The 108,985-nt window shown below is 42.4% G+C and overlaps 4 protein-coding genes and 5 long non-coding RNA genes across 9 annotated transcripts; 1 reads left to right on the forward strand and 8 right to left on the reverse strand.

Moving 5' to 3' along the window:
- Positions 1–44,648: 44,648 nt before the first annotated feature.
- Positions 44,649–49,666, reverse strand: LOC124653962. The gene is made up of 4 exons (XR_006988115.1): positions 47,632–49,666; positions 45,991–47,441; positions 45,637–45,853; positions 44,649–45,464 (listed from the first exon to the last, which is right to left on the reverse strand). It is a non-coding gene; the product is annotated as an uncharacterized LOC124653962 (long non-coding RNA).
- A 1,861-nt stretch (positions 49,667–51,527) lies between these two features.
- LOC124653963 lies at positions 51,528–52,125 on the reverse strand. Its single transcript, XR_006988116.1, has 2 exons — positions 51,906–52,125; positions 51,528–51,818 (listed from the first exon to the last, which is right to left on the reverse strand). It is a non-coding gene; the product is annotated as an uncharacterized LOC124653963 (long non-coding RNA).
- Positions 52,126–52,559: 434 nt separating this feature from the next.
- On the reverse strand, positions 52,560–55,754 carry LOC124655003. The gene is made up of 5 exons (XR_006988542.1): positions 55,620–55,754; positions 54,394–54,528; positions 53,031–53,146; positions 52,903–52,967; positions 52,560–52,700 (listed from the first exon to the last, which is right to left on the reverse strand). It is a non-coding gene; the product is annotated as an uncharacterized LOC124655003 (long non-coding RNA).
- A 6,022-nt stretch (positions 55,755–61,776) lies between these two features.
- LOC124653577 lies at positions 61,777–62,351 on the reverse strand. The gene is made up of 3 exons (XR_006987972.1): positions 62,251–62,351; positions 61,980–62,171; positions 61,777–61,837 (listed from the first exon to the last, which is right to left on the reverse strand). It is a non-coding gene; the product is annotated as an uncharacterized LOC124653577 (long non-coding RNA).
- Positions 62,352–63,454: 1,103 nt separating this feature from the next.
- On the reverse strand, positions 63,455–64,857 carry LOC124652067. The gene is made up of 5 exons (XR_006987574.1): positions 64,754–64,857; positions 64,085–64,203; positions 63,964–64,014; positions 63,788–63,869; positions 63,455–63,493 (listed from the first exon to the last, which is right to left on the reverse strand). It is a non-coding gene; the product is annotated as an uncharacterized LOC124652067 (long non-coding RNA).
- A 4,964-nt stretch (positions 64,858–69,821) lies between these two features.
- LOC124652381 (heat shock protein 90-6, mitochondrial) lies at positions 69,822–76,275 on the reverse strand. Its single transcript, XM_047191399.1, has 20 exons — positions 76,135–76,275; positions 75,577–75,783; positions 75,408–75,481; positions 75,071–75,196; positions 74,892–74,985; positions 74,721–74,804; positions 74,463–74,606; positions 74,272–74,385; positions 74,122–74,196; positions 73,942–74,016; positions 73,723–73,827; positions 73,059–73,190; positions 72,878–72,970; positions 72,713–72,790; positions 72,377–72,631; positions 71,582–71,684; positions 71,129–71,303; positions 70,929–71,034; positions 70,571–70,660; positions 69,822–70,419 (listed from the first exon to the last, which is right to left on the reverse strand). Exons 1-20 carry the CDS (start codon positions 76,273–76,275, stop codon positions 70,231–70,233), a joined length of 2,460 nt encoding a protein of 819 aa, XP_047047355.1. The 3' UTR covers positions 69,822–70,230.
- A 3,586-nt stretch (positions 76,276–79,861) lies between these two features.
- On the reverse strand, positions 79,862–84,872 carry LOC124654991. The gene is made up of 4 exons (XM_047193962.1): positions 84,806–84,872; positions 84,595–84,674; positions 80,915–81,107; positions 79,862–80,300 (listed from the first exon to the last, which is right to left on the reverse strand). The coding sequence occupies exons 2-4, from the start codon at positions 84,646–84,648 to the stop codon at positions 80,170–80,172; spliced, it is 378 nt and encodes a 125-aa protein (XP_047049918.1). The 5' UTR covers positions 84,649–84,674; positions 84,806–84,872; the 3' UTR covers positions 79,862–80,169.
- Positions 84,873–87,702: 2,830 nt separating this feature from the next.
- Positions 87,703–92,143, forward strand: LOC124658304 (mitochondrial import inner membrane translocase subunit TIM22-3-like). The gene is made up of 5 exons (XM_047196668.1): positions 87,703–88,016; positions 90,354–90,418; positions 90,520–90,592; positions 90,674–90,727; positions 91,628–92,143. The coding sequence occupies exons 1-5, from the start codon at positions 87,764–87,766 to the stop codon at positions 91,858–91,860; spliced, it is 678 nt and encodes a 225-aa protein (XP_047052624.1). The 5' UTR covers positions 87,703–87,763; the 3' UTR covers positions 91,861–92,143.
- Positions 92,144–92,469: 326 nt separating this feature from the next.
- Positions 92,470–97,859, reverse strand: LOC124658303 (1-acyl-sn-glycerol-3-phosphate acyltransferase PLS1-like). The gene is made up of 12 exons (XM_047196667.1): positions 97,707–97,859; positions 97,208–97,330; positions 96,154–96,193; positions 95,964–96,037; positions 95,815–95,874; positions 95,114–95,191; positions 94,878–95,036; positions 94,245–94,370; positions 93,976–94,068; positions 93,780–93,863; positions 92,652–92,953; positions 92,470–92,577 (listed from the first exon to the last, which is right to left on the reverse strand). The coding sequence occupies exons 1-11, from the start codon at positions 97,785–97,787 to the stop codon at positions 92,747–92,749; spliced, it is 1,125 nt and encodes a 374-aa protein (XP_047052623.1). The 5' UTR covers positions 97,788–97,859; the 3' UTR covers positions 92,470–92,577; positions 92,652–92,746.
- Positions 97,860–108,985: the final 11,126 nt, after the last annotated feature.

Raw genomic sequence — 108,985 nt, forward strand, 5'->3', positions numbered from 1 at the left:
ATCAAGACACGGCTGCAGGGGAGTCTCCACTTCTCAATCTATTTACTTTGTTTTTGTCTTGCTTAGTTTTATTTACTACTTTGTTTGCTGCACTAAATCAAAATACAAAAAAATTAGTTGCTAGTTTTACTTTATTTGTTATCTTGTTTGCTATATCGAAAACACACAAAAAATTAGTTACTTGCATTTACTTTATCTAGTTTGCTTTATTTACTGTTGCTAAAATGGCCAACCCTGAAAATACTAAGTTGTGTGACTTCACAACCACAAATAATAATGATTTCTTATGCACACCTATTGCTCCACCTGCTACTACGAGCAGAATTCTTTGAAATTAAACCTGCTTTCTTGAATCTTGTTATGCGAGAGCAATTTTACAGTGTTAGTTCCGATGATGCTGCTTGCCCATCTTAATAATTTTGTTGAACTATGTGAAATGCAAAAATATAAAGATGTAGATGGTGACATTATAAAATTAAAATTGTTCCCTTTCTCATTAAGAGGAAGAGCTAAAGATTGGTTGCTATCTCTGCCTAAGAATAGTATTGATTCATGGACTAAATGCAAGGATGCTTTTATTGGTAGATATTATCCCCATGCTAAAATTATATCTTTGAGGAGTAGCATAATGAATTTTATACAATTAGATACTGAACATGTTGCTCAAGCTTGGGAAAGAATGAAATCCCTGGTTAAAAATTGCCCAACTCATGGACTGACTACTTGGATGATCATCCAAACCTTCTATGCAGGACTAAATTTTTCTTCGCGGAATTTATTGGATTCAGCTGCTGGAGGTACCTTTATGTCCATCACTCTTGGTGAAGCAACAAAGCTTCTTGATAATATGATGATCAACTACTGCTGAATGGCACACGGAAAGAGCTCCACAAGGTAAGAAGGTAAATTCAGTCGAAGAAACCTCTTCCTTGAGTGATAAGATTGATGCTATTATGTCTATGCTTGTGAATGATAGGACTAATATTGATCCTAATAATGTTCCATTAGCTTCATTGGTTGCACAAGAAGAACATGTTGATGTAAACTTCATTAAAAATAGTAATTTCAACAACAATGCTTACCGGAACAATTCTAGTAACAACTATAGGCCATATCCTTATAATAATGGCAACGGCTATGGTAATTCTTATGGGAATTCTTACAACAATAATAGGAATTCACCCCTGGACTTGAAGCCATGCTTAAAGAATTTATTAGTACACAAAGCTGCTTTTAACAAATCTGTTGAAGAAAAGCTTGGGAAAATTGATATACTTGCTTCTAAAGTCGATAGTCTTCTTGCTTGATGTTGATCTTTTGAAATCAAAAGTTTTGCCTAATGAAAATCATCATAATAAAATTGTTACTACAGCAAATGCCATCCAAGTTAGAATTAATGAGAATATAAGATTAATGGCTGAGCTGACGTGCTAGGTGGGATAGAGAAGAAAATGAAAAACTAGCTAAAGAAAAGAATGTAGCTAAAGTTTGGACTATTACCACCACTAGTAATGCTAATGCTACACATGTTGCTGCACCTCCTACTAATACTAATAAAAGAATTGGTGTTAGCAATGTTTCCACTTCTAATGCAAAGCGCGAGAAACTGCTGAAGCTGCTAAAGCTACTGAAACTGCTCTGTGATAAAACTGCTGAAATTTTTTCCAACATTGGGGATGATGATCCCATTGCTTTAGATTATAATGGTTTGAATTTTGATGATTGCCACATCTCTGAAGTTATAAAGTTCTTGCAAAAACTTGCTAAAAGTCCTAATGCTAGTGCTATAAATTTGGCTTTCACGCAACATATTACAAATGCTCTCATAAAAGCTAGAGAAGAGAAACTAGAGCGCGAAGCCTCTATTCCTAGAAAGCTAGAGGATGGTTGGGAGCCCATCATTAAGATGAAGGTTAAAGATTTTGATTGTAATGCTTTATGTGATCTTGGTGCAAGTATTTACGTTATGCCTAAGAAAATTTATAATATGCTTGACTTGCCACAGCTGAAAAATTGTTATTTGGATGTTAATCTTGCTTGATCATTCTACAAAGAAACCTTTGGGGAAAGTTGATAATGTTCGCATTACCGTTAACAATAACCTTGTCCCCGTTGATTTTGTTGTCTTGGATATTGAATGCAATGCATCTTGTCCCATTATATTGGGAAGACCTTTTCTTGAACTGTTGGTGCTATCATTGATATGAAGGAAGGTAATATAAAATATCAATTTCCTCTCAAGAAAGGTATGGAACACTTCCCTAGAAAGAGAATGAAGTTACCTTTTGATTCTATTATGAGAACAAATTATGATGTTGACACTTCGTCTCTTGATAATACTTGATACACACTTTACGCGCCTAGGTGAAAGGCGTTAAGAAAACGCTTATGGGAGACAACCCATGTTTTTACCTACAGTACTTTGTTTTTATTTTGTGTCTTGGAAGTTGTTTACTACTGTAGCAACCTCTCCTTATCTTAGTTTTGTGTTTTGTTGTGCCAAGTAAAGCCGTTGATAGAAAAGTTCATACTAGATTTGGATTACTGCGCAGAAACAGATTTCTTTGCTGTCACGAATCTGGGCTGTTTTCCCCTGTAGGTAACTCAGAAAATTATGCCAATTTACGTGAGTGATCCTCAGATATGTACGCAACTTTCATTCAATTTGAGCATTTTCATTTGAGCAAGTCTGGTGCCATTTTAAAATTCGTCAATACGAACTGTTCTGTTTTGACAGATTCTGCCTTTTATTTCGCATTGCCTCTTTTGCTATGTTGGATGAATTTCTTTGATCCATTAATGTCCAGTAGCTTTATGCAATGTCCAGAAGTGTTAAGAATGATTGTGTCACCTCTGAATATGTTAATTTTTATTGTGCACTAACCCTCTAATGAGTTGTTCTAAGTTTGGTGTGGAGGAAGTTTTCAAGGATCAAGAGAGGAGTATGATGCAACATGATCAAGGAGAGTGAAAGCTCTAAGCTTGGGGATGCCCCGGTGGTTCACCCCTGCATATATCAAGAAGACTCAAGCGTCTAAGCTTGGGGATGCCCAAGGCATCCCCTTCTTCATCGACAACATTATCGGGTTCCTCCCACGAAACTATATTTTTATTCCATCACATCTTATGTGCTTTTCTTGGAGCGTCGGTTTGTTTTTGTTTTTTGTTTTGTTTGAATAAAATGGATCCTAGCATTCACTTTATGGGAGAGAGACACGCTCCGCTGTAGCATATGGACAAGTATGTCCTTAGCTTCTACTCATAGTATTCATGGCGAAGTTTCTTCTTCGTTAAATTGTTATATGGTTGGAATTGGAAAATGATACATGTAGTAATTGCTATAAATGTCTTGGGTAATGTGATACTTGGCAATTGTTGTGCTCATGTTTAAGCTCTTGCATCATATGCTTTGCACCCATTAATGAAGAAATACATAGAGCATGCTAAAATTTGGTTTGCATATTTTGTTTCTCTAAGGTCTAGATAATTTCTAGTATTGAGTTTGAACAACAAGGAAGACGGTGTAGAGTCTTATAATGTTTTCAATATGTCTTTTATGTGAGTTTTGCTGCACCGGTTCATCCTTGTGTTTGTTTCAAATAAGCCTTGCTAGCCTAAACCTTGTATCGAGAGGGAATACTTCTCATGCATCCAAAATACTTGAGCCAACCACTATGCCATTTGTGTCCACCATACCTACCTACTACATGGTATTTTCCGCCATTCCAAAGTAAATTGCTTGAGTGCTACCTTTAAAATTCCATCATCACCTTTGCAATATATAGCTCATGGGACAAATAGCTTAAAAACTATTGTGGTATTGAATATGTAATTATGCACTTTATCTCTTATTAAGTTGCTTGTTGTGCGATAACCATGTTCATTGGGGACGCCATCAACTACTCTTTGTTGAATTTCATGTGAGTTGCTATGCATGTCCGTCTTGTACGAAGTAAGAGCGATCTACCACCTTATGGTTAAGCATGCATATTGTTAGAGAAGAACATTGGGCCGCTAACTAAAGCCATGATCCATGGTGGAAGTTTCGAGTTTTGGACATATATCCTCAATCTCAAATGAGAAAATTATTAATTGTTGTTACATGCTTATGCATAAAAGAGGAGTCCATTATACTGTTGTCTATGTTGTCCCGGTATGGATGTCTAAGTTGAAGAATAATCAATAGCGAGAAATCCAATGCGAGCTTTCTCCTTAGACCTTTGTACAGGCGGCATAGAGGTACCCCTTTGTGACACTTGGTTAAAACATGTGCATTGTGATGATCCGGTAGTCCAAGCTAATTAGGACAAGGTGCGGGCACTATTAGTACACTATGCATGAGGCTTGCAACTTGTAAGATATAATTTACATGATACATATGCTTTATTACTACCGTTGACAAAATTGTTTCATGTTTTCAAAATCAAAGCTCTAGCACAAATATAGCAATCGATGCTTTTCCTCTATGGAGGACAATTCTTTTACTTTCAATGTTGAGTCGGTTCACCTATTTCTCTCCACCTCAAGAAGCAAACACTTGTGTGAAGCTGTGCATTGATTCCTACATATTTGCTTATTGCACTTATTATATTACTCTATGTTGACAATATCCATGAGATATACATGTTACAAGTTGAAAGCAACCGCTGAAACTTAATCTTCTTTTGTGTTGCTTCAATACCTTTACTTTGAATTATTGCTTTATGAGTTAACTCTTATGCAAGACTTAATTGATGCTTGTCTTGAAGTGCTATTCATGAAAAGTCTTTGCTTTATGATTCACTTGTTTACTCATGTCATATACATTGTTTTGATCGCTGCATTCACTACATATGCTTTACAAATAGTATGATCAAGGTTATGATGGCATGTCACTCCAGAAATTATCCGTGTTATCGTTTTACCTGCTCGGGACGAGCGAGAACTAAGCTTAGGGATGCGTACGTCTCCGACGTATCGATAATTTCTTATGTTCCATGCCACATTATTGATGTTATCTACATGTTTTATGCACACTTTATGTCATATTCGTGCATTTTACGGAACTAACCTATTAACAAGATGCCGAAGTGCCGATTCTTTGTTTTCTGCTGTTTTTGGTTTCAGAAATCCTAGTAACGAAATATTCTCGGAATTGGACGAAATCAACGCCCAGGGTCCTATTTTGCCACGAAGCTTCCAGAAGACCGAAGAGAAGACGAAGTGGGGCCACGAGGTGGCGACACCCTAGGGCGGCGCGGCCTGGCCCTTGGCCGCGCGGCCCTATGGTGTGGGCCCCTCGTGCCGCCTCTTGACCTGCCCTTCCGCCTACTTAAAGCCTCCGTGACGAAACCCCCAGTACCGAGAGCCACGATACGGAAAACCTTCCAGAGACGCCGCCGCCGCCGATCCCATCTCGGGGGATCCAGGAGATCGCCTCCGGCACCCTGCCGGAGAGGGGAATCATCTCCCGGAGGACTCTACGCCGCCATGGTCGCCTCCGGTGTGATGTGTGAGTAGTCTACCCCTGGACTATGGGTCCATAGCAGTAGCTAGATGGTTGTCTTCTCCCCATTGTGCTATCATTGTCGGATCTTGTGAGCTGCCTAACATGATCAAGATCATCTATACGTAATTCTATATGTTGCGTTTGTTGGGATCCGATGAATAGAGAATACTTGTTATGTTGATTATCAAAGTTATATCTATGTGTTGTTTATGATCTTGCATGCTCTCCGTTACTAGTAGATGCTCGGCCAAGTAGATGCTTGTAACTCCAAGAGGGAGTATTTATGCTCGATAGTGGGTTCATGCCGCATTGACACCAGGACGAGTGACGAGAAAGTTCTAAGGTTGTGTTGTCTTGTTGCCACTAGGGATAAAACATTGATGCTATGTCTAAGGATGTAGTTGTTGATTACATTACGCACCATACTTAATGCAATTGTCCGTTGCTTTGCAACTTAATACTTGGAGGGGTTCGGATGATAACTTCGAAGGTGGACTTTTTAGGCATAGATGCGGTTGGATGGCGGTCTATGTACTTTGTCGTAATGCCCAATTAAATCTCACTATACTCATCATGATATGTATGTGCATGGTCATGCCCTCTTTATTTGTCAATTGCCCAACTGTAATTTGTTCACCCAACATGCTTGTTTATCTTATGGGAGAGACACCTCTAGTGAGCTGTGGACCCCGGTCCAATTCTCTTTCTTGAAATACAATCTCTTGCAATCTTGTTCTCTCGTTTTTACGCAAACAATCATCTTCCACACAATACGGTTAATCCTTTGTTACGGCAAGCCGGTGAGATTGACAACCTCAGCTGTTTCGTTGGGGCAAAGTACTTTGGTTGTGTTGTGCAGGTTCCACGTTGGTGCCGGAATCCCTGGTGTTGCGCCGCACTACATCCCGCCGCCATCAACCTTCAACGTGCTTCTTGGCTCCTACTGGTTCGATAACCTTGGTTTCATACTGAGGGAAACTTGCCGCTGTACGCATCACACCTTCCTCTTGGGGTTCCCAACGGACGCGTGTTGAACGCGTATCACATCGTGACGGAGCCGATCGCGTGGAGCGGCCTCCTCCGTGTCCTTGCTACGAGAGCAGCTGCCCTCGTCTCCATCCTTGTCAGAGTGGTGCCCAGGTCCTACCATGTTGATGCTGAACGAGAATCCTGGCTGGCAACCTTCAGGGTAAGTGCACTCCACCATGTTAACGGCGGGGAAGGGGTGGGTGTCGACCTTCATGGCGTACTGGTTGAAAATCAGACGTCCTTGTTCTATCGCCATTTGGATCTGCTGACGCCACACCCTGCAGTCGTTGGTGGCATGGGAGAACGAGTTATGCCATTTGCAGTATGGCTTTCCGTTCAGCTCCTGTACCATGGGGATTTTGAGGCCTTCGGGTAACTTCAAATGCTTCTCCTTAAGTAGGAGGTCGAAGATTTGCTCAGTTTTAGTCACGTCAAAATCGAACCCTCTGGGCGGACCTGGTGGCTTCACCCATTTGCAGGACACGGGGTTGCCCCCGAGTCCATTCAGCCCTTGCTACCTCTTGATCTCCCTGAGAACCTTCGTCTTCATCTGCCTCAACCAGGACTACCGCACGCTTGAATTTGTCCTGGTACAAGTCCGGGTGGCACCGTTCATATGCTGACAGTTTCTGAACCATGTGCGCCAGTGAAGGGTAGTCTGCTTGGGAGGCCATGTCCTTGATTGGTGATGCAAGGCCCACCATTGCCAACTCGACTGCTTCCTTTTCAGTTACACGAGCCGAATAACATCGGTTCCTTAGATTTCTGAAGCGCTGGACGTATTCTGCCACAGTTTCTCCACGCTTCTGACGTATTTGTGCCAGATCGGCAAGGCCAGACTCGGAAGCCTCGAGTGATACTGCATGTGGAGCTGTTCTTCCAAGCTGCTTCCAAGTCCGGATCGAGTCCGGTGGCAACGAAGTGTACCACCCGAAAGCCGATCCCGTGAGGGGCTGTGCGAAGAACCTCACGCGTAGTGGATCCGACCACGAGGCCGTTCCTAGCTGCGCCAAATATCGGCTCACATGCTCGATGGAGCTGGAACCATACGATCCATTGAATTTGGAGAAATCGGGGAGCCGATATTTGGGTGGTAGCGGGACCAACTCGTACTCGTTGGGGTACGGCTTAGAATAGCCGATTGTCCTCCTTTTCGGCACCATGCCGAACTGGTCTCTCAGGATCGTACTGATTTGATCCGCGGTGCTGGTTGTAGGAGTCGAACTCTGAAGATTCGTCGGGGTGGCGTACTTAGCCAGCCATGCTTGCTTTTCCAGCTCTGATCCAACTGCAGGAGCTGAGCTCTGGAGGTTCGTCGGAGTGGCATACTTAGCTAGCCACGTCTGCTTCTCAAGATCTGTTCCCGACGTTCCTCCTGTTGTTCCAGAAGTCCCTGCTGTTGCGGCCTGGTTTGTGAGCGCCCAGTTACCGCAGTCTGGCACGTATGTGCACGTGTACCCGTGAGGGATCACCTTAGGCGCCTCATGCAAGAACTGGCAGTCACTAGGGTCACCACCGATCTTGTAGACGACGAATGCCGGTGAATTCGGCACTTCTGGTGCTGCCAACGCGAATGGCAGCGGTGGACGGGACTGGAGTGGCATCTCTCCTTGGTATGTCCCGAGAGCTGGTCCTGACGGAGAGTACTGGTGCCTCATGATCTCCTGGATCACCCGAAGAGCGACACGCTCCAAAGTGTTCACCAGGTTCTCAGAGTGGCGGTGTAGCGAATGAGCTACCATGAAGTTTATCTCCTGACGCAGGGACCTGGTGCGTTCTTCTGACGGGGCGGACAGGTCTATTCCATCGAGCGCACCTTCAGGAGAGAACCCTTTCCACCTGATGCCATGTGAACGGGTTCTGTGAAAAGAGTCGATGAGGTCGGCTTCGAGGATCGCTTTGACCTCGTCATACTTCTTCTTGAGCTCCTCGGTCAGATCCTCGTACGTGACTGGAGTGCCGTCCGCCATCTCAGATGTAGATGGCGATGTGGTTGATGTCGAAGATTGTCCCACCGGGCGTGCCAGAATGTGTTGCGGTCAGAAACCCACCGGCGAGCAACGACGGGCAACACAGGAGAGCCGGGAGCAACTTAGGGCTGCGGCTGGCCATGGTCCCTCCGAGCGACGGCCCGCAAAGACTCCGGCACGCACGTCCGATGCTGGTGCAAGGGCGTGCCACCTGACCTATACCTGGTCAGGAAGGTGATGGAGATGCCTCGCTTAGTTTCCTGCATGGCATACACGTAAACATTAAATACGAGCCTCGATCGGCTCTCAGGTTGTCCTATGAATCGGCTCAAGGAGCCGATCCACCCATGATTCGCACGAGGTGTACGAATATATGGTGGTCCTGCTTGATCAAGATAAAGCTAAAACGATCTACGACGATTTAGGGTTTTCACCGCATAATCGGAACGTCCTACTCGTGATTGGGCCTCGCGGCCACGCACGGTGATCGTAAGCCGATCCTAGACAGGGCCTAAAAACCAACACGAAGTTGATCCCCGGAACGTCCTGTCTAGGGCTAGCAAACTACACCCTATGCGTCGCTGGATCCTCCAACCCTTTGTAAGGCCTAACTATGCAGATATTAAACTAATCCTTGAAGAACAAGGAGCAACCATAACGGATCGGATCTACTAAATAATGATCAAGTGGGGTGCCGCCCCTACGCCTAAGATAGGCGTAAGGGCGGCTAGATGTCTAAGGGTTGCACGACGATAGCATATGATACGAAGAACAATGCTAACCCTAACACATCTAAGATAACTACGTTGCTCGCCATCAAAAAGGCTTCGATACGAGCAACGCATGAACGACGAATAAACTTGTACTTGCCTAGATCGCAAGATGCGATCTAGGCAGCATGATGCTTACCCGGAAGAAACCCTCGAGACAAGGGAGTTGGCGATGCGCCTAGATTGATTTGTGGTGAACGTGATTGTTGTTTATTTCATAAACCCTAGATACATATTTATAGTCCGTAGACTTTCTAACGTGGGAATAATCCCTACCGTGCACGAGACAAACTCTAACTAACCGACACGTATCCTACTATATTACAGATACACGGGCCAACTAGCCCAAACTGTGCATAACAGGCCGATTCACGTATTTCTTCCATGTATATTCTTCAAGTCCATCTTGATCGCGGCCCACCTCTGACTCGGTCAAATTCTGGTGATAACAATATGGTACAACCCAAAGGTTTTGTCGATCCTAAAAATGCTGACAAAGTATGCAAACTTCAGCGTTCAATCTATGGACTGAAGCAAGCATCGAGAAGTTGGAACCGACGCTTTGATAAGGTGATCAAAGACTTCGGGTTTATACAGTGTCATGGAGAGGCCTGTATTTACAAGAAAGTGAGTGGGAGCTCCGTAGCATTCCCGATATTATATGTAGATGACATATTATTGATCGGGAATGATATAGAACTATTAAGCAGTATTAAAGGTTATTTGAATAATAGTTTTTCAATGAAAGACCTTGGTGAAGCATCATATATATTAGGCATCAAGATCTATAGAGATAGATCAAGACGCCTAATAGGGATATCACAGAGTACATATCTGGACAAGATTCTAAAGAAGTTCAGAATGGACGAAAGTAAGAAAGGGTTCTTACCTATGTTACCAGGCAAAGTCTTGAGTAAGACTCAAGGACCGGCTACGACGAGAAGAAAGAGAAAGGATGAGTAAAATCCCCTATGCCTCGGCGGTAGGATCTATCATGTATGCCATGCTATGTACTAGACCGGATATAGCACATGCTGTTAGTTTGACTAGCGAGATATCAAAGTGATCCGGGAATGGAACACTAGACAGCGGTCAAGAATATCCTGAAGTACTTGAAAAGAACTAAGGATATGTTTCTTTGTTATGGAGGTGACCAAGAGCTCGTTGTAAGTGGTTACACCGATGCAAGTTGGAACAACTGATCCGATGACTCTAAGTCACAATGCTGGGTACGTGTTTATATTGAATGGTACTTGCGATGAGCTGGGCAAGCTCGAAGCGGTGCACGGTGGCGAAGTCTTCAACGGAATCGAGTACATAGCGGCTTCAGAGGCTTCATCAGAAGCGGTATGGATGAAGAGGTTCATTGTAGAGCTCGGTGTGGTTCCTAGTGCATTGGACCCATTAATCATTTACTTGTGATAACATGGGTGCCATCGCCAATGCACAAGAGCCAAGGTCACACAAGAGGCTGAAGCATATCAAGCTGTGTTACCACTCGATTCGCGAGTACATCGAAGATGGAGAAGTAAAGATTTGCAAAGTACACATCGATCCGAATGTAGCAGATCCATTGACTAAAGCTCTCCCTAGGGCAAAGCATGACCAACACCAGAATGCCATGGGTGTTAGGTATATTACAATGTAATCTAGATTATTGACTCTAGTGCAAGTGTGATACTTGAAGGAGATATGCCCTAGAGGCAATAATAAAGTGGTTATTATTTATATCTTTATGTTTATGATAAATGTTTATATATCATGCTATAATTGTATTAACCGAAACATTAGTACATGTGTGATATGTAGACAACAAGAAGTCCCTAGTATGCCTCTTAAACTAGCTTGTTGATTAATGGATGATTAGTTTCATAATCATGAACATTGGATGTTATTAATAACAAGGTTATGTCATTGTATGAATGATGTAATGGACACACCCAATTAAGCGTAGCATAAGATCTCATCATTAAGTTATTTGCTATAAGCTTTCGATACATAGTTACCTAGTCCTTATGACCATGAGATCATGTAAATCACTTATACCGGAAAGGTACTTTGATTACACCAAACACCACTGCGTAAATGGGTGGCTATAAAGGTGGGATTAAGTATCCGGAAAGTATGAGTTGAGATATATGGATCAACAGTGGGATTTGTCCATCCCGATGACGGATAGATATACTCTGGGCCCTCTCGGTGGAATGTCGTCTAATGTCTTGCAACCATATGAATAAGTTCATAAGAGACCACATACCACGGTACAAGTAAAGAGTACTTGTCAGGAGACGAGGTTGAACAAGGTATAGAGTGATACCGAAGATCAAACCTCGGACAAGTAAAATATCGCGAGACAAAGGGAATTGGTATTGTATGTCAATGGTTCATTCGATCACTAAAGTCATCGTTGAATATGTGGGAGCCATTATGGATCTCCAGATCCCGCTATTGGTTATTGGTCGGAGTGAGTACTCAACCATGTCCGCATAGTTCACGAACCGTAGGGTGACACACTTAAAGTTGGATGTTGAAATGGTAGTACTTGAATATGGAATGGAGTTCGAATATTTGTTCGGAGTCCCGGATGAGATCCCGGACATCACGAGGAGTTTCGGAATGGTCCGGAGAATAAGATTCATATATAGGTTGTCATTTTATGTGAATTAAAATGTCGCGGAAGGTTCTATGGAAGGTTCTAGAAGGTTCTAGAAAAGTCCGGAAGAAACCACCAAGGAAGGTGGAGTCCACATGGGACTCCACCTCCATGGCCGGCCAACCCTAGTGGGGGAGGAGTCCCAAGTGGACTCCCCCTTAGGGGGCCGGCCACCCCCATATGGGAGGTGGAACTCCCACCTCTAGTGGGAGTCCTAGCTTGGCTAGGTTTCCCCTCCATATGGAAGGTTTTTGGTTCGGGTCTTATTCGAAGACTTGGAGACCAACTCTTGGGGATCCACCTATATAATGAGGGGCCAAGGGAGGGGCCGGCCACCCCAAGACCACAAGCTGGCCGCCCCCTTGAAGTGGCCGGCCACCCCCTCCCAAACCCTAGCCGCCCCCTCTCCTCCATATCTTCCGCGTAGCTTTAGCGAAGCTCCACCGGAGTTCTCCACCGCCACCGACACCATGCCGTCGTGCTGTCGGATTCAAGAGGAGCTACTACTTCCGCTGCCCGCTGGAACGGGAGGTGGACGTCGTCTTCATCAACAACCGAACGTGTGACCGAGTACGGAGGTGCTGCCCGTTCGTGGCGCCGGAACCGATCGTGATCAAGATCTTCTACGCGTTTTTGCAAGCGGCAAGTGAACGTCTACCGCAGCAACAAGAGCCTCCTCTTGTAGGCTTTGGAATCTCTTCAAGGGTGAGACTCGATAAACCCCTCGTTGCTACCGTCTTCTAGATTGCATCTTGGCTTGGATTGCGTGTTCGCGGTAGGAAAATTTTTGTTTTCTATGCAACATTATCCTACAGACGAGCGCATCTTCTTATTTGGGGTCCAGGCCAGCTCTGACAGACATTTGCTTGGAACTGTCGCCTACCTTGAGGTCGACCTTGTTGGTGTCTATCGCGACCTTGAACGAGATCTTCTGTTCGGAGATCTGCTTCTTGGTGGTGTGCATCTCATTCGGATCTACCACGGCCCTGTAGCCTTGCAGCTCCTCTCCAGATAGTACGGATTCTACAAAGGCGGCTTCACCCTCCTCGCAGTCTCGAGCTTTCTTGTAGTCTCCGGATACGATAATCATGCCGTTAAGACCCGGAATCTTGAGGTTATTATAGATGTAACACACCCTTGCGTCAAACTTGTGGTAGGTGGGCCTGCCGAAAATGACATGGTATGAGCTCTTGAAGGGCACAACCTCAAACGTGATCATCTCTTCGGAGAAATTGTTAACATTGTCGAAGGCCACATGAAGTTTGATGCTGCCAAGAGATTTTGCCGTTTTACCCGGAACCACACCATGGAACTCCATGGTGCTGTGTTTAAGCTGCTCCTTGGTAAGGTTCATCTCCTCTAGAGTCTCCAGGTACATGATATCCAGGCTGGCTCCGCCGTCCATGAGGCACTTGGAGAAGTCATACCCATCAATACGGGGACTCACAACCAAAGCATAGCACTCTTTGGGGATGACAGTTGGATGATCTGCCCGGTCGAAGGTGCACGAGTTTTCCGACCACTTGACGTATTGTGGCACGGCCGGAAGCGTGGTGTTCAAGATCCGGAGGGCTGATTTTTTTGCCCCGGAACGTCGGGGTTCCGAGGAAGGTGTGGTATGCACCCGCACTCTTTTTGACGAAAGGATTGGATTTGTTAGCTGCGGAACCCTCTTTGGTATCCAGCGAAGCTTCACCCTCTTCCTTAACCTCGGAACTATCCTCGTCCTTCTCCTTGTTCTTGCCTTTGCCTCCTTTGCCTCGTGGTCGGTGCTTCCGAGTGCGCTTGTATCCTGCTTCCGGGTCGGTCTTGAGATCGTTGACCCACTTGCAGTTGCGATTGGAGTGAGAGGATTTGCCAGTAGCTGGATCAATATGGGCCATGCACGGCATGTCTTTGTATTCTTCGTAGGTTTGGGGAGCGCGTAACCCAGCGACGGTGACCTCGTCAGCATACTGCTGGCCCCTGCCGGCTCCGCCACCACGGCCGCGGCCTTTTCCACATGCCTGTAGGTCGCTGGTTGTGGCGGGTCTTTTGTAGGTGCCCCTGAAGTGATTCTCGAAGACGATCTTCAGGTCAAACCAGCAAAAGATGGAGTTTTTCTCAAGGTCGCTAAGCCAAGTACGGGCTGGACCAACAAGGTACAACTGGAGCATGTGTTAGGCCACATTGGGGGTCCCTCCGGCAAAGCTGGCTGCGTTGAAGTAGTCATCAATCGAGGTATCGGGCCTTTCACTGCCATCAGAATGCTTCTGATTTCCGGGTAACTTGAGGTTCAAGCCTTTTGGCTTTGGCTCCTCTCGGATCATCCTGCCAGAGCACTTTGGACCGATGTATTCATCTCTGTCCTCATTGACACGTTCCCGTGCGTCGTGGAACCATTGCGGGCGGGAGATTTTGAGCGGGAACGGGATCTCCAGCCTCCGCCTCCACCTCCTCCACTAGATGGTGGGGAGGAAGATCTGCGAGGGGGTCCATGAGACCTTTTGCTTCCGCCTTCTTGGTTTCCGCGTCCTTTTTGTTGTTGGCTCCGGCTTCGGTAGCTGCCTTCTTGATGATGGCGGTTGCCTCCCTCGTTCCGGCTTCTGCGGGGCTCAGGCTCGCGTTCTTCATTCCGGCTCCTACGGGGCTCGGGCATGCGCTCCCTGTTCTGATTCCTCTGAGGGACCATGTTGTCACGGATGTTAATTCCACCAGGCCCATGGGGTCTGGTGTTTCTGGTAGGACTCCATTGGCAAGGTGGCAGAGGAGGACGCGGGTTCCGAGGCGGAGGGGACGGGTTCCGGTACTTGTCCTTACAAGCATACATCAAATCATTTCCCTTGTTTTATCCGTCGGAGGCGTTGCCGACGGTACGGGGATCGGATTTGGATGTTCCCTGGTTCTTCTTCTATGCTCCGTGGATCCGCTGTGCGATTCTTCGTCACGACGCTCCTTCCGGAGGCGTTCTTCTGCGTGGTGAATGCACACATAGCTCCGGATTGGATTCCATCCTGCGCGAAGTATCTGCCTTACTCTATTGCTTCATTGCTGAAGCGATGAGTGTGCAAAGATGGTTGATGTCGATTTCCTCATCATTCTTGGCCAATTGCTCCGCAGCCTTCATCATGTTATCCTTTGGAGTTGCGAGCGATTTATGATTGGCGGGGGTGTCAAAGTTGATCTTGCGGGGGCGAATGGCTTCCTGTCGGATCCTTTCTGCTTCCCTGCTGGCATCAAATATGATCATCTCCCACCGCTCTCTGAGTGCTTTGGCCATTTGTAAGTATTCTACGGTAGTGCGCTCTTTCTCCTCGACTCGTTCCAGCAGCTCCTCCGCATCTTGCCTTTCCTCCAACATTACTACTGTGGTATTGGCAAACCTTTCAGTGGTAGCCAGCAGTTCCTTCCTTTTGGCTTCTAGAGCTTCCGGGTCTACGGCTTCTTCTAGAGTTATTGGCTTGGTCAGGATTTCTGAGTTTGCAATAGCACCTTGGCCTGCTGCCCTAGCAAGCTCTTCTATGGACATGTCTTCCCCATGTTCGAGGACACGTCCTTCTCCGGGATTCGGCACGATGCGATAGCGCACTCGTTTCAGGGTCTCCGGATTTTACGGGCCTGGAATTCCGACGTCGGGCGGAGTCGCTTCCGCGTCAGTTCCTTGCTCCAGCCCAGTTAGGGTCACGAGGACCTCCTTTGGCGGGGCGTATTCTGCCTCAGCTTTCTCCTCATCCTACAACTCCTTCATAACACGGTCTCTGGCCTCCTCTTGTTGATCCAGGGCATTGTTGTCTCTGGCAACCTCTTGCTGATCCGGAGTATCGTTGTTTCCGGCAGCCTCAACCTACATGGGTCCAGCTCCATCCTAAGGAGGGGCGGTTATTGCGGTGTGTGCGAAGAAGTGCACGAAGTGGCACCTTTGCTTCTCTAACACCTGGGGAGACCTAGGAGGATCTGCATTGGTCTTCCACCGTTATTTCCTACTCAGGGGCGGATTGGGTGGGCTTTGAAATTTCTAGATCTAAGGCAGAATCTTCCTTAGGAAGTTCCTACGACTCAGATCGGATCTTCGCGACTGCGTCCTGCTCAGCGGCGTTCACATCAGCGTTACTTACCAGGGCGTTTCCGTCGAAATCTATGGTCTCACCGATGAAGATGTGAATGCCGCTGATTGGGATGACGAGAGCTTGACGGGTTCAGTTTTAGCCGGAATCCAGCACTCGTCCCGGGAGATGATCGGAAAGTTCCCGGTGTAAAGGACACGCCCACATCGATGGAGTCATTGAAACTTCCCATGACGGAACCCTCCCGGTTTCGGCCTCCAGACGTCGTTGGCCCCACGGTGGGCGCCAACTGTCATTGCCTATTCGACGGTACCTCAGAGGAGGGATCCTCTCGAGGGGGAGAAGAAGTAGGGGACATCGGGCGGAGAGTCCTCGGGACGGTGGTACGCGATTTACGTAGCTTCAGAACAGCTGCACGATGACAGGGCCTACTTCTACTTCTCTGGAATTATCTAGGCGCTTTCGCGTTGTTACAATGAGTTGTGGTTTGCCTCTAGGGCTGCCGGGGTCCGGCTTATAAAGGCGCCAGGATCTAGGATTTACACAGAGACTCCTAGCTGGAATACAAGTTGCCTAACTATGGAATATTACATTGTCGTGCACGTCAAGGATCCGTCTTTCCTTATACGCCGTACTGGATCTGGCCTGACCCATAGCTGGATCCGGCTTCCAGAGTTGGTCGGTGGATCCAGCTCCTCGTTCCTGAGCTGGACTTCATCCATCTTGATCTACAGCAACTGAGCCGCCCGATGGACCATATGCCACCATCACCATCTATGGACCACCCGAGCGTGCCGGATCTAACCACCGTCGATGGTACACCCATGAAGTATACGCACAACAAACTGCAACATGTCTGATGATATGTCTTTACAGCCTATATTTAAGAATGGATCATTAGATACTTACAAAGTATATTAGAAAATATCAACGCAATTGGAAGTTTTAAATTTTGAAGTGCTTACCTCTGCTAAGAAGTTGACCTACTTTCAAAGATGCAGCTATTAGTCGGTAAAAAATAAATTAGGTGCTCTAAAATTGCAGCTCAGATAAAAGGTCAGTAGGACAACGCGGCGGTGCCTGGCTTGGCATTAGTCTTATCTAAATTTATATGGAAGTGTTTCTTATATTCAAATATTTTGTGTCATTATTTTGCAGGGTGTAATCCATAGATCAAGTTAATTTTTTTCCAATCAATAAACGGTTACTGGATTTAATTGACTCCATGTTATCTTATCCTCCTTTTTTCGTTTCTCTTTTTGAACCATGTCTACACATTCTATCAACGGTCATTTTGCCATGCATGGAAAGGCAAGCAATTTTGCTATCGGAATTATTGTATTGTATCATATTTTTATTTTTATTTGTAAAGGTGGTTCAATTGAGAAGCTTTACCCACGTGTTCTCCAATTTGCTGTAGATATTTTGTACCCCAACCTGATAAGTGTTGTTCTATTATGTATTATTCAAACTCAGAAACCAAATTAATTGTTATGATTTTACCATTATTTGTTCTTTAATAAATGGAGATTATCCTTTTCGAAAAGGAGAAGTTGGAAGCAATCGACCCCAATCTCATAACTCCTAGGTCACCATTCATGTGTGTACTCGTTTTGGAGCTTCAGTATCGCGTACAATCTGACATTGAAGGACTCGGTGGCTGTCAAGGGGTTGACTCTACTATATATTTGGTTAATCATTCAGTTGGTTTTGAGATATTTTTACTATTAATATGAATTGCATTGGTTTCCTTTTGTAAGTTAGTATTTTCTGAGTCGAATGTTCCTAGTGAGGGGGAACAAGATCATGTCATAAATATATAAAACAGTATAGATTGGTTTGTACCGTACCTCTAAGGGTCGGCATCATAACACACACACACACATACATACACACACATATATATATATACACCATGGACACCACACTTAGGTATATCTCGAACCCTTTCTGAACTTCCTAACTTATCGCATGCGAACTTCCCGTGAGTCTTCATATTTTCGCGTCCCACGTCCCGCTCGCGTCCCGCTCCCGCGCGCGTGTGAACTTCCTACGAGACAGCGAACCGTTACGTGTCCCACCTCCCGCTCGCTACCCACCTCCTCCGTGCTCGCTCCCCACCCCTCCCTCGCTCGCTCCCGAGCTCTTCCATGGCGATTTCCTCCCTGCTCGCTCCCGAGGTCTTCCCTGGCGTTTTCCTCCCTGCTCGCTCCCGAGCTCCTCCCTGGCGATTTCCTCCCTTGCTCGCTCCCGAGCTCCTCCCTTTTACTCGATGCGTTTCTTAGAACTTCGGCGACGGTGGCGGCTCATCTCCGTGCTCGTGTCCGACGCTCCATCGACGAATTTGTTCTCCACTGGTGCATCGCAGATCGTCGATGTCTGCGGCACAATTTCTTCTATGCTATCCGGACATTGCTCTTATCTTTTTTATCTTGATCTGCAGATTTGTTTTTTCAGATGGCCGTCGCACAGCTTCGGCGTTCTTCTATGTGAAATCCTCGAGGTTGATGGCTCCGCCGTTATATTCTCGCGCTTTGTTTGTCTTCGGTAATGGTATTGGGTCTCTCTCCCCTGTAGGATTTTTGTTTTGATAGGTTTGCTTTGATCCTTATCCACGAATTTTGTTTTCACAGATCTATGTTCTTTTGCTTAGTTCGGTATTTGCCTATGCTTGTGTAGTTATGTTTTTCCTCAGATGATGCAGTGATGACGCGGTGGTGTCCATGCTTACACTTTGATGTAGTAACAGAATCCAGATAATGCTTGTTATCTGTGGGTTTTTTCGTAGCTTACAAGTCTCAACTCTGTTTTTCATTACCAGCAGTGCATGTTTGTTGGTATTATAACAAATGAACTTCTTTAATTTTATGATGTGAACTACCGGAATGCATGAACTTTGTCAATTGCATGTTTGATTTTCATCTTTCAGATAAGTTGTGGCCTCTATTTCACATGTAAATCCACATCGAGCATGTATGTATATCTCTGTTTGTAAGTTGTGAACTTCCCTTTAATGTACTATCCAATTTTTTGTATTATTGTTTTTCCATTCATACGCATGTTTTTATCTTTTTTTATCTGAAAATGAACTGCTGTTACTTTATTACGTGAACTGCTGTCAGTTTACTTCTGGTATTCTTTTTCTTTAACTCCATGTATAAATTAACCAGTGTTAATTTTTTTTATTCTTGTACCATTAAAGGGGGGGGTTGGGGGGGGACCCCCCCCATACTAGGAAATGAATAGAAGGTTTTTTAATAAATGTTTAAAATATAGTGTAATACATTTTTTAAGATTGGTGAACTCCTTGCGTTTACAGAAGTGCACTCCGTAATTGTGGTGGGGAACTACTACCCGCTATATTAGGAAATCAATTAATGTTTTTAAAATATACCCAAATACCCTTTTTCAAGATGAGTGAACCCCTGACGTATTTTTCAAGTGAACTTCGTAATGGTTGTGGGGACAGTGCGGGTGTGACCCTCCCATCCTATATTTTTTCTTTTTTTTTAGACAAAGTGAATCGCAGTCGCAGTTAAATGTGAACTTCCTGTTTGTTTATATCTTACTGACAAAGGTAACGTTTCAGTGTTTTTTTTATTGTTGCCTCCTTTTTTTTAATATAAATTTGGTGCAGTTATTTCTCAACTCCTCTTTTTACTCCTCTTGTCTGCGCCTTCTCCTTCGCACTCCCCACTTCCCCCACTCGCAGGCGGACATCCCGAAACTGCTACATCCTCTCTGCAATGGCGGCGGCGCTCTAGGTAACTGCTGCCCCCCGATTCGTTTGCTATCCCCCGTCCCCTGTTGATATTCCTTCGTTCTACTTGAAATCCACCATTTCCCCTTTGGTCTAAACCCTAGGTTCGCTGCAGTTTGCTCTTCCTCGCCGTCTTCGGTGTTTGCTTGGCGATATTTCCCGTTCGGCCGGCGGTTGGAACTCCGGCGCTACTCTGATTCTTCTTCGCGGTGGTTCTAGTTCGTCCCAGACGGGCTGGTCGGCTTCAATTTTTGGTTTGGGAGTCCGTTCCTCTTTTTATTTCTCTGTGAGTGATGGATAAGGATGCTTCGAATGGTGGTGGAGGTTTGTTTTTCGGATTTGTATTTTTACTACCCATAAATTCATGCTTTATTCTTGCGTTGTCAAAAATGAAATATCCATGTTTTTGTTCTGTCCTATGACTGGCCCATTTTTTTTGTTCTAGGGTTTGCTTTTCTGTAGGCTTTTTTTCTGTGTTATAATTCCCCATGGTCACCATTTTAGGGTTCTATCTATTTATCTGTGTTTCTGTATAGCACATGTTATGAACTACTTGTCATTTAATTGAACTCACTGTATTAATTATGTTCATTCTTCCTATGTATAATGTTTATTTTTCATGTACAGGCTGTTTTTTTTAAAAAGTGAATCATGAAATTAACATTTTGCTGCACATAGGAAGTATAAGTCTGAACATGAATTTTTTTCCTATGTTTCTGACATTGAATTTTTTTGTTTTTTGTATTTTTTAGGGAAGGTATTTGATCATGTTGATGATTCTGGTGATGCTGTGTTTTCTGGTTTGGGTAATCTATCTTCTAATATGACAGATGATGCTGATGAGTCAGGTTAGGAACATACATATGTGAACCTCACTAACATTTTCTAGTGAACTTCCTTTTCTCCGCAATCCATACAAGCTTTCTTGATTACATTTTTACTGTTTTTACGTGTTATTTGTTTGTGTTATGCAGTGACAAGACTATAAGAGAATCTCCGGATTTGCTGAACCAGGATTTTGCTTGCATATTCTGCGACGAGTTTACCGCGTTTCTTAGATCCCCCGAGTTTTTGACGGGACTCCTATCTGTTGAGAAGGGTAACATGGGCAGCCCTGTTTTTGATTATACTCCTCTGCGGCAAGTTCTTGAGTCCGAAACAGATTGAAGCTACACTGTGATGGAAGAAACTCAATCTCGGTCCGTGGCTGGTACTCAAATAGTTACTCAGGATTATATGGTTGAAGAACAGCTTGCGAAGGAAAAGGAGAGACAAGCTGCTAAATTAGCTCAGCACCAGGAGAAATTGACTACATATTACCGGAAATACCCTGCGAAAGCAAAGTCTGTTAAGGGTAATGCTGTTGTCAATGATGTTCCTCCTAAAGTGAGGAAAGAAAGGGTTGTTTGCAGGAAGATAAAAGAGAATTCACCTCTGGGGAAAGCTGCTGCTGCTGCCCAGCCCAGAGATCCTTTGCAGCAGACATACGCCCCAGGTGCCACTCAAGAAGATGTTGCTGCTGACAAGGTTATTTCTTTTATGTTCTTATTTTGTTTATTCTGTTAAATTCCTTTTTTGTTCACTTTTACATATGTGTACCATTGTGAACTTCTCTATTTTTTTTAAATAAATCTGCTGCTTCTGTCCAGGCTACAAATCCTGTGCGGCGCAGCCCTCGTGTTGCTGCTACTGTCCAGCCCACTGTTGCTTCGGAACGAGTTTCATCTCCTGGGAAATCACGTCTGGGTCGCCGTAAACGTAAGATTGATGTCGATGAGACATATGTCCCAGATTCCACTGAAGATGGTGTTGCTGCTGGCAAGGTTATTTTTGTTTGTTCATTTTTACATAATTCTTCCACTGTGAACTTCTTTGTTTATTGAATCTGAACTCTTCCCTTTTTATGCATCTCATTTTATGTAGTGCAATGCTAAGAAGAGTCGTACAGAATTGGTTAGCGATGAATCAGACTTTGAAGCTCCTGCCAAGGTTAGTGTAGTGTGAACTTCTGTGTTCATGTTGGTGTGAACTTCCTCTTCTCATTAATTTTTTTGTGGTTTTTAAATGTTTGTTTTTTTATGTTTTTTTCTATACCAGGGGAAGAAAGTTGGTAGGAAGCCAGGTCCTTCTAAACCAGTTGTTTTGGAAGGTGATTCGAAGAAAGTTCTGAAAAGGCCGACAAAGAAAACCATGGCTAGGAAGAGGAAGGCAGATGAAGATCTTGATGGTGAGAAGACACGTTTTCATCAAACTATTCGCTGTTCTCTCGGTGAAGTTCGTTCGGCTGCAGCAATGTTAAAACAGCAACACAGATTGAAGGTTGAGCAAGCTGGTTTTGGCTGTGTTTTTCAGTGGGTCCTGGAGGGTAACATATCACGTGTTCTCATGTGTTATTTGATGAAGACTATTGACACTTCTACCATGAAGTTGGCTTGTGGATCTGGCAGAGTTCTAGAGGTTAATAGAGACACTGTTCATCAGGTGTTTGGTTTTCCTATAGGAGGCGATACTCCTATACTGCCTGCAGAATCTGGACATGACGAGTCATTGGCTCTTTTGAAACAAGAGTTGGGGTTCGAAAGCAATGCTAGTATTGAGCCTAAAGATCTGCGTCAATTGTTATCTGATCTTGTTGAAGACCCCGAGAAGGAAGATTTGGCTGTTAAGGTCTTCTTTGCCATTCTTTTTAGCAAGCTCATATGTCCTGGTTCAGCTACCCGTGTCGGTAGGGAAGGCTGCAATGCTTGTGAACATGGATTATGATAAGATGGCAAAGATGGATTATTGCCGACTTGTTGTTGATGAGTTGAAACGAGCTTCTACTAAATATCAAGACCCCGATATCCCTCGGTCGGGTTAGAAGGGTGTCTTTGTTATCCCCAACGTTATGTATCTTGACGACATCTTTCTACCACCACATTCTGTCATGCATACTCGAACTCCTCGCGCAAACTTTCTGCATGAGAAACCTCTGAAGGGTATTTACAAAATGGACATTCAAAAGAATGGTGGACCAGAGTTGATGAAGTACAAGTTTGGCAGAATTGTGGTTAGTTTTTTCAAACTGTAACCCTTTTTTTATGTGGCATCTGATCTTCATACTACGTCGCATGTGAACTTCCTTATGTCTTTTTTTTAATGTTTTATGTGGCATATGAGGTTTACTTTTTATATCCAAGTGAACTTACATAGTTTTGTATATATTTTTTACTTTTTATGTATCATCTGAACTTCATATTATCTGCTAAGTGAACTCCTGTATTACAATGCAGTGGAAATGCCGCAACCAAATTGCTTATTCATATCGGTATCGTGTTGAAGATTTAATTGTTAATCTTAATGAGGGCACCCATTGTAGTGAGCCTGATGCTGGTAATGCCAATCAACATCCTGCTGGAGGTCATTGCGAGATTCCAATTTCGCAAATTGCTAATGTCAACACGAAAGACAATCACCAGTCTGCTTCAACTAGTGCTGGGATGCCTTCTGCTGGTGTTATTGATCAGATTGGATCACTGTTGCAGAAAGTTGAGTATCTCTCTCGTACGATTCCGACTACAGCTGATCGTCTGAAACAATTTCAAGGTCGGCTTGCTGATGGTAATTTCCCCAGTGTTGAAGCACTGGATGAGCAGTCAAAGCGTGAAACATCGCTCCTTGATAGCTTGAGGGGGCTTTGTCTCTAATGCGCACAGGTTTTCTTGATTTTGGTATGAATCAGGACTCTTTGTGCAAGCAGTTTGAGAGCTGTGCAAATGTATCAGGCAATAATAGTGTTGAAAGTAATGTTCAGAAGAATATTTCTTCTTCTGTTGAAGATGTTGATGCAGGACTTGGTCAGTCAGCTGCTGAAGCTGAGGTATAATTAGTCATTCTTGAACTTATGTCCATCCCTTTTTATGTGAACTTCCTTTTTTATCTCTTGTTTTGTGTTATTACACATATGTGAACTTCTTTGTTTTTTCATGTGAACTTCCTTACCTTTTCTTTTTTGTTATCCTCTTATTTTTTGCAGGAAGATGCTAGGATTGCTGAGGAAAATGCACCTCGGAATTCAGGAGATGGTGATCATGCACCTGTGAATGATGGGTTTGTTCGTCCGCCAACCCCTCGATGTCCTCCAACTTTTGCTGGTGATCATGTTGAAGATGCAGTTTTTGATAAATCACCTCCTTTAGCTGAGGTATTTTTTTTTGTGTTTTGCAATTTATTTTTTTATTTTTTTTATAGTTGGGCTTTTGTTTTGTTTTTTGTTTGTGTATATGGACTACTCCATCTTCTACATCTGAACTTCTGTTTTTTTATTTGTTTGGTAGGTGAATGAAAAGTGTGTTGAGAAGGATGGTCTTCCAGATGACAGTGATGACAATTCATCTGTTGATCGTTATTATGTCAAGCATAATTTTGTCCATCCGGCAACCCCTGTAACTCCTCCTTTAGATGACGGTGATGGTAATTACTGGTGGTGCCTGTGACAAAGTTGCTGATCATTATTCCGAGTTAGACTCGTTGGAAAGGGGAATTTATTTCCCGAGATAGTTGCACATTCTGATGGAGACAAAGATGCTGAACACCATGTTGAAGATTGTGCAGTTACTGGAAAAGGTTTTTCAATTCCTGAAGATCTTGTAACATGTCAGGATGGAAATGATGCGAAGGATGCTGCCCAACTACCTGGCATTGGTGCAGTTGTTTCCGAAACATGTGCCGAGGCTGGCGATGATGTTGGTGTATTACCAGCTGCTATGGATTGTAAGTCTGTTGTTGCGCATGGTCGTGAGGAAGTAGGTGTTGCTGCTGCACGGGGAGAACTGCCGGGTACTGAAGCCAATATAGAGCGCAGCACTGGTGCTGATGATGATGACAATAATGAGTTTCAGGCTGGAGATAACCATGGACGCGATGCATCTGATTCGATTGAGCAGTCGAGCTCATTCTTTGAAGAATCAACAGATGACTTGAGCGCTTCTATTGAAGAATCCCCGCAAGACTTAGGCAAGGATATCTGAATGGGGAACATACAGTTCTCCTACCCCACACACCCTCCCCTAATGCTAGCCCGCCTTTTTATTCTTTATGTTTACTCCTCATATATCTCTATCTAAAACCTTTTTCCCTTTTTTTTTGGTTTTTTATGGGGGGGGGTGTGGTGGGGTGCTTTTGTATATGTATTTTGTTTTTCGCTGTTTGGCATCATGTTCCATGTAAGACACTTTCTAATGCTATGTAATGCGGCATGAGTTCATGTCGTAGTTTTCATTTTCTGCATGTATATGACTGACCGGGGGGGGAGTGATATCGTGTGTGTGTATTTTTTTGATGGTAGCCTTCATTGATGAACTGTGGGTCTTCTGGACATTCCAGTTTCTGCACCACGTTCTTGAATATGTGAACTTCTGGAATATCATCATCTGAACTTCCTTTTTTGTTCTTACATTTTTGTCTCGTATTTCCTTATTTTTTGCTGACTCGAGTTTATGTTCGACGCCTCCACTGTCTCTTCAACCTATGATGATTAAAATCAAAGAAGTATATGAAAGCGTTTGCAAGTTGAGGAAAGATCCCATAAGAAGGTTCTATCTGTTTTTTAGGCTTTTTTCTTTTCTTTTTTTTTGTTTTGTTTTTTATTTTTTATTAAATTTTTGTTTTGTCCTCTAATTTTTGTGTTTTTTTCTGCAGTAAGAAGACCCTTTTCATGAATGATCAATGTGATTGCACGATCGGACAAATTGCTGAAGCTTTTAAACCCAACGGGTTTCTTTGTTCTCTAACTGTTTCTGTTGGAACATACTTGCTTGGTCAGAAGTACAAGAATTCTGATAAAATGGTGGTGCCATACAATTGTTCTGTAAGTTATTTCTCCGTTCTTTTTATCATTTTTTAGTTTTTTTTTGTTAATGTAGGTGCTTAGTTTTTTTCCTCCTTTATGTTTTAACCTTCTTTGTGTTTCATTGTCATGTTTGCAGAGGCAGATATTTGAAAGAAATCTGAGTTCTCGGCTTGTTCGTAATATTTTCAGCGTCGATGCTCCGGAACGTTTGGACCACAAGAAAGTGGTACTGGCTGTTGTCTTTTTTCTTCTTTTCTATACATCTGAACTTCACTAATTATGGCATGTGGACTTCCTACCTTTTTTTCCCTCCCCTGTTGTACATGTTACTAAAATAACTCAGTAGTAAAGTTAAATGTGATTTCTTATTTGAGGAAATAGTCTACCTTTCATACTTCTAACCTGTCCTTTTTATTTTTATCATTTTAATGGCAGATTCTTTTTGGTACCTTTGATCCTCCTGATCCATGTGCACCACACGTTCCTGGTCACTTCTGTGTTGTTGCTTTGAACCTTGAGAAAGAGCGTTTTGAATTGCTTGATTCGTTACGCGATATAAATGATCCAGATGGTAAGAAGCTGTTACATACAATGGCATCTGGTATCAAGAAGTTATGGTCGTTAGCAGGGAATTCAAAGGGTGATCATTTTCATCCAAAATCCATCGACCACTTCAAGCTTCACTATGTTAATTCTCCAAGACAGGCAACTGCGTAAGCGTTTTTTTCCCCTTTCTCTTGTTTTGCTCTTTATTCTGTATACATTGACTACAGGGTTTTTTTTTAACTAATACAATTGTTTTCTTTTTATTCTTATTCTTTGTTGTGTGTTTTTTTTTTCAGCCATGATTGCGGGTTCTTCATGCTACAGATCCTCCAGTCTTATGATGGGGAAAGCATGTGCTTGTTCAGTCAAAAAGATATTCTAAACATCAGGATGACCATGTTATATAGCTGGCTGACGGTGGAGATTTCAATATCGACTCGAAAGATGTTTTAGGTGTTGATCCTGGTATGATTTTTACTTTTTTCGCAAAATATATCGTTGGCTATGCTCTATAACACATGTTTTTTGGACTGCACTGTTTTTGTTTCTTTTTGTTTTTTGATTCAGAAGTGAACTTCCTGGTTTTGTATACTTTTCATGCAGGTCCATCTCTTGGTATCGAGGAAGATAATTTCTCACTTTTCGAGACTCAGTCATTCACAGCAGAAGTTCAGATTATCCCTGAAGAGAATTTTGATAGTCTTGTAAGCAAGTCAAAGAAGATTATCCAGAGGCTGCATTCCAATACCAGAAAATCTTCTAGGAATAAGGTTCCTGACACTGCAGAGAAGGGGAAGGCTGATGTAGTTTTGCTCGACGACGATGATGATTCTGATGACTTTGTCACTCAGCTTGGTAAGAAGCTTACTGCGAAGCCCATTACAAAGGATGTTCGGCGCTGTTCTCCGACTAGCAGTGATGATTTTGAAACTCAGAAGCCCAGGCAGTCTAGTGCTAAAAATCTGGTTCTTTCGAATAAAAGGCCTACTAAATTGTCCAATAAGTTCAGGGAAGAAGTCCCAAACTTTGTACCATATGTGTTTCCTCATTTATCCAAGGCCAAGCAGATGATGGAGTTAATTCTAAGCAAGGAGTACATCAAATCTCATGGAAGGTATGTTTTTCGTTTACTACTTAGTTAGTTTTTTTTGTGGCATATGAACTTCATATACTGTGCTGAGTGAATTTCCCTAGGTCTTTTTATTTTTTTTTTGTGTTTAGGAGAGTTTCATTTTTTTATATGCTAAGTGAACTTCCCTAGTCTTATATATATATATATATATATTCTCTTTTTTAATGTGTGTGCAGTGTCCCCCTGTTGAAGTTCTGCAATGATTTTGATGATCCTGTTTTAGTTGATGCCAAGTACATGTATAAACTGTTTGGCCGCTGTGAAATGTTGGAATCCGACATGATGGATCGTATCATCAATTACTGGAAGGATGATCCAGGGATGAAATATATTTTTGAATCTGGCTCTCGTGTTTTGATGTCACCTCATACTATCCCTGTAGGTTTTTTCAAACATTGAAAATTAATTTTTTCAGATATACCTTTGTATGCATATACTTACTTTGTATAGTTTTCCTTTTTTTGGTTGTGTTTTTCCTTTTGTGTGTTTTGTGCAGTACTTGCTTGATTTTGCGCCATTCAAGCTAAGGGACAGCAATGGTAATCCATTACCGAGACAACCTTTTGATGTGATGTCTGCTGCTAAAATGTTCAAGCGTTATGTTCGGCCTAATGAAAATTTGCTGAAAGCAAAGTTGGTATGCTTTTTAATCTGAACATCTTCATATTGCTGTAGTGAACTTCCTTTGTTTTTTTTTTGTTTTCACGTGCATACTTCCTTTTTGTTAATTTCGGTTGTTGCTGAACAGATCATCATCCCTCATTTCATGCATGATCATCACTCTGTTTATGTTATGAACAAGTACACTGGTACGTTGGACATCCTTGACACTAGGAGGTATACTGGTCTGGCACATACTTCAAGGAGTCGGCACCATGAGGATCGTGTTGAGATTGTACGTGATTTTCTTTTCATCATTTATTTTATTTACTTTTTCACTGCTATCATTTTTACTTTTTTTATGTGAACTCATTTGTTAATATAATGTGAACTTCCCAGCTTTTTTCTTTTTATGTGTACTACTGCAACCATTCAAACTTTTTTGTCTGTACTGATATGTTTTTACAATATGAACTTCCTAGCTATTTTTTATATTTATTTAAACTGCTGAAACCATCTGACTGTGTGTGTTAATTTGATATGTTAGTACACTGTGAACTTCCCAGCTTTTTATATGTTTTTTAAACTGCTAAAACTATATGTAGTGTGTGTGAACTGATATATCAGTACTATGTGAACTTCCCAGCTTTTTCTTCCTTTTTTGTTTTTAAACTGCTGAAACCATTCACTTTTTGTTTTTTTTGTTTTTGCAGATTAATAGGATGGTGGCCTTGTTAAAACAGGTGTATGGTGTTGCGAGAATTTAACAAATATAATGGTAATATACGAGTGGGATGTTGTTGCTGACGGTGTTCATATCCAAAGACTCCGGCACAAGGGGCTAATGAGTGTGGGTTCTATGCTCTAAGAATTTGTGCTACATACGGTGGTGATAAGATTGCTGATAATATAAAAAACCAGGATGTAAGTGTAGTGCTGTGTTTTTTTTTGCTGTATAGCTCTTTTGTCTTATTTTTTACTGTTTTTCATATGTTTTTTTTTTGCATTCCTGATTGTCTACCAGCGGCGTGTTGAGGATTGGAAAGCTGAGTACATGTATCAGCTCCTATTTCATCCCAAGAATGAAATTCTGGCGGAGCAGTGGCCTAGTATGTTGAAAGATCTCATGCTCCTTATTGGTCTAGGTTCGCAGACAACCCAGCGATCATTGGGATCTGCATGATGATGATCTGATTCAATTTTTCGCAATTAGTAGTTGATAGGATATTCAACATTTTTATTTTTGTTGTTTTATTGAACTGAACTTCTCATTATGTGATTGAATTCAGGATACAGATGTAATTAGTGAGGATATGTTCTTTCTTTTTTCAAAACAGCAAGCTGTACAAAATCTGTGCTGTATTTTTTGTTATTAGTGAACTTCTCTGTCATCACAGTGTAAAAGTATTCCCATATCCATTCGTTTTTCTCAATGCAAACTGTACTATTTTTATTCCTGTATATTCAGAAATGATTTTTCATGTAGGAACTTCTGTGAACATAAACTTGCTAATCTTTTTTCATTTATAAGCGAACTTCGTACTCACTCTATGTGAACTTCTTCATAAGCATTCTTATTACATCAACAATACTGAAACACAACCATAATTGTTCTCGGGGTGCTGATACAAAACATAAGGTTCAATAAAGTAAACTGGTACATAATTTTATTTTCATAGTAAGTTTTTCAGACTCAGTTGCTAAGACGTGTCACGAAGCAGCCGAGTTCTCTTGTTCCGTCGTAGAAGCAGAACATGCAGATATCTCCATCTTTTATTTCTGCACCCATGACTACATCCGGCCAATTTGTTGTCATCACTGCATTTCCAGTTGCAACTTTGTTTATCCTTACCCGTGTACCAACCCAGGCATTTGTGTTGGAGGTTATTGGAATTGTTGTTGGCTCCGTTAGATAATTCTTTAGGTGTTCTTCAGTGTATTCCTTATCGAAAGTCTGCATGAAAACACATGAAAGTGAATATCATAGCCATGTTCGGTGTATTCTGTAAGTGAACTTCACAGTTTCTTTTATCTGGACTTCAGTAAACATTTAAATATCGGAAGACTGTAATAAAGTTAGTAATACATGTTGGTTCAGCCAAAACATCATATGTAATACAGTTAGTGTACGAAAATAAAGTTTTGTAAGTTGGCGTCTTTGGTATTACCATTTTGCCTCTCGTGATGTTGTTCGTTGTCTTCCCCATCTTGCATACATAATATGGGATTGTTGGCTTGTAGTCAAGTACTTGCCTTTTGAGATGATCCAGATTTTCCTTGGTCATTTCAACTTCATTTCGAAGTGACGGTGCTTGTCAAAGATTTCAAATCCATGAATAGTTGGACCTGCATAAAAAATAAGCACATTTTTAGTTCCATAAAGTATTTTTGAAAGCATTTCTATCTTTTTTTACCTCTTTTACGGGTCTCTTCATCGCTTTCACTGTCGGCTGAGGATGACGTACGATGGACCAAGCAGCCATTCCTGTCACAAGATTCCAGCATAAAACATTTTTTGTACTAACAGGACCTCTGCACTTTTTTGAACTGAACTTCCACTTCTAGTCTGCATTTTCTGTTGTCTACATTTTAAACTCCAACTTCTTTTATTATATATTTTTTAAGTTTCCCAATCACAGTATACTAATGCCGGCTGGATACATGTTTGTAGATTTTAAAACCCTCCAACTTATTTTATTTTTTGTATATTGTTTTCCATTTATTTTCACAAGTGAGCTTCTCGGGAGTTCTTATCTGAACTCCTCTTCTTGTTCATTAGTGTCTATTCCCCCCCCCCCACCCTCTGCCTAACATGTTTTTATTTGATTTTTTTGATAGATCTATCGTATGCAAACCATTTTTTAAGTAATCTGTAAGGTATTTATTTTGTTAAGTTGTTAGATCTTGTTTTTTATACTAGTCTAGATTCAAAACCACGGCCATGAAGGATGAAAGAGAGGAAGATCCACGGCGATTCAATGAGTAGATGGGATGGGGATGGGTTAGACGCACCTTCTTTTGTTAGGTAATCCCTTCGCTTTTCGATCGTTGGATTACTTTTCTCGTAGATCTTGCTAGACTTCTCTTCTTCTTCTTTTCTCTCGTTCTTTGTTCTCCCTTTGCTCTTCCTTCGACTCCTTCTCCGTGGGATGTTTCTTCCGGCGGAACACCGAGCGATGGTTGACTTTTGTTTTGCGCCGAGTGGTGGTTTTTAGTGGGTTGGGCGTGGTTTGGTGGGTGGGGGGTGGTTGGTTGGTGTGGAACAGCTTTTTATTTTTTCAGTGTTTTTACTCTGTGCGAACGTCTGCACTGTTATCACGTGAACTTCTTTGTAGTCTTTTTATGCTTTTTTGTTTTGTGCTTGCACGTGAGCTCACAACTGGCCCCGGATAAGATCCTTTTTTGTTTGTTATCCCGCAGGATTTTTTGTTTTTTTGTGGTTATCTCTCGGCTGTTTCTGTTTTGTTTTATTGGATATGTATTGGTTTGTTCCCTGAATTTGTGGATCACGACGTCTCCTGTTACATTTCTGGAACTATAAATACATGTCTTTTTTCCTCTGTGTTTCGGTGCATATCAATCACCGATTCTTCTCCCTTTCCTTTTTCTTTTTCTGTGCGTTTTCTCTGTTTCATCGATTGCATGGCAAACCCTCCTTTTTCCCACGAGTACACATTCCCCTGCCATGGGACAACCACTATGAAGGTTCTGTACACAAATGCAGCAGCTAGTGTTGAGGAGTGGATCACCAATGCTGAAGCTTCCCTAGATTCTTCTGCTAGGAAGATTGTTGGTCTTGATGTTGAGTATGATAAACTCAGTGGAACCTATTTCAATCCGAAGAAAGCTGCCGTGATCCAGCTATGTGTTGGCACCGATGTTCTTGTGTACCACATATGCCATGCTCGATGAGAGGAGTGAAAAGTTGTATGATTTCTTTTATGGCTATAGGTACACTTTTGCTTGGGTTTTGCGTCGCAGAAGACCGCACCATTCTGTCACGTTCAAAGTACTATGTTCATAATGTGAAGGATATCCAGGCAATATGGAGAGATCCGTACAACAGGAAGAGAACTCAAGGTTTGAAGGATGTTGCTGGAGCTATTATAGATCCAATCTATTTTGAGATGAAGGATGGTTTTGGAAGGGCAGAGCACAGGATGTGGGCTGATCCGCCGCCTCTACCGCCTAAGCATTTGGAATATGCTGCACGGGATGCATATGCCACGTATGAGGTTTTTCGGAGGCTGGATGTGTTTGAGAGGGGCTTCTTCTCCTTATTCAAACATCCCGAGAAGAAGCGTGGCAGGGATTGGTGAAGATTTTAGTTTTGTAGGGACATTTTTATTTTATTTTTTCTATGATCAGATTGTAATCGTTTACTTTACCTACATTTTTCTTTAGGTTTTATGTTTAAGAGAACTCCTTAGTTGGTTAGATCTGAACTTCGCAGTCATAATTTTCTCTTTTACTTTGTGTTTCCCTTCCCTTTTATTCATTTTATAATACAATGAAGATGTCCCTATTTACTGTTTTTGCAATCCTATATGTTGTCTGTTCATTTTTTTAACAATTCAGTACCATTCACGTATGAATAGTATGTGAGAACTTCGCAGCTGTTGATATCTGAACTCCTTTTTTCTTGCATGTGTGTTCCTGTTTAATTTTTATACGAACTTTTTTTTCACACCGTCATACATAGTGAACTTCGCGGATAATCGGCTGTGAACTTCCTGCTGTTTTTTTTTAATCAACATTTTACGTGAACAACTGCCTAGCAGTTGAATTACCCGGATAAGGTCCTATTTGTTTCTGTTATCCCGCAGAATTTTTGTTTTCTTGTTATCTCCATCGGCTGTTCTATTTATTTGTTTTGGATATATACTGTTTGTTTCCTGAATTCGTGGATCACGACGTGTTTGTTACATCTCAATCTATAAATACAGGTCTTTTCTTTTTCTGGCTCGGTGCACGTGAATTACCAATTGCTTCTTCTTTCTTTTCTTCTGTCCACCGATTTTGCATGGCAAACGCTCCTTTTTCCCACGAGTACACATTCCCCTGCCATGGCACAACCACTATGAAGGTTCTGTACACGAATTCAGCAGCTAGTGTTGAGGAGTGGATCACCAATGCTGAAGGTTCCCTCGATTCTTCTGCTAGGAAGATTGTTGGTCTTGATGTTGAGTATGACAAACTCAGTGGTACCTATTTCAATCCGAAGAAAGCTGCTGTGATCCAGCTATGTGTTGGCACCGATGTTCTTGTGTACCACATATGCCATGCTGATGAGAGGAGTGAAAGTTTGGTTGAGTTTCTTCATGGCTTTAGGTACATTTTTGCTGGTTTTTGCACCACAGAAGACTGCAAAGTTCTCTCACGTTCAAATCTCTATGTTCATAATCTGAAGGATATCCAGGAAATATGGAGAGATCCGGACAAAAAGAAGAAACTTCAAGGCCTGAAGGATGTTGCTGAAACTATTATAGATCCAATCTATTTTGAGATGAAGGATGGTTTTGGAAGGGCAGAGCACAGGATGTGGGCTAATCCGCCGCCTCTACCGCCTAAGCATTTGGAATATGCTGCACGGGATGCATATGCAACGTACGAGGTTTATCGAAGGCTGGATTTGTTTGAGAGGGGCTTCTTCTCCTTATTCAAACATCCCGAGAAGAAGCGTGGCAGGGATTGGTGAAGATTTTAGTTTTGTAGGGACATTTTTATTTTTATTTTTTCTATGATCAGATTGTAATCGTTTATTTTCCCCTACATTTTTTCTTTTTTAGGTTTTATGTTTAAGAGAACTCCTTAGTTGGCTAGATCTGAACTTCGCAGTCATAATTTTCTCTTTTACTTTGTGTTTCCCTTCCCTTTTATTCATTTTTATAATACAATGAAGATGTCCCTATTTACTTTTTTTGCAATCCTATATGTTGTCTGTTCATTTTATTTAACAATTCAGTACCTTTCACGTCTGAATAGTATGTGAGAACTTTGCAGCTGTTGATATCTGAACTCCCTTTTTTCTTGCATGTGTGTTCCTGTTTAATTTTTATACGAACTTTTTTTTCACACCGTCATACATAGTGAACTTCGCGGATAATCGGCTGTGAACTTCCTACTGTTTTTTTTAATCAACATTTTACGTGAACAACTGTCTAGCAGTTGAATTACGATATATTTATTCTCACAACATCCTGTGTAGAGGTTTAAAATAAATGATATTTATGAAAATTCCTGTTCTTTACAATTTGGATCAGTAGTAGCATGAACAAATAGTGAACTTCAGCAGTATATTTATTCTACACAATGTAACCAACTACATATTTGTTTTCGGTATGAACTATTCTATTTTTTTCCTTTTTTGTGTCTACCTCTTCCTGGCACTCCTTCTTATAGCTGTTGGTGTAGTTTGTGTTTTCTCCTTGTTCTTCTCCTTGCTTCTATCTTCCATTGTGTTGCTATCATTTTCTGTTGACTGCGAGTGTAATAGCTGTTCCTCAAGTCTGCCTTCTTGCGCAAGTTCTAGAGTTGTGTCCCCTTATCTTATTGCATGTACCACAAGCTTTCACCCCTTTTGGTTTCATTGTTGCACCATCACTTCTTTGTCGTTCAACAATCTGTTGTTGTAGTATCTTTTCCCTGTTGGGGCATGTTGACGCGTAGTGTCCTAGCCTTAGGTTGCACACGCTGCATTTCCTTTGTCCTCCCGTTTTATTTAAGTTTTGCAGTTTGCTCTCCACATCTGGTGTTTTCTGTGTATCTTCTTGCTCAGTGATATCTTCATCCTCATCTTCTTGCTCATATTCTTCATCATCCGTCTCATCTTCGAAGCATTCACCCTCATCTGTGTCCAGTTTTTCCTCTTCATCATTCTCTGGAATGTCTTTGGCGAGCAAGCAAGTTTCTTATGCGGACCTTGATATTTGCTCGAAGATGCTGTAGGCCCATACACCTTCTTATGTGTTTCCAAGAGTGTTTTAGCCAGCTGCCTTGCCTTGCAGGTTCTGGAATTGTGGCCATTAATTTTATTGCATGTTCCGCATAATCTTGTACCTTTCGGTCTCCCGTATTCATCTAGTTCTGGTTCCGGACGGGCAGGTGCAGGGGGTTTGCATTTTCCATTCCTCCTTGCAGCATCTGTAGTCTTGCTTCCTTTTGTTATTGCAAGTAGTGGAGGCTGTATATCTGCATATGGATCATTGTCCTCAGTCTGAGGAATGTCGTTGTGCTCGCCAGTTTCTCGTGTTGTGTTTTCTTGGTTCGATGACTGCTCATTGTTCTCCATCTCTGCATCCTCATTATTCTCCGGCTCTGCATCCTCATTGTCCAGGTTTGTATTGGCATCTCTGAAGGCAGATAATACTATTTGGAATTTTGCTTCCGAAGTGCATCCTTTGTTTATAATTTTAACTGCTTCACTGTAAAGGATTGTTCGTCTGTATTCAATTGAAGTCCCATCGTCTGTTGTTGTCATGTAGTCTCTGCGGTTGTAATCAGTGTTTGTCACTGCATCTTTGGTGTATCTCTGGAGTATATACTTGCTTGGTATCTCATCCAGGCGTAGGTGCTCAAAGACAGCTATGACATGGTGGCGTAACAACCACTGTGTGTGCATAAAGTTAACATTAGCTCGGTTAATTTTTTTATTTTTTCGTGTCAACGATTACTTTTTTATATGCATCTGTAGTGTAATACAACCAAAAGCAATTGCTGAAAGAGGCTTTTTTTTTACCTGTATGTTCCCACAGTTTACATTCGCATTCATAGCGGCCTTCAACTTCATCTGCTAGCACTCTGAACTCATGTCTTGACCAAGCGAATTCTTTACTCTGATTGTAGTGATGCACAAGGTAAATGTTGGGATTATCCTGGGAAGTCTTAATGCGGAAAGCTGTGTTGTGATATTGCCGCTCCCGGAAAACTGAGTACACTGCCCGTGTGTACTTATCCATCACCTGTGCCTCGAAGCCATACCTGGTGACTGTTTTCCTTGTGCCCTGCAATTTTGATTTTTGTCGGTGGAAAAGTCATTTGCTTTTTGAACATGAAACATAAGATAACTTTTATATAGATATATGAACCCCAGAACTAAACAGATGTGAACTTCCATAACATGTGCATACTTTTTTTTCTCGAAAACAGATGACACTTTTTTGTGTACAGAAGAACCCCTGACCAAACAGTTGTGAACTTCCATAACATCTGCATAGTCTTTTTCCTTTTTTTTATGTTCTCATCCTATGTGTTTCCAAATTATTGAAGCATTTTTTTTCATTAATATAAAAAAGGAAATCGAGCACTCACCGTTGATGCATTTGCCTCTGCATTCTCTGCTTCATGCCTTGCCTGTATGCGGTTGTTAACTTGCTTAGCAAAAATGTGTAGGTTGTCTCGTTCGGTGACAAAACCCCTTTTCAGCACAAAGTTCATGCTCTCGCTTCTCGTGTTGAAGTCATGCGTGCACGAGAAAACTTCCTTCCGATAAGTCGATATCCACAATTTCCTTTCAGCCCATAAGTTAATCATGACATTTATATCATGCAGATTGTACTCTTCAATCAAAGCCTTCCACGCATCTTCAAACTTAGATGGCATTAGGGGATGGTTCAAAATTGCGATCGACTTATCCTTCAAGTCAGGGAATAGTTTATAAAGCTTCTTCAGCGGGTCCTTATGCTTGTTCATTATGTGCCATCTACAGAACTTATGTAGAGTCCGTTTGAAAATTTTAGGTATTGCTTTTGACATTGCTGGGCATTGATCTGAACAATTATTAGGAAAAAACACATCAGGTATAATGCAAGCAAACTTCACAAAAACCAAACAAAGGTGAACTTCGACAAATTAAATATCTTTTATTTTTTCGTGTTGCGGGGGTGTAAACATGTGAACTTCTGTGTGTTTTTGTTATGAACTACAACTGAAGGTACAAACAGGAGTATAGATTCTGATTTTTCTGCAAACCTGTAAGTATGCAGATTGGTTGTTTACCGCCCATGCATTCAAGGAATCTGCTGAATACCCATTTGAAGGACTCCTCTGACTCGTTTCCCATCAACGCAACACCAAAGATTGTTGACTGCAAGTGGTTGTTTACGCCGACAAATACGGCAAGGGGCAAGTGGTGCTTGTTCGACTTGTAAGTAGTATCGAAAGTTATGCAATCTCCAAAATCTGCATATGCTGCCCTCGAGCTAGCATTAGACCGAGAAAACATTTTCCGATCTGTTTTCGTCATCAACCTTGTAGTCATAGAAGAAATTTTCATTCTCCTTCTTCATGTCTTCAAAGAATTTGAACATATTCTGCACCTCATTCATGGACTCCTTCCTCGTGTTTTCTGCTTTCCTGCAAAAAGAAATTTGTTGTTATTTTTCTTTTTTTTGTTTTGCTTTTTTCTTTCCCCTGTTGTTCATGTAAGTTTTTATTTTATATATAAAGGAGGGGGTGGGAGGGGGGGGGGGAGTACTTACATGTTTAGTATGTCTCTGTTGTGGCAGCCAATCTTATCACGGCCACCATGCAGCCTTGTAAGCAGGCCCATTATGTTTACATGTTTTATATTGCTTGAATCGAAGGTCTTTTACCAACCCCTTCAATGTTGGATCCACCTTTTTGTGAGAACGCATGAAAACTAGCATTGATGGGCTTAACGACGAGGGTATGGTTGTGCTGAAGTGTAATGTCCTTGACAATGCGGGTACCATCACTCCTCTCTTTCAATCTCATAAAGGCCTTGCACCCAGTTCTTTTGGTCATCTTGTCACGGCTGTCGGTCTTCCTCGTTGACACTTTGGCGGTGTGTACCTTCTCGTACACATCTCAAGTAACGCCTGCTCTTGTTGTGCTGTCCTTTCCTTATCCCAAACCCTGTGTGCTTTGCATATGTATTGTAAAATACATATGCGTCTTTGAATGTGCTAAATTCTTGACCAATGGATGGTATCAGGTCCGGATCAAGATCTGCAGCCTGCAAATTGCCACGGTTTTGTTATTGCATTATTTTTTATTTTTTTTACATATTTTATTTGTATGTTAACTTCAGGAAATAGGTCAAGTGAACTTCCTAAAATTTAATAAAAAATAAGAACATGGACTTCTTAAAGTCATCTGAACTTTTTTTCACAGAAAAACTGTTGGACATGAATATCGAGAACATATCAACTACACATTTCATATAATAAACCGAGCATGTGAACTTCCTAAAAATCAGCTGAACTTTTATCATGGATATAGGGTTCACGAACTTTCCAAATCATATCAAGCTGTTTTTTCTAAAGATATAGCATGTGAACTTCCATGCAAATTTGTCTAAATAAATGTGTGTGTAAGAGTGAAATTTTTATCGAGCAATATATAAATTGAACTTACGTGTGTGTATGTTCGCAGCTCCGCGAGGTGGCTCTATCATCCGGTACTATGGGGCATGGCGGTGTGACTTTTGGTACATGGCAGAGTGGATCTCGAGGCGGCATATGACTTGATTGAGTGCCTCGACGATCTTGGTGTATGTTGTCACTTTGACCATCCCCATAACTGCGTTGCTGTTCAGAAGCATCACTGCTAGAAGACGACTTTTGGCCACTGTCCCTGTTCACATCGTTGCTTCCAGATGTGGTTGTTGTAGATGTACTTGTAGATTGCCGTTTTCGTGGCTGATGGAACGTTGCATTACTAGCAAATATCTCCTCAGTGCACTTTATTGGTGAACGGGGTTTTTTGGTGGACCTGACCAACACATAATATCCTCATCATCATCTGTTGATGTTGTGGTATCCCGCTTCCTTTTCGTTGTTATCCATGTCATCTTGTTCTTGGATTTTCCGATTGAAATTCCTTTCAACGGCAGCGGCATTTGTCTTTCTCTTGGGATTGCGGAACATCGGCTGGATAAATGAAACCGGCTCATCACGAGCATATGGGAGTCATTGGAGGCTTTTTAGGGCCTCGACCAGCTGATTATCTCGTCGTCACTGCCTGTTCCTGATTCTTTGCCCTGCAGTAGCAGAACAAGGTAAGTTTTTTAACATGTGAACTTCTTGAACATTGGGACTAGAACTTTTATACATAAAACTTTGTCTGATGTCTTCAAAAAACTAAAACAAGTAAAGTTAACCGCTAAACTAGGGACGGCAATGGGTACCCATGACCCGCGTACCCGCCGGGTAAAAACCCAATAGGAGTACGGGTATGGGAAAAAATAATACCCATGGGTTCGTAAATGGGAAAATATCATACCCACCGGGCAGAGTGGGTACGGGTATGGGATCGTAGAACCCATACCCGCATACCCCTTTACCCATCTAAATTTGATAAGTGGGCCACCCTAATATTATATACTACTCAATTTTCCCCTAACCGCAACTTTTATGTTGCTAGGCTGAACCTCTCACTTTTCAATCTCACAATTGCTGGTAGGTTAGTGAGGATTAGACCTATATTTAGGACTACTTCACCTCATGTCATATTTTTTAGATCAATTTGATGTGTTATAAACACGGGTATTTTTTATCCGTGGGTACCCATTTACCCTGCTGGGTGACGGGTATGGGAAAAACTTGTACCCGTTAACAGGTATGGGTACGGGTGACGGGTAAGATTGGTGGCGACGGGTACGGGTATGGGATGCCTCTACCCGTACCCATACCCTCCGGGTGCCATCCCTACGCTAAACAATGTAATATGAACTTCCAGCATACATGCACCTGCATACTTATTTTTTTATTTTGCTGTTTTTATTTTTTATAACTGAAGTGAACTCCAGGAAACTGTTTTTAAGAACTTCCCAGTAAAAGACATAAGTTTTCTTTTTTCATACAATAGACTCTGCATGTGAACTTCCAGTCTCAATTCACACGATCTTGCTCTTATGTTCTACTCTAAACAAAATCCAGTGGAGGTGAACTTCCAATATTTTTTTCATTTAGAACCTGCCAATGTCTCTTTTTTGTTTTACATTGTTGGACGGAAAAGCATTAAAATAGTCATGTGAACTTCCAACACTATCTGCCATGAACTTTTTTCACGATGATCTGAAGTGCTCCTTTTTTGTGCAGTGATGGGCGCAAAAAAGCAGTAAGTGAATTATGTGAACTTCCTGGGTTTTTTTTTGTTACCTCATGCTCTGCTGGCCTCTTTCTGGAGCTTGGCTGGTTTGAATTTGGAGGATGCTCTCCGATCCGCGTCGAATTGGAGCCATTACTGCTTGTAAGGAGGCTGGATCTCGCCGTTCTCCGCCGCTGGGTCCTTTGCGTCAGCTACCGCCGCCGTTCGCGTCCGTCGCGGGCTCCCTCGTGTCGGCTCCCGCCGCCGCTCGCTCGCGCCGACCAGGTAGGAGGCTTCGATCGTCTTCGCGTCCGTCGCGGGCTCCCTCGCGTCGGCTACCGCCGCCGCTCGCTCGCCCGCGCCGACGAGGTAGGAGGCTTTGATCGTCTTCGTGTCCGTCGCGAGCTCCCTCGCGTCGGCTACCGCCGCCGCTCGCTCGCTCGCGCCGACCAGGTAGGAGGCTTCGATCGTGGAGCTGGTTGATCTCCGCTCGAGGCGGGGCGCGATTGTTTTTACGAGGGGACGTGGGGAGTTCGCTTCCTACACGAACCGGTATCGGTCGGGTGGAGGTGGGGAGTTCGGTTAGGACGGGGGAAGAAACCGAGTTGGATTAGGGGGGGGTTCTAGAATAGCTATTCTCGAACCCTTTCTGAACTTCCCGTTTCTTTACATGTGAACTTCTCGACGGAACACTGGAATTGCCTGATTTGACGGATAGTGTTTTGAGGATGATTTTCGAACCGTATATCGGATTGATGCATATGATATAGCGTTGGAAAAGTATGGAAATTGCGCAACTTTTTCATTCAGATAGTTTTTCGAAATTCGTGACAGTTTAAACTCGATTTCAAATATACTTAGATCAGTTTTCGAGAACTTCTCCATTTTCGTACTGTGTTTGAGGTGCCATTTTCAAACCGCTCGCCGGATTGTTGCATGCAATATACCATTTGAAAGGTATAAAAATTGCGAAACTTTTCCTTTCAGATTATTTTCCCAAATAATCTATGGTTTAAGAGCAGAATTGAATATACTCAAATCTGTGTTCGCGGATTTCTCATTTTTTTACCGTTTTTTGGGCGCTATAATCAAACCGCTTGTCGGATTAACACATATGATATACCGTTGGAAAGCTGTGAAAAATGCGCAACTTTTTTGTGCTGAACATTTTTTCAACCACTTAACTGTTTGAAAGTAATTTAAAATATACTATAAACGGAGATAGTCGCCGACACACCGACGGTTCGAAATTGATGCGGCTTTAGTGCTCGGGTAGGGAGGGGCGGTATCTTAGAGTGAAATTAGGCTTATATTTGTGTCAATTACTTAATGTGGGGTCGTTTTGGGGCAATGGAACCTTGTAGGGATGACTTTGATACATATGATTTCCGCTCGTGGAAAAAGCAGTACTCAAACACCTTCTAACATGCAAGTGAACTTCCTTTTACGGTGCTTGTGAACTTCGATCATGATATATATTATTTTTGTTAAGTATCCACCCATCAAAATACATAATAGCCAAACTTCCCCAACATGCGTGTGAACTTCCAGTTACGTATTAGTGAACTTCTGATCGCGATACATATGCTCTCCGCTACGTCCCGTATTTTCGTCATAGCTTTAGAAGTGTTTGTATAAATTATGCAAATGATATACAGTTGGAAAGTTGTGAAAATTATGCATATTTTAGGTATATATAATGTTTGAAATTCTTAAAAATTTAAGGGTAGATTTAGAGACATAAAAGTGTGTTTTTTTAAAACTTCTCCCTGTTTTTGGCTCTATTTTTCATAGTGAACTTCAATATTATATATAGTGAACTAGTAATGTTCGTGGATTGAACTTTTGTGTATTTCGTGGTTTAATGTTAACGAAATGAACTCCGCAACAAGAAAAGACTGAACTTCCCAAAACGTAACTTCAAGGCATGTTCGGAGTGAACTCTGTGACAAAAATGCAATTGTTATATGCTCGAGGCGAACTTGTGTGGCATTTGCATTAAACTAAATAGTTTTTTTTTAATATGTAAAATTCTGATTTCTTTACTCTAAAGTTTTTCACGCTATTCTACAGAGTGGACCTCGTTGGTTTCACAAAGTGAGCTTCTAAAGATAAAAAAAAATTTGGACACCCAGTTTGATGTTCCATAGTTGCATACATCGAAGCTAATCTAGTTTTGTATTGTGAACCGCTATCATTTCTAAGTAGTCATCTTCCAAATCACAATAAGTGAACTTTCATAACCAGAGAACCGAATTTCCACTTGAAAGTGTATATTGCCTGGAATACATAAGTTTACCGCCGAGGCTGAATTAGTTTTTGTAATAGCAAAACTTGTGTTTAAATTTGGACGGTAATCTTCCTGAGTGATGAACTGAACTTCCTTTTGACAAAAAATGAATTTCATTCCGACCTTACCAAATGAAGAAGGAATGAACTTACCACTTCCCACTGTAAGAAAATGTATTTTTGAATCACCAATGAAGTAAACTTCACGGCTAAAATAACTGTACCTATGCACAGATAAAAGTGAACATCTGACACGAAATGAACTCTCCAAAAATAAATGGTGAACATATGCTTTAAGCGAAGTAAACTTTTTTCTCATATCAACCGCATCAACTCTACACCATATAAATGAACTTCTGTTTTTTGATACATGGAGAAACTTTTATGTACTTGCTAGTGTAACACACTGCGTCCTGTAATGAACTGAAGTCTAGATATTCTCTACATAAAAATGAAGTTCATATATATGAGAGAGAGGGTCGATGCAGAGATGTCGTCGCATGCGGAAGAGCCCATCCCGGTTCACATCAGCACTGCCGTGCACACCGCCAAGCTTCATTTATTGAGGCGAGCTGACAAGGTAGGTGTGGCATTGGGAGGCTATCTTGCGTCGACAGCATCAAGGAAGCCCTTTTAGATACAGTTTAAGGCAGTAGATGACCTGGAGCGTACTTGGATTCTCTGCACTTGTTCCAAACCTCAAGCAGACAAATCAGTACTTACAGATGTAATCTTACCATCTCTGTCCATTTTTTATACATCACATGTAGCATCACAAACAACCTGCACAAACATTGGATAAGTGAGCTTCACGTATTGGATAAATGAACACCCACACACATAGTTAGCCGAAAAAAAGGCCCATAGTGGCAGCTGGCCGAAATGGATTTTGAATTGCAGCACGGCCAATACACGAGCATCTTGAGAAAATTTCAATGTATAGTTCAACACATACATCCAGGACAGAACCATTATTTTCATAAAAGTAACTACTGCAACTTTTAAGAGTGAACTACTGGAGCTGGCCATGTATGCATTATCCATACATATGCATTTTCTCTACTAGTACATCCATATCGACATGCAAAAAAGGGCATGGAAACTAATAGTCATGCCACAGGTCCGCGATCAACCAACAGCTATAATGCTTACCAGTTCGAATCAGCAACATTTCAGCAAGAGAACTTGTCGGATGTACTGCTTCGCACCCCATCAAATGACTCTGCATTACCAATATCGAATAAGTGTACTGCGTATAATAGAGAATGTAAATTTCCTAATTTTGTACTCATACATATCTTGAGGAGAAGTTATTATCTTCATGTAAAAATTGGGTGGCGCTAAGAGCTGTGGGGGAATTTTGCATGGTAAACGGACCGAGGTAGCTTGATAAGTGGACTCCTTTTTATTTTATATACTGAACAGACGTGTTGCATTTTATATAGCAAACTCCCAATTATTCTCACAAGTCAATCTCGCAACAAAATCAACATACCAAATGTTTTAAATTGAATTGATAAATTAAATCTCTAAACTTTTATTTTTAAAAAACAAGGTGAACTGATTGTGCGGACGAAGTAAACTTTGCCGGCTTGACCCACAAAAACAACACGAGTATGGCTATTATCAAAACGACCTTCCGAACTGGTCGAACAACATATCTGAACTTCGGCAGCCTCGCTACAGTCCGGCTCGACATGCCTATGAACCTGCATCCTTTTGTTTATACAGGTAAAACCTTTTGCATATTACACAGACAATGAGCTCATAAATCCACTACATTTAGTTCGGGAGCAAAAGTGCGGACGTATCACCTTTTTTATGCTAACTTTGTGGTGTTAAAGATGGATTTGCTGCATCCATAGGCAAGGTGCTGCAGCTTTGGTCCCCATTTTGTACAGTGCCATGGAACAATCCTGTTGATGTTTCGGGCTCACCGAAACCAGAACATCAAGAAGCAAGTCGGGCCTTGAATTAACACACATTTTAATCCATGAAGAAAACCAAACAGTATTACTCTATCGGAAACCAAACAATATTACTAGTGAAAGAAATGCTTACTTCCAAGACAAATTAAAGTAAACTTCATTACCAACTGAACTTTCCAGACATTACAAGTGGACTTCGGGTTAGGCATTTCTGGTGGCCTTTTAAGATAGCGAATTTGTGTTTTTCATTTTTCTAATGTTGTGAACTGTTTTTCGACTGAAGAGTGAACTTCTGTTGGCGATGAACAAGATTTCCGAGACCAAATAATATCACCATGTAGTTGAAATAGAAGAGCATTCCTTGTGGATATTCCACCAAACATGTGTGGTGCAACTTGATGTAAGTACAAATGTCTCTAGCCTATCCAATAATAATCTAACTGAATATACAAAAGCATGAAAGAGATCATGAGAAAACAAGAACATCATACCACTCAAAATGTACCTAGCTTGCAGGAGCAGCGAGGAAAACATGAACAACTAAATTATTAGCATAGCTTGCAGGTAAAATATAGCTTGAATACAAACTGAACTTCTGTTAGAGTTTTTCTGGAAAAAAGAAGTGAACGTCTATGTCAAGCACTACTCCATTGCTGAAGACTAGTCAAAAGCTACCAGAGCCGTCGATCAAGCATCCTATGGCTCCCATCTAAAGTACCTTTACTGTTTTATCGTCTTCTGCCTGTACCGGCCATAAGGCCTAGGATCTGGGGCTGCGCTCCCCATCTTTTTGCATTCGGGTTAATTCCCCTCGCCGCCGTGTTCCGGCTGGCTCGTGCCTCTTGTAACTCCAACTCTTTCCATTCAAGAAGGCGTAGCTGTGGGTGTGTAATTCCCAGGGCAAATACTGAAATCCATGTGTGTGTTCATTCCTGAGTGATCTAGTAGTAGCATAGTCTATCAAGTGGTATCAGATTCAAACGGTTCTTGGCGGCAGATGGATCTTGGCGGCGGTCGAAGGAGTTTGGCAGCGCTGTGGAGGCGGTAGACCTGCTTCTGGTGGGGGATCGGCGGCGGTGGACCACGATCTGGAAGCGGCTTGGCGGCGGCGTCACCAATTCGGACACAGGCTTGAGGTAATCCCCGGTTTCCACAGATCCTTTCTGTGGTGTCAAATCCCGTTCTCGATTCCTTTGCTCGTGTGTCTTCCGGCGGCGGGCGGCGTGGCGTCGGATTTGGCAGCGGTAGAATTGTTCTTGACGGGGTCGTTGCACTCTGCAACGGTGTCAATCCTTCTTGAACCATGGGGAAGCCATCTGACTCAGAAAGTACTGAGGGTCTTGAATTCAAGGCTATGCAGTGCGACATCCTTCAGCTGCAAAGGGACAGAGAACAAGATAGAAAGGAGTTCCGTGAATTTGCCCAGTCTTGTGCAGTAAATTTCCAATCTTTGCAAACAAACTTTGAGTCTATGAACAACAACTTTGCCAAGTTCTTTGCAACACAAACAGAAGTGGAAGTAGAAGTGACGCCGGGCAAAGATCTACCTTCTGGTCATGGTAGCAGTGTTCAGTTACCACTGAAAGGAGTGGCAGAAGATGATGCAAATGTAGCACCGACCAAACAAGCAAGACCACAGACTGCTCCTGCTGGCTCTAGCCGACTCTGTGATCACAAAGGAAGAGAATTGAACCTTGACAGCACTCCCAGGGCCACATATAGGCACACAAATGCTTTGTACAAGCCTGAAGATCAAGTTGCTAACTGGCATCAAAACAAAGAACAACATAGGCATGAGGAGGAACATTTTGAGGTGCAGAGAATTAACAAAGAAAAAACAGTGGGTGTTCCAGACATGAGGAGAACAACACCAATGGTCAAAGCTGCAAAATTCCATTTACCTGAGTTCAATGGAACTGATGCTGACTCATGGATCCAACAGGTTGAGCAGTACTTTAATGCTGCAAGAACTCCTACTGAACAAAGAACAGAGTTTGCTGTATCTTATTTGACAGGCAAAGTTGTGCAGTGGTGGCGTGGAACGGGCCATACAGCAAGCAATTTACCATGGTATAAATTCTGCACCTATATCACAGATCGTTTTGCTGAAAATTCTGCATGTGACAATGTCAAGGCATTCCATGCATTGACACAGAAAGGCTCAGTTAATGAGTACATTGAAGAATTTGAACGGCTACTGAATCTAGTCCGCAGAGACAATCCTAGTTTACCAAATGATTACTATGTGAATTGTTTTATATCTGGACTCATTGATTACATTCAGAGTCACCTGCAATGTCACAAGCCAAGCAATATGCAAGATGCCATGTGGATGGCTAGAAGAATTGAAAATTCAATGCCTCCGAGAAAACCAGTGTACCAGCCACAACAATACCAGAGTCGTAGACCAGTGTACTTGGAACAACCTGTAAAACCAATGGTGCCGGCTACAACACCAGCAACTATCATACAGGAAGCTAAATTGAAAAAGCTTTGCTACAAGTGTCGTGAGCCATGGTTCCCTGGTCACAAACAAGTGTGCAGAATGAACATCAAAGCACAAGTGCAAGCCATACAAGCAGAAGCTGATGAAGCCGCTGAGATAATTTATGTCACAGAATATGATCCAGAGGAAGAAGAGGAATTACTACCAATTCCTCCAAAACCTGAAGCGAAAATATCTATGCATGCTGTGCAAGGTACTGACAAGGAACACTATACCTTTACAGTAACAGCAAAACTGGGATCAATAGTGGCGACTGCACTGGTCGATTCAGGTAGCACAGCTACATTCATGACTCCAGAGTTAGCAACTAAAGCCAAATGTTCACTCACACCACACAAAAAGGTCAAAGTCCTTGTAGCTAATGGTGGGACACTGTACTCTGAGTTCAAAGCTCCGCAGTGTGCATTCACTATTCAGGAACAGCCACTCAAATTTGACTTCAAAATACTGCAGTTACAAGGCTACGACATGATATTGGGCACAGATTGGATTAAACACCACAGCCCAGTCACCCTAGATTACAAGAAAATGTTCATGAACATTACAACAGTGGGTGATAAAGTGGTCACTTTTTGGGATGAATCTCTTCCCTGCTCGAACACAATCAAGGAGACTGAGAATTTGAACATATTGCAAGAGGAAAATATTTGTGGCGCAATGGTGTTCATCAACAAAATTCTAGTTGAACAACAAGTGCAAATGACAACTCCAACATTTCTGTTACCAGTCCTACAGGCTTACAGTGATGTATTTGCAGAATCCCAGGAGCTGCCACCAGCTCGTGACTGTGATCATGCCATCAACCTAGTACCTGATGCGAAGGTTGTCAATCAACGTTCTTATCGTCTGCCACACCACCAAAAGAATGCAATGGAGTTAATAATTGCTAAGATGTTACACAACCAAGTGATCCAGAATAGTATCAGTCCATACTCATCACCAGCTCTGATGGTAAAGAAAAAAGATACTACTTGGAGACTTGTCAACGATTTCCGTAAACTCAATGCACAAACAGTGAAGAATAAATTTCCCATACCTGTCATAGAAGACATCCTTGATGAGTTACACGGAGCAAAAATCTTTTCAAAGATTGATTTGAAGAGTGGGTACCACCAAATACGAATGAAGCCTGAGGATATCCCAAAAACAGCTTTTAGTACACATTTGGGACACTATGAGTACTTAGTTATGCCTTTTGGCTTGACTAATGCTCCTGCAACTTTCCAAGCACTGATGAACAAGCTATTAGCTCCAGTCTTAAGAAAATTTGCATTAGTCTTCTTTGATGATATTCTCATCTACAGCAAAAATAAAGAGGATCATATCAACCACTTATCTACCATCTTGCAAATCCTAAGGGACAACAAGCTCACAGCAAAGAAGGAGAAATGTAGCTTTGGCCAGTTGCAAGTTGAGTACTTGGGGCATATTATAAGTGGCAAGGGAGTTGCTACGGATCCACTCAAGGTAGAAGCTGTGGTTAAATGGCCTACCCCCAAAAATGTGACTGAACTAAGAAGCTTCTTAGGGCTTGCTGGGTACTACAGACGATTCATCGCAGGATATGGAATCATCTGTCGACCTATGTTTGATGCTCTCAAAAAGGATGCATTCTTGTGAACGGACAGTCAAGAGCAAGCCTTCCAAACAATCAAAAATAAAATGACGGCAGCACCAGTACTGGCTATGCCAAACTTTTCAGCACCTTTTGTATTGGAGGCTGATGCTAGTGGACAAGGCATAGGGGCAGTTCTCATGCAAAATGGACAGCCTATATCATTCATGAGCAAAGCTATTGGACCTAAAGCAGCAGCTTATTCCACCTATGACAAAGAGGCATTAGCAATAATCGAAGCACTAAAAAAATGGAGACATTACTTTGCTGCTTCTTCCGTGATCATCAGAACGGATCAACAAAGCTTGAAATATATTCAAGAACAAAAGCTTACAGAAGGAGTACAACATAAACTACTCATCAAACTGCTTGGCTACAACTATACAGTAGAATATAAAAAGGGAAGAGAAAACAGAGTGGCTGACGCATTGTCAAGAGTAAAATATAACCTGATGGCTATGTTTACTACTACTGCTGTGCCAGCTTGGATCACTGATGTGATATCAACTTATGCAACTGATGAGGATTGCAAAAAGAAGATAGCAGCCATCACAGTAAACCCTGCTTCACACCCCGAGTATACACTGATCAAAGGCATATTGAGATTCCAAAACAAGATTGTCATTGGTAACTCAGCGCAAATGCGACAACAACTGATATCAGCATTTCACACGTCTGAACTAGGCGGCCATTCTGGTGAACGAGCAACATACCACCGTCTTCATTTGATCTTTTTCTGGCAGGGCATGCGAAAAGAAGTCATGGAGTTCATCAAAAAATGTCCTGTGTGCCAAATAAACAAAGCAGAGCATGTGAAATACCCCGGTAAACTACAACCCCTACCTGTTCCTGTTTTTGCTTGGACACATATCAGTATGGATTTTGTAGAGGGCTTGCCTACATCTGACCACAAAAACATGATTCTAGTAGTAGTGGATAGATTCACCAAGTTTGCTCATTTCATTGCAATGAAACATCCAATCAATGTCAGGACAGTAGCTAAATCTTTCATTGACAACATATTTAAGTTGCATGGACTACCTACTGTCATAGTGACTGACCGTGACAAGATATTTACTAGTCACCTCTGGCAAGATTTGTTTAAGGCATTGGGAGTTAAACTACACATGAGCACCTCTTACCATCCACAAACGGACGGACAGACAGAGAGGGTGAATCAATGCCTTGAAAATTATCTGAGATGCATGGCCTTTGCACAACCTAAGAAATGGCACTCTTGGCTGTCAATGGCAGAATGGTGGTATAATACAAGCTTCCACACATCCCTCAAAATGACACCCTTTCAAGCACTATATGGGTTTAAACCTCCACAAGTGGCTGAAATGTTCCTTGTTGAAGATGAAGTAGAAGATCCAGTGGTGATGATTCAGCGAAGGCAACTAGCAAATCAAGTAATCCGTGATAATCTGCTTCAAGCTCAGGAACGCATGAAGCTCTATGCCGACAGAAATAGATCTGAGAGAGAGCTAGCAATTGGTGATATGGCCTATCTCAGAGTTCAACCCTATAGACATACCACGATGAGTATACATCAGTGTATTAAGCTTCACTCCAAATTCTATGGACCATTTAGAGTGCTGGAACGCGTGGGCGAAACGGCTTACAAATTGCTGTTTCCCGAGAAGTGCAAGTTACATCCAATCTTCCATATTAGTCAGCTCAAAAAGCACCATGGTCCTATGGCTGTACCAAATCCTACATCGCCACCGATTGATGACCAAGGCAACATCCAAACCTGGGCCGGAGAAAATACTCGGACCGCAAGCTGGTTCCTCGCAAGGAAGGTGACATATTTGTCCCGAGTGGTGCAATGGCTAGTGCGGTGGATCAACTTGCCGGAAGAGTCGGCTACCCGGGTGGACGCAACATTCATCCGAAGGTGTTCCCTGGTTTCACGCCTTGAGGACAAGTCGATTCTCAGTCCGGGGGAATTGTCAAGCACTACTCCATTGCTCGAAGACTAGTCGAAGCTACCGGAGCCGTCGATCAAGCATCCTATGGCTCCCATCTAAAGTACCTTTACTTGTTTTATCGTCTTACTGCTCGTACCGGCCATAAGGCCTAGGATCCGGGGCTGCGCTCCCCATCTTTTTGCATTCGGGTTAATTCCCCTCGCCGCCGTGTTCCGGCTGGCTCGTGCCTCTTGTAACTCCAACTCTTTCCATTCAAGAAGGCGTAGCTGTGGGTGTGTAATTCCCAGGGCAAATACTGAAATCCATGTGTGTGTTCATTCCTGAGTGATCTAGTAGTAGCATAGTCTATCAGTCTACTGGACAGAGTTCAAACTTCCATACAAAAAAAAGATTAGACTTCCCACGGAACTAGGCATCAAACTAGTGAACTTTCCTGGCCAAAATATTTTATGTTCATAAATAAGTGAACTTCAGCAGAAACACTAAGCTGAACTTCACCTACTCTTAAATCACAAACAGGTTGCATCCGAAAGGACAAGACTTTGAATCTAAATTAATAAATATTCAAAAGAGTGTTATGGTCATGACCTTGAACTGAATTTCAGAACAAACATTGGACAGAACTTCAGAAGAATACAAAACTAAACCTCTGGAAAGCACATGGTCATGACCTTGAATTGGATTTCAGAAGAAAGAACTTCGTCAGAATACAAAACTGAACCTCTGGAAAGCAGTACTCTTGTTTCTACATAGCAAACTCAGCAACTTATGAAGTAAAGGTTTTACTAGCTATAAGCAGACTAAAGTTCTAGCTTTTAATACAGAGAACCACGAAAGTATGAAGAGTGAACTACCATTTTCCTTGTTTTCACATGATCCAGAACTGCCATTTTGTCGAACCTAATATGAACTTCAAAAGAGTCAAGAACTGAACCTTAGAAAGGCACTAATATGAACTTCAAAAGATGTGTGACATACAGGGCCATGGCATGGTAGGTTGACAAAGGCATCAGCACCCGGAGACGCCTTTCCGTTGCTTCCTCTTTGTCACTCAAACCATTGCCTCAAGGAAATGCTCCAGCTCAGGCTCCTCTAGACACGCCGGCTTTTAAAAATTCCGAACTTTTAAAATATCTCCATGCTTATTAATAAATGATGTGAACTTGCAGGCAAAAATAATTGACAGAGTGAATTGCGTGACAAAGAGAAGGTGAACCTTTTGGTGAACTCGAGATGAACTTCGTGTATTTTTAAAGCTGAATGGTTTCTTCAATCACCCCTGCCTATGTATAAAAAAGACAAATAGCGCCGAAGAATGGTTGCAACTGCTTGCCTATTACATATTTCTTATCTAATGTCAGATCAGAAACATACATACACAAGTGAATCAAATCTCCCAAAAAATATATAAAGTGAACTTGCCATGTAAACAATCCGAACTTCTTTTGTCTGCCCGAACGAATGAACTACCTAGAATAAAAAGTGTGCTCCCAGTAATCTGCCTAAATAAACTATGCATACTACAGTTCACATGCGAGGCATCAGCGTTGCAGTTCACATTAGAATGGCAATTCACATTTGTTGCAGTAGTAGCGCAATTCACATGATGGGGAGAGCTCACCGAAGGAAGAGTACCAGGCGGTGTTCGTGTCGAGGGAACCAGGTGTTCTTCGACTGAAACGCGACAATTAGAGTACAGAGTTGTAGCTCGATCAAAACATGGGACTGCAGGTGACCAAGAGGGAGGGAGCGAGCGCCTACCGGAGGTGGGTGGCAGGCCAGGGCAGTGCGGTGGTGGGCGGCAGGCTAGGGCGGCATGGTGGTGAACTCCCGCGTGGTCTGTGAACTGTAGAATAATAAACTGTGTACTGAAGTTGTCCGAGTATGTGATCTCTACAATTTGTATATATACAAATCGTAATATTTCAAGTGCACACGAACTGAACTTCACGACAAAAGAAAACTGAACTGCATGTGTGGCCTGATTGAACTGTTTTTTTCGATCCAAACTGAATTTCCTTTAAGGAATGAACTCCCCCGTGAATACCAAAGAAACTCCCAAAATGATGAACTTTTTCGACAGAAAAAGGTAAACTTACAAAATGAAGTGAACTTTTATTTAGTTTATATATAAAGAACTGCCTATTTTCTCCTATGTGCACTTCTAGACAAACATTTTCTATTAGTTTCTCTATTAAATAGCAGACAATCAACATCAATGATCTCTCAACAAAGCATCAACCACAAATTAGTAGGAGCACCGAGACATTTGCGGTGTTAATAATAATAACGACAAGAAGCTACAACAGTGGCTCTCTTACCGCCACTGGACAGGGTGTGTCCGGTACCCACTCGCAACAAGTGCTTGCTCGCTGGACCCGAGAGAAGGTCCACGAGTCGAGCGACGGCCCCGCCTAGCCAACGACGGGACTAGCGGTGCCGGCGTGCACATGACAAACACAGACAGCATCATCGAAAGCACCACACAGCCCATCTGCGAACTCCGTATGCACGTATCTCCGAACTTCTGCCGCCGGCAGCGTCATTGGCAAACTCCTGCATGTTTATATGTGAACTTTCAACATGTTTAAAAATCATATATTCACCAAACGAAATGAACTCCCGAAAATATGAACTACGTTATGAATGGAAAAAATCAAAAGATAAGCTGAGACACTGTTTGATAGGAAGTTAACCATGCATCTACACTGCGTATCTCAAATCAAGAGCACATTGGATTCAAACGAAAGAGACGGACCTCTGGACCACCAACAACATTCAGTTTGACCAACCTTGCTTCCACATGCAGTGACGCGTTCTACCCTGTAAATAGACAGGTTATAAATTGCACATCTCTCAATAACTAACTTCAAGGGCAGAACTTACTCATCTCTGTTGGAGTCAAAGCGAAGATCAGGCTGACAAATGGTACAGTGAACCGTCAGCGGACTCTAGTATGCAGCGTGAATCACCAACTGATGCCACAGTTACAACCTACTCGTCTATGATCACAAATGTCACAGTTGTACAAAGCAATCGTCTAAAATTTGCTCAAATACAAAGCTGAACAATCTTTGAATAAAATCACACAAGGCAACAGTTAAGAAATATACATCACTAGCAGCAGTTTTTATATCTGAACTTCCCGCACTAACTCTCTGAACGAACTGCACATGCTTTCTAAACTACAGATAATGTGTGGCTAGGAAGCTACACACGCCACCGTCAAATTTATATATAGTACTTATTCAGAGGCCGCTCGACTTCATGCGCGCAATAGGTTGCTTGGCTGGATGGGAAAAGATAAACTTGCCCAGACTAAGATGGTGCCGTTTCTGGTCAACACGGGGCTAAGGCTGCCAGCATCTAGTGTTTCCATGACGCGCGGTGGAGCAATCAACAAGGCAGGGGAATGCAGAAGTAGGGATTGTGAACCAAGTGAGCTTCCGAAAGAAGTTGAGGTGAACTTCCAAACTATTTTTCCCATAAAAATGGAGCTCACATATGTACAAATAGATCTTCCCTGAAATCAAAGTTTAAGAATTCTCCGAAATACACAAGTGTACTGCCCAAATCCTTCTAATAAAGTGAACTCACCCGTAAAAGGAAATGAAACCTCAGTTACAAACAAAGTTTAGTAAAGTGCCCATGATCATGGCACTGCTTGGGAAATTTAAATTTCAGCTCTAGTAAATTAAAAAGAAACTTCATGTGTTTGTGGCATTGAACTTCCCATCAAACATTGAACAAAAGTTGTACCGCGGTATTCCTAAAAAAAAGGTAACTTCACATACAGAGTGAGCTTCCAGAAAAAGTTTCGATGAACTTCACGATAAAATTTGATTTCACATACTTACAAACGAGCTCCCCAACAATAAACAACGAACTTGCCGTTTTAAAAAAGCTAACTTATTTGTTGCATTTTTATCATTTGAACTAAAAAAGTATGTCTGAACTTTATTGCTCAACGAGCATTACAACAACACAGTGTGTTACCAAAATGCAAGTGGAGAAACAGACTGAACATAGTTATATTTATTTTCCAAATTTCACAATGGACATGTAAGAGCTCATAAACAGGAAATGACAAGTAATTCTACGACTACCTTCTGTAATGGGAAAAACTTATACAAAAGAAACTAAAAGAATGGCAAAAGTTGGTCAAAAACTTATGTAACATGCAAGTTTTCAATGATAGCAAGCTACTGTATTTTCCTACCGAACTCCTTTCCCTTATAGTGAACTTTACCTGAAAATATATGTGAACTTGGCCTGCTCGATGGAGGTCTGAAAATATATGGTCTCCATTCCGACAGGAATTTTCTTACAATCTAATGTCTGCATTCTAAAAGGGATGCCATCCTCCAATATGATTTGGCAAAGTCTAACAAAAACATTAATATATTCACATAAGGATGGCAGATTATCAATCCATGGCAGGTTTACTTCCTACGAAAATACGGTAAACTAACCAATCCTTAGTTCAGAAACATACATACAAAGTTGAATCAAATGAACTCCCGGAAAATATATAAAGTGAACTTGCCATGTAAACAATCCAAACTTCTTTTTTTTTTGCATGAGCGAGTGAACTACCTAGAATAAAAAAGTGTGCTCCCAGTGCCAAACGAGTAATCTGCCTAAATTAAACTATGGTTACTGCAGTTCAAAGCGAGCTTTATCTTTCCTAACAAATCAAAGCGAGCTTTGTTTATTCGATGCACTGAACAGCTATGTTTTGTAAAATGAACTTCCATTTTGTTTTTCATACAGCAGTTCAGCATAATCGATATGATAAAAAAATAGCAGTTAAATATTAAAATCTCTGCACTACCTAACAAGAAAAATTAGATTCAATTGTTTTATACTTTTTAGTAAGCAACTAGACAATCCTACAAATCTGGCATAGTAAACTATTTAGTAATCAAACTTCAATTGTTTTATACTTCAGATTCAAAAGATCTCTAAGGAGTGGACTAGTTTTTTAGTAAAAGAACAACCGTAGCTTAACAAGTGAACTTTTTATTTCATTTTTTTTACAATCAGAATCTTTTTTTGCAAATCAAATTGTTACGACAAAAAACCATTTACACAAAAATAGTGAACATCCTTTCTTATACAGAATTAAAATTTCACAAACACAAAGGTGCATTTCCACATGAGAATGATGTGAAACTCCGAGTTGGACTAATTGAACTTCTCCACATTTATAAAAGTGAACTTGCAAATTTTTAATGTGTGATTTTTAGCTGAAACCGCCAATTGGACAAAACAAATTCCCGGGAAATAAAAAATGAACTTGCCCATAAGAATAATATGTACCACTTTTTCCTACCATTCCAAAGCACCAGTATCTATTTTTCTTTGTATTACTGGACACATATACAAGAAGAACCGACACCTCTTTATCCATGCAATGCAAGGGAAAAATCATACACTAGATCCCTCCAAGATCATGATGACTTGGTCATATACCTGAGAGCTTTGAGGAGAGAAAGAGTTGATGTGCTGGGGCGATGCGCCATCGTCTGGGATGGAGGTCGAGCTGCAGAGCGCCGCCGACCGTCTATGACGCATGTGGAGGTGTTGGGCGCCGCCGGGGTGGGAGGAGGTGGGTCGCCGCCGGAGTTGGAAGAGGTGGGTCGCCGCCGGGGTTGGAGGAGGTGGGGCGCCGCCTTAGATGAAGGAGGTGGGGCGCCGCCTGGGTGGGAGGAGGTGGGCGCCGCCGGGATTGGAGGGGGTGGGCGCCGCCGGATTGGAGGAGGTGGGGCGCCGCCGGATTGGAGGAGGTGGGGCGCCTTCAGGGAGGGAGAAGGTGGGCGCCGTCGGGTGGGAGGAGGTGGGCGCCGCCTGGGCAGGAGGAGGTGGGCGACGCCTGGGCGGGAGGATGTGGGGCGCCGCCGGGATTGGAGGAGGTGGGGAGCCGACGGGGAGGGAGGAGGTGGGGAGCCGACGGGGAGGGAGGAGGTGGGGCGGTTGGTCGTTTTCCTCAGGGGATTTCGCCGGACTCCGTCACCGGCTCCCTCGCGACGGCTACCGCCGCCGCCGCGCCGCCGGCGCCGACGAGGTAGGAGGCGGGATCGGATTAGGGAATGGGCACGACGAGTGGGGGTGGGGGGGCGTTTTTTTCCTTCCAGATTGGGGGAGGTTAGTACGGGCGGTTCAGTTGCGTGGCGGTGGGTTTCGGTTCTGGACTAGTAGTTTTGTTGAATCGGGAGTAGAGGGGGTTCGAGAATAGCTATTCTAGAACCACTCTTAAGGGGGTTCGAGAATAGTTGAGCTCTATATATATACAATAGTCTGTTGGTTTCAAAAAAAAATATATACAATAGTCTGTTGATGTGATAGTGGTATCAACAATTAAAAAATATTATGAACATTTTGATTTTTTTTCTGCTATGGAGCTGAAACTATTTTGCCAATTTATCAAATTTAAATGGAAGATAATACAAAGTAAATAATAAAATTGTACCCAGGAAAGGTAACTTTTTATTAAGATAAGAACCGGCTTAGCAGACTAGTAAATTAGTCCACCAAACTAGCTTAGCGAATCGTGAATTCTTAGGCTGCTAGCTGCTCACTGACCCCGATCGCCAAATCTCTAAACACGCATCTAATTTGCGATCGATCAGCAGCTCCGCCGCCTCGACGGTTCTAGACTTCCGTGCGGACTCTTCTGCATCTTCGACCATCGCGGTTCAGAGCGGCAGCCGGCACGTCCGGCAACTTGGCAGGCATGGACGTGGCTCCTTCCGACGGGCGACGGCAGCATGCAACATATTTTCCCACCTGTTCGCTTCAATCTTGTCATGATAATTGATCTTTTGTTCTAGGATAATTTATGGCTTAGATATTATGGATCTTGATAATTGTTTGCACGTCAGGTTCATAATTCATAGAAAAGTGGAACTGTGGATTCCGAGCGGATTGATCAAAGGAGATTGGTCTCGCGGTTCTCTAAAGGTATTATTTATTTGGAGATGCCTCTAACGTACCTGATTGTCTGACCATTGCTCGAATGATAGTTAATTATAAATTTAAATAACCAAATTTTAACTGTAATCATTTGTGTATTTCAGGTATGAGGAGGTTTTTGGTCCCAAGAGAAAGTATTCGGAATGCTAATGTTGTGGAGCCAGAACATGACCCCCTACTTGATGCTGCAAACAATAAAGAGTTTGATCCAGCTAAAATTTTGTGTGATCCCGCTCTTAGGAAACAAGTTGCTGAATATGCTCCAGAGGTTCAAGATCAAGTTAGAAGGACATACATATTGAAGGGTCCAACCCAACCAATATTGAAATTTCTGGTACGGGTTCAAGAGCATGTTCTCAATCATGGTACTTAAGATATAATTGGATAGAATATAGTGAGTCAATGGATGCATCTTTTTGTTTCTATTCTTTCCTATTTAAGCAACCTGGAAGGGCTGAACAATTTGATTTTGAAGTCTTCACTAAGACAGGTTTTAGGGGATTGGAAACATGCATATAGAGCTTCACCTGAGCATGTTGGTGGTTTGGATAGTGGCCACAATAATTGTGTTAGCATTGTGATGATTTCAAAAATCAAAGATAAAGTGTGTCAAATAAGTTAGCTCGTGCAACTGATGAGTCAAAAGAATTATACAAGATCCGTTTGACTTCTTCTCTGGAGTGTTCAAGATATCTTATAGCACAAGGTTTGTCATTTCATGGTCATGATGATGATAGATTGGTACAAGGATAGCAATGCAGAAGTGAGAAGTTCTTTACATCGTGGTGGGAAAAATTGTCAGATGACTTCCGGTGATGTACAAAAGGAGCTTTCAAAGTTAACAAAGTGATTATGGGAGAACTTGGGGATAAAAATTTATCCGTGCTTATCGACGAGTCACAAGATATATCTGTTAAACAACAAATTGGTTCAAGATGTAAAATTCCGGTTGGCCACAATGAGAGATAATGGTTGGGAAAGTATTTTTGTAGAGGTCCAGCAATTCTGCATTTCCAAAGGTATTTTGGTGCCAAATATGGATGATGAAATACCTGTTCGAGGTCGCAGTAGGCTAGAGGGAAGGACCATCACCAATCTTCATTATTACTGGGCTGAAATTTTCTATGTTGTTATTGCCAAAATACGTGTTGAGATGAATCATCGCTTCGGTGACTCATATCAGGAGGTACTTTCTTGTTTCTCATGTCTTGATCCTAAGAATTCTTTCTCCAAGTTCAATGTAGAGAAGCTTTCTCGTCTTGATGAAATTTATAGTGCAGATTTGTCTAATGGTGATCGTTCAATATTGAGGGATCAACTTGAGACTTATGTTCTTCATTTGAGAAATCATGTTGCATTTTCTGCTTGCAAAGGTGTTGAAAGCTTGGCTGCAAAAATGGTTGAAACAGAGAAGCACTTGGTATTTTCATTGGTTTACAAGCTCATCGAGTTAGCTTTGTTATTGCCCATGTCAATGGCATTTGTTGAGAGAGCTTTTTCAGCAATGAAAATTATCAAGTCTAAATTGTGCAAGAAGATAAATGATTATTGTTTCAATCACTTGATGGTATGTTATACCGAGCGGGAGATATTCAAATCACTTGATGATGTTGTTATTACTCGAAGGTTTCATGCCTTCAAGAGTCGTAAAGGGGTTTTGCCTCCATGGTGTCATTAGTATTTTAATGGTATGTGACATGATTTCTAATGTGTTTAAGTATTTGTAACTAAGAATTAGTAATTCTTACTCTCCTTTTTATTTTGTTTGTCTTGATTTATGTGGATCCTATTGTCAAGTGAGCAATTTTTCATATTTCCTTATGTATTAAGTTATTCCAAACTATCATGAATTTATGATTTCTCATTTCGGTAATTTTATTTGCAATATTTATTATAATTGTATCAGGTTGCAATCTTCCTTTTTTAGTTTTGCTTACAACACGCCTAGGCTCCTATTTTTTCCTGGCTCTGCTAGTGCCACGAGCCACGTGGCAGCGCCACCACCATTCCCTGCCTTTCACCACCATCGTTATGAACGAGGACATGCAGCGGAGCCGCGGGGTACTTCTGCTACAAATACGAGAACTATACCAAGCGAGGAAAGAGAAGAAGAAGAGATAAGTGTGCAAGGAAGAAGAGGATGAGCAGGGCGGGGGAGAAAAAGAGGAGATATCCCCGCCGCCCGCTCGCGGCCCTATCTATTCCCGCGCGGGAGTGGAAAACGTGGTCGGCAACTTGGGATTAGCTATGTCCACCACGTCCCCCACTGTTTCCATTTCCCGTGGGGAAACTGCCCCACGACGTCACATGGCGTGTATTAACCGCCACGGGCCACAAAATATCCCGTGAGAGTCACCCACGTCCCCCACTGTTTCCGTTCCCGTGGGAAAACTTCCATATGACGTCACATGGCGTGTATTAACCGCCACGGACCACAAAATACCCTGCGGGAGTTTGAGGTGACAGATTTGACCGCTTGTCAGGCCCACTTGGTGCATGCGTAATAATGGACGGCAAGCAGTCCTGTCAAATCGGCAACAAGCTAGCATGTAGCGTAGGACTGCCACCTCGAAGACCGAGCCGGTCTCTCTGTGGGCCATGTGACCGCTGGCTCGCGCTCGCGAGCCGTCCAAGATGAGGAATTTTGGCTAGCCGTCCCAGGTTGGCTGCGCGCAGTCGACATCCTGCCCTACAGCATTCATCAATAAGTAATTCATGTTGGACGAGAACTATCAGTTTGGGAGGGAGGGGAGCTAAGGATCTCTAGCCAAGAGCCATAGAACCTCAACAGCTTCAAAGGATAATGTCGCAAGGATGAACCCGGCGGTCTCAAGTCAACAAGCCATTAAAAGATAAACATGGAGATAACATGAGAGGAGGGATGCTTGTTGGTTACCCTTATGCTCCAGGGAAAGGTGTTCCCTGGACGGTTACAACCTTAGTCGGCTGCCGCTCACGCTAGTTGCCAAAAGTCCACACCTGCGTCCCATCAAACAAGGACGGGTGCACTGTGGAGTCTGCCACCCATGTCGACAAGGACCGAAAGCGATGGGACGGCCATGCCGCTAACCATGGACGATACGCCGCTAGAGGGGTTGCGGCATGGCACTGCGGCGCATAGTGCTACCTACGCCATGGCGACATGATGGAGCAGTCGGCGCGCCCCGCATGGGCCCCTGTCAGCCCGAACAGAGCGGGTTTAGTTTCTCTCTCTCTTCCTTCTTGTGTACCCTCGGCACCGCCCATATAAGGTGATCCAGGGAGCCCTTTACAAGGGATTGACTATTCTGGCAATATAGAGCTCTCCACTATACATAGTAGCTTCTTCCTCACTGGGATACGCAGCTCAAGGAGCAACCTTGTACCTATGTGATTATACAAATCTGGCAGGAGTAGCGGTTTTACCTTCACCAGAGGGCCCCTATGCTTCGTGCCTAATCTTGTATCCGGATTCCGCCGTTAGCTCATTAGGCTCCACTCATCTCTCTTAGTCATCTCATGGCTACTGCCTTCATGATACGTTAGCACCCGGCGATCATGAGCTCACTAAATACATAGGTGTTGATGCCTACTTCTTTCGGTCTCTTTTAATTTACTCGAATTTAGTACAAAATTATACTAAATTCGAGTTAATTAAAAAAGATCGGAGGAAGCACTTTGTACACACTAATGCAGGAATAGATTCCATATGCCTTCTGAATTGCAGATTTCTTCAGGATGGTCCAGACTAGACCATGGCAAGGATTATTTTTCTCCAAACTCAGTGTTGTTAACCTACCATAATTTGAGAGGGTTAGTGATGCATAGTCTCCTTCATTGTATATTCTCATTATATAAGAGGCTTTCTACATATTTCCACACCTGTAATGGTAGTTGCTAATGTCCAACAATTAATAATTCAAAGATTTGAATTTCGCTTCGGAAAATGGATCTAAGAAAATTAAAACATTTAAACTTGTCAATTTTCCATTGGACGCTAGTACTCCCTCCGTTCCACAAAGGTTGTCTAACATTTTTCAAAATATACATCCAAATTATAACAAATCTCAGGCAAGCTTGACGGAACAGAGGGAGCGTGAATCTTGCTTCAGAATTCTTTTTCGTGCGTTCACAGCTGGGAGGGACCAAATCTGAACAAAGAACTGTCAGTTTGAGATCGCCCGATTCTTGATCGGTCAAACTTGGTCAAGGAAAAATGGGAAAAAAAAATTTGTTAGACGGGACAAAAGGAAACCACATGCTTTTGTTTTGTCCAAAAAAGCAAACCAGGTGTTTATGAGGAAGAAGACGAGAGATGGTACAGAGGAAGAAGACGAGAGATGGTACAGAGGAAGAAGATGCTTTCAACACATGCGCGTGCGATAACTGAGAGACCCAGACACAGTAATTTTGCAGAAACAATGACATTTGTGCGCAGTAACTGAGGAGGTTTGATGAAGTATTTACACAAAAATCAACAAAATGGTCCCAGAGGCCTGGTCCTCACATATACGGTATATGTTGCATTAAGCACAAATTCAGATCATCGATAGTCAGGACTCAGGATCATGTCACGTGTCAAACATATTTACTCTCGGTGTAGGTTGGCACAATGCAACTTAGACACTCCTATATCATGTTTGTTCACAATTGCAGTGTACCATTCAGTTGGAAAGACTAGTTCAAGATGACATTTGGGTTCCTGCAGCTCCAATTTACTGGCGCTTGGCCATGTAATCCTGAAATGTTCAAAAAAATAGGACAAATTTATCAACTTTAAAATGCGAGAGGGAGACTTTTTTTGTTAATCTATAGCTAGACATCAAGAATTATCAAGAAGTACTTTGAAATGCTAAGGCTTAGTGTAATTCTACTAGTTACCAAGATTTCTGTTGCTGATGGACGATCAGAAGGAGATGATGCGGTGAGCCTCTTAAGAAGCACCGTGTCCCCTTCCCATTTAGTTGGGTAATTTCCGTTACTCAGTCCTCTCAAAACATGGCCTTTCTCTTGCCCAGTAGAAAAGGAGTGGAACATCTCCACAAGTATTACCCCTAGGCTATATATATCAGCCTGATAACAAAGATAACTGTATGTCAGCTGTGAAAAGGGAATTCTTATATTTACAAAAAAAAAATACTAGATAGAGTACCTTATCAGTATGATCCGATGCAGTATCATCAAGCTCAGGAGCAGCATAAAGGTGAGTTCCACGTAGTGGTGTACCTTTCTTACCATCAACATAGTGTTTTGACCAGCAAGAGTGGCCAAAATCTCCAATCATTACTTGGTAAGTATCATGTGAGAGAAAAAAAATGTTTCCAGGTTTCAAATCACGGTGTATAACTCCATTTTGGTGAATATATTTAAGCGCCTTGGTTATTTCTGTGAAAATAATCCAAGCCGCCTCTACATTTATGGCACGCCCCTCTCCAACAGGTAGCAGTTGCTCAAGAGTCCTACACGATTAAAATAAAGAAATTTCTTATATTAGATAGATTCTACTAGAGCAAACAAATATACTAATACATATGGTACATATCAACGCCGTTAGACTGAAGTTTCTTTTATTGACATTGGTACTGCTATTACTACCTTGTGGGTGGTAATTAACCCATATCTCATCATTCCCCATATCCTTTCTCCCACCCGCCAGAGCCCCCTACTTTCTAGTTGTGGGTTGCAAACAGCATGCACTTGTTTAAGCAACACCCCATGATACACTGGGTATTCTTACAAAATATTCCCATATAAAAGTGATGGTTTAAACAATTTTTTGATCCACAATCCTTATTTCACGTGTGTCTAAGGTTAATATACTATCCACTAGATGGATGGATTTAAGTGTTGTCTTGTTCAAAAGTAGCTAAAGGGTGGTTTAGAGTTTCCTTAAGATTATGACTATGTATATACCTGGAGCAAATGTTCATCTGGATAATGACGTATCTTGGATCAGGCCCATCTTCGCACACATCATATTCTTCGGTATCACTTCTTTCCAGATAAGTCTTGTACAATCCATCACAGGCCCATGCCTGTTGCAAACTAAAATTAGATCATTCTTGGATATCACAGTATAAATATTCTTACAGCCAGAAGACATGAATTACAGAAATATACATACCTGGATAAAAGTAACAATTCTTGAATCTTTGAGTGCTGAAAAGATAGTAACCTCCCTGTAACACAAAAATTAAAATATTAAAATATATTTCATAATTGTGTTAACGAAGGGTCGTATCTTGAGAATAAATCAGACCTTGGCTCTTGGTAATCAATTGCACCCTCATCATCAAATTCATCTGTTATTTGCATTTTTTTCAGTGCAAATTGAACATCACCAAGAGAAGTATCCATATAAGAACAGCAGTAAACTTTGCAGTCTGAAGTAACACCTGTTACAAATTCCATTAATTTATGAAGATGGCCAGATCAGCAAGTTATGAAATATTACATCGCAAGTAATTAAACCTGTTACATCCATCCTATGCCCTTCCATCCCCACATGACAAAACCAGTGATAAAAAAAGGGGAAACTGTCTTTTCCATGGATAAGAGAAACTTCCTTCATAGATACATTTCAGTTTTTGCTCTTAAAGCGATAAAAAAAGGTACCCATTAAAAGAGAAAACTGCCCTCTGTCCAAAACATCAACAATGAACAAGATTAACATGGGTTTTATAACTTACCTAGCACTTTAATGAATCTAAAATCATCCACATGGGGAGTAAGTTTTGAATTGACAAATCTGTATGCAGCATCTGAACTTTCCTACACAAAGTTAAACATACATAAAGATAACATCGTCAAGTAAGAGATGTTAGCATGTAATTTAAGGGTAAACTGATAAATTAAAAAAAGTTACCAGGAATCCTTTAAAAGCACTTGTAGGCTCTTTTAGCAAAGTGGAAAAGGCCTGCAATTTACTTTAACTGTTAGAAGTCACAAGAGAAAAGATAAGTACAGAATGATGTCCTACTTCTTACCTTAGTACAAGCTTTGTGAGTTTCATCCTTATCAATTAGGGATACAGCTGTTTTGTCCCTTTCTGTGAGTTCTAACCAGTGCACATGATGTTGCCGAGTTAGTTTCCAATGGCTGACATCTAGAAAAAGTTAAGTGAGCCATTAGGTTAGGTATGGTTAACAGTTGGCTATTAAGCTTCACCACCATTTGGTTACTAAAGAAAAGCGGGTCATTATGTTATACTTTTAACATTTAACAATAGCTGACTCGAACTATAGGTACTACTATTTAACACCAGATGCAAAAAACCAAGCATTCACTACAGATGAACAGTCAATAATTCCACAATCAGAATATCATATGAACTAGAAACTAAGAAAAGTTTTAAGCTTCAGAAATAATCCAGGCAACTTCAAGGCAAAACTTGATCAGTAAAGTTGCCATTGGTTTTACCAAATATGAGCAGCATTCAAATGTAAAGTATTAAGCTTCAGTATAGCATAAAGAAAAGATTGTGTTTCTACAAGTAAGTCAGATCATGTCCTCTCTCCAATTGGCCTCAACCAAACGTTGTAGAAGAATTAATGATACTCCCTCCATCCAATAAAGGATGTCTTAGATTTGTCTAAATTTGGATGTATACTGTCTAGAATCAGAACAGCAAAGCAATAAAAGATTAAGAGGCTTACAATGTAGAACCAGAACAGCATGTGAAGCCCATAGACGAAGCTCAATGAAGTATCTCGGCAACGAGTGCACCTCCTCATCTGAATTAAGCTCCACTGAAGTATCATCATCTAAATTCAGAAGGCTGATCAAAGATTCCTCCTCATCATCATCATCATCATCATCATCATCACCATCATCCCTGTACTCAGCATCCTCCTCTTTATCCTTATGTCTTACATCAACTTGTGATGAATCCTTCATATTCTGCACATACGAAATTGCACACAAGATGCATCATTTCAAGTAGACGGAAATAAACCTCACCACCAATCTTTCAGCAACATGGAAAATAACTCCAATGTGATGCATAAAATGTACCTGCAGCTTGTGATATGCATCTTTCATGACATGGCTGAACCATTCAACCTGTGGAACAAGTACTTAAACATCTAAGAAATTGATATAAGAAAGAAATGTTACCGAGCATTGCAGTCCTACCAGGTAAGCAGACTATCAAGCAGTCAACAACAGACAGTCGATGATTTCATCAGCATGAAAAAATAAAGCACCCATAATTTCGTTTCCGTTTCCATTTCAGATGTTTACCACTCTCCTTCAGGATAAGCAAAGACAGAAATCACTAGAATCCTACTTCCACACAATGTATCATCTCCATCAGTGACTGATCTACAAACATGTATTAAGTTTACATTTCAGAGAAGTTCAATTTGACCAGAACGAGCAGAATCAAAGGAAAAAAAAATCAATCAACCATATAGGCCGGGAGCCGCACGCAGAGACACACGCCTGCACATAAGATGATCGGTGACAGTTTCTTATCAAGTAGATTGAACCTAGCCCAGCGATTTGTATCATCTCTGTTCCATTGATCATTGCTCAGGGGCAATATATGATCTATAATTGAGGAGGGACCTACTGTCAAAACAATTTTACAGTGCAGCAGCCCCTATTGGGTATTTTAGCAATGGGCAATCAATTTTGGATGCAACTTTGTGGGCATTCTTAACTTACCAATGCATACTAAACCCTGGACCTGGAGAATTAATGCAGCAAAACTTCCATTCCGAAGTCAGGAAAACATCGAGTGAAATTACCTGATCAGCGTGTTCTTCGTCATCATCATCATCAACGGCCTCCTTGGTCACCTCGTTGAGTTTCACATGTGACAGCGTCGCGATCTTGTCGATCTGGTCATCCTGGATGATGACCAGGACGAAGTCGCCCGACTGCACATCGGCCGTGGACGTGGCCGCGGCCGCTGGTTCGTCGAAGTTGAGCGGCACCCCGTCGCGGGCACACCGCGTCAGCTCCGCGATGAGCTCCACCCCGAGGTCGAGCACCGCGTAGAGAAGAGCCCCGGACCCCGCCGGGTCGGACCGGCACTGGGGAGGCGAAGGCATCCTCGAATCAACCCGCGACGGAGGCGAGGAGATCCGGGATGAGATCCGTCGCCGTCGCCGGTGCCGGTCCAAACCCTAGCGGAAGGGAATTGAGATGGGGCGGTGGGGAATTTTGGGCGTTGCGTCTGTCACGGAGGGAGGGAGGGATCGGATTTGGGCAAATTTTAGAAGGCTGTGGAAGTTTCCACAGTGCCGCACACCCCAGCGCATGCCCAAAGTCGCCAGATGGGCCGCGGCCCAACAACATCAGATAATACAGTTTTCTTTTCTGCTGTTTCTTTTCAGTTTTTAAATTATTACAGATTTTTTTAAATCTTAGTATTATAAAAAATAAGAATTTTTCATATTTTTATGAACAAATTTCAAAATCTAAATAGTTTTTAATTTGATCAATTTTTTAAACTGAACAAATTTCTTAAAAGAACATTTCTTTAAAATTTATAATTTTTCATGACTGGATTTTTTTATTTTGAACATTTTTTGACTCTGAACATTTTTTAATTTGAACACTTTCCAAATTTAAACATTTTAAATTTTGAAAAACCCCAAATTTGAACATTTTGTTAAAATCTACACAGTTTTTTAAAATTTAATATTTTTGGATCTTACAAGAAAAAGAAACAGAAAAGAATCAGGAAAAAAATAGAAAATAAAGAAATGCAAAAGCCTAGCCCCTAACCGGGATGGTCCGCACTGCCGACCTGATCGGCGGATAGGATTTGCCGAGTTTGGGGAGCTCCTATTACCCGCTCGATGCGAGTTGAATGGATCGTGTATCTCCACGCACCCTTGCTTGTGTTTTGGGCCAGCCATTTGCTTCTTTTCATGTGCTTTTCCTCGCGTATACTGAGTGTGGCCCAAAAGATTTGCCACACTTTTTCTCAAGTGTCTATTATTTGCCACATAATAACTACCTATCATTGAACAAGTGCAACGAAAAGTGTTGTAAGTTGTAAAATCTCTCGGTTGTGCCATGGTTCATTTCATTCAGTGACGTGGCAACAAGTTAAACGCGTTGATTATGTTGGCCGCCCTCCATTTGGCTAGAACGAAACAGTTGACTTTTTGACAAGGTAGCAACTATGCCTTGGGAGGTGTGTAGGCTTAGGCTCATTCTCGTCGAGTTTAAGAAATGGAAGAGCGAAACTTTGTGGAGTGGTAGAGGTAGTCTACCTAGGTATTTCTTGGGCCAGGCTAGGCCGAGCTTCGGGCCTGGCCAAAAAAGCTTATCGCCTGAAAATAGGCTCATCTGTGGTTGACCTACCTCCAAGAGTAAAAAGCCCATGGTCTCTGAAAAGCTCGACATTATGCAATGATGTAAATCAAGAACACCATAAGTGTTTAAATCTTTCACACTCGAATCTCACCAAAGCAACAAGTGCGGCGGAGAAATTAGAGAGGAAGAACAAAGGTGAAAACCAATAAATGACTCCAAGATCTTGGTCTAATGGGTTCCCCTCACTTAGAGAAGAAATTGATTGGTGGAGATTGTAGATCTAGATCTCCTCTTCCAAAGAAGTCAAAGAGACGCAAAAATTACATGATGGAAGGAAGAGGAAACAAGCTTTAGGAGGTTCAATAATGGAGGTGAGAGAGACAGATATAGGTGAACGGTTGACCTAACCTCCTCAAAGAGGAAGAAGGGTTTTTATAGCATGCGGAGAAAACTTGCAGTTTGGAGGATTTCTGCACGCTCCCACCCAATGTTAGGTTGGCGGAAACGACTTCGACATCAAGAGATCCGGCTAGGAGTGATCGGGCCAGCCGGTGCACCAGACCAAAACCGAGTGTGGCGACAAATGTTCTTGTTGCGACTGTCCTAGCACCGGGCCTCAACGAGTGGCACACAATACTCACTCCGATGGAGGCCAGTGGATAGACCAGTGGCGACCAAGCCATCTGATCGTCGAGCCGATGAGACCGGGCATGGCGCTGGTTGTGCAGAAACACCTCAAAAGACTTCTTTGTTCTCAAGCTATACTCTCTCCTCACAAAGTTTCCAAACTCCGATTAAGAAGAAACCAATTTTATTGGAAAGATAACGATAGGTAAAACCCAATAAAAAGTGAAAAAATACTAGGAAGCAACAAAAGATATTTTACCATGAATTTAGAGGTGAAATCCCTCTACACAAAGAACCTAGCATATGAAGCAATCGAGTTTGTTCCTCGCTGAATGAAATAAAGAAATAGAAAAGGACTAAGTTTTGTATTTATTAATCTTCATGCAGCAGTCAAACATCCTAACGACAATTGAACTTAAGTTAAAAAAAATGTTTCTCCTCTTCATCGTCATGCAATGAAAATGTCCACATTTTTTATCGAGTCTCCCATGGCCCACCTCTTCCTTTATACTAACATGTTCTAAAAAATATCGTCATTTATATGGAAAATGTGGACACTGGTCCCCCCGCGCGGGGCTTAGGAATGCAATGAACACTTCAAATGTGTCACTTCTGAAATTCAAAATAAGCAAAACATAATATAAAAAATAGCAAACTAAAGTTCAATTCTTATTCATGAACAAAGTGCACACATCTTGTGTTGTTTTCGAAAAAATAAAGTATCACCAGATCATGTGTTACTACTTCCATTTTAACATCTACAAGACTACAAAAGTATCATGCCTCCGCTAGACCCTTGAGGAGTTGAGGTTATTGGAGCTAGAAGCAACACTTCAAACTCATCAAAGCCATGGCGACGGCGGAGTGAAACTGTAGTAGCACGACACGACAGAGATAGGGACACGGTTTTACCCAGGTTCAAGGAACAGCCTACAAATATTGATGGTGTTGAGTTCTTGGTTTGCTACAACTACAAGGATTCTTCAACCCTATACCAAAAGACAGCATTATGCGGCATAGGTGTTACATCCTGTATACAACTTCGCACACCGCTTTTAGCAATGGCTCGTAATGCGGCATCTCTTCCACTACCAGCACCCTTTACCATAACTTCTGCTTGTTGCAAACCTACTGTACGAATAGCATCTACTGCTGTTCTTTGACCAGCATAAGGTGATGTTTTTCTTGAGCTTTTGAATCCACAAGTACCCGCAGAGGACCAGAAAACCACCCGACCTTGTGGGTCTGTAACAGTTATAATGGTATTGTTGAAACTAGCTTGAACATGAATAACCCCTTTTGTTATTCTACGCGCACTCTTCCGTAAACTAAAACGTGCACCACAAATTGAAGGGTTCCTAGGTGCCCACAGGCGGCTGCTCGGTTGTCTGGGACAAACTACACAAAAATATGATAAATTCTAACAAATTTTATAGTAAGTAGTGCACATTTCAAAAATAAAATTCGTCAGGTTTTGTCAACATAATATACCATAGAATACAAATTAGTTTGCATTAATATTTTACACCATTGTAACATAAATCATTGGCTATCTCTAGAATTCATTTTGGATTTTCTAGAACTTTAAAATATGAATTTTAAGTCTTTAAACATAAGGAGCTACATATAAAGAGCTACATGTAGCTCAGTCTCTAAAATGCTACTCACTGAAACATAGACTATGTTACATAGTAGCAACGACGAGATACATCAGCGTTCCAACAAAACAAGGAGTGGCTCAAGAGAAAACGAAGGCTAATTTCCTTGCAGTGTAAGAAGAAGAAACAAGTCAAATGGATGTACTCTCTCCGAAGCCACTAGAAATCATTGAAGCTTCAACACTAATGTTCAAGATCACCGAAGGACATAGAATCAAGGACACACGATCACACATCTCTGGTATGACAATGTTGAACTTGCTTGAGTTACTATCTAGCAGATGTCATAAAAAGGAACGGATAATGTAGTTGGCAACTTGGTATGCGCTGGCCAAAATGTTCTCTTATTATCAGTTCATCGCCAGAATACTATCTAGGATAAGCTTACACTAGCACTCGCACGGCTCATACTATAGGCCGTGGAAACAGAAATCCCTGTTCCGAAATAATAAAAAAGGAACAAGCACAGCAGCTTTGCATTCAGTCCACATTGACCCCCGCTGAGCTAAAACTACAAGGATTCTTCAGCGTATATTGAACAAGACCAGGCTGGGAGAGCAAACGAACAGGGTTCCTTATTTCTGCTGGTCAACCCCGACGGATTCCACCACCTCAGCTTCAAGCAGCTCAGACTCGGGGCTACTAGGCGCAGCAGGCTGCTGCTGGCTTGTCTGGGCATGTTGGGGTTGCGTTGCCCATTTGCCTGCCATAGCCGCACTCATCATGTCGTAGATCTTTGAGCTCAGATCGGTCGGGTTATCAGGCTGCAACATAGTACCGAGTGTGAGATACATCAGCATGCTCTCCTTTGCAACACTGCTGTTGTGCAGCAAAAGGAAGGTCTGGGTAGAAAACACGGGCCTTTTTTCATTGAAAGCGATATGAGATAGGAAATAAGTCGAAAGGCGTACTCACCGTAAAGCCACTAGATATCATTGAAGTTTCAAAGAGGATGTCTATCGCCTTTAGAGCTTCTGAGTCATCAGGGTTGCTTCTGCAGGCATCCTGTGTTGCCCATGAAAAAATCATTAGGAAAGGAAGTCCAACAGAGTGTATAAAGGCCTTAAATCAGATGTACCATTGGAGATCAGCTTCCAAGATAAGACTATAATCATACTAGCAATTAAGAGAGAATTAGTGCCCTCCATTCCCTCAACATCCCACAGATTGAATTGGCAGTATAGTACATTGTTTTACTAGGCCTAGATGCCTAAGTACCGATCAATGGAGATGATGTTAAAGCAAATCCTAAATAGAAAAGGTGAGCACTTACATTCAATCTCTTGATTATCTCATGATCTGGGTTTATTTCAAATACTTTCCTCGAACGCATGAAGTCCAGAGAAGACGTATCACCTATAGACTGTGCCCTCATCAACCTGGCAAACAATATCAAAGCTTTTAATTGACAAGTTTTTAAGTCAGTGTATTTTCAAACTAATATTAAGGAAATAAGTGAAATAGAGCCCCAACCTTTCCATATTGGCTGACCAGCCAAACTTAGCTGCAACTAGGACACATGGTGATGAGCTGAGACGGTTGGATATATCAACACGAGCAACCTTCTCACCCAAACGCTTCTTGATCCAATCGCATGTCTGACTGTATTCCTGCTTTATTTCCTTCTCTTTTTCCTCATTCTTATCACCTGGATTATATTTGCAGGCCACGATCAGGAACTAGGAGTACATAATTACGGCAAATGAATGTTATGCTTCCAATTTTGTAAAGAAAATAAAAGCCTACATTTAAGGAAGTGCCTGATACAAGTAAGCATTATAGCTGATTGTACAAAACCAACCTCTACTTGGTGACATCTAACTCACTTCACACTTCGGTGATTAATGAGGAAAGGTAAAATAGTAAACTAAGGTGATTAGTGAGTAAAACAATGAAGGTTACGAAACTATATTCTTATATTCATACCTAAGTCTAAGTCTTCCTTGCTAATATCCACAAAACTCTTATCCTTGTAGGAGCTCAGATTTTGGAGAGACACTTCATCCATAGGGTCAATCAGAAGTAAAACCTACAAAATATAGCACATAATACCAAGGTTAGAACAGGCATAGAATAGTGAACTAGTTTCTGGTAAGAATCATAACTCTTTTGTACCCATTAACAGCCTAGAAGATTCATTTGTTCTGAATAATGTCATAATGTATCATGGCTTGATGCAAAAACAAAACCGTCACACCAGGCTTTAAGCTTGTATGTCTGAACAGAGAGCAAGGGGCTGTTCGGAATCGAGCAAAGTCATACTCCGTCCATTCTAAGTGTCTCAACTTTTCTAAATATGTATCTACAACTAAAGTAAGTCTAGATACATCCGCACTAGACAAAACTAAGACCCTTATTTTAGTATGGAGGGAGTATGAAATCTGGAAGAATGAAGTTCCAAATGGTTTCATTTAGGGTGTTTGGAATGGAGGAATCATGAACAGTAAATCTTAGGTCGGTTTCTGTTCATGCAGACTTTCCACAGATTTTACAGGAAAATAAAAATCTGCCCTGGAATCTTTTTTCCAGGTCAGTTCACGCCACGCTGAAAGCCCCCATGTTGCTGACAACTGGGTTCTTGCTCTTGGGGAAGGGGGGAGGGGGGTGGATCTTTGAGATTCCTCCATAATGGTAATTGCTCCAATATGAGCAGGTGCTCGTACGCAAGTTGTGTACTGCTACTTGCAACGAAAAGATAGATTGAGCTAGCTCAGTACATACCTCGTAACCTTTTTCATTGAGCTTCTCCAAGAAAGGAGCATTTTTGGCACTGCTCAAACTGTCCCCAGCAATGTAGTAAATGGCCTTCTGCTCAGGTTTCATACTTTCCACATATTCATCCAAGCTAATTAATTCCTCATTGCTTTGAGAAGAAAAGAAGCGGAGCAAAGGAGCAATCCTCTTGTGATTTTCCTTGTCTTCCATGCAACCGAGCTTTAAAAATTTGCCGTAGTTCTCCCAGAATGCTTCATACTCCTGCAGTAAGCTTTCAGATGAGGAAGCAAAGAGAAAGACCAAAAACCATATACTCCAAAGAAAGGAAAAGAAAAGGCTTACATCTCTGTTTTCGCTACAAGAAATACCAAGTATCATATCAAAGGCTTTCCGCACCAACCTCTTTCTCATTATACGCACCTATGAGGAAAAAAAAAGTTAAATCAAACTTGAGAGCTTAACATTGCAATGCAGAAAAACAGTAGAAATGCCTCGCAAAGAACTTACAATTCGACTCTCTTGAAGGATCTCACGAGAAACGTTCAGTGGAAGGTCATTTGAGTCGACGACACCCTTCACAAAGCTCAGGTATCTTGGGAACTGATGAATCACAACTCTCAGTTATCAGATTGGGATGGTAACTATTGACAAAGAACCATGTTGAATACAAGCTAAGTATCAAGCATACCAGTTCACCATCAAAGTCATCTGAAATGAACACCCGCTTGACATACAGCCTGATATTCTTAGTCTTCCTATCAGTTATGTCCTCTTTCTTCGTAGCAGGCACATAAAGAATTGACCTGAATTCTACTTCACCCTGCATAAAATTAAATGAATCACTGTTACTTGAATGTGAGTCGTGAAGATGTTCCTATTTATCACCGGCAGTCAGAGTGGGTCAATCAGATGTGTACATTCATGGGTCATCAGATTCTGACAGAATTCAAGCCACAAATAAGAACCAATCTAGCATTCACAACATTATCAAACGCATTACCATTTAACGCACAATTAGAGCTTATTATTGCCTATCACAACACAATGTTACAGAAAAAGCTGACCAAAGAATACTACAGCTGCACAACTACAATTTGAACAGCATATATGTAGGTAGCAAAATTTTCCCAAGCTCAATGCTACATAATTAGGCACTGTTCTACTCTAGACTTTGCTTTTGACTAATCTCTTTCAGAAAAGACATGATTTATAGATGAATACTTGTGGTTAGCGATTGGAGGATGTAAGGTGTCAAAACAAATAAGTTGCATTTGTTGATCAACTGTGCAGTATGCGGACAGCCCATATTATATAGGTAAAAGCAATTGCACATATTATGCGAAGAGACGTACCTCCGTAGTGAAGTGTGAGGAGGCCAAGGGATCCATATACTCATTGAATGTCTTCTTGTAAAATTCATTGTACTCCTCGGTTGATACCTCTCTAGGATTCCGAAGCTAGCAACAACAGAATAACAGGAATTATTTTAGGCTCTCTCAGAAAAAAAATGGAAGTGCATAAAAATATCATTTCTTAGCAAAACGAGTGCACTAAACAGTCAAAATTCTCACCCAGATAGGTTGTGTTTCATTTGTAAGCTCCCAGTCCCAATACTTCTCCACAACGGTTTTTGTCTTCTTCTTAGTCTGTTGGCATCACAATAAAGTAAGATTAAGCAAAATCTGCGCAACAGAATTTGGCTCACAGGAAAGCGGTGTAAAAGGACGAGTTTTTGCCATTTGCAAACTTGCCTCTTTTTTTATTTCACCATCGCCTTCTGTTTCTCCTTCTGTTTTAGCTTCTGCAGGGTCCTCATCAACCTCAACCTAGAAGAAAAACGAATGTCCTGCATAAGTAATGTTCTACTCAAATAACCACAAATACCAAAACAGATTGCTCACCTCTTTGGTGAAGCCTTTTTCTTGCCAGGTGTAAATAGGGAAGGAAACAAACTGGGAGTAATTCTTCACGAGTTTTTGGATCCTCTCAGGGTGAGCAAAACCCTTGTCATCACGCTGAAGCAAAGCATAATGCATAGCTTTAGATAGGTTGTGAAGTGAAAATTTAAACCGTAAAATATAAGCTAACAGACCTTCAGGTAAAGAGTAAGGCGAGTTCCCCTAGGAATGAGCTTCTCTGGGTCTGTCTCTTCTCTAATTGTGTAGGAATTAGATTCTGCTTCAGATTCCCAAACATATTGCTTATCTGACTTGGGGCTCTTTGTTGACACAGAAACCTATTAACAGAACAAAAAAAAAGTACAGCAAGGGACATTCAGCGGTTAATAAAACCGAAGAAACTCTACCTGGCATCCACAAAATGTCAAATGCAGACCATGATAACACAGTACCTTATCTGAAACAAGAAATGCAGAATAGAAACCAACGCCAAATTGGCCAATCAAGTTGCTATCAACACTAGCTTCTTGGCTCTCCTGTTGAACAACAAACATAAAAACAATAAACATAGAGGATCTGAAAGATAGACAAGGGGGGAATAAAAGTCTGCAAGTAGATCACACCTTCAGTGTCTTGAGGAACTTAGCGGTTCCACTGCTTGCAATGGTTCCAAGAGAGTCAACAAGCTCTTGCCTCGTCATACCAATCCCAGAATCGCTGAAAAGCAAATGTAGGTCAGGGTGCAGATCATTTCCCAAGAAGAACCTATACAATTGACCACATGGAGGTAAATCGAGCTTACGTGATCGTTATAATTCCATTGTCCTTGTCTGTTTGGATGCGGATGTAAAGCTCAGAGCCATCCTTGAGAAGGTCAGCCTCAGTGACACTCAGATAGCGCAACTTGTCGAGTGCGTCGCTTGCATTGCTGCAAGTACAAGGAAGATCAGAAAGAACGGATTTGGTCAGAGCGATCGGACTAAAGTTCCAGGACAATCATCAAGTCCTGACTCAACAAATAATTACAAAACTGGACGAGGAACAGGTGCCAGTGAGCACAACAAATATAGATTGAAATCAGAGGTAGCTACTGGTTTTTGTTAAATTGAGCAGTTTATATGTTATCAATTGTCGCCCACCTGACCAACTCCCGAAGAAACACCTCCTTGTTGCTGTACAAGCTGTGCACGATCAAATCCATGAGCCTATTGACCTGCCAAGCAAAACCGTTGCCCATCATGACATCTTTCACAACACACCATCGGTGAAAATTAGCACGAATCCCCCCAAAAAAATCCTTTTTTTTACCTCAGCCTGGTACTCGAACTTCTCGGCAGGTGGCGCATCAGATGAGTCAACCGCTGCAGCGCTCGATTCGAACCGCCTCCCGACAAGGGAGCCCTCCCCCAGCTTGAGGGAGGGCATGTTGTTTGCTACATTAAGCTTGGGCGCCGCGAGCACGGAGAAGAGCCTCTTCCCTCCGTGGGGAGAAACACTGGGTTCCCGGTTTGTCACCTGAAAGTTAGACGCAGTAGAGGATGTCAGAAAGCAGGTCGTGTGGTGGGCTCAGATCGAGCCGCTGGATTGGATGAAGATCGGAGGAAGTCTAGCGATTGCACATCTGTGGCCGAATTAGCGCCAATCTTGGAGACCATATGAGATACTGGGCACTAAATCAGAAGAACACCAGACCTCAAACCGACGCACGGACTCAAATTAACGCATATACCACCCAAATTAGTCCACGTATAGTTCCCAATTTGGGGAGAACCAGATTGACTAAAGCCGCACTAAGTCATTCCTATCAATCGCGAGACACTAGACTAGCAGCAAAGTGACACTGTATCTGGAGTCACGTGTGCGTACCGAGCGGGGCGGGTTCGCGGGCGAGGCGGCGGCGGCGGTGGCGGTGGCGGTGGCGGCGGCGTCGGCGGAGACGGCGAAGGCGGCGGCGTGGCGGCGAGCGGCGGCGCCGGCGCAGAGGGATCGCCTGGAGGCCCCGAGCATCTCCGGTGCTGTACTGCTGTTCCTCCTCCCGGGCGAGGGCGAGTCGGCGAGAGGTGTGGACCGCAGGCGCAGGGGAGAAAAGGCGAGGGTTTTGGGAGAGGGGTAGGGTTTTGTGGTGTGGCGACGGGCGAGATGGGACTGGAGGAGGAGGAGGCGTATTAATGGACTGCGCCTTGCGGATCAAGAAGAAGGAACGGGTGTTTCGCTGACGCTGTGGGCCTTGACGTCAGTGAGAGAGTGGGGATGGGGCTGCGTGTTGTGGAGAAGGTTCTGGAGCGGGGGAGGAGATAAATGCTGTGGGCCCGCAGTCCGTATGATGCAGAGAGGTTGGCATGTGGGGCCAAAGGGTATCTACTTGAGGACTGTTTTTTTTTAAGTAGTAACCACACATTTTATTAATAGAAAATCAAGTTACATGAATAAACAAATGTAAAAATAACAAGACATACCAGGAGAAAACAGTTGTCCTGGAAACTTTGCAAAAAAAATCCTAAAGGATCGAAGTATACAAATCTATTCCTAGGGTTTCCTGCACTCGCTGGAGCCAGTAGTCGCCGCCAAACCCCAACGCCGCCTAGACGCACGTTGGAAGAGACACTGAGCCTCCACCATTGCCAGATCCAAAAGAGCACCATCGCCAACGAAGTTTTGTGAGTCGATGAACAAGCCCGCTGCAAGCAGCAAGGCACATGTCGTTGTGGCACATCGACCAGGGGACGTCCCCGTGCTAACTTGGACCAAGATCCGCCGAATCCCATAGACGAAATCGAGGAATAACGATAAATCAACCACCTCCGAACCAGCATCCTTGCTCCAGAGCATCCACCTCGCCCCGGTCCCAGCGCCGTCATGGACAACGACAAACGCCAGCGACACGTCGTGAAACATATCTCGCCAGATATGAAGAGAGGCGAGAAGACCAAGCAGCCGATCTGAAAGACAACTCCAAGACGCCGCCGTGATGGTCGGGGCCGGTGTGGGACTGGAGTTGAGACGGATTTATTTGCCCGGGCGTCGCTCCCACCACCCCAACAAGGTACCACATCAGATAAGCCCTAACTACAGAATGAAGGAACGAGGTCCCCTCCCCCTCCTGTCGTCAAAGCGGCAAGCGGAGGGAGAGGGGCCCAAAGCTTCCGTCGGTGGAGATGGGATCTGGCAGCCTGCCGCCTGAGAGAGAGAAGCAGGAGCAAAAACGGTTGCGACTTTGGACTGCGCACAAGTGAAGTTCTGCAAATTGTTGTACGTTTATCAACATCTAAGCTCACTAAGCTTTAAAAGGATGATGATGAGATTTGTAAAGCCTTTGCATTTCATCAACTCAACAAAAAACTATGAGAGAACATGTATGAGAGCATTTTCGGTCGCGTCCCACAAACCACGTCCGGCAATAGCCCTGGATTGAGATTTTTGGGAACGCCACTAAGTGGTATCGCTTTTGGGGCGTGTCTCTACCCAGCCGCGTCCACCAAACTTTATTTTATTTCAAAAAAATCATTCATGATTTTGAAGCATCCTCGCCGCTTTTACATAGAAAAAACATTGAACCGGTCGACGAATAACATCCATAAACCTTGGCAATACACCTTCTTGGTTCAGCTGGCCCTCGCCTTCTATGGTTGCCGTAGTCGCTGTTGTCGCCTGAGTCATCGTTGTGCTAGTGTATACGGCAAGACTCGTCGTTCGGCGCTCATCTCATCGTCGCCTTCGTATAGAAAGTTTACCAACCAGTGGACATCTAGGTTGTGGGCGCGGGCAAACTTCTCACAGCCGGTGTGGAGGTAGATCTTCCCTTATCTATCAAACAAGACCTCCACGGGCCACCGACAGAAGTCGCAGCTTGTTTCCCGCAAGTTCACCTCGGCCGGCTCCCGACCGTCAACAAATTCCGCGAACTTGTCCGGAAGCTTCTTCTTGGTGAAAGGGTCGTTGTTAATGTGGACAACGAACTTGAAGTACATGTCGCGGAGGCACTCCGTCTCCTCTTCCTCGATCGACGGCTGATTGCAACAACTCTGTGTGTACCAACCCGTTGGGACTCCAAGTGCAAAGTGTTGTAGTAAGCTTATTTTTTCCACAAGGGTGACTCGAGGTTTTATATCAAACTCTTGGGGAATTGGTAAGGGGTTGATACTTCTTCTCCTCTTCTAGCAACCTACAAAGCAAAAAAATTGTCTTGTGTCTCCAACTCTATCGTGTGGTTGTCATGCGCAAGATTTCGTATTAGTAATATGAAATATAAACACAAATAGATAAACTAGGCAATCAAGATAAAAGCAATGAAAGGATGGTTGTTTTGGGGTTTCGTGTGTGTGTTTGCAAGTGAAGAAAGTATTTTTATATTTTTGAAATAATAAATGGCAGAAAATTAAAGTGTGATATTTGTGTTGGGAAGGTGTTTCTTATGGTTTAAAATGGACCGGGTTTATGGGTTCACTTGTCTACTCTATTTTTGGGTTCAAGTGGACATAAACAATTCATCAAAGACATAATATTGATTAAAATTCAACATGTGTTTGATAAGTATTTATATGGGCATCACGAGTCCTATCAGAGAGATGATGCAACACATCTCTCTTATACTCCTCAAGAAAGGGAAAACTCCAAACAATTTTGAATTAGGAATCAACAGAGTATAGCCTCAGGTAATTTGACATAATGTTTGAATCACAAATATGCTACCTTAACCAAACAAGATTATCAAGCCGTCACAAGATAATTATAGCACATGAATTCACTTTATGTTAGGTGGCACCATGGCAGCGCTAGGGTTGTGGATGTGCGGCGCTAGGATTGTGTGTGAAGGACGATGAGTGAGCACCCTATTTTATACGCCGGAGGCAGGCGAGGGGGCGGTGGTGCGCATTAAAACATCGACACACATGACAAGGCGCAACAAGATGTCTCCCTGCGTGTATGGGGAAACTGCAACATTGTTGCGCCGAAATTTATTTTCCTTGGCCAAAGAGGCGATGGGTGCAACAACCCTGTGGATGACACGGCTAGCCCACCAATCGTTGCATCACTTTTAGTTACATCTGGCACCCCGCAACATCCCCTGTGTAGTGGGATGAACTCGGGCCGCCGGACACCATAGCTTTAGGGAGCGCGGTTGGGCCAATCAAACGTCCGACACGTCCCAAATCCCTTTAGAGAGGACGGGACAGAAAATGCTTGAACTGACTAAATTTCCGTCTCCTCCTTGCCATGAAATATAAGATTAAGATATTGAAATTATACATGGCAGGCATGGCTCCATTTCGCCCCTGCACGGCAACACCATCAATATTTGAACGAACATGAAAAATTAGAATGGTCCTACACAAGAATGAATAACGGGCACAAAAACTGGGAGCTTGGTTTAGCTAAAGCTCCAAATAAGCAAGGAACTGCTCAGCAAGATTTTGCAGCAGCCACCTCTGGGGATTATTATCCTGTGGACTCGTCTCGCACAGGAAACCCATGGCCTACGTGTAGACCTAATATGGTTTGTTGTACTCGCATAAATAAACACATACATAATGTAACATGTTTTGTGCCACAAACATATCATATTGATGTTCTGGCCAGCATAGGAAAAAAGAGATATCAGCGATTTCAGCACACTGAAGATCTACTGCCCTAGGCCATTCTTGAGCTAAGAACAACTCAAGCTGATTCGAAAGATCCCCAGCACAATATATGCATCCATTTTGGCTAACATCAGGTCACTTGTACTATTACAAACTATATAATAGGATGAAAAACGAATACAAAACAAGGATAGAGAGATGAGTTGTGGAGTATGCTCCTACAGCTTTCAGATCATTGAGGATCAGGCACGGGTGCAGTGCCGTATGGTGTTGGAACTCGGGGGGATAGCACGACTCGGTGATCCGATGCAACCGGCGAGCATCAAGGTTCCAGCTTCAGGGACACGACTCGGGACTGCCGGCTCCGCTTTGCCGCCCTCACAAACACCACCGAGAGGCACGATGGTGCCCACCATGGCCTCCGGACTTCTTGCTCCCCTTTTAGGCAGGCGACTGGATTGAATTAGCAATAGTCAGACAGTAGTTCATTGTTTCGACAGACAGCCAACTGAGCACAATGTTCATCTTTGAATAAGGAAGAATACAACATATCTAGGTATCCGAATCATGTTTAATTCAATTGTGTTGCTGATTTACACCCAAAAAAAGATGCTGAAACAGAACACATTTATATGTTAGCATCATAAACTTGCCTCAAAAAAATATTTGATGATAAAGCTAAATAGCTAATAGAACAGCAAGCAAATCGTTGGCCACAAGTTGGCAACTGCACTGTGCGACACAACAGTTTTAGACAAGACACTTCTAGGATTTCAAATAGCATGGAGAGGCCATCCACCTATCGAGCTTTGAGCTCAAAAAGAAAAGACCAATGAACTTCAACACTTTGAGTGACTTGTATTTTTGCACTTATAGTATTTTGCTAAAAAAATAGCTAGCATCCGTGAAAGGAAAAGAGGACTTCATAACGGTTGACTGCATGGCGCATCTCACAATCAAATGAAAACTAAATATCAAAATATGAAGGAACAAAATACTGAACCAGTTATTACGGTAGCAGAGATGATTTCTAGATGCTTTCGAAGAAGAAACGGGAATATCCAAACCTTTAATACGCCTCAACTCTTTGCATAATGTGATAAAATCTCCCCATTTCATATGGCACCGCCTAATAAACCGCAAAATCTGCTCGGTAGTAAACATCGACAAGCTCTCAAGGTACTCTCCATTGACACCATTTTCTTCAAACACTTGTCTGTAGCCACCAAGATTTATCTCTTCAAGCCACAATCCAACATCCTGAAAGAGAACAATAACCTTATTAGGTGAATAGCACTATAGCCTTTAGCTTTTGCATCTAACACTAGCTGTCACTGGTTCCAAATAGTCAGAAGATAAATTAGTAGTGGTCCTTTAAAAAGAGAAAAAATAAAGCATACATAGAAATTGTGAATTCACCGATAATTTATAAGCATAACTGGAGCACTCCCTTTAGTCCCAACACCTCAGTGCTGGATTCAGGGAAGAGAGAGAGGCAGTCAAGAAGCGATTTGGCAGGGAGCTCGGTGATTTTTCTCTTGTTTTGGCGCTGCTAGTGGGTTTGTTCAGAAGTCGTCGCCTAATCGTCGCCTAAACGGCGTCTAGTCGTCCGGTCGCACTGGAGAGGACGACTGGGAGCGACGCCCAGAAAATTTGAGTTAGGCACGCGCCTAGGGAAAAAAGGCGACGCCCCGCTCGCTTGGGCGTCGTCACGGGCTGTTCGGTCGCTCGCCCAGGGCAGTTGGCGGGACCAATTGGGAGGGAATCGGGAAAATTGGCGCGTAACAGAGAGGGGGAAAGGTAAATTGAGCGGGAGAGAGAGGGAATCAAGTCAATCGACCAGAGACTTGAAGAGAATCGAGCGGGAGACAGAGAAAGCCGGAGGCACATCGGGTGGGAAATAGGGAAGCGGAGCTGTGCCGCCGCCACCACCAAGCCAAGGCGCTAAGCATCTTCGTCCGCTCCACCTCCGGTAAGCCTCATTCCTCTGCTTTTCTCCTCCGCCTCCCTCTCGTGTGCCGCTCTGCTCCTCTCCTCTACAGCTCTGCTTCTCTCCTCTGCGGTTCTTCCTGTGCTCTTTTGCCAGACCTCCTCCACCAATATTCTCTATTTTTCTTTACTCTCATATTGCAGTAGGTGGTCACCTCCTCCGATGGATCCTGCAGCTGTCGGGGCATATGACAACCCAGCTTTGCAGTATGCTTTCTGGCCAGATTCAGGGAGGAAGGATAACCTCTGCTGTATGTTGTGCGGTCAGAAAGTCAAAGCTGGAGTTGGAAGATTAGTGCGGCACCTTGCTGGAGGTTCCAGTGATGTGAAGGAGTGTCCCGAGTCAACCACAGAGATTAAGAAGGAGATGAGAAGCTACTTAGATGGAAGGAAGTTCAAAGCCATAGAGCGAGTTATTGATGCGGAAGATGCAGCTGAAGTTCAAAGACATCGTTCTATCATCTACACAATATGACTTCAGGCTTAGGGATGTGTGTTAGAGTTATGTCAACAACTACTAATTGTATTAGTTTGTGGTATATATGTTGTTAAATCTTCCAATTTGCTGCCATATGAGGAATATTTTCATATTTCCAGTCATATTATATATTATTTATTATTATTACGCCCAACGCCCAGTTGTCGCCTAATCGGCGACATGTCGACATGTCGACTCAACTCTTCGAGCTCGACTCGACTCAACTCAACGACTTCCGAACAAAGGCTAGTGGCGCTTCACGGTTTGGTTGGGCAAACTGGTTTCCTCTATCCTCGTCACTGTTTTCGTTGGGTCAGACAAGAAGTGATTTTTTTCATGAGTTAAGGGCATGGCCAACGCATAGCTCCAACTAACTGCCTCACATGTCATGTAGGCTTGGATCGTCAAAAGTGTAGCCTTGCAGTGTGTCAGTACTTCTTCTGCAGGAGGCGGCCGCTCCATATAAAAGAGTGGTCCTGCTATCGCGGCTGAGAGAGAGATGGATGAGCTAGCTCTGACCGGCGTTCATCTTTTTCTGTCAGATTATGCATGGTGGGTTGCTGCTCCCGTTGGGATAAAAAGTTCAGTGTTAATGCTTGACCTTGTTTTTTTCCATGGGGCGGTAGGAAGTGGTAGCTTCCGTTGCTCGTGCCCTAAGGGAAATAAGTTCTAGGATGACAACTAAACTTGAGTTCAGGAACGAAAAGTGAACTTTCTTCTTGTGACATCACATATCTTAGTTTCAGAAAACTTCCCAGCACAGCTACTTCGCCAACTAAAGCTAGCTTTCCTTGCCATGCTAAACCATCTCCTAGTAAAATAATTGCAATAGTGCTTGTAGTTGGCAAAATGATAGTGTATATAGTGTATGAATAGCCAAATATTGCTAGGAATTTCCACGCTGAACTTGACTAAAGAGCCAATTTTTCACTTGATATTGCCGGCTGTCCAGAAAATAGAAGCCCCTTATAGGTGCCAAAATAAATGAGCACTGAATGAGGGCAATCTTTTTCCAAAATCCAAACAATCGTTGTGATTTAACAAAGAACATCGCAATAGAGCCAAAAAGTAGAATAAGCCCACTAAATTCTTCCAAAGCACCTATGGTCCACTTCACCCAAGTAAATACCAGACCAATCCAAGTGTCGAGTACAACCGAAGCCTGGTGAAGAACCAGCACGGGATAAACACAGGACAGACTAAAATAAGGCCTAATTATAACCCAATCTCGTGCTTGCTCAAGCCCAGCCTCGAGTCTTGGGTAATGTTTCAGGAGGGATGTTATACTTATGGTTGGGTGAGTATCACTTTGTCAACTGCTACTGAAGCAGGCCAAGTTCAAAACCTTAGATGCGAAGATATAATGGGGAACCAAATATCACTCTCGCCACATGACTGACCATACCCCCTCACTATGGTACTTTATCTTTTTTTTTGCAGGGTATGGTACTTTTATCTGAGAATATGTCATGCCATATGAAAAGGTGTAGCTAGGTACTCGCGAATATTTATTTATTTGCATAAAGTTGAGTGCACACCATGATCAACCATCACACTAAATCATCAAATAAACCATAGAGTTCAATTGACTGGGCAGTACTTTTTTAACCATTGAGTGGAGTAGCAAACAATACTTGAGTTGTAATATGCTTGGACTTGGTTGTTGGTAGACCAAAGCTTGAGCCTAGATCATTTATTTTCCTTGACAGGGATAACTGCGGGCTTGGATCGCAGGTTGGTCTCTAAGGAGCTCAAGACAGAATGGTAGCACTACAGTATCTACAATTGAATTAATATTCTTTTGTTTATCTGGACATACTAGTTCAACATAAAAGATATTTTAGTGGTTTCTTATGCACACATGTTAATTTCGCAATTCACTAATCCTTACAAATGAAAGTACAGAGCAATAGAAGAACTGAAGTCTGCATAATCAGCTTGCAGTCCATAGAATGAAAGGAACAGCAGCATATTCACGCGCGCGCACAAACAAAATCCGCGAAGTATTGTACAAGGGGCTAATACGATTGAATCGTTAGCAAGAGCACCGCTGCAGAGTGCTAAAACAAAAATACACTTGACTTTCACCCCCCAAAAAATCAACATTCAAGTAAGAGCAGAAACAGAATAGGAAAACCACCGAACACTAGAGATTAGCAAGAACACTGCTGCAGAGTGCACAAACAAAAATACACTGACTTTCACCCAAAAAAAAATCAGCACTCAAGTAGTAAAAGTAGAAACAGAATAGGAAAGCCACCGAACACTAGAGATAAGCACCTCGACAGTCCAGATGAAGAAATCCAGCGGCTCCGGGGACCGCCCACGGCTCATCTCCCTCCTCCCGGCAGCCACCGCCCCTGCAAGAAGACCCAACCAAGGGCTCAGGGCCAGATCTAGACGGCGTGCCGCCGGGTGCGCACCGGCACACCCAAATTGCGCGGAAGCTAGTTTGGGACTATGTCCTCACTGAGTGACCAGAATCACATACCGGGAAAAAGAAATCAATGCCCGGGACTGCCGACGGGGTGGGGACGGCAGCGACGCGACGGGAGTGGTCGATGGCGGCGAGACGGGCGTGGGAGGCGGAGGGTGAGGCGTCGGTGGTGAAAGCGAAGCTGCGGCGCGACGGGGGGCGGCGGTGGACTGGAGTGGAGGTTGCAGGGTCGGATTGGAGCTTGGTAGGGTAGAGTGTGGGAGAGGAAGGGATCGGGAGGAAGGGGAAAGCTACGGGAGTGTGGAGTGGAGAGGAAAAGTCAGCTGCTGCCGCGGAGGAGATGGACGCTGACGGTTGAGATCGTTTGGCTGGCATGATTGGTGGTAGATGGACGGTACTGATTTATTGGTTGCATCAAAAGGGGGAAAATAAATCTAGAGAGGATTGTCGATCTGTTCTGAAGTCGATTGATGTCGGCCTAGTCTCCATCTGAAAAGGAAAAAAAAAAGGCTTGATAAGTCTCTCTTTTAAGAGTGGGCTGAAGCCAATCGTCCAGCTGTCCATTAATCTGAAGTGGTCCCCTTTTAGAGATTTTTCTTTGACAATTTGGCATTAGAGAATTATTGGCATTATTGAAATGTAAAAGGAAACTCAAGAAAAGTTGTTGTTGATTTGATTGAAGTTGAGTGATGCTTGTAAATTTGCCTGGGTTGACGAGTTTGTTTTTAGGTTCGGTTTGTGGTTGATTTTATACATGGCGGTAAAAAAAATGTTAACTGAGTAAACATTACGTAGATAAAATCTTGTCAAGTAAGTTGGATTATCTGGACTGGACTGGGTGTTTCTGCACCGGGTGCATATGCACCCTTTATTTGAAATGCATTTTAAATATATTCACAAATGTTAAAAAATACAAATAAAAATGTCTCGTGTATATCTTGATATGTTACATGCTTATGAAGTTGTTTCAGCAAAAACCAATATGTTTTCTGCCATGTGTAAAAAACACAAAAAATTGTGATAAAATAATCTATTTCTCGAGACATTATTTGTCTTTTTTTACAAAGGGTACAAAAATTGTCGATTTTATGTGAAACTTTACATGCACACATAAAACATGTCCCTGTACATGCGAATTTTTTTCCCTATTTATTTTATAGTTTTTAAAATATGTTCACCTGGGATCAGTTTTGGTTTTCCGCATCTGGATTATCATACTTATATACACATCCCTCCTTTTGTGAAGTATGCATGTGTTCCATTTGCTTTAAAGAATATTATACACACGATACCTCTAAAGTTCACTAATGCAGTTTGGGTAAATTTCACCAAGAAGGATGAAACTCCACAGAAACACTGAACCCACCGCCTTCTCCTTTGCATAATCCCACTCAAGTGTGATATCTGGATCACCCTGCCATTTCTCCATCCCATCCCACCACACGCAACATGTTCTTATATGTTTGCAACATCACCCAACACTTCTTTTACCGCGGTGTGCAAATAGCAAATGTAAACATCTCATCATTTCAGAAACGCCATTGTGGAAATTTGTGTGGATGCATCAAATTCCTATTTGGTCGCACCAAAACTCCGAGAAGAGCCATTGCACATATGCAACATGGAAGAAAACATTTGGAACACCACGAAAGAACAATTGCAACATGGACAAGAATTTATACCTAACACCCAGAGTCATCGCAACATATCGTCTTTGTGTTCATATGAAAACACATACAAGGTTCCAACGTGTCAAAAGAATATATGCAACCTTCAAAACATATATCACAAAGCTCCGCTTTGAAGTAATAACATCACCGTCTCGACCTCATAATCCAGCGCGCCAGAGCCATATGCGGTGAACTTGAACCCATTCCCCTTGATTTTGGAGGATAGTGCAGTGACCTTGATGGGTGATCATAGAAATTGGGTCAACCGATCGAATAACACATGTGCAACATGGAGGAAGGAGACGACTAGATGAAGGAGTCAATCGAGGGGAGGCTACATTATTTCATCTAGCGGCAGCTGTAGAAGCTTGAAGCAGAGGAGTTGCCTCTAACATCCTAGTGCAGCCCTAACTATGGTTGTTAGGGCATGTACAATGGTAGAGAAGGCATACCTTCCCCATACCGCCACATCATCCAGAGATGACAATAGATATAAGTCATACAATGTTTTAATGGTAATCAATTAAAATTGGTAGGAAATTATGTTGGTAAGGGAAGACATGTCGTACAATGGAGAAAATGCCTTCCCTTATTTTCCAAGAGATGATCTCTTAGCTAAGGGTAGACAACATTATCTCCCTTCATTCTCCCTCCTCCAACTAAGCAAAAAACTGACGTGGCACCTCTAAAAGAAACTAACGTCACCCCATTGTACATGCCCTTAGCTACTCATATTATGAGAACTAATCTACTCCATGTTCGTTTTTGTGGTGGAACTTGCATATCCGGTTCCAATCTTGAACTTGACATGGGTGATTGCCTTTTCTTGGAGTCTAGTTTAAGAGTAGATGTTTCTATTATTTAAAATTAGTTTTTAACATATTTCAAAATGTTTAAAAATCTGATAAAAAATGTCGCACATATACCTTAACGTTCTATGTGCTTGCAAAGTCATTTCACAAAAAAACGATATTGTTTCTGTTGTGTGTAAACAATACAAAATCCAACTTTTTTTAATACATAGGACACAAAAAGTATCTGTTTTTCACAAAAAATAGCGTGTACACCTAAGATATCGACATGTTTGCGTGAAGATTTTATTTGGTTTAAAATAATATTTTAAAGTGTTTTTGGAGTGGCAGGAGGCATTTTCATGTGGAAGTAAAAGTGTATGTAGAGTATTTCTGAAAAGGAAAAGCCGCACGGGAAGAGAGGAAACCGGCCACGCGACGCAAGCACGGTAAGACTGAAATTTACGAATGCACAGTCCCACTGCACCCGTGACGAGGCGCTGCTGCTAAGAACAGACGCGAACGGCAGTGAGCACGAGAGGCGGCCAGCCATGGCGAGCGGCAAACCGAGGCCGGACGACAATTACTCCTCCGACGGCGGCGACACCACCGACGCCGACTCCTCCGACGAGTCCCCGCAGCCGCCGCGGAAGGGCCTTCGCGCCAACCCCATCCTGACGCGCCTCTCCGTGTCGCGGAACCCGAGCCCGCTCTCCGCCGCCACCGCGGCGCCCGGGGTCTGCCTCCTGCGCTTCGCCTGGGAGTCGGCCGCCGGATCCCTCGTCGGCGCCGTCGTCGGATACGGTAACGCCCCCGTCCCTCCCCCTCCACCTCCTCGTTCCGGTCGATGCGCGCGTTAGGGTTAGGGCTCTGCGATGTAGGCTTCTCGTAATTCGATAAGGATTCTGACGGGCCGGTGATCAGATTAGATTCCATTTGTGCGTCCGTCTCCGTACAATTGAAGTCTTAGGCTTTTAGCGATTGTTCTCACGGTCTTTATTTAGTGTTATTTCTAAAGCAGTGGACTATGGCTTCTCTTTGTTAGATTTGTGCTGTACTCTGCCAGTATTGTGAGGACATTTAGGAGATTGGGTTCAAGGGAGACCCGCATATTGCACTTTCGGTTTGATGCATTTTATTACAACAATTCTCCGGATAGCTGGATAGGTAAACATCTAGCAATTAAATTTATGTGACAGTGGCACCATGCTATGGAGAAAATGATAGATGGATTTTATTTTATACTAATTGCGAGTATTTATTCCTCATGAAAGATCACACGCTTATCGAATTCATTGGGCTCAGGGACGGACCTGCCATAGTTGACCCCAGTGACTGTTGGAAGCTCTTCACTAATTAGTACTAAGTGCTAATATTTTGTATAATGTGGCACCATTGAAGAGCTGACCCCAGCAAGATTTTTTCCTAGCTTCGTCCCTGATTAGGCTAATGGCAGGAAATGGAAAAAAATGAGTGTAGCTGGAAGCTGTAGTGTGTCTCAGAACATCATGCACTTGTCGCATTCTTTGAGCTAATTCCGCCGAATGAAAATTTGTTCCAGAAAGAAACATGTACAAGCTTTCTCAGAAATTGCGGCAGAAGCTTTTTGGCTCATACTAACACACCCAGCTTGAAAATTTACTGTTTGTTCCATGTTGCGTTCATAGAACATGTTAAAGACTAAGAACTAGAGGTGAAGCAACTCACAAAGAATTAATGGAGTCACTCACCTAGTTCCCTACTTGGTTGCTAACCTGTTACCACGGTTTTAGCACAGACAACTCTGTTACTTAGACATATGAGATTAATTGGTAGACTAGGTGCTCGCTGTCTCATGCGGGGCCTTTCTTAGTGAAGGAGGCCTGCAGGGAGTCTGCGGGCGTCTGTTATCATGCTAAGAGCATGTCTAACAGACCCCTTAAAAGGCCCAACCCCGTAAAATAACGTCGATATACGGGGTAGAGCTCTACCCGGCCGTCTAGCAGACCCCGTAAATCAGGCCCCGTCTCGAATTTTTACAGTTTTGGCTACGGGTGGCTTTTCGCCCCTTACTTGTGCGGGGTGGGAGGGGGAATACAGGGCCAACCCCTCACCCGTGGCGGGCTGAAATTTCAGCAGATAGCAACTACTCCTGCGCATGACCTCGCCGGAATCCGGCCAAATTCCAGCGAGCTGCGGTCGAGGGTGGCGGCACGGGGGCTAGAAACGGCGGCGCCCGAGACTGGGGCGGCGGCAGCGCGGCAGGGCAGCGCGTGGGCCGGAGCGGGCTACCAGGTGTGGCCATGGCGGGCGTTCGGAGCGGGCGCGGCCGGCGTGGGGGCGGCCGGAGTGGGAGAGGGCGCAGCCGGAGCGGGCGCGGCCGGCCGTGGCTCGCGCATGGGGGGCGGGGGCGGACGGCCTTGGCGAGCGGGCGGGTGCGGGCAGGCGCGGCGGCGGGGGGCGGCCGGGGCAGGGGCTGGGCAGGGGCTGGAGCTAGAGGAGGAAGAAGGGGGGGGGGGGGAATCTAATTTGGCATATTTTGGGAATATTCTTTTTTACAGTTTAGGTATACGGGGTCTGCTAGCTCGTCCGAGTTTTCGGCCGACGAAAAGTGAATACAGGGCCCTCTACTGGCGTTTTAAGGGGCGAAAATATACGGGGCCTGTTAGACATGCTCTAAGTTGCTTGACTTGTTGCATGGGTGTGGCTTGACTACCCATATAATTTTTGTATGAATAAACCCCTTGCTGGCTTGGTGCACCCCACCACTCAGACAACCAGGCTGAGGCCCAATTGTCCAATGAAATTCCACCTTAATTTTTGGATAACAAAATAGCCTAGGCAGAACCCTGATAAAATTCTCATTTCCTTGATCTACATTGTTGTCGTTACTGCTTTTGAATGTAACAGTGTAGATCTGCTTATGGAATACGTTAGTTGTTCATGGATTTTAAGGTTAATGTTTCTCCTGAAGGTTATGCAAATCATTTCAATCATTTGATGCCATCTGCAAATTACAATTACTTTAGCTTTGTATGTTTACTGTCCACAATAGTTTTGTTTGGCATGTGTTCTGTCGGCTGCCCTGCTGCGTGTCATATTTTTGGTCAAAACACAAATATAGTCTCTTTGTTATGTTGAAGATATCTGGTAATTTTTCAGGAAAAGGTTTGGTTACTGCAAAGGGGTTTAAAGGCTCGTTTGCTGATGCCGCGTCTTCTGCTAAGGTAATAATGCCCATTTCTTTGTTGGATACCCATGTTAATTTCATTTGCAATGGATATTTCTTTGGTGGCCATCATGTTGAGAGTTTCGTCTCTTGCTCTAGATATTTGCTGTTCTTGCTGGCGTCCAAAGTTTGGTTTCTTGCTCTTTGAGACAGCTACGTGGAAAAGATGATGGTCTGTCCCCCACCACCCCTAAGAATTTATAGTTCGCTTTTACCTTATTTGTAATCCTTACGGCGTATCTTCTGTCTTCAGTTATTAATGCAGGAGTTGCAGGTTGTTGCACTGGTCTTGCTTTGAGTTTTCCAGGTAACGCCTAAGCAAACAATGCAAATAATAGCTGCTAGCTATTTTAATTTACACCTTGTTCTTGGATACACTGCCATATGATAATATTATGCAACCAAAAGTGTTGCTCATCTATGGACTAGGATACACTTTCTCGTCCCAGTTTAGGCACCGTTCAATGTATTTTAAAAATAGAAATCAGATAAATCTGTCTGTACTTAAGGTCAATGCGTATAAAAACCTTACTTTCTGTGAACCTCAGTGGTTGGCTACAAACTTGTGCTACTGCCATGGTGGTTGCTGAAGATGGGAGTGGTTTTGTCAACACATGTGACCTAGTTTGTGGTTAGGTGTTGGGCATTAGTGGCAGGTTTTACGATTATCAGGCTTCAAAATTGTTCATTTTGAATTTTCCTTCAGTTACTCATGTAACCTCTCTGTGGTTTATCTCGCTTTATTGTTGATGATTTCTTAATTAGTTTGGTGTTGATGGCATACATGAAATATTTGCTTACCTTTACCATTTTACTATGATGTCTTTATTTGTTTTCTTGGTTTGGTCTCTGAAGATGGAGTTGTTTTATCAACACATGTGGTCTAGTTTGTGGTTAGATGTCTGGCATTAGTCGCAGGTTTTACGATTTATAGGATTCAAAATTGTTCATTTTGATTTTTCTTTCAGTTACTCCTGTAACCTCTTGTGGTTTATCTCTTGCTTTGTTGTTGATTGTTTCTTAATTAGTTTGGTTTTGATGGCATATGTGAAATATTCGCTTAGCTTTACCATTTTACTGTGATGTCTTTATTTGTATTCTTGGTTTAACTTTTTTAGGAAGTGGGGCAGGAGTTAGTGTCTTCGTTCCCCCTCCCCTCCTGTAAAATGAATAAGACTCTCCCTTACTTTCTGCTAATTGTTTGCAGGTGCACCACAAACTCTAATTCAGAGCTGCCTGGCCTTTGGAACTTTCTCATACATCATAGAAAAGCTCAATAAACAGCAACCCGCGCTTGCACTCCCGTCAGCCACTGGCTCAAATGATCTGAAGGCTGGACAGACTGTTCTTCCTCCCTTCACGCTTCATATTCCGCATGATGCGATGGACGGATTCTCGTCGTTTCAAAACATTCTGTCGAAGTTCCGAGAAAACAAGTGAACGACCTGGAGACTGTAGCTTCAATGTTGCACTGTGGGTTGTGGCCATGTAAATGCATCAAGCTGAGCGTTTTGTTTCCTGTTTAGTGTATCACTAAAGATGATTATTCTACCCTTTTGTTGAACAGTTTTGCAAATTGCCCTCCAGAAAAGAAAGCAGCTTAGCTTGTGTTCTACCGGATGAATAACCTTTTCGAACCTGCATAGCAGATTGCCTGAACTTTGTGATAGTCTTTGCTAGTGAATCCTCTTGTATATATATAAGACCCAGTACAGTTTCATCAGGTTTCAGCATCGATACAGCATATAGTGTGACTAAGGACTATCTGAACAGTCTCATAAAAAGCTTCAATAAATTCAAGCATCAATTCTTTCTATTTCCTCCGGATCGGTTTAACAGGCGCGTACACAATTTAAGATAAATTTTGACCGTTGAATTGGTCAATGAAATATAAATTATATATCTACAAAATTTATACCATTAGATTCATATTCAAACAAGGTTTTCAATGATATAATTTTTTGTAACATATATTTTATATTTTATTAACTAAAATAATGGTCAAAGTAATTTCTTGAACTACGTGCGCACCTGTTAAACCGGACCGGATGGAGTATGACAAGACAAATCTTTGCTCGTTCAGTTACAAAGTACATAAACAAGAAAGTAAGTTCACGGTTCTTGCCACACAAAATTCATGTACCTCTTAACGAGTACTCCCTCCGTTCCTTTTTAATTTAGTACAAACTTGTGCTAAATCTGAGTCAATTAAAAAAGAACGGAGGGAGTACAACAATAACAGACCAATATGATGCCTGTGTGTACACATATTCTGAACATAACAAATTGGCAGTTCACCTATAGCCCAAATTTCACACGAGAGCTCTCAATCTCTCTTCGCTCGATCCCTTGCTGCTTTAGCGGAGCTTGAGCGTTCTGCCTGCGAGAACGTGATGAATACATGCATAACAGCTGTCACCATTGCCAGTCCAGTAGAGAAGATGATGACTCCTTTCCATGTCGACAAGAGTTGGGTCCACTGTAGGAATCTATGAGCACCAAATAGGAGTAGGCATGACCAAGACAGAACCACCTGATCCAATAGCACAAACTAAAGTGAGCTGCAAGAATAAGCTATTTGTAGATGGTAACATGAGTTCTTTTTTCGAAAGAGCATGAGCATATATAGCAAAATAGTACTAAAAGAGTCACACTGATACAGATGCGCCCAATTACCACATGTTTTTATCGAGAGAGAAATAGTCTGTCATGTTGTACTGATGTTGGAAAAACTAATATGTAGCTCAAAACCCAAGAAGTGGCACATGATCGTATTGAGCATATTCCCACTTCTTTTTCTATTCAAAGGCACCAGTCTGCTTCTGTACATGTCAATAGTTTGATACTAACAAGGAAGCTGCTTCTGTACATGTCAATAATTTGATAAAAAGGGAGCATCACATGATATAATGAAAAATATTGCTGCCTTCTCTAGTCGGAGAAGGTTTAGTCTGATACCTCCAAGGTGCTAATGGACCTACAACCTTAAGGGCATATGTAACTGCATTTACTATTTCCGTTTCTTAACATCTGGTCCATTCCACTCTAACTGTCCCTGTCCTCAGAATCTCCGTTCCACAATAATTGTCCATTGAGAGAATCAGCATCTGAATGCAATGTTTATTATCTACACCTAATTTATGCTTTGGAAGAGGCTAAGTGGTTGTAGCATGAAATTTAGCACGTATATGTATGATCATTTCTAGTTAGCTCTTCTTCAGATTTAATTTTTCCTTGGTCTGCAAGCATGGTAGGCTTACAGTTTCACGGTGAAACAGAGAGACTAATAGTTCACCTAATTTTTTTTACAACAAAAGTAAATAATGTTGCACAATGCGGTGTCTCAGTCAGAGTTTTACCACCAAAGATTTCACTGGACGACCAATTGGTATAATTTCCTCATCGAAAGTACCAGTTGCTAAATGCCTGTCCAATAACGCGTCCTGTCATTGGGAAAGAAAAATAGCAATTAGCACATAAGCCAATTCATGGTTTGTTTCAACTGAAATACATTGTATGATCATAATTTCATATAACCGTATTATAGTACTATACCTTCTCTACGAAGATGTCTTTGCACCATTTCGAAACGTCGTCATCCGATTTAGGCATATCGCTCATTGCATGGCGCTTTATGCGGACATGAACCTATAATAAACATGGTTGGAATGCCGAAGGCACCAAATTAAAATCTTCAGGCTAATCTGGCGGGCTCTCCAAAGCAATTCATGTAGCAATTTTTTCAATTATAAATATTTTCAAAAAAAGAGTGGCTAGAGTTTGGCTAGTAAATATCTGCAGATTGCAAAAAATAGAATACTTACAACTGATGATTGTCCCTGAAGAATACGCAACATTGTTGGTTTTGGCGAATCTTCTGGAATAATCACTGTTGTATCGTAGATAGCTGGGACAAAGTCACGCATAATACTTACAGCTGATACAAATCCCTAGATTTTAGAAATGAAAAAGAGTTGTTAGAACAACAACGCTTTCATGATAAACAAAGTAATAACGTGGAGATAACATTTGGACAAAGTGTACATGTAGGCTGCTGAATTCTGACCAAATATTTGTTCTGAGTACAAATGCATCACAGCGTCAGAGTACCAAATATTTGTTCTGACAAAGTGTACATGTAGGCTGCTGAATTCTGACCACAGGAATGGAATTCAGGATTTGTCTTACCATACTAAAAGGAGTCCATGTAGGTTGCGGTAACACATAACCACAGGTTTTGATTTTTTTCAGAAAAATCACAGGTTTCTGTTTAATATAATACTCCCTCCGTCTGAAAATAAGTGACTCGACTTTTTCTAGATATGGATGTATCTACACTATCTAGAAAAAGCCGAGTCACTACTTATTTTAGGACAGGAGTTACAACTCAGCCTAACTAACTCATTGAGTATTCTACAGACTACTACATTTCAGATCGGAAGAAACAAATCAAATACCTTTGTTCGCGGAATCAACACATTTCTAGGTGCTGTCAAACCCTGAGAGACTGCATATTCTTGAGCTGCTAAAAGTTTTGCTGGAGTAAATCTTGTACCCTCGACAAAAAGGGCAAGCCAAAATGATCTGGGGAAGTCTTTCAACCTTTGAAGACCCGACTGCATTTAAAAGTATACTGATCATTAATTTACTATGAACCACAAGACACCCTAGTATTAGGTAAGGTAGAAAATACTTTAAGTGTTTTTTCATCCTTTGCCCAGCTTCTCTCCAAAAAAAGGTATTCTGCAAACCACATGGACCAACCAATAACCTGCCATAGTTGATAGTTGATCAGGATAAGACACAATAAACGAATAATTTCTACAAGCAAACACGAGTGCAGTCCATTCTAGATAATGGCTCTTCAATTTTCCATAAAAAAACATGGATGCTACACAGACCATAGAGGTCTTGCCAGTCTGATACAGAGAGATGTTATTACGTCTGTACCAGCTGTCAGCCAACTTTGTTTACCGCTCAATCGACCTGTGCCTGTTTGCTGGCGCTCTAAAGTTTTACAAGGAAATAACATACTGTATATCCTGCAATTTTGGTCGCTCTTCTTCAATAGTACTTCTGGCTACGACTTCAGCAGTAGAGATGCTCTCTTCTTTTAAGGTCTTACATTCCACTTTGTTGGTCGGGACTTCACAGTAGGTCTTTTTAAGTTTTAACTATTTGCACGACATCATTCTTCTTCCCCACAAGGCCATCAAAACTGATAGCCGAGAGGAAATACTAGATACAGTATTAGTGCCAAGATAACTTTAGCCACAATTCTACATTTGAGTAATCTTTTTTGATTAAGTTCCCTGCCTTGGTCTTTTCAAGATAACTTTCTGTCAAATACATTGGCTTGAATGAAACTAAAATGAGATGAAAGTATGGGCTTACTGGAAGGAACTTTGAAGATTTCTTCATGATAGCTATTGCGCTTCCAAGACACCCTGATCGCTGACCACAAAATCATGGGAAACCCACCATAATGTATTTAGCATTAAGATTACTAATTAAAACTATAATACTTAGAAAGTGATAACAACCTGTGCTAAAATCCATCCAACCAGCCAATCAATGTCACTCCGATGATTGGATATGAGAAGGGCATGCTCTTTGCCTAAGGAATTCTTCAGGTAAGGTCGTATTCAAAACACATCCTTTTCTAAACATGGTCTAAGCGGCTAATGAAATGATATCAGTTCCCATATGGTAATGCTGGAATCAACTCCTTACCCATTAGTTTAAAAGTTTCCGGATCTCCATACAATTTTACCTGCAAAAAAATTTGAATGGATTGATATCAGAGAACTGCTACTTGTGGGATCAACTATTATTTTAAAAGGTCCAAACAACTTAACTACTTAAGATTTGCAAACAAGCACTTAAAAAGTTTGTTCACTCAACTTTTTACAGAAAATTACGTACACGAAAAAATTGCATTGCATTTGCATTATAAAGCACGCAAGCACTTAAAAAAACTGTGGGATTAATAACTGTGTGTTCTAATTGGTGATTGTTGAAGTTAAGATCATACAGATAACTTGCTTTTCATTCTAATGTAACAGTGAGGACAACGTCATAATTCTAATAATTATCTATAAGGCCAAATGAGAAGCCAGGAACAACAGTTCCATTACATGCCACCATTGGGTCATATTCAACACATTCTTGCAATTCAAGTTCTTGTCAAAACAAAAGATTGCATGCACCATGAACATTCCTAACCTGCTTGTACACTGCACTCATATCACATTCTTCTGAATATATCAGCGCTCTTAAAAGTTGGTTAAAACTGACCATCTATTCAGGTTGATTCTATGAATACGAAATTAGCAATGGAAACATATGACCCAGGGCATTCTTAGATGACATCACAAATTTCAATCGACTCAACAAGATGGCTACTTCTGTTTAGACTTGAGCTGCTTTTGAAAAGCATGTTGACTTTAATCATCTGGTATATGCTAACCGAGCTTGGTCTTGATGGGTGATCAACCCAACCAACACAGAACATTCCTTTTTAATAATGGTCATTGCAAAGTGCTACTGTGCTAGGGCCTAGGTGTGCGTTGTCATGCTAGATTGCACTGCGGATCATCCAAAGACACACTTCTAACTTTAGGCAAGTTATTAAAAGCATATTCATCCTAAGGTAATGCGTTGTAGCACAAACGAAGAAGCATATGAATATTACACTTGAATCTAACTTCAGATTTGCTATGCGCAGTGCATTAATTGTGTACAAAGAAGAAAAGGCAGTTGACTTTTTTTGGGTCTAATATTATACCTTAACACCTGCCCACCAGTCGACAAGCCAGATCAGCTGAAGCCACAGCAGCTCAGCCAAGAAGACGTTGATCTGCCGGTACAGTCTCTTCGAGATTGGCCTTATCGTCAAGAACAGTACGGCCTGCAATGTGTTGTAAATATAGCAAGAGACTAAGATGAAAATTGCAGTAAGAATTAACCAATCAAAGAGCAAAATTTTCTGATAACGAGGCCGCGGATCGAACAATCTACCAAAATAAGCAGCTAAACTCAAAATGATAGCATCAGATCGGACTGCAGGAAACCAACGAAACATATTGGTTCTAGGCAAGCGAAGAAGGCAGGGAAGCGCGCGTGATGAAATCGACAATGCGAACATGATACAAGGAAAACATTTACAAACGACAATCGAATCTTTGGTTGCCAACTTGTCCGGATCACCACGCAATCCCTAGAAAGGGTAACAGGGAATTGCAGGGAGAGATTGCTAGAGACGAGGCGCCCGAGAAATTAATTACCTGGACGGTGTTGACGACGAGGCCGGAGAGGAGGAAGAGGAGGCCGAGCGGGAGCAGGACGAGCACGAGGGGAATCGCCATGGCCGCCGCCGCGTCTCCTCTCTCGCCGCGGTGTCACGGGATTACTGGAAAAGCGCGGGGGTTAAGTAGGAAAAGGTGGGTTTATTTCCGTTGCTCGCGGTCGGGCGATGGACACAAAACGCAATATTTCTATTTTCTGTAGGGTGCTAGGCGAAACGCAACAGATTTCAAGCAATCGCTACACTTTCCTTTTGTTCTTATATATTTTTGAAATGTACATTTTCCTTCATTGAGCTTGCACTGCGAGGTGGTCCCAGAGCACTCACGGGTTCATCTTCCCGACACCTCACAGGCTCCCATCTCCTGTTGTTTTCTTCCACGAGCCTATTTGAATTGCATTACTTCTTTCGATTTCGATCCATATTAACTGTCATAAATGTAAATATAGAGCTAGATATATCTATATTAGAGACAATTAAAATAAATCAGAAGGGAGTATTATATTTTAATTTTTTAATGAATCTATTTTTAATATATTTAAAAGGAATTTAGTCTACTAAATGACATTTCAATGGCATGCCTTTCATATTCGTGTTTTCTTAATTCAGAATGCAAAAGGTTTCCTTTTTGGGGGGTAAAAAAGGTTCCAATCAATGGTTGTTGCCACAAACGATTCAGAACAAAAAATTGTTTTTTTTGTGCGTAAAAAAATGTTTTTTTTTCTTTTCATCCCTGGAACTTCTCATGTCTGACACACCCTCCAGTTTGTCTCAAGCCACACTCAGTTTTATTGTTAGTTTCAAGTAAAGATATTTCGGAAAAAATAAAGATGGAAACACCGTTTACCCAAAAGGGGAATGGAGCAAGGTTCAGAGGAAAAGAATGGAAACAACTTTTTCCTATGCAAGTATGAAAAGTTTCTACCTTTTTGTTTTACCCCAAGTGATTTATATGTCTTCTATATTGGTATTTCTTGAGTCCCAGCCCATTACCGAAACACCACCCTACATTGCTCTCACGACTCAACGAATAGGGCTAAGGAGTGCACCACTCTATCGACACAAGTGCTAGGCTGCTAGCACTCGTCCTTTACATGTCTTAGAGCATGTATAATAAGTCCTACTCCCTCCGTCCACAAATAAGTGGACGTGCGGGATTTTCAAGGTAAATTAGTAAAAGGAGAAAAAATTGCATTGGGAAGATGCAACCAACATCACTCTCCTCTTTAATTATTTCATCTCCAATAGGAAGTGCATGTACAAAATTAAGATAACATGTGTTGAATGTTATTGGGTTTGATTTTCGTGCGATGAGAGAGAAACAACTTTTGCTAATTTAAAGTGCATTTGAAACATAGAAGTACACTCTTTCATGGACAAAGATTGAGGCTAGATGTCCACTTATTTGTGGACGGCGGGAGTAGTCAGCTGGCTATAAGGACTAAAATAACATATTTGTGTGTAGTTGGAGAAGAGAGAAGATGAGAAATAATGTAAGTGAGCTCTTATGTAAGAGCTAGTTCTAGCACGTGCTCCTAGGCAAGTTGTGTGAATAAAAGGTGTGTCATCCATTGAGAAAGTAATACATTCTTATAGCTAGCTATTGTACTTATTGACTACATGTTGGCTATAGATGACATGGCATCTTGCTTATAGCCAACAACCGGGTATACTATTGGAGTAGCTCTTAGAGCAATTCCAATAATGTAGCCAACTGCTCGCTATAAGCCAAGTGACATGTTATTTATAGCCAATTTAGAGTCAACATATACAATAGTGAGCTATAAAAATGTAGTACTTTATCAATGTATGGCTAATATTTCACTCTCACAAATTGACTAGGAGCACGTGCTAGAGCTGACTCTTGCATAAGAGCTCACTCTCCTTCTCTCTCCTTCTCTCTCTCATCCAACTAAGCAATAATATACTATTTTAATCATTATAGCCAGTTGATTAGGACTTATTGTACTTGCTCTTATGACTCTTTGCTCTATAATTTTTGTGAAAATAGAAACAGCAACGCGTGTTTTGATGTTTTTTATGCACGCGAACATACTATCCCCACGTGTACATAAATGATGTGCGAATTCATGGACGAGCGGTGGAGAAAAGGAGCACATGAGGTGCACGGCCGAAGTGCTCAAATTCCAAAAATTTAATGTAATTTATGTATATTAACAAGGGAAACCTTGCAGCCTAGCTATGTGGATCTGAATCAAAAGTCTTAGGTATGTCCGCCCCTATCATGGGCAGCGGTGTGCCACAATTACTCCGGATCTCCAGCACACCGAGGTTGTTGACGAGCAACAACTGCAATGAAAATCAAGGTTAAGGTCCCGCGTTGCAGTCGCTAGCAGGCTTAGAGCAACCAGTGTTTCCTCTAACAACTTCGGGGTCACACACTAGCTAGAAGATGGTCGTACCTTAATCAGTACGTGGATTGAAATAGTCGGGACTCGGGACGATCACAGCAGTTAGCAAATGCAAAATTGCAAATCAGCAAATGCTTCAATAATTTCCTGGGCTGATTTTTTGAACCGAAGGCTCAAAAAGCTCGACTTTAAATTAGTAAAGCCCTCACCTGTCCAGGATTATAACACACCTCGAACACACACGCACGATGTTGGGTTACTAGCTTACAATACAAGCACAGGGCAGAGCAAAGCGACACCTAAACTCCCCGCATGAACCTCGGTTGGAACCCTCAACGCTTATCGTTCTATACTGGAGAAGAACCGGGAGCGATTATCCAAGGAGCAAGCCACCCTCGAGAGACGCCTATCCGCTGCCGAACAATCTAATGAGCGACGAAGAGGCTCGCGAGGAAGCGCCTCCCAAAGCAGTCAAGGCGTAGGCAAGCATTGATCAAGGCTATCCAGGCTCTCGGAAGATGATGCTAGTCCTTCATAACCACGGACACCGCAGGCATGCTACGGCCAAAAACCGTCGAGGGAGCAACTGCCAACCTCGCTGCATACCTTATCAATCAGCGACCTGAAGGTTCTATAGCTCAAGCTCACCGGGGCGCCTTAGAAAGTCTCGCAATATTAGGAGATAATCTGATCCCACGGAAGGAAAAGACCACGTTGCAGGTCAGTGGCTCAAAGCATCGCTCGAGGGATGCTCGAGATGAAATCACCCAGAGCAGAATCGATAAAGCAAGACGATAGCGCGGCGCTAGGGAGGAATACGACAGTGACACCTCAGATGAAAGCCAGGAGAACGACAGCGAGCTAAGGGGGGCCGATTGTTTAAGCTACAAGATCCGCGAGGCGATGCCGCCCAAAAAGTTCAAGCCCACCCCCACCGACGCTGCCAAATACGATGGACAGCAGGAGCCGAGGTCTTGGATAGACGATTACTTACAGACTGTAATCCTGCACAAGGGGAATCGGATAGCAGCAATGCAGTGCTTGCAGCTTTACCTGAAGGATTCGGCACGAGCTTGACTGAGAGGCCTGCCGAAAGGTTCCATTAAATCATGGGACGACCTAGTGGATGCTTTTATTGCCAATTTCCAAGCAACATACAAAAGACCCGTCGGGATCGAGGAATTACGACACTGCCAACAGAAGCAGAAGGAGTCAATGCGCGCCTACATCGGGAGATTCACCAAGCTTCTAAACGCTGCCGAAGATGTCTCTATGGACAGAGCAATCGATGCTTTCAGCGATGGCATCCGATGTGAAACCTATATAGAGGAGCTTGGGCGCAAGAAGCCACAAACCATAACCAAGTTAATGGAAATCGCCAACAGTTGGGCTGATGGCAAAGACAACGTACTAAAGCCTCGACAGCGCAGTGACGACGAAGACGACGATCAGCCGAAGCACGATTCAGGTGGACGAAGGGATCGCCGCAAGAAAAGAAAGGACCGCAGTTACGACGACAGTAACCTGGTAGCTGCGGGATACTCCGATCGGTGGGACGATCGGTACAATGACAGACGAGACGATCGACATGACGACAATAGGAGCAGCTCTGGAAATTGCGGCAGTTACAAACCACGGCCATAGAGGACTCCCGAGCCACCCTTTGTCGAGCAAATAAACGCTCCCTGCTACATGCATTCGTACGTCGACTGCAAAGACAACAAGACGAAGTCAAGTCACCTGCTCAGAGATTGTCGGCAGTTCATCGAAATGCAGAAGCTCATCCAGCAGCAACAACAGCCAACACCACCACCACCACCACCTCCACCTCAGCACCAGGTCCAGCAGGCTCAGCCTCACAACCCCAACGAGTCGTTCCCACCACCACGTGGGCAGATGAGCATGATCCATAGGAGAGGTGTTTCGAGAAGTGAAATGAAGAAGCTCACCCGAGAAATTAATCTGGCAGAAAGCATCATGGACAACATCCCCGAGTATGTCGAGTGGTCATCTCAGAACATTACGTTCAGCAGAGCGGATCACCCGATGACAATACCGAAACCAGGACACGCTGCCTTAGTAGTTGAGGCGCAAATTGGGGGGTTCAAGATGAGCAAAGTCTTCATGGACGGCGGAAGTGGACTAAACCTAATATTCGTCAACACAATCAGAAGTATGGGGATCACCATGAGGATGCTAGAAGAGCCCGACACCTGCTTTCATGGGATTCTCCCCACTTTACCGGCGTACTCTCTTGGCAAAGTTTACCTGAACGTCGTCTTTGGCAAACCCGACAACTTCAGGAAGGAAAAGATCGAGTTTGAGGTTGTGAACTGGGAATCGCAGTACCACGCTATACTCGGAAGACCAGCTTATGCCAAGTTCATGGTTGTGCCGCATTACGCATACCTCAAGCTGAAAATGCACGGGAACAACGGGACAAACATCACGATCTATGGAAGTTTCTCACGCTCGGACAATTGTGATCGCGACTTTCGGAGGATCGCTGCGAAGTTTGGGGTAAAACAGGAAATCAACGATCTCCCTTCCAAGTCATCGGCACACGATAATAAGGAAGACGAACGCGGCGGGAAGACGAAGAAGAAGCCAGCCGATCTTGCCCTCGAAGTTTCGACAGTAAAAGCTTCGCAGTTGATGGCGCAGCAGTCATAGGAGAAAGCAAGACACTGGCAATCACCGCCGAAACTCCTGATGAAATCAACAACGCCCCCAAAATCGCTGACGCGGTAGACAAGCCGGAAGATAAGAAGAACCCTTTCCTTGCTTAAGTGGATGGATAGTATTTAGTTTTCCTTTCTTTTCAACAGGGACCTCTCTTTTTCGCCCCTTAGTTCCGTGCTTCCTTTATTAATGAGAACTTAAGTTTTGATTCCTTGAAAAGCAATGCAGTATTTCGGAGCACCCGAACCACATCGTCATAAACCTTGATTGCGCCCCCTGGTGAACGTTGGTGCGATGAAGTATGCGGCAAAAGATCGTGCTCCGAAAAAGCATGATACGTCTCAAACGTATCTATAATTTCTTATGTTCCATGCTACTTTTATGATGATACTCACATGTTTTATACACATTATATGTCATTATTATGCGTTTTCCGGAACTAACCTATTGACGAGATGCCGAAGGGCCAGTTCTTGTTTTCTGCTTGTTTTTGGTTTCAGAAATCCTAGTAAGGAAATATTCTCGGAATCGGACGAAATCAACGCCTAGCATCTTAGAAATCCACGAAGCTTCCAGAACACCCGAGAGCCACCAGAGGAGGCCACAGGGCCACCAGATGACAGGGTGGCGCGGCCAGGGCCTGGGCCGCGCCCCCCTATTGTGTCACCGCCTCGTCAGCCTTCCGACTCCGCCTCTTCACCTATTTAAAGGTCTCTAACCTAAAACCTCGATACGAAAAAGCCACGGTACGAGAAACCTTCCAGAGCCGCCGCCATCGCGAAGCCAAGATTTGGGGGACAGGAGTCTCTGTTCCGGCACGCCGCCGGGACGGGGAAGTGCCCCCGGAAGGCATCTCCATCGACACCACCGCCATCTTCATCAACGCTGCTGTCTCCCATGAGGAGGGAGTAATTCTCCACCGAGGCTAAGGGCTGTACCGGTAGCTATGTGGTTAATCTCTCTCCTATGTACTTCAATACAATGATCTCATGAGCTGCCTTACATGATTGAGATTCATATGAGTTTTGTATCACTATTCATCTATGTGTTACTCTAGTGATGTTATTAAAGTACTCTATTCCTCCTCCATGGTGTAATGGTGACGAGTGTGTGCATCATGTAGTACTTGGCGTAGGTTATGATTGTAATCTCTTGTAGATTATGAAGTTAATTATTGCTATGATAGTATTGATGTGATCTATTCCTCCTTCATAGTGTGATGGTGACAGTGTGCATGCTATGTTAGTACTTGGTGTAATTGCAATGATCTATCATGCACTCTAAGGTTATTTAAATATGAACATTGAATGTTGTGGAGTTTGTTAACTCCGGCATTGAGGTGCTCTTGTAGCCCTACGCAATTAGTGGTGTTCATCATCCAACAAGAGAGTGTAGAGTGGTTTTATTATGTGATCAATGTTGAGAGTGTCCACTAGTGAAAGTATGATCCCTAGGCCTTGTTTCCAAACATCGAATCTCCGTTTATTTCTTGTTCATTTGCATGTTTACTCGCTGCCATATTTTATTCAGATTGTTATTACCACTCATATACATCCATACTACTTGTATTTCACCATCTCTTCGCCGAACTAGTGCACCTATACATCCGACAAGTGTATTAGGTGTGTTGGGGACACAAGAGACGTCGTGTATCGTGATTGGAGGGGTGCTGGAGAGGGATGTCGTTGACCTCGTCCTCCCTGAGTTCGATAAACCTTGGGTGATCCACTTAAGGGAAACTTGCTTTGTTGTTCTACAAACCTCTCGCTCTTGGAGGTCCAACACTGTCTACAAGAATAGAAGCACCCGTAGACATCAAGCACTTTTAACGGCGCTCGTTCGGGGAGGTAAGGTAAAAGGTATTCACATCCTCCGAGCTACTAAGCTATCTCCTAGTCTTGTTGCCGGTGTGTGAGTGCTCGAAGCTATTTCCTTTAGATCCTGCAATTGCATCTTTTTGTTTCTTGTTAAACACTAGTAAGGCATAATGGAAAACATCTGTGAGCTTTTTATACTATTTCCTGAGTCAAGACATGAATGGTTTAATGCGAAAATTAAAAAACCTATGGAATCTTATTTGCATGCTAGTAGCAATGATATTAGTATGTATGCTTTGAACACCATTGTTGCTAATGATATGGAAAATTCTAAGCTTGGGGTAGCTGGTTTTGATGAGCATGACATTTTTAGTCCCCCAAGCATTGAGGAGAAAATTTTCTTTGATGATACTTTGCCTCCTATTTATGATGATTATAATGATAGTGGTCTTTTGGTGCCGCCTACTATGGAGAGTAAATTTTATTATGATTATACTATGCCTCCTATACTTGATGAGAATAATAATGATAGCTACTTTGTTGAATTTGCTCCCACTACAACTAATAAAACTGATTATGCTTATGTTGGGAGTAGTAATAATTTTATGCATGAGACTCATGATAAGAATTCTTTATGTGATAGTTATATTGTTGAGTTTGCTCATGATGCTACTGAAAGTTATTATGAGAGAGAAAAATATGGTTGTAGAAATTTTCATGTTACTAAAACACCTCTCTATATGCTGAAATTTTTGAAGTTACACTTGTTTTATCTTCCTATGCTTGTTGCATTATGCCTACATGACTTGTTTATTTACAAGATTCCTTTTCATAGGAAGTGGGTTAGACTTAAATGTGTTTTGAATTTGCTTCTTGATGCTCTCTTTTGCTTCAACTCTTATTTCTTGGGAGTGCATCATTGAAACTGCTGAGCCCATCTTAATGGCTATAAAGAAAGAACTTCTTGGGAGATAACCCATGTGTTTATTTTACTACAGTACCTTTGTTTTATATTTGAGTCTTGGAAGTTGTTACTACTGTAGCAACCTCTCCTTATCTTTATTTTATTGCAATGTTGTGCCAAGTAAAGTCTTTGATAGTAAAGTCAATACTAGATTTGAATTACTCGCGAGAAACAGATTTCTTGCTTGTCACGAATTTGGGTATGATTCTCTGTAGGTAACTCAGAAAAATCTGCCAATTTACGTGCATGATCCTAAGATATGTACGCAACTTTCATTCAATTTGAGCATTTTCATCTGAGCAAGTCTGGTGCCTCTATAAAATTCGTCTTTACGGACTGTTCTGTTTTGACACATTCTGCCTTTTATTTCGCATTGCCTCTTTTGCTGTGTTGGATGGATTTCTTTGTTCCATTACCTTCCAGTAGCTTTGAGCAATGTCCAGAAGTGCTAAGAATTATTGTGTCACCTCTGAACATGTGAATTTTTGATTAATGCACTAATCCTCTAATGAGTTTGTTTCGAGTTTGGTGTGGAGGAAGTTTTCAAGGGTCAAGAGAGGAGGATGATACAATATGATCAAGAAGAGTGAAAAGTCCAAGCTTGGGGATGCCCCCGTGGTTCATCCCTGCATATTTCAAGAAGACTCAAGCATCTAAGCTTGGGGATGCCCAAGGCATCCCCTTCTTCATCGACAAATTATCAGGTTTCTTCTCTTGAAACTATATTTTTATTCGGTCACATCTTATGTACTTTACTTGGAGCGTCTGTGTGCTTTTATTTTCGTTTTGTTATTTTCATTCTCTGAATAAATGCTTGTGTGGGAGAGAGACACGCTCCGCTGGTTCATATGAACACATGTGTTCTTAGCTTTACTTTTAATGTTCATGGCGAAGGTTGAAACTGCTTCGTTAATTGTTGTATGGTTGGAAACAGAAAATGCCGCATGTGGTAAATGGTATAATGTCTTGAATAATTTGATACTTGGAAATTTTTGTGCTCATATAGATCATGTTTAAGCTCTTGCATCATGTACTTTGCACCTATTAATGAAGAACTACATAGAGCTTGTTAAAATTTGGTTTGCATGATTAGTTTCTCTAGAGTCTAGATATTTTCTGGTTAAGGTGTTTGAACAACAAGGAGACAATGTAAAGTCTTATAATAGTTACAATATGTTCATATGTGAGCTTTGCTGCACCTTTTATACTTGATTTTGCTTCAAACAACCTTGCTAGCCTAGCCTTGTATTGAGAGGAATTCTTCTCGTGCATCCAAATCCTTGAGCCAAAAACTATGACATTTGTGTCCACCATACCTACCTACCACATGGTATTTCTCCACCATTCCAAAGTAAATTACTTGAGTGCTACCTTTAAAAATTCTATTCTTTGTCTTTACAATATATAGCTCATGGGAAAATAGCCTTAAAAACTATTGTGGTGAAGAATATGTAGCTATGTATCTTATTTCTTAATAAGTTGCTTGTTGAGCGGTAACCATGTTTCTGGGGATGCCATCAACTTTTACTTTTGTTGAATATCATGTGAGTTGCTATGCATGTTCGTCTTGTCTGAAGTAAGGGCGATTTTCATGATCAAATGGTTTGAGTATGCATATTGTTAGAGAAGAACATTGGGCCGCTAACTAAAGCCATGATCCATGGTGGAAGTTTTAGTTTGGACAATTAATCCTCAATCTCTTATGAGAATTTTATCTGTTGTTGAATGCTTATGCATTAAAGAGGAGTCCATTATCTGTTGTCTATGTTGTCCCGGTATGGATGTCTAAGTTGAGAATAATCAAAAGCGATAAATCCAATGCGAACTTTCTCCTTAGACCTTTGTACAGGCGGCATAGAGGTACCCCTTTGTGACACTTGGTTGAAACATATGCTATGCAATGATAATCCATGTTAATCCAAGCTAATTAGGACAAGGTGCGAGCACTATTGGTATACTATGCATGAGGCTTGCAACTTATAGGATGTCTTATACATAACACATATGCTTTATTACTACCGTTGACAAAATTGTTTCTTATTTTCAAAATGAAAAGCTCTAGCACAAATATAGTAATCAATGCTTCCCTCTGCGAAGGGCCTATCTTCTACTTTATTGTTGAGTCAGTTTGCCTATCCTTTCTATCCCAGAAGCAAACACTTGTGTCAACTGTGTGCATTGATTCTTACATGTTTACCTATTGCATTTGTTATATTGCTTTGTGTTGACAATTATCCATGAGATAAATATGTTGAAGTTGAAAGCAACTGCTGAAACTTATATCTTCCTTTGTGTTGCTTCAATGCCATTACTTTGAATTTATTGCTTTATGAGTAACTCTTATGCAAGTCTTATTGATGCTTGTCTTGAAAGTATTATTCATGAAAAGTCTTTGCTATATGATTCATTTGTTTACCCATTATCTTCATCATTGCTTCGAATCGCTACATTCATCTCATATGCTTTACAATAGTATTGATCAAGATTATGATAGCATGTCACTTCAGAAATTATCCTTGTTATCGTTTACCTACTCGAGGGCGAGTAGGAACTAAGCTTGGGGATGCTTGATACGTCTCAAACGTATCTATAATTTCTTATGTTCGATGCTACTTTTATGATGATACTCACATGTTTTATACACATTATATGTCATTATTATGCGTTTTCCGGAACTAACCTATTGATGATATGCCGAAGGGCCAGTTGTTGTTTTCTGCTGTTTTTTGGTTTCAGAAATCCTAGTAAGGAAATATTCTCGGAATCGGACGAAATCAACGCCTAGCATCTTAGAAATCCACGAAGCTTCCAGAACACCCGAGAGCCACCGAGAGGGGGCCACGGGGCCACCGGATGACGAGGTGGCGCGGCCAGGGCCTGGGCCGCGCCCCCTATTGTGTCACCGCCTCGTCAGCCTTCCGACTCCGCCTCTTCGCCTATTTAAAGGTCCCTGACCTAAAACCTCGATACGAAAAGGCCATGGTACGAGAAACCTTCCAGAGCCGCTGAAAAGGTATCAACTTGTCAATGCCTACGGGTTATAGGCTAGGGTTTAGTTAGAAGTAGAGGGCAAGTAGATCTCGAAGGTTTCAGCCGAAAAGTACTCGACGATTATGAAAACTAGGGTTTGTGAACAATGATTCGATGATCTCTTCGTCCCTCGACTCCCCTTTATATAGGAGGTGGAGCCGAGGGTTTCGTTTTGTACAAGTTACGCAGTCGGGACGGTTTCTAACTCATCCCGCCAGATTACAAATAACACTTCCTATTACAACTCTAACTTTCCTTAACATATCTTGGACTCTCGAATCTTCTTATTCTTCGGGTAGTGGGCCTTCAGTAAACCCCGGGTACTATCTTCGGCAGGCCCATTTGGGATGCCTATGTCAGGTAGCCCCCGAGATTTTGGTTGAATCGTAGAGTC

Source organism: Lolium rigidum, chromosome 5, assembly GCF_022539505.1.
Source record: "Lolium rigidum isolate FL_2022 chromosome 5, APGP_CSIRO_Lrig_0.1, whole genome shotgun sequence".
Classification (NCBI taxonomy): domain Eukaryota; kingdom Viridiplantae; phylum Streptophyta; class Magnoliopsida; order Poales; family Poaceae; genus Lolium; species Lolium rigidum.

Bases quoted from the DNA above. Each gene is read 5' to 3' on its own strand.
- LOC124658303 (XM_047196667.1), bottom strand. From the start codon at position 97,787: ATGGCGATTCCCCTCGTGCTCGTCCTGCTCCCGCTCGGCCTCCTCTTC. The intron at 96,194-97,207 runs GTATAATATTAG...ATTTTTTTGCAG, and splicing joins ACTGGTGGGCAGGTGTTAAG to GTAAAATTGTATGGAGATCC. The intron at 92,954-93,779 runs GTAAAACTCTGA...CTATTGGATCAG, and splicing joins GTCCAGTGAAATCTTTGGTG to GTGGTTCTGTCTTGGTCATG.
- LOC124654991 (XM_047193962.1), bottom strand. From the start codon at position 84,648: ATGAGCCGTGGGCGGTCCCCGGAGCCGCTGGATTTCTTCATCTGGACT. The intron at 81,108-84,594 runs GTGCTTATCTCT...GTTCTCTTTCAG, and splicing joins TCTTCATCTGGACTGTCGAG to GATGTTGGATTGTGGCTTGA. The intron at 80,301-80,914 runs GTTTGGATATTC...AATTCAATCCAG, and splicing joins AGAGTTGAGGCGTATTAAAG to TCGCCTGCCTAAAAGGGGAG.
- LOC124658304 (XM_047196668.1), top strand. From the start codon at position 87,764: ATGGCGAGCGGCAAACCGAGGCCGGACGACAATTACTCCTCCGACGGC. The intron at 88,017-90,353 runs GTAACGCCCCCG...GTAATTTTTCAG, and splicing joins CGGCGCCGTCGTCGGATACG to GAAAAGGTTTGGTTACTGCA. The intron at 90,593-90,673 runs GTCTGTCCCCCA...TTCTGTCTTCAG, and splicing joins GCTACGTGGAAAAGATGATG to TTATTAATGCAGGAGTTGCA.
- LOC124652381 (XM_047191399.1), bottom strand. From the start codon at position 76,275: ATGCTCGGGGCCTCCAGGCGATCCCTCTGCGCCGGCGCCGCCGCTCGC. The intron at 74,607-74,720 runs GTACTGTGTTAT...TTCTGTTAATAG, and splicing joins CATTTCTTGTTTCAGATAAG to GTTTCTGTGTCAACAAAGAG. The intron at 74,017-74,121 runs GCAAGTTTGCAA...TGATGCCAACAG, and splicing joins ATGGTGAAATAAAAAAAGAG to ACTAAGAAGAAGACAAAAAC.